At 41.2% G+C, this 144,179-nt stretch overlaps 2 protein-coding genes across 4 annotated transcripts; one reads left to right on the top strand and one right to left on the bottom strand.

Moving 5' to 3' along the window:
* Nucleotides 1-66,882: 66,882 nt before the first annotated feature.
* Nucleotides 66,883-73,644, bottom strand: LOC122783196 (basic leucine zipper and W2 domain-containing protein 1-A-like). The gene is made up of 12 exons (XM_044047886.1): nt 73,545-73,644; nt 72,466-72,539; nt 71,502-71,678; nt 70,687-70,781; nt 70,538-70,603; nt 70,274-70,409; nt 69,297-69,406; nt 68,884-69,054; nt 68,412-68,558; nt 67,989-68,127; nt 67,580-67,702; nt 66,883-67,470 (listed from the first exon to the last, which is right to left on the bottom strand). Exons 2-12 carry the CDS (start codon nt 72,527-72,529, stop codon nt 67,439-67,441), a joined length of 1,260 nt encoding a protein of 419 aa, XP_043903821.1. The 5' UTR covers nt 72,530-72,539; nt 73,545-73,644; the 3' UTR covers nt 66,883-67,438.
* A 960-nt stretch (nt 73,645-74,604) lies between these two features.
* Nucleotides 74,605-137,890, top strand: myo1b (myosin IB). Of its 3 annotated transcripts, XM_044014088.1 has the most exons (32): nt 74,605-74,885; nt 83,676-83,821; nt 86,495-86,610; nt 102,739-102,833; nt 106,198-106,302; nt 108,009-108,055; nt 110,005-110,068; nt 112,243-112,341; nt 114,779-114,882; nt 115,926-116,073; nt 116,636-116,754; nt 117,243-117,329; nt 117,552-117,617; nt 120,526-120,630; nt 122,026-122,088; nt 122,196-122,396; nt 122,492-122,718; nt 123,208-123,408; nt 124,351-124,444; nt 125,186-125,335; nt 125,440-125,508; nt 125,594-125,680; nt 126,060-126,146; nt 127,093-127,179; nt 128,281-128,367; nt 129,579-129,653; nt 129,781-129,915; nt 131,299-131,405; nt 131,516-131,648; nt 132,820-132,972; nt 135,429-135,559; nt 135,661-137,890. In XM_044014088.1, the coding sequence occupies exons 2-32, from the start codon at nt 83,696-83,698 to the stop codon at nt 135,791-135,793; spliced, it is 3,501 nt and encodes a 1,166-aa protein (XP_043870023.1). In that variant the 5' UTR covers nt 74,605-74,885; nt 83,676-83,695; the 3' UTR covers nt 135,794-137,890. The 3 variants fall into 3 exon arrangements, with proteins under 3 accessions (XP_043870023.1, XP_043870032.1, XP_043870039.1); XM_044014097.1 differs by lacking the exons at nt 126,060-126,146; nt 127,093-127,179 and having other exon boundaries at nt 74,606-74,885; XM_044014104.1 differs by lacking the exons at nt 126,060-126,146; nt 127,093-127,179; nt 128,281-128,367 and having other exon boundaries at nt 74,607-74,885.
* The last annotated feature ends 6,289 nt before the right edge of the window (nt 137,891-144,179 follow it).

The following is a 144,179-nucleotide window of genomic DNA, read 5'->3' as shown; positions in this document are numbered from 1 at the left end:
TTCATGTACGCTTCTCTCCGGCCTCTAAAACTTGTATTTGTCAGCAGCCTGGGGAAGAGTTGTCACAGTGAAATAGTTTAATGCAAAATAGATGCATCCCCGATGGATCCCCCTTTTAAAATAGCAGCAACTATTACCGCGTAGGATTCAGCCGTGAAGCCAAGCCAGGCAAGGATCAAGGGAATTAGCAAGTTATCATCCTTGCACCATATCCTCCGTTTGGATACACATGGGGCACCACCCACTGAAATATGGCGTAACAAATTTGATCTAAAAATATGAGCACCATTGGCAAATTTGATGAGGACAAATTAAATATTGATGGGTCATTGAGAAAGCTTTGCTTTCATATTTCCAAGTTTAATGTCATAGGGTGTGATTTAATGGTGGAACACAAAATGCAATAAATTATGTATTTGCTTTTTTTTTCCCCTTTTTTTTAAATGGGGAGCTCGTATTAAACGCTCAAGTGTAAGTGAATTTGATTTGACATCTTTGGAATCATTATTATATAGGCATTTCGACACATTTGTATACAGGTATATGTACATTATTTGAAAACAACATGTTTGTTGTTGTTTAATCAGGTCTGAAAATTGAGGGTAGTTTATTTACTGTGTATATAATTAAAATACCAACATGTACATGGTAAAATTGTGCCTTAGACATATTCAACTAACCTTAAGCCTTAGTGCTCACACGGCACGGATCATTTGCCGCGGGAATAATACACAACTCCTTATATGGACATCCTGGGGCGTGTGTGCTAATAAGGCACATATTCAGGCTTTAAAAAAAACAATAATTGTGCAGAAGTCACAAAATAAACCATTGTTCGAGTGAACTTTGACTGATACTTCTTGCTCTGGTTGGTGAAAACGAAAAATAGTATTTAAGTCACTCTGTATTGCACATTTCTATAGCCTCTGTATATACTGCATGTTTTGACAAATGGGAAAAAAGCAGCCGAAATGCTCTGTGTTCTAAGGGTTAAGGATTACCCTCGTTGGGCTCTGCAAACGTTCCTTACCCAATCCTTAAATAATCTCAATCAGAGGTTTAAGGGGCGTTGATGTTTCTCAATCCCCTGCCACCTCTTGACATGCACAAGTGAGAGTGAAGAGTCAAGGTCAGCAGCTGATGACACTCTTAACCTGAGACTGACCTCACGGCGGCTCGTTTTACTTGAGGGACCTCGCCGTGGTGGAGGCAATTTGTCATGCTCTCAATGTAACCGGCAATTACCCTGCATCCTTATAGGCATCATGTATCATTGACTCTCGGCAACTATCTGAGGACCCCACAAATCCCAGCTGATCCAAACAGGCCAAACATAGCCACCACATTAGAGTTTGACCTCAAATATGGAGGCTTTTTCTTTTTTTTTCCTCTGACTGGGGAAAAAAAAATTAAAAATGTGCCCGACTGGAGAAATTCAGCAGCGTACCATATATCCTAACAGCTGCTGTCAGAGATTTTTTAAAAAGTCTAATATTGAGCCTTTGTTATTTGAATCCACAGGGCTCAGCATTTGGTCAATTATTCATTGCTCCAAGTCATTAGCTTTTTAATATTTTATGACTGTCATTAAACCACATCTCCCACTCTTTCTGGATGTGCTATAATCCCGAGGAGAAGCAGAACCATACGTTATATTGAGCCACTGTTGATAAAGGAAGAAAGAAGATGTGCCCGACATGATAGTTTTCCGCCGGCAATAAACTTAAGTAATAAAATGCAGGAGGTAAATCTCGACAGTTCTCTTTCACACCTCACAGTGCCTCATTCCTTCCTCCACAGCATCCCTCATACATCACCTTCAACGAATGGGTCTAAAGTGGGTCAGCCTGTGCCTCGCTTGCTCAGTGGGAAAGAGCATCCACATTCATCATTGTGCTGTAAACTCTTTGTTTCTGGACACCATTATCCCTAAACAATGGCACTTGGACAAATATTTCTTCGGGTTTGAAGTGTTTACAATATACAGGGTATACAGTATAAATGTCTGGTTCACAGTGAACCACTTTGGACTTTTGTACGGATTCAAATGAGAGAGATAGAAAAAAAAATCCCCAGGCAAGTTTTATGATCCTTGGATTCCACATTTCTGCATTTCCGTATAGCGAAGCATCGCCGACACGCGATCATAAACACTTCTCCAAATTTCCTCAAGGTAGTGTATTGTATTTCATGTCGGCATGTGTCTACCCAGCCAAAAGAGCTGCTGGGGTTTATTGGGATTTTAGACATTTGTCATGAATAATAAATGTTGACACCACTAGTTGGATTTCCAAGTCACCTGCAGAAATCATGCCTCTCGCAGCAGTGCTACATGGCAGCACCGCACAAGCGCGTTAAAACAAGGTCAACACCATAAGACTTTGCCCTTCAAATGTCAAATGTAGTCACTCTATATTTGCATGTGACTTTCTGTTATCTGACTGTTTTACAGTGTACAAAACTAAATAATAATAATGATAATAATAACTATAATATAACCAGTGCATGTTTTAATCTAATTAATTAGAAGGATTTGTTTTTACGGTAAAATAATCAATCAAAGATCCACCCTTCATCTGTATTAAAGTTTGCATGTCAGCCTATGTTTTGACAATAATTTAATTCAAATGATATCAACATTTCTGAAGTGTCATAGTTTTGGTAATGAAGTTATGACATAATATTTTCTGTAAAAAAAAAAATATTCACAAAATCCATGATTTGCATTCCCTCAAAATGGCAAAAACACATTTATACAGTATATATATATATATACATATATATATATATATGTATGTATATGTATATATATATATATATATATATATATATATATATATATGTAGTTTTCAGAAATGTACAATGGCAACATATGAATAAATGATTGAATGTCTGATTTATTTCTAGACGATAGTGTTTGTTGAGCAGAGCACAAAAATAACAGCTTCACTGTGACGCAGTACAACCAACCAACCAGGCTGACTGACTGACTGTATAATGCCAGAGAAACTGAGCATGTAAAATCCTGATTTGAACACGTTTTTTTTTGTTTTTTTTGTCAGCAACCGTGGCCCGAGAGGAAGACGTCTCAGGCCAAATCCAGAGATTGAGACATACATGAAAAGAAAGCACTTGTCTCCATGGTTTCATCAGAGCGGAGCTAGAAGGCTGCCTCTCTGTGTATAGCGCTGGCTACACGGCTGCTGCAAGTTGTCATGCCTGACTGTGAGGGAACATTTCCTCCCAGATAGAGATCCAGACTGCACCGCAGGGGGAGAATAACCCCGGGGGCAAGACACAAAATGGCAAAGGTGCACATGCACACACTGTAGAGAGAGTGAAAAAAAAAAGAAAAAGTTGTCAATTCTTTCAGAGCAAATGACGCAAGTATGTTACGAGCGGCCGACTTTGCTGGAACAAAAGGGCTGAGGAACTTTCACAATTAAGTGTCTGACCTACAGTATAAGCCCAGGGTGGTGTAGGACAAAGGAGGCATTTGTGCTTGAGATGTGATGGTTTGCCAGCCGTTTATTGGAGAAATAAATATCCTCGTTTTATCAGAGCATTTAAAGGTTGAAGCTTCTTTCATGATGTTTGTAAAGCAATTGCAGAGATTGTCTAAAAGAGATCGACTAAAAAAAAAAAAAACCTCTCCAGTGCTCTGCTCAGTACGGTGGCCTGGAAGTGCAAACCATTACTAAAACTACTTTTAAAAGCTTGAGACAAATTTGCATTCAGAAAAAAAAATTTTCTCAAAACAAATGTACAAGCTGCAAAACGCTTGCAAGTGCTGAAATAAATTAACAAAGCTTGAGACTCATTTTATCTTTTTTTTTCGAAAACAAATTTACAAAATTCAAAACACTTTTTACGAATTCCATAACAAATCAACAAAAGCCGCGGAATAGGAATGTCCTGAGCCACAATTCTGACAGAAGGGGAATGCCAATTTTAAAGATGGAAAACACACAAAATTCCCCAAAGTTTCACTTTTTCACAAAAACAAAAGAGATGCAGAGGATCCTCACGTGAATCAGTTACCAGCTGACCAGATTTATTTATTTTTGTTCATACACAATAGTCAGTCAGCCAATCATATGTATAGCACCACTTCCTTACAACCTGGCTTTCAAAATAAGAGCCGGTGACTCAGCTTTTTACCACCTCCCGTATTGTACATTTGCCACAACACTTTGTGATTCTTGTAAAATAAAATACAAGTTCTTTGTGTGTGTTTTTTTATCACATCTTTCATTCCGCTGGTTAACGCTATAAAATAAAATGCATTTTTGTGTTAGTAGTCGTGGTCCACAACTGTCACTAGCAGTAACAGGAAGTCGTCTTACTTACGCACATGCACAGAACAAATTGGGTTTGTCATTCTTTCGTGTCTTTCATTTGCTTCCCAAAGAGGATTTCAAAGTACGAGTCTCAAAGAAATTGAGTCACCAAAGAAATGTTCAAGGTTGAGTCTGAGGACCCCATTTGACACCCCATTTTGTCTGGTCATCTTTAAGAGGTTTTGGGGGGCGTTAAGACTTGGTTTTAGGTTGTGCAACTATAGATTTGTAGACCCTTGTGTCTGCGCATGTCCTTATATTTTTTTAATAACTTATGCAGGGTAATTTTGTGACCTGTCAGTGCAAGTTAACGTGACTAAAACGAGATGAAAACTTCTGTTTGGAAGTTAAATACAGAAAATGACGTGTGTCTGATATTAGTGTCTCAGTGAAAGAATGAGAATGAGAACGAGGGAACAAATAATAAAATAAATATACATTATCACATAGATTATACACGATGCAGTAAGGAGAGAGATAGAAAGTAATCAAAGACACCGTTTCATCAAAGGCCACAATTTAAAACAGTTATTTTAGAGAGAGATAGACATTTTAGCTAAGGACTGATTCTTGTGATAGGGAAGAGGTAATTAAACATTGAAAAGATAAAAGCAGCAAAATTGGTTTACAATTGAATTGCAAAATCTGAGTTTGTTGTTTAGAAAACAGTAAGGAAAAGGGGAAGAAGAAGAAGAAGAAGAAAAAAAACATCACACTGTACTGTTAAGTTATTCCTGAGCACACAGGGCACAGTAATGAGGCCTGGCAGTTGTTTAAAGTAACTTAATTATTTAGAGCCATTAAAAGTTTAGAGGAAAATCATTTTCAAGGAGCCTTCTAATAATGCTTCAACATATTTACAGCAGGTTGCATCAGACCTTGGGCAACCCCTTCTACAACACTTTCACTCAGTGCCTGTATTCGAGGAAGTGATTTGTCTAGGAACGTCAGAGCAGCTTGGGGAATGTTTAAGAAATAGAATCAGGACGAAGGGATTAATTCACATGAAACACTTAAAGTGACAGCTTAGTCAGTCTGTGCGCAAGGCTCAAACACGACACCAAAACTCTCTTCAAATTGGAAAAATTGGTGTTTAATCAAATCATACTTATACTGTGAATGAGTCCTAAATGGGCCCACACACCTAGAAGGAAATTTATTCATCAGTGCACATCAATTTGATGCAACACTGCAGCAATCAACCCTCATTGACATTCAGGTAGTTTCACATTTCCATCTTTAACATCACTGGCCGTGACATTTCAAGGCTATTTCTGTAGCAGATGGCGTCATATGACATATATAACTTTACTCCCCAAGTAAGGAAGTTCAGCACGATGTCACTGCCATTCACATCTTAACTCTTAGCTGATTTCCTTCAATTGAATTAGTAGAAATCGAACATATCAGTGAACGAAAATCTGTCCCAAAAGGCTTTTATGGTACAGTCAATGTCAGTCAGAGCCTGAGAGCACGTACCAACGAAGCCTCATGGGGTCGAAAATGTGTTCCTCTGCATGACTCGGGTTGTCATCATTGCTGTCCATAGCAGACAAAGATCCTTTGTAATATAATTACAGGCTTATCGATACACTGAGACCCAGCTGTCAGAATAACCTACACACAAATGCAAGATATTTGCCATTTCAGTTCTGTCTGCATCATTTCCCAAAGCACATTCATCAATCCGGTTTAACGGGTAATAGTCAGATTTATTAGGAATCATCTCATGCTCTTGTGATACATTTGTTCATGATAAGCAACAGCATAACGATGTTGTGTTGGAGCTGCATTCCTGGGTAACAGCAAGTCAAAGTAGGTCTTAAATGAACCATAATCCCGCACTCTTGTGTCGTCCTGCACTGTTTTAGCATGAAAACAAGATGAACGCCTGCCATGTGCATTGAAAAATGACACCAATAAAACAATTATGCAAAACTCACTCGTGTTCTGTGGGACACGGTTTATATTAAAGGTCCAGTGTGTGAAATGTACGTGAAAGGATTTTTATTTGGCAGAAATTGAAGATGAAATCATTAAAGGTGGATAATCACCTGATTGTATAAATGTTTCTTGTTCTGAATTTACCAGAATGAGCCTTTTATAATTACATCACCTACCATGTTTGTACAGTAGCCCACAATGGACAGACTAAACACCTTTTGGGTGTTGGAAGGCTACATCTTTTCTCCAACAGACTTGGAAGGGTGAGGGACATCCATCCATCCATCTTCTACCACTTTATCCTCCTGCTGCCAATTCTAGCTGACAAAGGGCGAAAGGTGGTACACACCCTGGACAGGGTGCCCGTCCATCACAGGGCCACATAGAGACAAACAACGATCCACTCTTAAACTCAATTTCAAGTCTCCAATTTGCCTAATCCCCAAAACTGCATGTTTTTAGACTGTGGGAGGAAACCGGCGAAAGACCACGCACACATGGGGAGAACATGCAAACTCCATGCAGAAAGACCACTGTACCAACCTGGTCACAAACCCAGGTCTTCTAGGTGCAAAGGCTAGAGGGCTAGAGGGCTAGAGGTGAGGGATATTCAGCTGCATATAGTGCAAATTCTCTAATAAATGTTACTACATTTTAGAAACTATACCTCACTGCTGAGACCACTCAAACTACAATTCTGTACAACTCTTCTTCAATGCAGTTCGGCTATTTACAGCTTGAGTTTGAGTGTTTGCCAGATCTCTTCATGCACCATAAGGAGATAGTAAACGGTAGACGTGTTGGTGGGACTGTGGATACAATTCCTGCATGTACTGACTCTCATGGGTGCCACAGACAGAAACACTTGTCCGTCTGCAACAAACAATCTCGTCCATGGACTCTGGCTCTGCAGGCCTGTTGTGCAGTTTTATCCAGAGGTCACTGGAGAGTCATCCAAGGTTCTCAACCTCAGCATCCCCTGTATGCCTGTTGACCTCTCCTCACTCACAATCCCCAAACATCTCCCAAATATTCATCTTAACTATGTTAAACTGTGGCCAGGAATATTAGTTTAAACAACTGGAAAGATATCAATTAGCCACTGGTATCAATCGGCCTGTTAACTCATCCTCACAAAGAACCCTTAAGGGAGATGACAAAGCCTTTCTTGAAGCCTCAAGATTCGTGATTTGACCAGCGTCATTTTGAGGTATTGCAACCTAACTGGACGATACCAGCTGTCAGTCACACTGGTGTCCACCCATAATGTGCTGTCGTTTATTGTCTATTTTCCTCTAAATGGAAACATCATTTACATGAACCGATTCATTCATTTTTCTGTTGCAGAAGAGCGGAAATGATCGATTGAAACCATTAACTCCTGAGGAGAATGTTCACCGGCATAATAAATAAAGTGAGAGCCCTACTCATTTTCCCATAGACCTCCATTCACATGGATTTCTCTTTGCAACCATCGGAGTACATTCTCACTCCCCGATTAGATTCACCCGGCAAACCTGAATAATAATACGTGCACTTTCTGCAACCCGTCTGTGGCGCTGACTCATTTCTGCGTCACCTAATCTCACTTCCTGCTATTCATTCAGAGCAAATTCCTCTTTAGTCCACCTCCCTCTCCAGCTATATTGGAACCCAGGGTGCCGTCTTATTTTGTACTGATATGTTGTGTGATGTGATGTAAAATGTCCATTTGTATAATCAATAAAAAAAAAAAAAAAGGATGAGACACTTTGGTTGACAGGCAATGGTATTGTTTCTCTGTTCCTGTTTCTGCCAATATTAATGACAGGGAAATGGTTTTAATGATGTGGCTGTTTATTGTACTTTTTAAGGTCACACTGTAAAGCCACGCTTTTGATACAGTATATCTGTCCAAATATGATGGATATGTCGGTAACAGACTGGTATTTGTCTTGAGTCTTGAAGATCTGGGTATTTTTTTATAGATACAGTGTGAGTGTACATCTCCAGTGTTAACTATTCTAAAGACCAGAGTCGACAAAGGAGAGTTTTTCACTGATCTACTCAAGTCTTAGTTACCAGACATGGCTCAAACCATCTTAAGACACATGGGGTCTGCATAGGGAGGTGATGCACTGCTCTCTGTGATCACACTGTGCATCATCACAAGTAAATAGTGTATTTTGATGTATCACATCTGTTTTTGTTTTTTTTATTCCAGTTTCTTTCTTTTTTTCCCCCCACACCCTGCTGCTGATGCTGTTCTCACTTTAGTTTTGTTCAGTTTATCTTTATGGGTGTTTGTTCTTTGCACTTCTGATTTGTCTTGTGTCCCGATTCTCCTCCTGTTGTGTTCTGTTGTTTTTTTTTTTTTTTAAATGTATTTATATCCACTTCTTTTGTGAACATCGTCTGCAGGTCAACACTGATTCAGATGTGGGTTTTTGAAGCACTGGAGCTGCAAGTTTAATTTTAAAATAATTATTTTTGAATTCCTTTGAGACCATTTTATGATGGGACCACAGATGCTGTGAATGCCCATCAACATGTTAACATTCCAACTAAGGAATACGTGGATTGTATGACACCCATACTTTAAGTTTCATACCTTTTGGCAGACACCTGGCTGTATGCTGAGGATGTCCATGCACCATACACTTTGTGGAAGACTTAGCATTATTTTGAACTTGGCTTGATTCGTGGTTAATTGAAAATAAAACTTTCTATTAAGTTTGCCTTCATTTATCCAAGACTGCTTATTTGTCTACATTACATTACATGTCATTTAGCAGACACTTTTATCCAAAGCGACTTACAATGGAATTGAGTACAATCAGCCAGGGGTGGAGTCGAACTTGCGACCATTGCGACCATGATATCTTTCACACACAGCGTACCGGTCTTAACCCCCGAGCCACTCCACCCCACATCTACTAATTTGTTTAATTTAAAATAATATCAGTATAACAAATGCTGACGTCATGTTAACATATAAAAGGTTGTATAAAAGTAACATTAGGGGAACATTCTGGGACAAAGTAACATACTAGGGACCAAAAGGTGCCAATCGTTTTCCTAACGTTCCCCTAACACAGGAGAACCTAGCAGGGAACCTTCAGGGAACGTTTTCGCAACCAAAAGGTAACGTTTCCCGAACGTTCTGGGAGGTTGTCAGTGATAGGCAAAAGTATATCACAGTAAAATGCAAGTTGTGTCCATGTAACAAAGGTCTCTCAACTGCGAGAAACTCCACTTTAAACTTGAAGAAGCATCTGCAGGCTATAAGCACAGCTCTACAGCATCGGTGGCTTAGGAGGAGGAGGATGCTGCTGGCAGAGATGCTAGCTAAAGCCTCAGGCTGCTTAATTTTAACTCGGCAAAAGCTGTCACTCTGAGGCAGATTAACAAGCTTATAGCAGCGTATGTGGTGGAGTGTGCATCTCCTACTTTCAATAAGATTATCAATATCATTCCTGTGACACTTACATCATGGGGGTTTACATTTTATGGTAACACAAAAGTACTCTAACAAGTCATTCTCTAACGAGTTAACTCTGCGATGCAACAAATTCCTTTTTTTTTTTAATTGTGGTAATTCTGTAATGTTATGAGTTACTTTTAAAAGCAATGTCGCCCAACACTGGCAAGGACATACAGGGAGATAAACAAAGTTTAAAATACTCAAAACTATCTGTACTTGAATTGTCTCCTGGACCACATCTTGCCTTGCACGACATACAAACATTCACAAGGTGAAAAACGCAGCCACTCTGTGACTGGTAAATATCTGAGTGTACAACCTTGAACCAGCCATAAAAGACGAGTTAAGAAATTCTGACATTTTATGTCTATTTATTCATTGCGCTCACACAACTGCTATGTAGCCTCTCAGTGTGAAGTTGTCAGTTTAAAATGCCACCTGAATCTCTCAAGTGAAGACACAGGAACTGGCTGAATTAAAACTTGTTATTTATTGATGACAATCATCAGGCGTCTTCAAAAAATAAATACATCCTCAAAATGGTGTGTAGTCTGCGAACAAAGTCATTCTAGAGCTACAAAATTGCCTTTAACCGAAATGATAAACAAATACTGATATTAGACGTCAACTTTAACCAAGCATTGCTCATGTTTCCCTCTCTCAGATTTTGTGGATAACTCGCCCTCCATACACAAAGTACATTCAAACATATACCCACCTCCCTCACACCCCATCCACTCACATTAAAAGCTCTTACCTAAGGGCTCAAACCCAGCCATCAATAGCAATCTGTAATTTCCTCTTCAAAATAAGGCTGCACATTGTCATTTTCTTCCCAAACCTCCATCTGAGAAATCAACTGCTCAAACACAGAAAACCATCAGCATCTCTGTGCACTTCAGAAAGGGTAAAATGGGGGCATAGCAGTATGGAGCATCCTGAATGTGGCTCCAGACTCACAGAGCAATCTCCCCTCACCAAATCCCTGCAGCACAATTCAATTCCATATCACTGCAGGCCAGGGCACCAGGACATAATCTGACAGCCATGAAAGGCTGGCAGGGCAGCAAGCACAGAGATACTCTTTCAACTCTATTAAAGAAAAGCAACCCGCAGCATGCAGATTCAATAAACAACAACAACAACAACAACCACCACTACTGCTATGATGATTTTCTTTTTAATTGTTAAGAATTTTAATTAAATGGAATTACAAAAATCCAAAATGACTAATTAATTAAAGTGAAAAAGTGTTGTTTTTTTTCTCCTCTCAACACATCTGTTGCTTGTTAAATCTCCTCAGACACGAGGATATTACCAGATGCGCAACTGTTACAGCTCACTAACCTCTAGTGTTCTCTGTGTTTCCTCTGGACTGGACTTGCCAGGAGCGACCCTCAGGATGTGAGCCTGTGAGCAGACTCGTGATGTAACTCCTGGTATCCAATGAAAAATACAGAGCTAGACATTTTCAGAGGACTAGAGGATCCAAGTGATACGATTCTACCCCCATATTTACATTTAGTTATTAAATCTACAAGTCAGAATGCGGTGGTGTCTCAGAAGGTACAGTTAAGTTTATTTATCCATGCCAATCATTCCACATCAAAGGTAACCTCTAAATTAAGTCTCGATGGGTGCAATTTTGCAAAAGGAGTAGGTGAGAAAAGAGCTTTGCCTGAGACCAGGAGTGTTACTGTTATTCTAACAAGACGAGGTAAAGGCAAAACATTAATAGGTGTCCTGAGGTCAGCCAAGGAAGGAAGAACAAAATGAAAGGAAACTAAATCTAAGAAGAGCACAGTCCTGAACTGATGAACAAAGAATCATATATGAGCCACCATTTGACTGTATCATCTCATCCTTAGTTTTTAAAGAGGACAAAGTAGTAATAACTGAGCTAAGGATCAGAGCAAATAATTGTGAGTTACAGAACAGAACAGACTGGGAGATATGACTGTATGTTAATGTCATGAATAGATCATCAAAAAGAGATCATTTATTTATAAATTGATCCCGCTGAATTCATTTGTAATCGTCAATTATTCTCTCCATCTCAAAGAAATGTGACAAATCCTACTTTATGGTTTATTACTGAGCAGTTTCACAATTACTTAGAGTTTGTGTGCATCTACTATAAAGTGACACACACTATACTGAGAAAGCCATATGTCATCATATTACTGAAATGATTTCCACAACAATAAATCAATCAGATATCAGGCGCAATATTCACACACAGCCCTTTTTCAGATGCATTGAAAATGATTGTATTAAACAGGCTTTAAATAGGAAAGATTTTAAACATTAATGATGTTCCCGGTGGCTATGGCTGCAGTGTGACAATATTCATGTCGTACTGGCTTGAGGTTGTGAGTCGCATGTCAGCCAATGTCTGGGGCAACAACTCCTCGGTGCTCTGTAACTTGTGCAGGAAAAAAAAAAAAAAAGATAAAAATCTGACCTACATGAATTTAACAGTGCCACACTACACAGCCATTAGTGTTTGCCCAAAGCAACGTCTATTGACTGCCATGCAAATCTAACCTCTCCAGTATTACATGTTTTGCATTTCTGACATTCCCTTTGGAGAGAGAAGGCATGCTACGGATTTTCTATCCAAATAATATTTTCAGCTGCTGTGAGTGCTTTTTCCTTTTGTAAATTCACCTTCAAGGTTTCCTTTTAATGAGATCCTCCATAGCGTGCACCAGAAACACATGGGAGTATCTCTGTTCAAGTGACGGCCAGCAGTTAAATCATACTTTTAATAATTTCTCTCTTTGATATTGGCTCTTTTGCTTTGCTTTGGGCTGTCCAATCTAATGGGTAATGTTGTGGGGAAGGTCATGAAACATGACTCAGAGTCGACAGAGATGCCTAAAGGGAACCTGTACTTAATAGTCAATTCAGCGCGCTGTGGTAGTCACATTAACAGTGTTATCATGCAGGTGTTTGGCATATGTGATCTTTACCATGTCCCAGCAGTACCACACTACCACCACAATGTTGTGTGCATACTTATATAAGGGTCCCAGTCTAGCATTTCACAAGTGGACTCAATCTAGACTTAGTACAAAACATGCTTGATTATTTCTACAACATCTTAATCTGTGATTCCGCTATACCCTTGATGTCGTTTACTGGATCGGATGATTGAAGTCTAAAGGAACAAGACATATTGACAATTTAACAATTTAGTAGCATGTGGAAGAACCACATGCTACTACATACATACTACATACATACACAGCCACAACAGTGGTCCCCACGATGACAACGCTCGCTCCCACAGAGCAGGGTTCATCAGAGATTTACCAGAATTTGGGAGTGGAGAGGATGGAATGGCCAACACAACCACAACCAATGGGATGCCATCCCGCAGCCGTGTGTGACCAACCTGGTGACCAGCATGTGGGTTAAGAGGTATATAAGACTTTTTGAGAGTTGAGTTGCACAAGTGTGGGTGCGTTGAGCGTTGAGAAAGATTCCACGGTTACCTTCTTCTTTGTTGTGTCGTCTGACCGAAATAAGGGCAGGCCACCAGCTGGGATAGCAAGTGCAGTGCCACAGCGACACATGGATGCGGAAAGCAAGACAGAGATGGGTCAAACGTGGCTGGTAAAAATAAATACTGTTGACCGCTGGTGCTGACCTCGTCACTGGAAACACCTTTGCTGATTACTAAATTGTTGTTTATGTGGCGAGGGTTATTTGCAGACGTAGTGATGCAAATACAGTATTCGCTTCACCTTCAAGGATTCTATTAGAAAGTAATACTTAAATTCAGCTAAATAAATCAATACCTCAGCCGCAGACTGCTGCTTCAGTGTGTCTAATTCATGAAAAAAGTATCGACTTTGGCAGAATCATCCAGTCTCACTATTCTCTCTTAAAAATACTGCCTGGTGATTTAAAAGCACACAATAGTCCCTTTAAATCACCCCCAAATCTGTGGGCTGCAATTGAGCGCTATAACAGAAATTAGATAGGGTATCTCCCTGTCTACTTTCATGAACTATCGCTGAAACTATGCAGAATGACAAGTACTTTAACAAGCAGCAGTGGGTCAGCAAGTGCAGACTCCTGCTGTTCAGGCAAATATTGCTCAAACTCACATGTGATATTATTTCATTGTCTATCCAGTCAATCGTTCAGTAAAGAGTAGAAATGGAATAAAGTGGCATTACCATAATATAAAACAGTAAATCCATAGTAATAAATACTAGTGTTAATTGTATGTGTCACATGGTTTTTTGGTTTGAAGAGTGCCAGGCATACGGTCTAATGTAATGGTCACCTGTCAATCAAACAGTGGGTTGAGGCGGTATAGTTTAGCATCATGGCGATTCTAAAATGGACTTTTGGAACGAACTGAAATGGTCTTTTCAGATAAATAAGCATTAAAATAGAGTATTAAAAAAAATGTATCCTCTAAATGAATGTACATAACTCACATTTTTATAGCTTGTGACTTTCAGAGAGACGCTCTGTCCATATTTGTTCAGCTGAAGGTCTGCTGACACAAACGCAAGATCCTGAACTGTCAAAAGTTTCCCTCCTTAAGCGAACGCTGATCTATTTCAAGTCAGCACATTCCAATTTATATTTTTTTTTTCCCCCCACAATGTGTCGCGTCTCCCCTGCTGTCACTCTGCTATCAGTCATACAGTGCTTTCGAGCTGTTCATCCCTATCATAATGACCTCCTCGGGGACCTGGAGGCGGTGTCTGCAAAGCCCCAGCTGTATGGTGAAGGACTTCGCCTCTTCATGTGAAACAATAAAGAGCGGCGATGGAGCGTGGTGCCGACTGTCCTCTTGTTAAAAAGCTCTGATAGCAGAGTGCATACAAAACCGTCGCACCAACATGAAAAGAATGGCAACCTGCAGGTTGAATCCTTCTTCAGAGTACGAGGGTGACATGTTATGTAAGGTCAGGAAGCCTCTTTGATAGAGAATGTCTCCTCCTTTTTTAGTATGACGCACATTGTAAACAATTAATATAATGGCAGATATACTGTACCATAGTGAGGACTGAATGATGGTTCGAATCCAGGTAATGACTGACCTGCGTGTCACTCAGCAGTGTGCATGCCTTTGCCAAGGCCAAACAATTTCAATTCTATTTGCTAAATTAAGGTCAAAAAATGATCCTGTATCTGTATAGTTCTTCTATTATGAAACCTAAACTAATCTCAGCAGCATCTACATTTAATGTTTTTGGGTCTGTCCTTTTCAAGGTTCCTTTTTGTAACAACACAACTGAATATTTCTTGGTCCATTTCTCAAGTTTGGTGCAGTCATATTCAACCCATTCTGTAATCTTACAACCAACCAACTATAGTGATGTCCTGCTGTTATATAGTCATATTTTAAATATAAACATATGCGAGTAATGAAATAATGAGCATATAAAGCAGCGGTGTCAAACTCATTTTTGTTCAGGGGCCACATACAGCACAATTTGATCTTAAGTGGGCCGGACCAGTAAAAATAGTAAAATAATAGCATAATAACCTATGACCAACAAGAACTCCTTTGTTTTTTCTCCTTTGTTTTACATTTAATGAAGGATAGTTTTACAAAACATAAGTTTTGTAAAATTACAAGTGCAATTTCAACAATATCATGCCTAAATGTACTATTTACGCATCATCTATAAAGGCATAAACATTTAGTCACACGTATCTGGAATTGAAAAATATTGCATTTGACCTTACGTTTAGATTGTAATCATAGTGTGAAATTCTGACAAATTCATCCTGTGGGCCGGATTGGACCCTCTGGCGGGATGGTTCTGGCCCCCGGGCCGTATGTTTGACACCCCTGATATAAAGGCAAACTGTAGGTATAGATTATGAGGCTTTGCAACGTTCTTCATTCATTCAACAAAATACTTCACATTTTGCTAAAGTTCAGTTTATGCAAGAATGCTGCAGTCTTAAATTTATCAAAAAACTGTAACCACTTTAGATGCAAATATTTCCCCAAGTCAGACTCTTTTGTCCATGGCGGTGCCTTGACTTCCTAAAAGTGACAGGTCTAGCAAGAAAAAAAACACACATTTGTTCCCTCCTATTCCCTCACTGCACATCTGTGGCGACAAAAATCCAACAGAATCATTGAAATCAATTAGAATCACATCCCGGCTGTCATCGGCCTGACATGTGGCAAACCTCTGTGGCTTCAGCTCCCGATGGACTGGTCTCCATTATGGTAATAAAATTGTCTATTTTAGGACGAGGTGGTGACAGTAGCTCTTCCTGCGATCATGACATCAGCTCGTTTGGCATTATTCCATTAGGAAGTAAACAATGGTTGCTTTTAGGTGTCTTTTTTAAGTTATATACACGTATTGGACGTGATGGCCGCCCTCTGTGGAGGCGCCTACTCGTGTTTGTTATTTGACATATTTCAGGAGAAAACTGAAACTCAGGATGACTTATTAGGAAACCATGAGATTCTGGTATTATTTGACATAAACAAGACCTAATGGTGTGTAAGAGGGTGCATTGTGTTGTGTTGTGCTACATCAACAACAACAATTATAATAATAATGATAATAATACATTTAAAAAAAAAAAGTATGTTTCTATTTTGCACTACTTGTATGGATGACTTTGTAAGAGTGTATTGTATTGCCATTAGTGTTTTAGTGTACAACTAAAATGTTATGCTTAGGTCTCTTAATATCAAACCCTTATTGGTTTGGTCAATTGTGGAGATGAATCCACATCGCACCTCCACATTACAGAAGATTGGTTACTACAATGAAACCCTCAGAGCTGTGCTCCAGATGTTCTTTACCCTTTTGTGCTACTAACAAAACAGATACAATGAATATGTATGAGACGGAGGAGAAGAGCAACTCCTCCAGGCCTCATAAAAAGCAGCATTAAGCTTCCCTAATTAACTTAACTCTCCCCTTCCAAACAGTCAACATGACTTTGGGGACATGATGGAGCCTCATCAGGTTCCCTTTTTCCAACTCGTCTCATGCACCAGCTCCTCTGCTGGAGCACTACAGACTGCAACAAACAGTGAAGAGCGACTTCATGAATAGACCTTTTCTTCTTTTTTTTTCCTCTCCGCCATATAAACAGACACTAGTTTATGGGCTGGCCCTTGTTGAGTGGCTTGATTTAAAATGCACTGAAAGTGGAGTGTAATCACAACTTGGAGCTGGAGGGAAGACCTGGAGGAAAGAGCAAGCGTAAGGTTGAATGCCGCTTGTTTGTGTGCTGTTAGGGACAAATTAACCCAGATTATGGATAATGTGCCACATATGAAAAACAAAAACACTCAGCAACAAGGTCATATTTTAGGCTCCCAATCCTATTCTGAGTCCCATTACTTTGCATTGCATTTACCCATTTGGCAGACAATTTTATTTAAAGGGACTTATAGCTGAGGAACAACACTGATCTTCAGGACAGTAGCAACAGAGAGCTTGAAACAAGCCCAAACAACATATAGAAGATCAGGTAGAGCTGCACTAGAAGTAAAAGGTAAAGACATGTGAGGGTGTTAAGAAAGAAAGCGGTCTTGTGGAGAGGTAAGTGTGTGTGTGTGTGTGGGGGGTTGCTACCCTCATCTGATAGCATTGGACAGCTCATTCTATCATTGAGGAACCAAAAAGAAGAACAGTCTGGACTGTGATTGCCTTGTGAGCAGCAGTGGCAGTTACTTGGAGTAGGAGAGTGGCCATGAAAGAGTCTAAGCCTGTATGATTGAGTTCAAGTAGGTGCTGGTGCAGGCACAGGAGTTGGTCTGTAGGCAAGCGTAAGTGATGTCAATTTGATTTAGTCGGCTATGGGCAGCCGCTAGAACAGATTTGTTCTTTTAGCTGTCGTGGCAGATGTGTAAAGATGCTATTGTGTTACTGTCCCGTAGGAAATCATACTGTGGATCCTTATAAACCGCCTGTGAAGCCAAAGTGCACAGAAGCTCAGTCGCATGGATTGGAAACAGCAACTAAAAATGTCATTGGATCCAACATTAGACATTGTTTAAGAAACATTTTGATACTGGATTTGATTTGTGCCAGAAAAAGGGAAAATGTCCCTTTTCTAAATGATTTTCTAAATAACATTTTCCAAAAAGGAGACTCCCTTTTTCCCCAACTCCCAATAACCCACCAACAACACACAATACAAAACATTTTAAAGGCTCTTTTGAAAATAAGCATAAAGTCTACTGGCACGTCTGCGAGTGGCTCAAGCAAAAGCCAGTGCAACTCAGACGACCGGGCCTCTTATACTGGAGCCTCCTGTGCTGGACCAATCAGCTCCCAGGATCCAACTTAACACTCACACACATGTGTTTCAATCAAGCACACACACACACCTGCAATCCATTACACACTCACATGCAGAGCGAGAGATACAGGAATGAGGGAAGAGAGAGAGAGGGAGGATACGACCTTGGGGTCATAACGCTGCCACATTTGACCCCAAGGTTTTCTCAATCAAAACAATACAAAAGACCTGGGGACTGTCCTATGAAGCAGGATTAGTGGCTTACTGAGGCGCGACTAAAGCCAGCGTTTCCATAAAGATGACTCTTTTTTTATACCCTGGTGTGGTGTGGTGCTGAGTTACAGCTTGAAATCGAACAATATAAAGCACCGCACGTTCACCCATCACCCACTCTGGAGGTTCTTATGAGATCCAGTGGATTTAGGAGAATACAAATGTGTGCTGACCTCTTTTTGTGTGTGACTGAGTCTCTGAGACACTACATCCAATGGAAATAATAAAATATCTCCCTCCTTGATCCTACCTGGAGGAGCTGACACTATGAGCTCTTTAACTGACCACAGCAGTATTCTTACTGTACTTCTATCAATACAGGACCACATGTGAGACTGAAAAACAGTTATACTAAGTTTGGCAAAGTTCCTTTTAAAGCGTTTTCTTATCTGACCTGAAGTAAAAGAGACTTTGAACCTTCAAGTCCATAAGTTGATTATTTATAGATCCGCTCATCTGTCATATGAAAATTCTTCTCTTATTCTCCTTTAGAAAAAAAAACAAAAATCAATACAATGAATTACTGAGCTGCTTTTAGCTATAATCATATTATTTTACATTGTTCTCTAGCTCTACACAATAACCACAAATATGCAGCATGCGATTGGTCTATTTTGTGTGGAACGAGAGTCAAGCGATGCATCAAATCCTTGTATTTATGTGAACGTGCTCAGAGCCTGAAGAGGAAAATCTGTGTTGGCAAAGCAACTTGATAACCCGAGACAAGATACTGAAGAATTAGGTTTTGTTAGAGCCGGGTCACTCAAAGAAAGCCTGGCTCTGTCGAACATGCTTCGTCGTAAAGCCCTCTATAGTTTGACAATGTTGGGAAGCAGCATGGGATCATGGGAACTGTTGTCTCGTTTCCACTGTGCATTTGTTTCTTTACGGGGAAGAGCTTTGGCAGCAAAATGCACAGCAAACAGCAATGAGTTGCGACGATCTGTTAGTGACAAATACACAGTGAAATGAAAAATAAAAAGACAAGACACTCTGATGTCTCATATTGGTTTTGCCTGAGAAGTAATAGCAGAGACCGATGAATTGGATCCATTACCAATGAATCTATTCTATTTCAGATTTCCAAAAAGAGTGTTTTGGTTAATGTAAGTACAGTAATCAACTGTTTACATTAGTATAGTTATTTTTAGATATTTTATTACACTACATACAGTATCTTTGCGTCAGTGACCCTGCTCACACACGCCACATTTAAATACGATCAGACCAGAACAAACACGGCCAAGACTTTTTATATGATAACAGTTATAGTGAAGAATCTGTCCAGCCCGTCCATCTTCATATTGTTTTGCCCCCCCCGAAGCACAAAAACATAACAATTCCACAGAGTATTCAATTCTACAGCCCACATTTGCACAATGTAAAAAAAAAAGAAAATAGCATAAGTCATATGCAACAGTAGTGTTGTGGAACAGAAAATCTCTCATCATTATTTAGCATCCCTTTGCCCTTTCTTGTCATCATTATTTCATCCTTTTAATTCAGTGACATTAACAAGATAGCAAAATGCAAATTGCAGCACTCCGTGTTCATGTATGTGTCGTGACTCGGGTCAGGTCTTGGCAAAAAAGTCATTTTGTGTTGCTCACTGTCAAACCCTGCTGTGGAAAATAACACCAGTGAGGCAGCGAGGCGACATTAACAGGGTACACGGGGACAAAGTGAGACACTTCTCCTCCTACAGTCCAAACATTCATCAAAAGGAAGAACAAAGAGAACCATCTGATCTCACATCACACTTCCGAGTGACTCTTCCTGTTTGCTTATTGATCCTTTTGTGCTCTTTTTATGTGGAACACTTTGCCTTGTAAATGTGCATAAAAAGGATGTATAAATGAAGTTGCGTTGATGCAGTTTGCTTCTGTAACTGACAGCTGTGTACATGTCGTCGTAACATGAAACTTTTCCTGTGTGCTTCCCTACAGCAGCTGCTTCTCCTGCTGAGTTTATCGAAGTCTCCATATAGGAGTTGCTATGTCACTGAATTGGAACTTCTCTATAATTTAGCCCGCAAATGCACTGCATCACTGGTCCTGTGTCTCCTATGGGCACAGTTTTCAACTGTGACTACTCTCTGGACTGTTCTTAACCAAATGCTTCAGAGCCGCATGCTCTGAATCAGTGGTTCTCAGACTTTTTATTCCGAGTACCACCTGAGGAAAATACTGAGCTCCCGAAGTAGCACCGCTATCGACAAAATACGTTAAAATACGGACTTTTCACAGGAGGCAGATTTATTCCCAATCAGATAATTTTGCTCTCTCATCATCCTCTTCCTTCTTGCATATCCGTCAGACACTGACATATTATAATTAAATATATTATTATTATTATTAGTTTCATTTTCTACACTTCACATTTGCCTCCAGGTACCACCAGAGGAAGCTTGCGTACCACTGGTGGTACACGTACTACAGTTTGAGAACCATGGATCTAAATCGTGGCAATCAGTATTTGACTCCAGAAATGACCACTCCAGTAGCAGTTAGATAAAATATATGATTATTAAGTTTGATAATAAAATAAAGAGAAATGTTTTGAATTTTTTTCCCCCCGGTACCGGTGGCAAAAAACTCACTGCAACTGACATGCTGCATACCCACAGAAAGATCAAAAACTCGGCTACAAGCGCAGAAAAACCATTCTTATGTTCACCAAACACAGACTAAACACAACTACACAAGTCAAAAACACCACAAACAGCGTAAACATTTAAAATCAGCCCCGGAGAATCAGCGTTGTCATGTTGAAAAAAAACAAGATGTCTGCTTGATAGTAGAAACTTCACAGATTACAACAGATTACAAACTCACCACAAAATCCAGCCACAAAATAAGAGCAAAACAACAACTCACTTTCAAGAAATACAACCAGAAATATTGTCTTACCTTTGTTGTTGAGCAAAACAAGCTGTTTTCACCGGAATTCCCAGCATGCTTTGGGGCCACTTCCTGGTCTGATTGGTCATTCCAGACGGCCATTAGCTTGTTTTGATTGGAGAAGGGCGAATGTCCGTCAAACTACATCATACGGAGACCGCAGCTTGACCCTATTGGCTTTGATGATTAAAACGAGCTGTCAATCACCCAGATTGGCCAATCACAGCCGGCGCTATGGCCCTGAACAGTGTTACGACCGGGTTAGGGGAACCGTGCCTAACACGAAACGTTGCTCCCCTCTTTCCCCGCTCCCAAGGACGACCAAGGCCACAAGGCTGGAGCTCACAAACAATCATTTATTATAATACTCCAAAAAGACCATGGTAGCAATTATCGTCAGGGTGAGCATGGCTCAAAACAACAAACAAAACAATCTATAACCCAACCTAACTTCCCTATCAAAAGTAAAGAAAATAAAATACAGGTTTCTGACCTGACTCCCTATAAAATAAACAGGAGAAAAAGAGCTTTAAAGAAAAGAGCTACCCACTCTTACTGCTACCTGCATTACTGAACCCAAAAGCTTCAACAATAAATACAAATACCACTAGACAGAACAAAGCCATGGTGCAGTAGGGCCAAGAGAAGAGGGAGAACAGCTCAAGCGGCGGCCATTTTATACTCCTCCCAATCTTCCTTCTCCAATCAGCAGTCAGTACCTGCACCTAAGAAAAGAGACACCAAGGTTAGTAGCACCACCCTCAGGCAGGGAGGAACAACAGCAGAACAGAAATAACAGCAGAACAGGCAAACTAAAAATATTATGACCCAGGGTCATAACAACAGGCTGAGGCTCAAATATATTGATTTTTTCATCATTTTTTAATTTTTTAATTCAAACCAAGTTTTTATTAGACCAATAGTGACATGTAAGTAAAATTAAATGGGTTTAATCATTTTTTACCCATAGTATTCTTAAATGGCATAGCCAAACTCGAGTCGCCAAGGCATGTAATTTCACTCTGCTTCACTTCAGCATCATCAGACTTTGCACAGCTAATGTCCACATGTTGTCACATGACTTCCATGAGTTTTTAAGCTCCTAATGCACTTTTTTAAAGGTGATATTTATTTTATAATCCAATATTTATTTGGGCAAGGGAAAAAATCCTTCATTTATTGTATATTTATTATTTATTATACATATATTTGTATGTATATATATATATATATATATATATATATATATATATATATATATATATATATATACATGAATTACATTTAAAGGATAGCATTGATACCTCTACGTCTCTGTCATCTTAACAGAAAAAAAAAGACACAGCACAAAGGCATGTAGAACATACTGCAAACAAAGTTATTACAGGATGTTTTTTGTTTCTCATAACAACAGAATGAGTTCCAATTGTTCTAATAGCACTACCTCTCTGCTGCTTACAGTGCCGTAACATCTACTCAGCAACCCTGCGTATAATCGTGAGAATAGTACAGATTAATAAATAAAACCTTTCTAAATAATGACATAGGCTGATGTCTCAGAATCAAGCAGATGTAGAAGATAGAATTATAGAAAATATGTTATTGACGTGGGTTGTTGAAGCGTAAAGTTTGTTCAAATCCTTGCTGCTTCAGCAACTACTCAACAGTTGAAATTGCATTATTTTTCCATTCTGGTTAACCAATATATTCCAATCTGTGTACCTTTCCTAATTTAGGGTCGCATTGGCAGTGTGAATAAAACCAAAATTGTGTGTGTCAGTACAGGTGGATGTGGAGTTGAATAAACTGTGAAAGTGGAGACACAGATGAAACCAATTACTTTTAGGTCTTAACCACAACTGTAATAAAAACCAAGGACAATGTAAGCACAATTTTGCCTGAATGGTTTAAGACTCCCAACTCAAAACCACCCAAGAAACACAAAATTAGAAATCAAATGTTTTTTTTTACTACAAAAATCACAAACACGGTTAAATGTCTCTTGAAATGAAACACACACACACAAAAAATCCCTATTACTGACTTTGTAAAAAAAGCTCTTCTCTTTGGTCACGCTTCCACACTTGCTGATGATTACTTGCTGTGATTGTTTATATGGCAGCTTCCACTGCTATCATGAGTGAATGCAGAGCAGATTTTATGTTTGATAAAGCTTACAAAGTGATAACGTCCCCCCGTTGAGCGTCTGCACACATTTTGTCCCCAAGCCTGAATGTGCAATTTGATACATGGCCAACCACCTTCCTCACGAGGAAGCTCAAGGCCTGAACCTGGGTGTTTAATAAAATGGACTGACTGCAGAGGCTCAATCAACTGGATTTAAGTTGGTTGAAAGAATGAAGCTCAATTTTAACCTGATGTCTGTATCACACTATGTCAACCTAATGGTAGACACATCCTTGACCTGCCCATATTTCTATCCACTAGGATCTTTATGCAGAAAGCAGCAGAGCCGGTCTGGCATTGTTGAGACAAATGAAAGAAGAATACTGAGACGTGTGTGTGCTTGTATATTAGCACACCAGAGCAGGCTATAGTTCAGTTGTTAATGCAAGCTTTGGTGGTGGCTCTCCACTGAGTTCAACAGTGTCCAGCATTCTCATTGTCATGCAAATACTGACATGGCACTGGCTCTTTAAATTGGAAGACAACAGAAAGGTTGATTGCATATAGTGGTGCATTGTTTTGCATTAATGCTGCACAGGCATTTGTTAACATAACCTGAATGCAGCTAAAATGTGTCTTTACGTACATATTGTTTCGTATGAAATCATTTTTTCCACATGATTTCATTCCTTGAGTGTCCATTACCTTTTTAAAATATTAAAATAAGCCTTGTGTTGGTTCATACAGGGCACTAGTACTGTCTGCTCCACACTGGAGGATTTTCCAAATCTGACTTGATTTTAAAAACCGAGGGAGACCAGAGACACAACGGACTTTGTAACCGATGTTCAATGTTTTAATTATAGGCTAGACGATCCAGTTGAGACGCAGCTAAATGCTGTTGTACGTGTGCAATGTTTTTTTTTGGCCGAGAAGACTGAATCAATTGGGCATATTTAAGTTACGGCTCTAAACCAAATTATGCAACATTCGTTTCCCGGTCAACTCGCTGTCTGGTTAATGCGGAGTTCTGTTCAAGTCCCAATCACTGGTCAATCATAAATATCAGACATGTTTACCACTTATGATTTGAAATCGGGAAGACTCCAATGACGTGTCCAATGATCTGTTAACTCCTCACACTACAGGATAATTTGGCCGGATAATCTCTTCAAATCAGGTTAAAATTGGAAGGGCCAGATGGGGACTGAAATCTGGACAATTATCCTCCAGGCTTAACCTGTAATCAGCTGACAGCCACCTGAACACAATCTATTAATCACGCTCCAATCACTGCCGCTCTCATGCCAAGGGGGTCTATTTAAATTATAGTCATTCCTCACTCATTTCTTGCTACACCAATGCTGCATCTCACTGCACCACAACCCCAGCATCCACTTTTCTGGATCAGAGTCTGACAGGCTCAAAAGTTTCTTCTGTGTCTTGCTTAGGCTCATTCGTGCACAACATTTCCCCTCATTATTTCCTTCTAGATTTTTCTGCCAATTTTAACAATTCATTAAATTGGACAAACGTATTGACCACCTACATTTGCTTTAGTTTTAGTTCTGATTATGTGGGCAATTTGTCTCATTTTTTCACTAATTAGCCTCAAAAGTTTAACTCTATAATTAACCCATCAAACTAAATAAAAAAGTCATGAACACTCACATATCTCCAAACACTGGTTGATGGACTGGCATTGGCCGTTTTAGCATATATATCCCATCCCTCGCAGAAATGCATGGCATTCACTTTGATTTGACGCCCCGGAGAGACGGGGGCTATTAAAAGCACAGGGTTGTTGTGTTTGTGCCGTTAGAAGTCGACACACTTGGAAAAAAGCTGCTCCGTGTTATAGGTCAGTGCTCAATATTTGCGTATCCCCGACTTCCAATAGCACATGAGAGGGAAGTTTATCACCATCGCATTCCCTCTGGGCATGCTTATCATCCCCCCGTCTCAAAGTACCTGCTGTCAAAAACATTTCCTGTTGAATAAGGGATTTCAAACTATTCCCTATTCTAATTATACCACTGGATGTTTATCTGGTAACATTACAGTATTTCAGATGTGCAGTACATAGCGTCAAATCGGCAACTCTCACCTAGAAATACTTCTGTACGTGGGATCAGGTTCCTGCCTAATTAGAGCAGAATAATTACTTTGAAGTGTTATTTAGGTGTTGACAGTGGATCTATCTTCTTTGCTCGGGCTTCATTAAGAGCTCTGCCTCTGTTTGTGAGGAGACAATGAAACATCACTGCAATCAAAACAAAGGAAGTGTGTCAACAGGTTCACTTTTGAAAACTTCTGCCACAAGTGAATAATGAGACGAACGAAAAAAGGAATTTTCTAGGTCCATTTTGTCACAGCCACGTTTACTTTCAAAAATAAAATACAATGAAATGCTTTTATTTTTCATATCACGTCAGATTTTTTAGGCAGTTATCTGATTAGGGGTTGAACCAGCAGTCGGCCTTCGAGGGGCGGGAATAAGTGTATTATTTTTTATTACAAGAACAAGAATGGAAGGTGGTGATGTAAGTGTGAGTTGTGTGGGCTAGAACAGCGCCCGACTTCCGTCTCTACCATGTGCAGTCGATAAGGTGAATGGCTCTGTGGGCTGCACATTTGGAGGATGCAGCCTTGACTGTTGGGACACAGCTATTGACTTTACCTCTGCCAGATTGTCTTGTGTTTATTTCAAGCTCTGCAGCATTTCTTGTTTGTTTGCCTCCCTGATCTGATTCGTTTTTTTGACCCCTCGACTCCAGCCCGCTGATTTTGAATTTGTTTGCCTGATTGGACTCACACGCTGGTAACTTTGACCCCGTTTTGTTCCATTGACCTAGTAAACTCAACACTCCTTTAAATTGAAACTCTTCCTCTGTCATGCCTTTTGATTCTTCTCAGCAATGTTCGTCGCTGTCGTCTTCCACTTATCAGGGTTGCGGGGGCAGCAGCCTTAGCAAGGAAGCCCAGACAGCTCTCTCTCCCCAGCCACTTCCACCAGCTCCTCCGGGGAGATCCCAAGGCGTTCCCAGGCCAGCCGAGAGATAATCCCTCCAGCGTGTCCTGGGTCAGCCCCGAGGTCACCTCCTGGAAGGACATGCCTAAAACACCTCCCCACGGAGGCGTCCGGGAGGCATCCTCACCAGGGGCCCGAAACCTTGCAGGGTTGCCTTTAATTTCACTGTTTTGTTTACTTCCAATGTTCACTTCAGCTTAATTTCTAATTGAGTACAACTGTTTTTACTGTTTCTAAAAAAATCCAAATCATAATGAGTAAAACTTGAAAAATATACTATTCAAATTACCATTGCAAAAACACAAACTTAGAAGTGACTTGTTTTATCTCAGTAGTTGGAGAACAAATGAGAGAAAACGGGCAGAAACGCAACATTAAATACATGCTAATGTTGGGTCTGCTGTATATAGAAAAATAGTTTCCAACACATTTACCATAAAAAACCTTCGGAATATGTGTCAGTATAATATGTTCACACCGAGTTCAAGTTCAAGTTCAAGAGATTTATTTTTTTTAGATGCATTGTCACACTCATATAACTCACAGTGAAATGTAACCCTGAGTCGCTCTAATTTATAATCACAGAGCCGAAAAAAATAGAATACCAGAAAAGGAAAGCCTACTACATATCAGATGATTAAGGGTAAACGATTAAAATAACAAAGACTGCAAAAAGGCGAGGACCACACTTGATCCAAAGCTTGGTCGGAGAGGAAGGTTTTACTTTTAAAAACTGAAAGATTATAACACTTCCAGCTGCGCTCGGGTCCTCAGGCAAACCATTCCTGCAGCTCGGGGCCAGAAAAGCTACAGTAAAAGCTGCTTCATCAAAGGTTTCGGTCCCTTTTTTAAGAACAATGAAAATACTTGTGGTAGAGAACCTGAGGGGCTGCACTGGTTCATATTCTTAACACATGTGAGAAACATCACTGATGCATGGCCAAGACGTTCTAATAAAAAAAAAACACAAGTCAAAGAATTTTACAATCGATACTGACGCTGGATGGCAAGTAATCTAAGGACTTTGTCTGTATTTTTCCCTCTGGTCTTACTCAGCACCAGGGCTACAGTTGTGAATCAGCTGAATTTGTGAATACTTTTGGCACCTCTCTCTCTGTATATATATATATATATATATATATATATATATATATATATATATATATATATATATATATAAATCAGTTGGTCCTAAAAGGCTTCACACATGCTGTGGGGAACATGCCTTGTTGCACGGAATGATTAAAAATTGCGAGGCCTTCCTCAGACACTGAATCAAATTGAATCAATTTTAATTGTATAGTCCCCAAATCACAGCATACATCATCGCAAGGCACTTTGCTAAGACCCGGGTTCTAACAATATTATAGAGAAAAAAGGAGAAATACAGCAGTTCACACAATGAGCAAGCACTTGGCAACAGAGGAGAGAGAGAGAGAGAGAAAAAAAGGAAGACATTTCTGACAGAACCAGACTCAGAGATGTGCAGCCATATGCCTTGGCTAGATGGGGTGAACATGGAAAATGGGGGAGAGAGAGAGGAGAGGTGTGGGATAACAGGAGAGGAATTAAAATATGTTTGAAAAGAGATTTAGGTCGAGATTTTCTTCTGAGAGTCTCAGTGTTGATTCTAGTTCCCTGAGCGTTTCAGCATCCGCTTGGCTAAAGGGCTTCGCTCTGTGTACTATGGTTGTTTCTTCAGCTGTTTTTGATATTAATGATACCAATACGAGATTGGATGTTGACTCTTTGAAGTCGTTTAAAGAGCAGTATACGGTGACTGCTATGATTCTTAAAGGTCCAGTAAAAAGTGATTGGTTTCCGTAGCCATAGAATAACCCTTTGTATGAAGTATAGCAAAAGGTCTTGGTTTATGGAGGCCGTCATCTTGCACAACAATGTTTCTACAGCAGCACAAATGAACAAGCTAAGAGTATGGAATTCTTGTTTTCAAGAAGAAGCTTTCATTGTGTAATACAAGTTGAAAGCTTCTTCTGATGAAGAGTGACATCCTTTCAATGTAAAGGCCCCCCGGTGCCCTTGCGGAAGGGAAAAATGAGAGGAGTCTTCATTTGTTTGGTACAATATGCAGTCTCACCAGGGCCGGCCCTATGCATTTTGGTGTCCTATAGGTAAGATTACGATGTGGTGACCCCACCACCCGACACAGACACCACAGTGGTTTCCAGAAACACTTGTTTAAGTAACCTCTCAGACAAACAAAGTATCTATAAGAATGTCAGACACATTAGCACATCACATTTACTCTGCAAGTAAAAGGCACTCATGAGCAGATTTTTATTCATATAAATGTTTATTTCTTCTTTGTGACCCCACCATGAGTCTCACCATGTCACTAATTTATTTACATTCTGGACCTTTCATGAGGTAACAAATGATTCTAAAATTCTCTTAATAAATATGTAACTCAGTTTAGCATAACCCACGCCCTGGAGTCTGACTGCTCATCTTTAATTTAGTGGTTTCATAATTCTTACATAACGTGTTCATTTTTTTAACGCTTTTGTTTTTTCTTGTTTAATTTTAAGTGGTACAACCGCATAAGTAGCTGGAGATGACGTGTCGTTCAACACATCAAGGGGACTGTCCACTAAAGATGGTATATAAGGGATAAGGTTTTATTGTTTTACAGCACTTAGAACTAAAGCATTAATAATCACGGTTCTCAGTTGGCACCAAAAACGAGTTGGTTGTTCCTCACAAAGAACCAACTCATTCAGCACGGAGCCAGAACCAGAACTGTTTCTGGACTGCAATGAACAACGGAGCCAGAACCAGAACTGTGTCAGCCGGAAAGCACTAATAGTAATTAAGGGACATAGAGAAGACAGCAAGAAGAAGAAACTTTCCTGTTTTGCCATTAGGAAATTACACTACACCATTAAAAGAGAAGTATCATATTTACTGTGAATGCATGTGTGGAATTCAGAGAATTCAACCAAAACAGAAGAGAGACGGATCATCGGTAAAGTGTTAGGGACAATAGTCAGAACCGTGGTACCACTGTACCTCTTTTCGTACCTGTAGGGGGAGCTGAAATGTGAAATGTTCGGGAGCTGTGAGTCGGGGGAATCTGTCGTTATCTGTATTAATTGGCTGACACTGTGGGAGGATTCACACACAAAACCTTTTTACCCACGAGTGTGTTTTCTCCTATCATATATAGACCTTAACACTTTTCTTTCAAGGGAAGTGTTATCCAGGCTTGTCATTTTAGGACAGTGTGAAAGGTGCGCAGATAAAAGTGAAGAGAGGGGGCATTATGGGCTGCCACTGCATGAATCCCATTCCGCATACATAAATTGGGCCTATCACAAAATATTTTAACAAGACGTGGCACTTTTTCTTTTTTTTTTCACACCTCGCCACAATTCTTTTTCTTTCTTTTTTTCTTTTTTAATGTGAAGACTTTATCTGAAAAGCTCTCGCTGTTAAGAAACTTAAACAAAAAAAGTTGTACGCGCAGCAACTTTTCACCCTGTGTGAAACTCACGGCATTGTGCACGTGTATTACTGTAACTATGACAAAGAAGAGTCCTCTCACTTGCAGGAAGGACTTCTTTTATTCCAAACTACTTTTCCATCAACCATGTCACATAGATATTGTGTCTACACCAAACCCTAACACATTTCCACCTTCCACTTTATTATTAATATAAATGTTAGTAATAATAAAGTCAATATTACTGCTGCCAGAGCAGTTCTGTGGGTTGTATTTGGAAGTGTGAGAGTGAATGGACGTTTGTCTCTGTGTGGCCCTGTGATGGACTGAAATGAAAACACGTACGTCATATCTATAATAAGTATTGTTGGGATACGAGTTGTGTAGAGGAGCGTTTTCACCCACAATCATGGTCTATGCCTGTTCTTGGAGGAGGTTATTTGTTCTGGCCACGTTTGTTTCTGTCTGCAGCATCAAGTAAAGGATGGATTTTGATGGAATTTTCCAGGGATGTAGGTAAGATTTTGGTGGTGATCCAGATATGGATCTGGATTGAGGAGTAAAAAAAAAAATGAAGTAAAAGATTCTTAACCTTAGGAGAGGACTGTATTGACACTGTGGGAAAGTGAGCAGCCTTGGCTGAAGTTTGCTCTAAGCGTTTCTTTCTCTCTCGTCATATATAAAGCATCCTGGTAATAATTATTCACTCCCATGGTTTCCCTCATCTCAAGTCCTGCATCAGACAGTGGCTCTGTAAGACCACTTGACGTCAGCCTTTTGAATCCCACTCTACATGTCCCTGTCTCTTTGCACATCCTGAGTAACATCTGTGACAGCTGGCTGACTCCCAGGTGAATGGCAGAAAACCAGCAGACATTTGTTGCAGCTATTACCCTCCTGTGCAGGCGAGGCGGGGCTTTTGCACCGCATGTAATTTTACGAAGGAATATTTGGAGCGATACTACTGGGCAGAGGTAACTTCCTGGTACTCCTACAGTTCTCAGGTCTCACCCGGTGGGTCTTCGTCTTCATCTGGTTCATCCACAAAACCAACTCGTAAATGTGCTCAGCTCAGCGACACTGTCTGACTGAGCCTGAAAAGCACACAGACCCATGTTGTTTATTATACTGTTTTTTTTTTTGTCTCTCGCTCTTCGCTCTTATAAATTATCTGATGTCATTTGAGCACATGCACCACTTAAGGTTGCATTGAAATATCCAGGCTTATTTTTTTATTAACAGACTTACAGGTAGACTGTTGATCTAATGTTTAATCTCAGATGGCTCAGTCTGCCCTTCCCCCTCCCTCCAAACACACTGCCCCCACCTGAAAAAAAAAAAGGAAAGCAAAAAGACATAAAAAGATAAATAAAATTAACCCCATCCTTCCTCCCACCCTACCCCCTTCAGATCCAGTCAAAGGCTTTCAGGGGTCGTTAAAAGAAATGTTAAGGAGCTGTATTACATAAACATTTTCTACTTTATTGCCGTTATTTGCAAAGTAACAGGCAATTAACCTCATATAACATAATAATAAAATAAAACAGTTTTAAGATTGGCTTTCACTCATGCTGTAAAAATAACACTCTATAGGGATGTAGCACACAGCTAGCAAAAAACCATACATCATAGAGTAAAACAAGATGGGAGAAGTCTCAAAAAGATAATTATGTAATAGCTGGGCAGTTAAGTATTTCATAATACCATAATAGATAAGCAGGTGGTTCTAGAGTCCATGGGGAGGTCTGTTCTTCTTTGATGTTTCTCCAAAAAGAGTATCGTCGCTGACCGCACCACAGATCCACCACCATTCGTGACTGGGACTGATTTTGGAGACAGATGTTGTTAAAGAAGCTAATTTTGACCTTCCAGTGGAGTTGGCTTCCACTACCCTTGTGACATTTCGAGCAAATGTTTTCCCGTGTGTCATCTTCTGTTATTTTATGCAGTTCACATTGTTGTTAGACGCGTGACGTGTTTTCCGACATGTCCGACATTTACGTTGCATTTTTAAAAGAACGGAAATTTTATTTGAGGGCCGCAAAGTTGTTACAGTCTAAGAAATAGACCAGTATGTGAGTAACTGCAGAGAACACTTTTAAATAAATGTGAGTAACACAATAGGCCAAAACGCTCATTGAAACTTACAGTAAATGAAAATTAGGAGAGGATTTTTCACTTTAGTTTGACTACAAATGTGTTGCCAGCACTGAGGACTGTTAAAAAAGTGAAAGTAAAGCAAGGACATGCTTGAAGTGCCGGACACAATCCTAGTGAAAGGAAAGGAAAGCAACTTTATTGTCATTATACGAGACTGGAGGACTCAAATGCACGGCACAAAGTGCTGGGGACTGGGGAAATACACTTGACCTGTAAACTCACTTCAACAACAAACACAATACAATAAACCCAACACAACATCTCAGTTTCACGAACTGTATTAAAATGCAGGAAACACACATTCAAAACTTGGCTCTACGTATGTAAAATAAAAAAAATAGAACCCCCGGGGTATAGGTTTTCTTTTCTCAAACTGTCTAATTCTCGTTTTTACTTTCGTTGGCGTTTCTTGCGTTTTCCAAAACAACAAAAACAGTTGGTTTGATGTTACACTTCAACAAAAATGGGAGCGGAGACGAGGTGTAGTGCAAAAAGTGACCCAAAAATTTGGTGTTGGCATGCATGTATAAACCACGTGGTGTAGTGATCCAGGCGTAGCTCATCACCTCTACGATGACCCCGCCTCCCTAAGCCTTAAAGAAAAAGGAAAAGCCAGCAAGCAGCACTCCTATTGATAGGAAGGGGTCATCACACAGTCTAGAACCCTCTCAAATTGTAATATAATTAGACTTGGTCGATACTCTAGATTGGCCAAAGACCATCCTAACAGAGGGCACAATGCAAGAAACCCCATATACAAGAGTAGGTTTCTAAACCTGGTGGACTCTGCTGTGGTGGCAGCGGTGTGAGGCAGCACTGTGGGAGCAAGTGAGGGAAGAAGTGCTTTTTAAGTGGACCAGCTTGGTGCGAGAGAGGCTGTGATTGGAGTGTAATAACTGCCTGTAGCTGGCTGTCAGCTGATTGCAGCTGGGACATATTGTGTCCTGCATGAAGTGACGCAAAACTTGATTTGTTGCAGAGTGATAAATATCGCAAGGACGTAACACGCGGAGAGAACACCTGGCCTCAATTCATTGTTTTGTTCCTTAAAAGTTAAAAAAAAAAGAAGCTGGGAATAATCAGAATACACATCCATCACGCTCCATAAACAAAAAACATGAAACCCTTGCTTGAAAAGCTGAATCAGAGGCAATGACACATGAAATCAATGAAGCCCGTTGCCATTGCTTTGGCAGATGAAATAAGTGAGATTATAGTGGACGGACTTGTGTAATGGCAATTCTCAAATTGAAGGCTTGAAGCAAATCAAACGGTACCTGTCATGCGCTCTTTAATTTCTCTCCTTCAGTCAACTGGACAGTGTTCTGTGCTATAGAGCAGCTGTGGGTAAGAGACATCGTAAGCTTCACTCACTTATTTTCCTATACTTCCTGACATCCCCCCATCCTTGTATCACATTAAACATCCATTTCCAGTGCTGCGAAGCATTCTCTCTAAGTATTTGTTTGCCCTTGCTAACAGAATTACCAAAGGAGTAACTTGTGACAGAGACAGTCCCGGGTCTGTGTTTATCAACTATCTCACGATCACTCCAAGGAAATCATGCTGAATAGTGAACTAGACATAAAAGAAACACTCCTAAAACAAACACTGCGCTGAACTTCAGAATGATTTATGAGGCATATTTCACTTACTGTCGGCGGAAGAATCATGTCGACGTTAAACTACACTCCGAGGTCTTTACTTTCTTGCCTATTTTTCGCTTTTTCATATTTAAAGTGTCCACAGAAATTTATCATTTAATTCAGTAGCTGTTAAGGTGTGTTTTTATGTGACATGGACTTCCTCCAGCCGAGGTCTGTGGCCAAAAATAAAGTAATTGAAATGATTTGATGGCTGTAATGGACTTTCGTCGGGCTTCCGCCAGAATTCGCTCACCTACCTGCAACTTAGCACACATTCTGCTGCTAAACCGGGGATATAAATACAAACATCATTTTCAGCTCTGCAACAATCAACATCGCACACACACAGGTTAGGACTCTTCCATTCACAACAAATAACCAGTCAATGTCTAACTCTAGCCTTAACCTAACCACAAGAGGTAACAAAGGCACGCACGTTTATCAGCATCAGCTGAAAATCATCACTTAAATATTTCTCGTATTCTCGCAGGCAAGAGAGGATTACTCAGGTCTGTATTAAAAGAGAGAGACTGGCTCTGCTGTACCCTCAGAGTCACCTCTAAGAGAGTAAGAAATGTGGAGACTCTTTTGAAAAACCTTAAATGTTCATGTAAAATTTAAACTGGAAGGAAAATAAAGCACGAGGCGAATCCAGGTCTAAATAGGTGGCTCGGTGTGCTCCTTTAGACTCCACCACTGTAGAGATAAAAGATGGAAGATGATGCCCTTGTCTCAAACCTGTATCCCAGGGGGAAAATCGGCCGGTTTGTATGAACATATAGGTCTGTAAGAAAATAAGCCTTTACAGTACGTAACATGAGGGGTTTATGGTCTCAACATGAACAATTTGTTAATTATGGTCCTGTTTAGAGCCAGGTGAATGATAAAGTACGACATGTATTAGAGTGCATGGACACAGTGTGATTGAGAGCTAATGCTGGCTAATGGGTGCAGGTGTATGTGTGTGTGTGTGTGTGTGTGTGTACACTCTCAGTTACACCTGCTCTTCAAAAATATGCTTTTATCCTGGTTTGCAAAAAAAAAAAAAAACATGGGCGAAAACATGGCCTAAGTGTTAAACTTGAGGCTTCAAAATGGCAGTTTACAATCCAATGGGTGATGCCACGGCGGAGTGCAACTTGGACCTAACACAATTACCATAATTTCAATTTTGTTCTGTGGATTTACAAGCCAAAGAGGAGCTTGGTAGAGACTGATATGTCACATTACTCATTTTATAATGTGTCTGGGTGTCTGCCATGCTGTATGGTGTCTCTTTTCTGCTTAATGTTTTCTCTTTCTTTCTTTATTTCTCCTCCGTGCGCACAAACACCCACCTGTGGCCATTGTTGGATTTCTTACTTTGTCACTACAGTGTAACCGACACTCCTTCTCTTCTCTTTTGTGTTGAGAAAGTGAGTCGTCAATGTTGCAACTCACTCATAAGCAGGTGATCCTGCATATCAAAAAAAAACAAAAACATTTTAAGTATGATTAATTCTAATTAAATCTCCTTAGAATGAAAGCAGGATGCCTTAATATAGGTAGCAATCAAATTAAAACCTTGGGTATCCACGGGACGCATGCATTAAAGTCAGCAGCATTCAGTGCGGGCACTATTGTGATGAATAAGCTAAACTGGAGAGTTATAACACAACTACATCTTTATAAGGACACCACGGTGTCCCCAAGGGCTCGTTGGCTCTGTGCAGAGCGCACAAGTTGCACGGTGCTTCCCCTTCAAAGAGACACAGCGTGGCAGCATGCGAATCCACACAGCCATTTCCCTCAGCTGTGCATAGGAAACAAGGAAACTATGTCGGAGAATAAGTACCAGAAAAAGCAGGTCAGCTGCTTGTTTGCTGTCTTTCAGTGGGAAATAATATAACTATATACAGTAAAGCTGAACAGGAACATTCCAGGAATTGAAGAAAGTTTCCAAAAGGGTGTTTGATTTTCCGTCTCAAAGAGTTTTGTCCTCATCAATCAAGGTTTAGCTGAAATAATACAACACGTTACTGTTACCTGAGGTTGTGCTGTTGTCAGCATTTGTTTTTCTTCCGTCTGTCTAATCGTGGCCAACATAACATGAGATTTCAATGAAATGACACGTTGGTGTTGACTTACATTGTCATTAAATTGGTCATCAGGAGAGGAATAGGAGAAGGGGCAGCTTATGTGACATTAGCGATGGGGGATCAGATACTGAATTTAAGCATCATGACTTATTATGAATCATATATAATATATATACATATAATATAGCCTAAACAAAACAAATCAAGACAGATCTGAAAGTCCATTAAAAGTGTATAGAGACCCTCTACTGAGAGCAGGAACAGATGGAGCTGTGCACTGTTAAATCAAACTGTCAACTTGTCAGATTCATACAAAACCGCCAATGCGACTTTCTCCCATCGGCTGCACAATTAATGGAAACGTAAAAATAACTGTACACGAGTCAAAGTAGTGGACAATGTGCAGGATAGCCTCATTGTTAGTGTTGCTAGGCAACACTCAAGTTGGTCCAGTTGTGGAAATGTTTATTTGGTGATGGAGCTATGTCATTGATTACATTAAAAAGCAACATGTCATAGAACCAGTTGTAGTTTCCAGTTTCCTTAGAGCTGCATCAGACATCGATGTCGTGCTCTTGTGTTGAATATTTGTGATGTGGTCATAGGTACCATCATTACTACAGCGTTACAGTGCAACACCACCGCTCCCTCCTGTGTCATATTACTCAATTATACATTTAATCTGCAGACGTGTCTCATCACAATCAAAATCATTTGTGTTTGGAGGGTCATGATCCGTCCATCCATCCATCCACTGTCAGTTTATCCAAATTGTGTTTGAACAACTACAAACTGCTGATTTTGCATGCAGCCAAACAACAGACACACATAATTAGCAACTAGCTGGTCTTCACATGTATAAATAAAACATATGTATATATATATATATACATATATATACATATACATACATATATATATATATATGCCTTGGTATTAGAATCAAAAAGTAGCTTTTTAACTAAGAAGCAAACCTCACACAAACCCAGTCTTAGAATAATACTTAACACTTAAGTCTGGCATTGTGCATTTGTATGCATTGCACTGTAGCCCTCACATAAGCACTGGGGCATGAGAGTGTGGCTGTTGACAAAATGGTTTGTATGCACTGAGCAGAATGGCCCCTCTGGCAAAATGTTGCCCAGGACCCCAGAGACTGTGAATTTGTCTCTACAGAGAACAGATTAAAACCATCAATCCCATTTTATATCCTTCACCTGGTCTCTATCTGCTCTCCGGCCAAAATTATGACCTGCATTCGCATCCTCTCATGTAGGGAAACCCTGTTATCAGAAAACAAGTGCATTATTATTAGTGTGTCGCTCCGGATTGAGCTGCATGCTAAGGAAGCGACTGGAGCGCGGTGAGTCAGTGTTTCCAGGCGCCCGTTCTGCTCTTTCCCTCTTTATTTGCATTCATAGTGGAGCACATTCCTTGTCAACCAGCTCACACAGCGAGGCCAAGGTCAGGTTTTGTCTTGGTCATACACATCAGACTTCCCAGGTCCAACCTCCCTCACACCTGACTGCCTCTACAGCTGAAATGCCTTTGAACGCTGCAGGTGCACTGGCCCTGACAAATCAACAAGTCTCAGGTGGGTCTGGGCAAACTTTGCTGGTGCAAGAGAAACAAAAAGTGAAGTTGCTGTGCAGAGCAGTGAGGCGCTCTCACTCTCCGCCGCCTGTTTACAGCACAGCCTCATACCACACTATCAAATCAAAGAGGTGTACGTCTGCAAAGTGGAAAAGACTTGCCCACATAAATATCCATAAATCCTGCCGCTTTATTGCTCTGGCAGTATAAAATAAGTAGCTTAACAAATGAAGCCATCAATTGGCAGCGTATAGCAATTAGACTCCATCATGTCTTTGCGAGTAGCTGATCAAATATTTTGCCAAGAAAAGCCGCCTGTCTCTGCTGAGGATTGTTTTTTTTGGGGGGATTTCTTTCGTCTGATGTCTACCGTCAACATTTTAATAAAGTGATACTCCTAAAAGTTTCTATTGCTGTCAGGGAAACTTCACAATGACCTTTCTGGGAAATCTTTACAAGGCATACAGTATATTGTCAGGTGAGTTTTCGTCTCGTGGCATATAAATGGCACATTTTGGAGTGAATTAACGTCTTGAGCTGTTTTAATGTCACATTTGCTTCGCCGTGACCTTGGATGAAACATTTCCTTCTCATCTCGCTCTGATGATAGACTGCTGCATTTTTGGTTTATGAGGATTTCAAGCTCATTTCCTCCCTCGTATGTTATACCAGGTGGCAATCTGACAACTCAACGATTTTATCCCCATTTTTCAGGCGAGACGTCAGCACCGCTTTCAGCGAATACTTGCCAACACATTTTCCTCCTCCGCCATTAAACGTCGGTTGTTTCACTTTCTGTTTCCCAGACCTTGAACAATAACTTTGACCAGCGGATAAGGTCGGAGCTTGTAATGCACTGGGATACATGGAAGTGCTACAGTGTGAATATGTTACACAGTTCCAGCAGGATTCTGTGCGAGAATGTGTCATCTATTTTAAATGGACTAAGCCAGTGATTCAGATGACTTACAAAGTAAAACGGGAACAGAGGGATTGTCAGAGCCGGGGACGCGCATAATTCTGAATGCGACATGACTCTTGCTCGACTGTTATGCCATCTGGAATTGTTTGGGGGCAATGGCGGAGATCTTCTTTGGTTCAGATCTGTAGCAGCCTGTGTGTTGTGCACTTTATGTGTGAAGCCCATGGATCATCCACGCGCCACACAGACGGCGCACGATGCTCTTTGACGGTTTACAGTTTGAAAGGTGCTGGGTTACATGTATGGAGCGTTTCATGGTTCATTTGGTGTTTAAATCTCCACATCTCAGACAAAGGAGACAAAGCTATAACGTGCATCTGCTCTCCCGGCATTGATTAAACACCCTCTCGGTTTTTGCCATTAACCCTTTAACACCTAACCCTTCAAAATGTCATTACTCCACAATAACTTCCAATATCTGTCAGTTATTTACAATTTACTGCATGCTGAAATACAGTTGGAACAATTTAACATGAAGAAAAACAAAAAGGTTTATTCGGAAAAACACTGCAGTTGTAAGATTGTGCGTGTTAAATTTGAAATTGGAACAGCATGTATGTCTTAATGTGCAAAAACAGGCCAAAAAAGGGAAACTATTTACAGGTGTTTGTCCAACTTTCCAAGGCTGATTCTCTGGCTTCCTGCAACAGTGCGAGTAAAATTACCGTAATAACCACATGTTGGCTTTGACGTGCAACCGTTGGTTCCGATAGCCCAAACCAAAGTGCGCTTGTGCAAATGTGTCGTCAGCGATGCGCTCTGCATTAAAGGGTTAACCATAAACCATAAACCTCCCCCCTATGGCATTAAAATGGTTGATGCTAATTAGCCCCACCCATAAAACCACCCACCCATTATCTGCTACCTTGCGATGGCAAATGATTCTATTGTAGTAATATTTTCACACGTATGAAGACAAGATGTTCCGTAAATAAGTCAGTGTATGAGTATGTTAATGTGTATTATGTATCATATATCGCTATAGTGTTAGAAACATGAAGCACTTCATTTGTCGCTCGTGTGAGATAAACTTTGCTGAGCTAACACAGTGTGTGTGTGTGTGAGACTGCAGGGACAGCGTGAATCATAGACGTCTCACGAGTTAGCTCATGAAATGTCTTGGATGATATAAAAACACCATATGGATGCATTAACTAGGTTAAAAACTTGATTTTCATTGGGGGGGGGTGTCTTTAAATATGCACCTGACACACGCTCCTGTCAGTAAAACAAAATTACAGCACAGATTGTTCCATCATTATTCATCAGTTACAAAGCACAACAGCACAGGGGAGGTTTTGTGAATACTAATTATTGTGGAAACTCACGGCGCAAGTTTAATTGAAAATATGTAAACACACACACACACACACACACACAAAGGTCTATGAAGTCCTGTCTGTAAACTTGTGTGAGTGTGAAGTTATTTGCGTTGTCCAAATATGAGTTAATGAATGAATTTAGAGGATTTTACCAGCCAAAGCATAATACTTATGCTTCAGGTATGTCACTATGCCACAAATGAATGAAGTTAATCAAAATACTCACGGTTGCAGCTTCACATTATGGCATTTTTTTATATATATTTTGTTTGTTATTAATAATGATCTGAGATGCTTGCATTCCAACAAATATGCAGAGATACAACTGATGGTATGATTACTGATATGTGATGAATGAATTACTGGCCTTGTTGGCAGGATCGCTGTTTTCTGACATCGTCGTACATGAAACAGCCAATGGGAGCTCGGAAATGCCCGTGATGCTCCAGCTCTGGTGTTGAGCCTGTAAACAGAGCTGATTCTCTCAGAGCTCAAGAAGTTATTACAAAATGATTCACGAATAATGCCAACAAATACAGCTCACTGAACCTTACAGGAGTGACTCGTTATACGCTATTAAAAATTCAAGTGATCCACAGGACCTTTAAAAACACAGAGCATAACAACCATGTGATGCACTGACTGGTCAAAGTGAAGCGCCGTTATTCAGCCCTCGTGTGAGAATACACTGTGTATCTCACATACTATCACACCGCACTTGCGCTGCTGTAGTTTTATGGCAGTCATAAACTGCTTTGAATCCCACACGGCTGCACAGCTGAAAAACAAATCTTGCGTAATAGTTTTACTCGTATATGTACATTCACAATCACATTTGTGCCTCAGTAATCGACACGCTGCTGTATTATTCAGGTGAGGCTGCAGGGGCCTCACCGAGAGAAGAAGGATGTTAGTCATTACTACCGCTGGACCACAGACTGTGCACGTATAGTAGCGGGAAGACACACACACACACGGCTCGTGATTGAAAATGGACCGGAAGACAAAATAGCGTATAATGTCTCCATCTGGGTTTCTCCCAAATATAGGACACTAAACCAAACATCATCCACTTTAACGCTTGAACATGGGAAGATTTGCACTCATAAGCCATAAAATGCATCCATCAGAAAGTGACTTTTTGACCTGGAATTCATTTCTCACTGGCCAAGGCTGCTGGCTTCATCGTGCTGTGGTAAAGTGGATACAACTGACAGCGGTAATCAATAGAAAGTTATTTGTGCAGTCTCGTGTCATAAATATTGACCTTTGATCCGCAGTGAGTGGGAGGTGATGATTCCTGTTTTGAATCAAGACATCTACTCCATTTCAGGGTATTAGTAACATTTTCTGCTACTGGTGCAAGTACAAAGGTTTACTGCCACAGGGACTGGGCAAAGTAATGTGCAGCTTACTTTAATTAAGAGCTAATTCCTATTGGTCTTGAGGGCTTTTACATACGTCCCTTTAAGAGCACCAAAGAACTGTGCGCACAATAAAAGGTCAGCATGTTTGGAGCTTCTCAATTTTATTCATGTGTGGCTCGGAGCCTTGATTAAAATGAGCAGCATGCTCTCTCTGTGGGCTTCATTGTGAGCAGTGGTTCGTGTTTCAGGACGGTCTCGGTAACAAGTCTCAGTGAGAATCATCGATTTTGCCGACCTCATGTCTGGAGTCGCAGGCAGAATATTTGACATCAACGTGGATAAATAGTGTCTAAATATGGAAGCTCATTTTATTCGGATGAAAGGTCCTCGCCAAGGGCATTAACGATTTGAAAAAAAAAAGGACTTCATACTTGTTTTCATTTTGTTTGTTATAGCTACTTTGTAAAGAGTACAAAAAACAAAATATCCATATGGTTTAAACTGTAGTGTGCTGTACAATCAAACATGGACAATTTGAAACTGGAGCAGAGATTGAACTCCAGCAGCAGGACCGGGCCTTTTTAGGATGCTGTCAGCGCCACAGATGTCAGAGGAGCTCCACTTTTATCTCCATCTCGTGCCACTAAATGAAAGTGAACAATAGGTAACAACGATCCCTGCAGATCAAAAGGCGAGCTGAGCCCCGGGAAGCTTCCTTCATATTTCCCCGCAGTATTTCACCTTTCGCTGTAGCTGTCTCTTGCTGCGGCAAGAAGGGAAAGTCATCACTAATTAACATGTCAGAGTGGTGGCTCCTGCCATATGAGCTTCAACACACTTGATTGACTCATGGCCTCAGGCCTCTGCGATGAACTATTCCGACTATGCTCTAACAAATCTTCTGGCAAAGACAATACAGCCACAAGGGCGTATGGATGACTATTAATGCTATTCCGGTGTGTGCGTGGTGACTGGCCATTTTGTTGTGGTACAAAACTGTCCACAGAGGGTGTGAATGGAGTTTTTAAAAAAGAGAGGGATTACATTATGAGCTGCAAGGTGATCCCGGTGGAAATATGGCTCATGTGCATCCAATCTTTTACCCTAAGATTTGCTTGCACTGCACATTGTAGGTCATTTCCATTTTAATGGGCAGAGTTTTTGGGTGGTGAACTATGAGAGACACCAAGACGCCGTGAGTGGCTTTGCTCCACACGTGGTTTTTCTCATTCTCAGTTGAAGTCAGTCGGATAACGTGAAGGACAACATGAGATAAGGTCTCATCAGGCTGCAGCCTCCATCCCAGCACGTCATCTCTTAACACAGCCCAGATTAATCTCATCCGCGTCGCACTCCTTACACCACCATTGCACGAGTCTGTCACACCAAGCGTGTGTGAGCGGGCAAAGTCCTCTCTCCTCCGCGAGCACTCGCCAAATTAACAATGAGCAGAGGATCGGCTGTTTGAATTGATTATGACACAAAGAACCATAAAGCCATCACAGAAAGCCAATAAAAATATTCTTATGCTTAGCTGAATATAAATTTCGCTGCAGGATGGGGGGGGGGGATGTGCAGCCGTGGAAAATACAGAATGGTTTGTCTGGCTGCTGCAAAAATATCTAGTTTTTCACTCACACCTTAAAATTCTCCATTAATAAATGGTCTGCAAGGGGCCCTGTGGATTTTTGAAAGTATTTATACATTTTGCATGCGAATTACAATAATTTATTTGACAAACTACTAATATCTACCCCTCAGACTAATAATCTGTGTGCATAATTCATGCCCCAAATACATTCCGCATTATTAGAATGTTGCGTGTACCGAGCAACAGCCAACATATTGGGAGTAGCAATCAATACCAAGCATCTCCTGCACATAAATAAACAAACTTAGAGTGGAAAATGGGCAGCATGGACTGTACAGTGTGCGGGGAAGGCAGTAAAACCTCAACAGTTCATGCCTGTAATTAATGAAACCTCAAGCGATGCCAAGCAACAAGAACGGCACATAAAACAAAATCTGAGCAAATAGCCGGCAGCAAGAGCAGCCTTTTTCGGTTTTAACAAGGAAAAAATGCAGATGCAGAATCAGTAGCAACTATCTGATCTATGACCAACATAATGTTAATGCCGTATATATCTATACAGATATATAGATATATATCTGTATAGATATATATATCTATATATATATATGTGTATATACCAAACTCTATTGCACATGTTTTTTTTTCCCTATGAAATTACGAAGCTCATGACCCAGGTCATTCAGCATGTTGTACATGGGCATTACAAATCACTACTCGGGTGCACGTGTAGCATAGTAATAGCAAAACATCCCATAAATATACTAACAAGCAAGTATACCCCACAGCTGTGCATTTTGCCGGCCAGCCATTGAAACAAAGGTGAACAGAGGATGAGATGCAAAACAGCACATGCACGGCTCATTCAGAACACACCGTTTAAGTCTATTTAAGTCTCTTTGTATGGGTTATTTTATAGCATCTCGTGATAGAGAGTCTTTCTGTTTCCAGGGTGTATTGTTCTGGCAATCTGTGACTGATGAAAAAAAAAACAGTGAGAAAAGTAAATCTAAGACAACCCGAGACTTGTTTTTGTCTCGCCCAAGCAAGCAACGAGAAAGCTAATTGCCTGTGCCCTTTATCAAAGAAAGTACAGTGACTGTAAAGATCATATTCATGAGCCACAGTTGTTGCTAATGGAGCAACAGTCATAAATATTGACAGTGTCTGATCATTACAATGCATCCCAAGGCCCCCGACAGCCGTGTACTCGGTCATGTTCCCCCCGTTGTGTTATTGTTCGTCTTCTCCTCGTTCACACAGCATTTCAGCACGTCTGGCGCACAGAGGCAGCGGCAGATCAATGTGGCTCCTGCGTCTGTATCTCCCCATCACTGCTCTTCAACCTCACATCACACTATCTTCAAGAAGCTCTTGAAAGCCCAGCTCTTCTAAGAGCATCTTCTGTCCTAGCGCTTACCCTACCCCTAACCCCACTCCCCTGCACACTATCTCCTTCTGCACTTGCAATCCCCTCAGCACGCTCACCCTCCATCAGTCCACTGTTCGTATCGAGTGTGCTTCTTTCTAAGACTTATTCGATGTAGCTTATTCCTCTCTTGTAAGTCACGTCGGATAAAAGCGTCGGCTAAACGCTTAAATCAGGGGTGTCAAACTCAAATGACCTGGGGGCCAATGAGCATCTAGTCTGGTCAAGCGGGGGCCGACAAAAAAACAACTATTTAGTAGCCGATGGGCAATGTAAGATATTCATTATGATATTAGACAGAATTGCAAAGTAAACGTGCTTGTTTTGATATAAAATGATTCACAATATAAACATATTTGTGATGCACAAAAATGGAGAATTAAATTGAAAATTTAGCTTGATTGTGATTAAAACAGCTTAAATATACGTAACTTCATGTTGAGTGTAATACATTTAATAAAGCAATGATTACAACCAAATGTCTTATTACTATTATAAAAGCACGTATTAACACCTTATTCCACCTCTATTATTATTAGAATTTTCAGGTGTTAATGTGTGCTTAATGTTAAATTTGTGTTCCTTAATTTAAAGTGTTACCAAAGTATGTAAGAAGGTTCTATCCATATTACAGCCACCTTATCAACCATTTGTATAAATATGTCGTACTAAACTCCCAGTGCTTATTGAGTCAATGCAATCATCAATACACCCTAATTAAGTCCAGTTTACTTACACTTAGAGAATACAACAAATAATAAATGGTGTTTTTGCAATTAACAGGCAGATGCTTTATTTCCACTAACAGCCTGACCTACGCTGCTGGAACAATTTAGCTCATAACATCAGTGGGGGGATTTCTTTGATTACGCCTGAGTAATGGACAAGACAGAAATGCATTGTAAAGCACTATCGTGTCAGCTCGTAATTGACTGATGACTTTAATTAAACTTCGGGCTCTTATTCTTGACTAATCACTTGCTCCTGCGTTCGTTCCCGAGTCTCCTTTTAAATGGCACTTCTATGACTTCTTCTTCTTTTTTCTGCAGTTATAAGCATTCTGTTGAGAGGAAGTACACGCAGGAGGAACGCACGTGTGTTTAAATATGTAGAATAGTCTGTAAACTTTATGGTACGCATTATGTGTCACTCCATAATACTTGCGTGTGTGAAAGAGCCTCTCTCTATGGTAAAACTTGTAACAATGTGCACTTGGTCTTTACTGTAAAGACCAAGCGACATAAATAAATAAAAAATAAAATGAAATAGCAGAAGAAGCACTCTGCAGAGAAGCTTTTATTTCCAGGAGGTCCGGGGAGTTAATGCCTTACTTATATATTTTCTAACCTTTAAAATGACACAATTCTACAAACAAATGCTCTGCCTGTAACCTTTAGAAAATTGCAGACTCTGGGCTGAAATTATTTAAATTACTCATCAATAGTATGGATATAATAATAAGTTTAGCGCCAGCCAAAAATACACAAGGGGCAAGGGGGTGCATTGTGTCGCGAACAAGCACGCGGACAAAACGAATTTGCCTTTTCAATTGCACACACACTTTTTACCCAGTGTCCAGTACATCTACAATTATGTGATCCAGACATAATGACATACTCAGTGTTGCTGTACTCTGAGGTTACTGTCAGCTCCAGTTATGACGGCACGATGATGATATTATTCATTTGACAAGGAAAGGGAAATGCGTATAGAACTTTCTCCACTGAGGCTCTCTATATATTTACATTAAAAGGTAAACACATGGCCGGTAATCACACGTGGCCGATCGTGAATTTCAATTGATTTCAAAACGCAGAACGAGCGATCCTTTAATTTGTGATTCTATTAGCAGCCCAAACAAATCAGCCACAAAGAGCTCCGGCATAATGTTCACATATTCTTTTGTGCCAAAGTGTTAAAGTGTTTAATTAAAAGAGTTAAGGTGGCAAAAGCTAGCAATGTGCAGTTTCAATTTAAAATACAGAAAACAGATGCAGGTTCACGGGCAAAGACGGAAAGATAAGATCCACCTTGGGAGCGCGGACGCTTGATGGGAGTGGAATGAGAAAATCGGGAATGTATACAGTGAGGATCAGCGTGGTGACAGCAGAGGTGTCTTTTTGTTGTCGGCGAGACAAAAGACACCTCGCCCTGTACAGTTCGATGCCCACTACGGATCCATATAGATCAATATCAGCCATGTGATTGCGTCTATGACGATGGAACATCGCTGGTAAATATCAGAGGTATTGCTCTGCGGCAGGATGTGCAAGTGATGGAGATGTCACCAAGTCAGAAAATGGGGAAGGACGTTCACTGACACAATATGGGCGGCTAAAATGTGAGGAATATCTCAAGGATATGAGGAGAAGAAGAAGAAAAAAGATCTGTGAAGGAAAAATCTGAGATAATGGGCACACGGTCATCTCTGGGCTTCATCTCCTCACAGAAGACATGGACGCTGACAATAATGAGAGATGAACTGGAAGATTTAGTTGGGCACAAGAAGCTTTGTCTCTATTTTATCAGCACTAACAAGAGTCATGATACTCATTTATTTATGTGCTGTGAATGTCCAATATCTGCTCGTGTCTGTGTCGGTTTAGATCGTGCATGACCTTATAGAAGGCGTGCGCTTTCTAACAAACACTCCCATGTTCACTTGACATTAAAGTCTGCAGTTCTGTGTCGGAACGTCATGACAATAATGGAGCTCCTCTCGTGTCGTCCATTTCCACAGTTCAAAGAGAGACATTTTCATTCTGCAATAATATGTTGATAGCGTCCTTCATTTAAATATCACCTCACCTTCTTAGATCCCGTCTTCCATCCTTATAGCTATCGAGTTGCAGGACACTAAGACTTTCTATGACGCTGGTCTGAGACCTGCTTCAGTGCTGCAACACTGTCGGGTAAGACACCGTGTAATTTAATGCAAATTCCCGTTCTTTTCTTGGGTATCTGTAAAAGAGCAGATCATTGTCCAGCGCTGCTGTCGAAAAATGCGTTCAGTATGAGCCCAGAAGGAAAACAGTGCTGGAAAACCCTCTGTCCCGCTTGTTTTCTCCGCTTGCCCGCACCAACACACCTGATTCAAATAGTCAGCTCGTCAACAAGCTCTGCTAACGACCCATTGATTTGAATCAGGTGTGTTGGAGGCAGGGAAGCATCTAAAACATGCAGGGTAGCGGGTCCCAGTGAAGCGCCTGGGCTCTGCACTTTCACGATTTACTGCTGTGTTTCTCTCGACGTATGGCCAACAGTGAAGAAATGTGAAAGCAATGTTAAGAAATAATGAAGAGAGAGAGAGAGAGAAAAAAAGAATTCCAAAGCTGCTCAGCAGACGGCTCAGTGATTAGGCCCCTGGAGGCGCAGAGAAGCAGATGAGTATGGAAGGTAAAAATGAGCATTTTCCAAAGCCAGGTGATTGTTCTCAGCGAGCCGGTCATTACCAGCACGTATGAAGATGAATGAAGCACATTTGTTATTTAGTGCCACTCCACACACACAACTCCCTATAACCTTCCTCTCGGAGCAACATATCGCATAAAGTACACAGTGTACTGTATAGTACACCCTGCAGAGCTCGCGATGAACACTCCGGCAGACGGGGCACACATTTCAGCGTGTGAAGTCGTCTGTCACGAAGAATCTGACAGGCGGTTCAAGTTATTGATTTTAAGAGCGGAGTGTGGTGGGAGACGTCTACGGGTGTCATCAGACACCAGAGAATCTCCCACTGCTTAACATTTATAGGTTCACATAGTCTCCGAAACTTCCTGTGGTCGCTTCTTTGGTCCAGACTATGGGGTACTTGTATGAAAAATCAATAAAGACGACGTTTGGGAAGAACTGAACGCTTCCACCATGACTAAACAGTTTTGAACCTATGAACCTAATGGGCAGCACTGATAAAGAAGGAAATTCTAATTCTAGGACTATGTGATTCAGCTGTCATGTGAAGCCCATCACCTCCACGTGGTGGTTTCTCAGCGTCGAATCGGCAACTTCACCATGGACTCTGTATCTGATTTGTCACCCGTGCTGCTCAGTCTGTTCAGTCAGCTGTCACTCCCATCAGAAATAAAAGTGATTTGCAGTTAATCACGATTTCCTGGATGTATTTTACCCCCCGTTTTATTAGACTGCATTAAAATATTACAGACAATTTGTGATTCAGTCAATTTGATTTTATATTGGCAGTCATTATTCTTATATGGATTTTTATGAAGATTGATGCTCTCATTGCCGTCAGAGGTGTGATCGAAATGCTTTTGCTCTAGATTGTTGAGCAAAGAATGAAGTCAGCAACACGGGCAATAATAGAAAGTCCCCGTTTTTTAGCTCTGATTTCAAGCAACGTTTTCGAAAACACATTCTCTTACAGTCACAGTGACTGAGAAGTAACTCCTTAAATTACAAATGTGATGATTTCAGTGGGGCGGTGGTTAGTGCGTGAGGAGCTTATTTGCAAAAATAGATAAGCACAAGTGGAGAATGTTTTATTTTTAAGAAACCTCTATTTTGTTATATGAAATTCCAGTGTAGTCAAAGGCAACCACTGCTTAACGATTCAGTCAGTCCTGGGTTTTTCTCTGACCTCATTAATAGAGGCTGTATTGCCCTTTTATTTACAGTTTTACCTCTTCATGCCGCCAGATACTGCGGACCCTGGTATACTCTGGACGCAGGGAATATGATGCATTCCTACCAAAGAAGAAGAGAACGATGCTGCAGCTCACTCGTACGCGTCTGGTTCGTCGAGGGACGCCAGGTCGCCGCTCAGATGACGGTCCTTGGCAACTCCACTTTTTTTTTCTGCTTTTCTGATTCTAAAATCTGGGCTTGCACGTTGATGACGCAATTCAAATAGGTCTAGGAGTAGAAGAAGTATACCAGGGCTTTTAGTAACACCTGCCTTGAACAAGCCACGCCTTCTAATCCTGGTTTCGAGCAACAGACGAAGCGAGGATGAACTCCTGCAGCATAGGTTAAGCCCCGCTTTCTCAGCTATCCTGGATTTCTTAATTCTGCTCTTGTGCAACAACTCCCCTGCTCACAAAGGCCAAACACAGGCAGAATAATAACAACAACAACAACAACCACAACAAACATCACCAAAAGTTAAACACTGCAGTTTTAATGTCACCATTCTGATATCGTGCTCTGCAGCGACGAGCAAAAGTTATGTGACAGAGATAGACATGAATTATTCAGGGGACTGAATTTAAATCCAGAGAGGTAAATGACATTATAAAAAAACAAAAACAAACTCCAATTACACTTCATTATAAGTGTATTCTCAAAGACACCACTGTCATTGTGAGTGACACACGCAGCCAATATGCCATTTTTTACTTTTTATTGTTAGGTTTTTACCTCAGGCTGCTTCAAATCCAGTCTAAGTTTACGATTATAAATAAGTGTATGATCACGACTCTGCTGTCACGCCTCGCAACGTTGACGTGCGCTCCATTTTCATAGGAATTGGCTGTTTCCAGAGGGCCTTTGAGCTGTACGTCGTCTCTCCTTCATGGTTCCCTCTCCTATATCCTTAAAATCTTAGTTTTAAACCTTAAATTGTGCAATAATTAAATAAATGTTTTTATTCTTTACGTTTTAAAGTTTGCCTCTTAAATAATTCAACCCATTATGTCATACAATAAGCAATATCAGTTCATGGTTCAGTAATATTTATTTGTATTTTCATGATTGTTTTAACGCTACAGGAGCTGGACCTTGTCCACTGGCTCTCAGACTGTGGTAGACTCAGAAATATCAACAATTTATGCCCTTCGCGGGGCTCTTAACATGATGAAAACTGAACCTGACAGCTCAAGGGCTACATCAAAATATATAATGAGCCTATCCGCTGTCAGCTTTGGCCCCGCATTGACGTAAGTACGCACAAACACGCGTGTCGTGAGGCAGAGCAGATATTTCTCATCGGGCTGTCACTACAACAGAGACCTGTAGCACTTTGGTCTCGCAAGACTGCTATCAATCAAGACCGAGGGATTACAGCGGACTTCGATTAATCTCGGATTTCCATACATGGATTGTAAATGTACTCCCTGATTTCTCTTTTCCCCTGTGCGTAACAAGATAGACTCCCGATTCTAAGCAGCACATTAGTAAGCTCTGAATGATTCTGCAGCTAAATATGATTGCAAATTCAATTCCACCAACAATGGCCGTAAAAACAATTTAAGATTAAAATGACTATTATTCGTAGTAGTAACAGCAAGTGTATATACTGAGATCCACTGAGATCGCCGCAAAGTACTATAAATGTAATACATTTCTGCAGACCTTCAAAATTGAACTAATTATCTATCTCAGCGGTTGCGAGTCATGAAAGTATAAAGCTGCCTGCAGGGCAGATTTAATACAGGATTTAAAAAGCTGTGGTCATTCACCACAGTGGCGTTTTCACCACATGTATTTTTATTATTTTGTGCTTTGAGTTTTACTGCCACCCTCATAGAAAAAGAATTGGCTAACTTGATGGTGGTCAGCTTGTGGGCTTGATGTCACGCGGGCATCAAGCTGTTTTAAATTATGAAATGTTTGGCTGCGTGGTGCACTCTGGCTTCTTGGCTGGTGAAGCTGCGTGTGTGCTCTGGAAGCCCTGATGGAGTGATAATCTGAAAATATACAAAAAGGACTATTGGAAAATCTCCTGAGCTTTGAGCAGGGTGGTGCGCAAACAAGACCCTGCACTGAGAGGTTTGAAATAATTATGCTGTCAGCTACAGTGGGTGGGAAAAATCTATTTAAACAGCAAAGAAAATGGAGTAAAAACCGGTTGTTTTTTTTATTTCTGGATGTAATTAAAGTGGATAATGTTTCAACAACACACATGAAGTTAACTTATTTACATTTTGCATATTTTGAAAATGGTATGACAAAAGGCTATAGTTCACTGACTGGAAGCAGTTTCCTATAATCTTATATAATCCCCATACTGTTAGACATTGCACAGGACAGAAGTCATGAGATTAAGTCGGGATCATGGGACTCAATTTTTGTGTCCGATATAACAAACTCGAGTATCTAACGATATAGATATTAGTCCGATACAGTAATTTGTGCTGAGTCATTTCAAACACATAACTGTGTCACAAAAAGAAGAAATAAACAGTCCAAACATGACTCGGCTAAAATGCATTCGCTGGTTTTCATTGACATGTTCTACAGTCTGTGCATAGTGAAGCATGCGTTATATAGGATTTTTGGATCGTATCATATTTTCCATTTTTATCTGTGTGATACCCGATCCAGTGATTTTGACCAGTATTGGACCGATAGCGATTCCCATCCCTCATATTAAGCTTTGCAAGTGCTTTAGTAACCCTAACCCTTATATCTCTGTACACTGTATCAACTGTATGTTCTTATAGATTTTGAAGGTTAGGTTTGGTAAGGTATGTTTTGGCAGATAATTACAATGGGGTTACACGGTGGAGTGGTGGTGAGCATTGTTGTCTCACAGTAAGGTCACCACTAACTTAGACGTCTTGTGTGGCACAACTGGACAATCATAACAAATCATGTCTCAGAGCCTTTCTCCCTCCCCAGCAAGCACTCATTTTCTGGTTATTTTTCATTATTTGGTGATTGATATACTACTGAGTTTGCACCATCAGGGCATGACCTTGAATTTACAGGAAATAGAAAAAGCTAATTCATTATTCTCATAATAGAAATTCAAGTCAAATCATGTGTGAATGCAGTGAAAACAACAGGGGTTTGAGCCCAAGTGAAAATGTGAAATATTTGACACAGGGATCACTTTCTGATTTGAAGGAACACACAACACAATGATTTGTGTATGAATATTTGTCTCCTGGCAAGTGAATAAATAAGGTATTATGAACAGGATGACAAAAATAACTGATGAGTTAAATACTCTATGTGGATCACAATCACCAGCGAGTGGTTATAATTAAAAAAATAATAATAATAACAATAATAATAATCCAGACTACTATTCCAAATCAGAAGGGGAAATATCTGCCTATTGTGCAGCATCTTATCAGAGATGAACCCCATTTCAGTTGAACCTGAGGAGGTTGTGTTGATGCTGGCTTAACTCATCACCCTCCGACAGAGGTGAATCTTCCCAGGATACTGCGGTTGCCTAGCGACGAGCGTCAGCTAGTGGGGCATCTCAGCCCAGCTGGCGACCACACTCCAGGGTTGATGGAGCAGAGTTAAGGTTGATTATGATCCTTGCGAACAGGTAGAAGTTGCATGAACATCCAGTCTCTGCTGGTTCACTATAGGCTTTCGTTGTCGTGGTCGGATGGAATAGAAAACACTATTCCAGCATAAAGGTAAAAGAAAATATATTTGCTCCTTCAGTTTAGTTACAAAATGAGTTGAGGCAAAGGTTAATGGAGGGAGACAGAAGAAGAAGATGCAAGGATAAACGTCTCGAAGAAGTAAAGACTGATAAAGACTGGAGAAAAGGTCTGATGAGCAATTAAACATCTTTTTTGCTGGTTTAGGTTTTTAAAAACCCAAACCAAACATTTCTGCATTTCACCAGATCCTTGATGCCTGCCAACATCTGTTAATTTTAATTTGTATAATTTCCTTGACTGAATAATTGGTTTTAAGAATCTGTGAACATACTGTCACACATTTCGTCCACATCTGTTTTGATTCAGGCTCGTAACGATGATTGCATTCTTACATGAAATTAATGAACATTCTAGCTCTTTTGCGCACGAGCGCGTGTCTCGCGCTTCCTTCTCCTTTTTGTACTATGGAGTTATCGACCACTGTTACCGCTTAGCCTGCAGCCTGCTGAGATATCACCTGTGCCTGCTATTCTGTTTGTGAGATATTTGCCCAGCTTACAGGCCGCAACCGTTACTCTCATTCTCATTCATTTGTGGATGAACGCACAAAAAGGGTCTTTAGATTTCTCTTTTCGCTCTACGATGTGGCTGATTTAACAAAAAAAAAAAAAAAACATTTTGAGATGTTATTAACGTGACAATGAAACTTGAAATTCAAAGCTCATGTTTGTCTTTTTATAGTATCTGTGTGCTTTTGTACTCATATTTTACTGCTCGGTTGCACAGTAACACAGACGCTAATCAGTGTTACACCAGTTATTGCTAAGATTTAAGCTTAAATGAGCGTCCTGGTCTCCATTCATCCAGTGTCACACTCAGGGTCATTTTGGAGTGTCCAATTTGCCTAATCCCTAAATCCAGAAAGAGTCTTGTTCTTCTTCTGCAGACTTTGGTTTTGTCATTCCCATAACCTGACGGTGTGCAGGCAATGGCCAATTTGGACTGTAAAGTTGTACTCTTCACTGATTTGTCATTAAATTGTCTATACCTGAAGTCTTTTCTTTGTCCATTATAACTGCAAATGACACAGTACACCTGTCAACTGTTAGTTTGTTAGTAATACTCATTATTTAGTTGGTTAATATGTTAGTTTTTAATCTTTTTCTCTATTGATTGTCTTAATGATCCCTCGGCTAACAAGCAGCTGCTGGTATTTACCATGTAAACACAGTGTTGCCCATCTCCCATCCCACTGAAAATAAAAAACAAAAACAAATGACTGTATTGTCAAAAAACTGTTCCTGTAAAGTGTTGTTTTCAAAACTCAAAATGCAGATACATAATGAGGAAGGTGGGTGCAGAGAAGATAATTTAGATGGAAAAAAAACATTTTCGCTTACAGGTGCTCCAGCTGACAAGCAGGGAGGCAGAGGCAGCAGTGGGTGAAAAACATGCCATCCAAACAGAAATAAACAAGGGCAACACAAACAAACTGAGCAGAAATATGAGGACCAGGAGAGCGCAGAGACTAAAGACACGAGGCAGGTGCGGGTGATCAGGGGGCAGACAATTGGCAAAAGTGGGAAAACTACTTTACGATATAATAAAAAAGAAATAAAGTCCAAAGAGTTCCATCATGACAACAGTGAGATGCTGTGTTCATATATAATTCATTACCTAGAAATGTCTTAAAAAAGGAATGTCAGCAGTGATATAGCTACTGCTAACTCACAGACGGCGGTTCAGTGAAAAGAGAAAGAAATATCATGGGACATGGGAATAACGCGTATATATCTCGACACCCACAATGAAGAAATACAGTCCAGTCGACTGGAATTGTAAATCCAAAGCTAACCAAATGCATGTCTGTCATGCAGTGTAATATAACTGACGTGATGTATGTATGCAAATGTGTTTTTTAACATAACTCCAGCTGCCGGGCAAGCTGGCAAATTGGGTGGCAGTTGTAGAAATGGCTTGTTTGTGGTGAAAGCCCTGGGAAAGAGAAGGGCCACGGTGCAGCCATGTTGTATGTCTCACGGTCACGGTCATACGTTATAGACAGTAATGCGTTGTTAGCTATTGAAATGAGGAATGCTCCTTACATAGGGACATATGTATGTATGTGCACGCCTGCACGGGCAGAACAGAGTCATGTCGCTTTAACCCTTTAACAGCGACACATTTGCACATGTCCTTTTTTCCATTAAGATTTGTGCAATCAGAAAAAATTCAAAGTGAATATGTGCTTATTACGGTAATTTCACTCTCTGTTCTCGAGTCTTAGTCACCAGAGAGGAGAGAGTAGGAAAAACACCTGTACGTAGTTTCCATTTTTTGGACAAAACTCAAATAAATGTTGTTTTGAATATGTGTTACACTGTTTAAATTTCAAATTCAACACACAAAATCACGCTCATGTACAAATGCAGTGTTGTTTTCTAAATAAAACTTGTTTTTCTTCATTTTAAATTGTTAATACACTGTAAGTTATTCTGGAAAAGCAGGCAAAAGCACTTACTCACAGGACATTTTCTGGCCCTTTTATGGTTAAAAAAAGCAAGAAAGTCCAGGTGGGACTTATTAAAGGGTTAATATTGACACATTACCGGCAAATTTTCCTGCCCCTCGCTGTGTTACCAGCCAGATTTACAGCGTGCAGCATCTGTGACTACACGGCAGTTGTGCGATTTGTAACTACGGCTAATTATAATAAAGAGTGACAGACTGAGATATGGGGGATACTGTGATCTGGCAACCCTGAAATGCAAACTGCGTGTAGAGCAGTCCTAAATATGAGTGGTTTTAAATTGAAAAATAAATGAACACAAATAGATTCTATTTATTTATTCATTACTATCCTATTAAGATTCCTGCGGTTAAATATTTAATATGTAAGGAGGAAATGCCTCCCATTGCATATTAAGATATGTCGTTTCTAAAAGGAGAAGTGAAGTGTAAACAACGACACATCTCAACTAAGACCAAAGTAACGAATCAGACTTCTTTGTTAATGGACATTGCTTCGCTCCGATGTGTTCGAGAGATAGGGCTCAGCGAAGCACTGATGTCCCAGTGAAGTTCAGGAGCTGAGTAAAAACTACATCAAAAAAGTGTTTTGATGTTATTTAAGATAGGTTGGAGCACCGCTGTGGCTCTATCATGAGAATTCCACTACAGAAGCTCAGGCGAAAAATGGCTCACAGCAGATAACTGGACCCAGAGTCGTACACCGCTCCCCGAGTTTTATACATGAATGTGTCTCGTAGGGTTTCCTTCAGAAGCTATCGAGTCAAGAGAGAATAAGTGTTTGAAATTAGAGAATAAACGCAATAAAATCCATACACATACGAATGAGAACCAGCACGTTAACTCAGCTATGTTTGACAGATATAAACAAGCCCATGCTCAAACACTGGGAGAGCGACTACGGCGACAAATAGAAGCGACTGATGCAGTTAGAGCAGTTTATCACTTTATTTTGACATTAGTAATCAAAAAAGTATTCAGTATCACGTCAACAGATACAATTAATGAACTGCCAGTGGATTATAAGTTGTGCTTCAACTCTTTCTAACCCTCACCCGATACAAAAGTGCCTGTTGATTATAAATACTATTTTTCTACAGCGTTATCAAGCATAATTAACTTCCTCTCATCAGCATCTTGACTGATTAGTCCGTCACTTGAAAGTTAACAGGATCATGTCAACATATAATCACAAGTGCGATCCATTCTTAGTTGATTTTCTGTTGACAATATGTTTATTGGCCCGTAAACATCAAATCATAGATGATCCTATAAGGGTCCTATAATTATAGTGTTTACAGAATATTAAACCACACTTGCATCTGTCAATGTGCCATGTAATTAAAGTGACAAACAGCTGAGAACAGTCGATATAAACACGCGCCAGCTGATTATCTCTTGACATGATACTGAATACATGTTGATTATAACAAAATAAAGTCGTACCGAACAAAACAAAAAAAAACACGGCGCTTTAGACCGTGCAAAAGAAATATTTCTCACTTTACTCTACACAAAAACGGTACAGATTAGCACAAAATTTGACATTTGTTGAGAATGTGTGTTGTGTTATGATGTTGAGATGTGATATGCTGTTTTACAGCAGTGAATGGTGAACACGTTTTGTTTTGTAAATTTGTTTTGTTCGCCTCAGGCGTCTCAAGCTGAGATGCTGTTCTCCGTTTCCTGCCCAGGGACAGACGAGAGATGAAAATAAGATTATTTGCCAATTCTGGTGCAGCCACTAAACTGCACATTGGCCCTGTGAACTGAACTAATAATTAAATTCAATGAAATAGATAAATACATATTTAATTAAATTCAGCCGAAGAAAGACATGAATATAATAATAGTACATGACATTAACCTTGTTCGAGTTTGTGCCTTTCCTCCCTGTCCTCTCTCGCTCTCTCTGTCTCTCTGTGTCTCTCTGTCCTGATCTTGCGGGTGACTCCTGAGCTGCAGGATCCAGATCCAGCTGTGAAGCTATCATTAATATTATTAGTAATAGCAGTAGCAGTACTGCCGTCATGATTATGCTACGAATAATTGATATCAATTAAGTGAATTTCTTTCCAACAATCTATGCTACTGCTTGTATAAATGACGTTGTAGTACTACACACATCACAGCTCGGGCTGCAACTAACATTAAGTTATTTTCATAATCCATTAATCGAGCACTTTTTTGCTTCGGTAAAATGTCAGAAAAAGTGTTGATCAGTGTTTTCCAAATCCTGGAAAATGATGATGTTCTCAAATGTCTTGTTTTGTCCCCAAACCAAGATGATTCAGTTTAAATGATTTCTTTGTTACATGGAGCAAAAAAAACCAGACAATATTCACATTTAAGAAGCTGAAAAATTAGACTCTCCCTTTCTACCTCGTCTCCCTCGTCCCGTGTCTCTCCCCCCTTTCTGTCCCCCGCCTCCCCTCTTTGCTTTCACCCATTTATTTCCTTTTCAGTCAGGTTCTATCAGAGATTTCTTTCTGTTAAAAGGAAGTTTTTTTCCCCTCTCCACTGATGCCTATATAGTGCCTGCTCATTGTGTGAACTGTTGAGTTTCTCTTCTTTCTATAATATTGCAAGGTTTCTGCCTTATTATGTAAAGTGCCTTGAGATAACGTTTGTTGTGATTTGGCGCTACGCAAATAAAAGTGGATTGAAGCGAAAGTAACAATTTCTACGTTATCAACTATGAATAATAGCTTTTTTTTTGTGACCCTTGTATGAGCGGTAACAGAACACGACGATTTCGTAGCAAACACAGAACATAATATGTGAACCTAAGTGATTTTTCCATGAAGACAGTGAGGGGTGAGGTGAGACATCTTCAGTTGGTTGCATTATGCAAGTTCACCACATAAGTTCACCCACAGACTGAATGTTTAAAGGAATACTTCACCAATATGCATTTAGCTTTGTATTACTAGAATAGGAGTAGTATTTTTGAACCTCAGTTTCCACTGGGTTGGGAAATATCTACATTCTTTTCTTTGTTACGTGCCCACTAGCGACATTTGCTCCTGTTAGCGTAACTGTTAGCAAAGATGGCGGACACTGTTTACATTCTGGTAATGAGGTCCCGCCCCCCTACGAGTGGGTCTAAAAAGTGTGGAATTAGCGTTGCAGTTTCAAGGCTCGGACCAAGTGTCACTGGTGGGCACTCAGGGGAAACTGAGGTGGTTGGGAGGCACAATTTTTCAAAAACACTACCCCTATTCTAGCATACAAAGCTAAATCGGTGAAGTATTCCTTTAAGCATGTCCTCATAAATTTCTAGAGTAACTCACAAAAGAATGTTTTGTTGGGGGTAAGTTAATGACGTTATTAATGATCACATGTTTTTTTAGTAGGGGCCATGAATTTGAACAGCTACTTTATGCGCTTAGAAGAGCTCTTGTGCATCTGTTGAAGATGCTTCTCAGCTACTCGCACTTACTTCATCTTTACCATCAACAGATTTGTGCATAAATGAAAAACAAGTGAAAACAAGTGAGGTTATTAATCACTTAGAATAATGGAGCCATTTTTACTGAATTTAGCACTTTTATTTTTTTGCCATACCATCATTATGCACAGCATAGCATGGCATGGGTGCCACAAGTAGTGAGAGTCTTGCTTAATTTGAGTACCTGTTAATCGCATGAGTATCATGACCATGTGCTGCACCATCCCCCCAGTGACCCTTCACGGATTCTGACACTACACTGGAGGACGTAAGGAGCAATGGTCAAATCAGTGTGAAAGTATTCAGTCTATAGTAGTTGAATAAACCAGGAAAAAGCAAACGTTAAAGTGAATTATTTGTATTTATAAGGCACTTTTCTTGTCTTGATGACCACACAAAGTTGCTTTACACTACAGTTTTGCCATTAACACACATTCACTCACACTTTCGTACAGCGCATCTATATTCTATATCTATATCATAAACCTTCGAATTGAAAGACAACTCTCTCTACCACTGATCCACATAAAGATGGGATGCACAAGCTTGCGTCTTCTACTCTGGTTAAATATTATATACATCTTATACTGCATTGGGTTGTAAATAGTAGTATGTTCACATTAGTAATGTATTGAATTGGTGAATGGAAAACATGGGCTGTGCAACTTTACTACTATATGGAGATTTTTAGTTTGTATTATGTCTTCTCTTGGTTGTTTTTTTTATTTGTACACGTGTGTGTGTTAACGTACAACATAAAGTATCTAATGTGTTAGAGGCTGCAAATACAAATTGAAGGTACAATTGTCGTAACGTCGCAATTTCACTGCTGTATTGTGCCTAATTAATCCCGTCTTGATCACCCCAGAAATAGTCGATGTCACCATGAAGTTGCTTTTAATTGGAACAGTCTTGACCTGTTTGCCCGGTGGCGTTCAGTGATGCATGGATAATCGAAATCTCACCGTATATCTGTCCTTCTTACTGCAGGAAACAGCAAATGTGCTGAGAATGCCCCCTTTTTTTTAATTGATGAATGAAAACATCGCAACAGAGACCGCACGTACACTATGTTGTGAAACCAAAGCTGGGGAAAGTGCATATTTTTATTCAATAAATGAAACCATATAGTGACTCAGAGGTTCCAGCTCAAGAAATACACACGGAAACGAAACCTTGTGTGGTAAAATATTCTAAATGCACACGATATTATGGACATGCTTGTGTTATTACATTGCAGCCCACAATCCCACTTGTCTCTTAAAAATCTTTCTCTGCCTGGTTGACTGTATCCCCCCCAACCCCCCGCTTTTAAAGGAGAAATCAATAAGGCATGATGGCTCACACCTCTATCATCTCATCGGTGGCAAAGACGAAATGTTCCTATTGTCTACGCTCGGTGTAATATCTAACAATAACGTGCACCTGGAGCGTCTCATGAAACCAAGCGTTAATGCCATCTTTTTTTATCAGGAGAATGTGTGCATAACAGTTGCTTTATCAACAGTTAATAATAATATAAAGTATGTATTTTATTCACCATGCCACCGAATGTCTGTATGTATGCTGTAGGACTGAAAGAACAAACAGCAACATTCTTAAAATATTATAGTTACAATCCTTTATTATGTTCTACTCTGGTAATGGTAATAGTCTCTCTGCTACCCTGTCCTCAACCGCGTACTATCAGAGGTGGAAAGTAATGAATTACATTTACTTGCGTTACTGTAAATGAGTAGGGTTTTTTTGTGTACTTTTGTTTACTTTCACTTAAGTATGTTTTTTTTGGGAGTACTGCACTTCGCTACATTTAAAATCAGATTTGTTACAGAGTAAAATATAACAATATGAATAAATGAGAAAGTTCAAGCATTTGTGAACTTTGACCCATTTTGACTGATACAATATGTGTTTACATGTTTTATTTTTATCAGCACTTTAATTTGTAAAGACAATTGTAAAGGATTAAAAACAATTCATGTGAGATTTGTGTCACCTTGTCCTTTTTGCACTGCACAAGAAAGAACCCCAACCTTGTTTAACTTGAATACATTTATAGACCAGTACTTTTACTTGTACTAAAATGTTCTCAAAATAGGTACTTTTACCTGAATAGAATATTCCAGTACTCTTTCCACCACTGCATACAATGAATACTGTGACTACTAGGAGCCCGATTATGTTTCAGATGAGACGTTCTCACATGTGTACGGATAAATCAGAGGATTTGTGATGCGTCAACGTTCCACATCTACACGTGAGTCTCACTGGTCGTAAGATAAAAGCTTGGCCTACGATATTTAAACAAATAAAAGTAGGATACCTTTCAAAGTCTGGCTTTAACTTGGGTGACAGATAGTAGCACTGCAGGTAAGCACTCTAATTGGGCCCGTCTGTTATTTGTTCTGTGAAAGGGTTCCTTCAGCCCTCATGGGATGTTCTGGAATATAATAATGTGTTTATATTAATAATTATATTCTTAAGTGGCCCTCTCCATTAAGTCAGAGGTCAAGGTTAGCATTAGATAATGAGGTGTAAATGTCTTTGTCTTTGTGATGTGCAAATGCGGTTTACCTTACGTTTATTTTACTTCCCATAGTATGCCAATTGTGTCAGGACTATAGGGATCTACACAAACGAGCACTAGAGTAGGTTGGACGGTTATGACCAACATAAAAGCGAGAAGCATCCTCTAAAGCAATGAAATCGATTCTCAAGAGGTATCCATCAAACCACTGTATTCGTCTAAGCACTGTTGGGAAAACTGGACCCAATCCCAGCTGACCATGAATAAGAAGAGGTGAGGTACACCCTGGCCAGGTCAACAGATTACTGCAGGGCCAACATAGAGAGGCAAACAACATCCAAAGTCACATTCACACCAAAAGGCAATTTTACTCTCTCCATTTAACCTATAGCTCGCTATGTCTGTGGACAGTGGGAGGAAGTCAGAGCACCTGGAGAAAACCCACTCAGGCACAGAACCTTCGTGCTGTGAAGCAAATGAGGTTTACCTAGCTGGATTTCAATTTAAATGTTGTAGTATGTAATGCTGTAAAGTCAACAGGGATGAAAACTGACTAAGCTGAAAAAGGCAGTGCCTTTATTACTACCTTTGAAATTGAAATTGCTGAAATCTTATATCAGACAAATGAGGATCTGAGTATAAGTGCACCTTATCTTTACAGTTATAGGTCAGCTAATTTGTGGATCCTGACCATCACTGTTCAACCTTAAAGGAATACTTCACCGATTTACATTTAGCTTTGTATCACTAGAATAGGGGTAGTATTGTTGAAAAATTGTGCTTCCCAACGTCAGTTTTCCCTGAGTTGAAATATCTTCATTCTTTTCTTTCTTACGTGCCCACCATTGACACTTGGTCCTGTTAGCGTAACTGTTAGCAAAGATTTTCATTCTTTTCTTTCTTATGTGCCTACCAGTGACACTTGATCCTGTTAGCGTAGCTGTTAGCAAAGATGGCGGACATTGTTTACATTAAAAATATCTTCATTCTTTTCTTTCTTATGTGCCTACCAGTGACACTTGGTCCTGTTAGCGTAGCTGTTAGCAAAGATGGCGGACACTGTTTACATTAAAAATATCTTCATTATTTTCTTTCTTATGTGCCTACCAGTGACATTTGATCCAGTTAGCGTAGCTGTTAGCAAGGACACTATTTACATTAAAAATATCTTCATTCGATTCTTTCTTACGTGCCTACCAGTGACACTTGGTCCTGTTAGCATAGCTGTTAGCAAAGATGGCGGACACTGTTTACATTCTGGGAATGAGGTCCCGTCCCCCTAAAAAGTGCAGAATTAGCATTGCAGTTACAAAGCTAAATGCAAATCGGTGAAGTATTCCTTTAAAGAAATTACCATCAGTAGTCTTCTTTAATTTGATTACATCAAAGAAACTGCTCCTTAAGCTGTTTTCTGTCACCGGTCCTGTCCTGTGAAGACATCCAAACAAACCAAACTTCACTATCTTTGTAATTATAAAAAAAGAAATATGAAATGCTTAATTCTTTTCCTTGATTTGAATTGACACAGAATTCCATTTACGTGTACAGATCGATGTCAAGAGCCTTTTTTTTTGCATTTAGCTGCTTTTACCTACTCTGCCCTTGGTGAATTTTTGCTCATTACATTTATTTTTTATTTTTAGAAAAGTCAATTCTTGGTCATGTTTGGGTGGGTTTCATTGGATAATTGCCTGGCAACAATGTAGTTATTGAATATTAAGTGGATTCCTTTCTCCTGCTCCACCATTCCATCCTAAAACAAACAGTTTTGTAGAGGCGTTTTCATGTCTTTACACAGCTTGTCTGAGTCCCCAGAGCCGCTGGTGCATAAATGTGCAAAAGAAAAGCACACATTTGCAAGCAGACTGAGCACACTACACTCCCTCTCTCTCCCCCCTATCTCTCTTTGTCTCTCCATAGCACAGTCACAGTCGTTCTGCCACACTTCAGGGAGACTCGTTAAAAACATTCTGGAGATGCATACTTTCATTCCACTTGCAAGTTATCAGTGTGGTTTGTTGCAGCCAAAGTGCTGTGATGGAGCTTTGGTGTTCCCATGAGAACTCTGTCAAAGTGCCCACCCCTTCCGTAACACTTACTGCACAGCTCCAGCTGTTTCGCAGTCTCTCCAGCAGTGGCCTGTAAATATCAGGTGGAACTCTCGACTATATGCGCTGTGAGCTGCAGCAGGTGCGACGGTAATAACATATTCTCTACGAGACGTCTTAAAAAAGCCTTTTTTTTTAGATGAACACTAGGTAAATAGCCGGCCTGGAGTCGATCAGTCTTTATCAAACTAGGCCATCCATCCCTTTGTTCCCAGTCGTTTGTACACAGCTATCAGACCTGGGCCACTGAAGAGGGAAAAGGACAAGCCAAGAGAAAGTAATGATGTTTGTGATGAGCCTCACTGTTGACTCAAGTCTTGCTGCTAAATCCCTGGACTCTCACAGTCAGACCATTACACACACTCAATGTGGTCCCCATAAGCTAGAAGAGGGGCTTATAGGAAGTGAAGGCACTCTTATTTGAGGCCGTGGTGAACACCAGACCACTGAATGCTGTCTGCAGACCTTGCACATTTCACCCTTTCAATTACAACTCCATTCTCCCAGTTGTGTAGCGCTCACCTTGGGGATCACATTTTGTTTAGCCGCCTGGTTTGTCTTTTTTATTTTAAGGACAGCCAGAAGCCATGCTGTCACTGCATCCCTGCCATCACACCTCCGTTTTTAATAGCATGTCCATGACCTATTGGGGGAGCACAACACCGACTGCTGTTCATTTTCTATTAATAGTCTATTCAGACAAACAGCAGGAGCTTTCAAAAACACAACACTTTCTTTTTCTTTTCTTTTTTATTCCACTGGTATTATTGGATTTAGCAGACGTGGTTCCGGGACACAGAAGTGAAATGCAAGTGTCAGCAGAGGTATTCAGGTAAGAAAAATGGCAGCCTTTGCTATGTATGACAAGACTTCCACCCTGCAGCTGCATCAGCTGGACGTTTCCCTGGCTCTGTGCCGTCTTTATTCACTCTTTGTCGATGATGCCTGCCAAATGCCCATGTCACTGTCATCCGTTTGAGGGGGAGCTGGTGATCAATTCAACGCACACTCGTGGAGACGAATGGAATGAGATTGTGATTTCTTTTCATCAAAATTACTCTGCTATAAATTTACAGGTTTTTTTTCCCTAATCAAAGGTCCAGTGTGTAAACATGTAGGAGGGTAAATGTAATATAGAACCCATACGTTTGTGTATAAGACAGACGACCTGTCCAGGGTGTACCCCCTCCGCCTTTTGCCCTATGTCAGCTGAGATTGGCACCCCCGCGACCCTCACGTGAAGCATAAAGCGGCAGAAGATGAAGTATAATCTCTTCAAAATGAAAATCTTTTGGGGTTTTTGCAGCTTTCGGAAAAAAAGCTTTTGATATCCACATTAGGCAAGGGGCGAGCATTGAACTACGAAACCGTATGCACTTGGGAAAGGGAGGAGTGAGCGGAGCCGGGAGTCCCCCAGTTGACACGATCTGTCGTCTCGCCATTATGTGTCACTGATTCTTACAAAGTGAACCTTTAAAACAATGACAAAGTAGCCCCGAGACCAAGAAAGATGGAGACTGAGAGATACGGAGACTGAGCCCAAAGAACATACAGTTCCCTTACTTAGTCATCAGCCACAGTCTAAAAAGTTCAACCCTAATCATTGCCTATAATTAAGCTGCCTCTGAAACAAGAGCATTATACATGATGAATAAAATGGAGAATAATGGTTCAAGGGCACAACAAAGCAGCTGTATGCAGTCTTCCTTTTGGAGACAAAGCTAGCGAGGATGACAGCGTCCAGGGAGGAACAGGCACCAGCATAAGCTGAGTGGGGACAGCTGACAGACGACAGCAGCTGTCGGCCAATAAACCAAAGACACTTCAGCCCTCTTGGTTTTAACAGCTTAGTGGCTATTTCCTGTCATGGAGGTGCTCGGTTGCCCATAATATGACTACATCAGGCCTAGGAGGCGACATGGTTACACTGTGATGCTTGGCAAAAGTTGAACCAAGGATAAGTTGGCAGCATTTGTTGAGTCAACATGTTGATCCTCATTTCCACATTTCACCTGGGTACCGGGCGCAGCATTAGTGTGGTCTGCTGCAAATACAAAAGCAGCAGAGCAGAAAGGAAAAAAAACAACACACACACACACACACAACAATGCTGCTTGAAATGCAAAGCAAACAGATATCACTTACAATTTGCTGAAAAGCACAAACAAAAACAGTGCACCTACTGCGCCCGGTGCATCACGGCACCATTAGAGGGGAGGCATAGTATTTTTTGGTGGAAAACTGAGTAATTATCTCAAGCCTCTCTTCTCAGTGAAGAGAAGTGTTGCCCCGTCTCCCTCTGTTTTCTGACAGCATTATTCATAGGAGTTCTGCATTGCAGCCTGAGCCATGTTTACTGACCAAAGCCGCAGTGTGAAATGCAGAATAATTGGTCTCCCCCAACTCCCCTGGCATTCCCTGGCACATTGTGCTGCTCTGCACGGCTCAAGCTGGAAGTCCGGCTGAGACGGAAATTTCCAGAAATTTGTCATCACTGAAATATGAAAAAGATGACAAAACTTAACAAAATCTATTTTGCTGTCAATACAAACACTCACTACATACAAGTACTGTCTTCTAATGCATGTGTACTACCGACAATTTTCACATAATGGCAAACGTGGGAGACGTAACAGCACATGTGATTGCTTTAAAATGGTAAGATGAGCAAAACAAACAGATGTGTCAGGGCACAGTGTGTGCACAGCTCATTATGCTAAGGCATTTTTTTTGGATGTGCAGACCGACACATAGGGAGGAGCTCTGTGTGTGGTGTGATGTGAGGCAGCACTGGTAACAAGCAGATAACAGTCCCACCAAGATGGCATTGCCAGAGCTTTGCACAGGCAGGAGCAGGTGGGGTGGAGCATCATTGCCATTCTGCACTACACACACACACACACACACACAAATGTGCAGGAGCACGCTCACACACCAACCCTGAGGCGGCCGTGTATCCCCCTGCCGACATGTCACTCTCCCAAACTGTGTCATGTTCTTTAGAGCAACTAAATAAAACCAAAAGGCAAACAAATCCTCCTGAGACAGGGGCAAAAAAAAAAAAAAAAAAATGTGTCTGATACTTTGTACTTCTGTGCGTCTTCTACTTTCGAGGCTGGTTTCTTCAAAATGGCATTTACTGTTTGAGCTTTGCTATTCAACAGTGAGGTTTTAGTAAGAGGAGGAAGCCTCTCTTGAGGACTTACTGCCATCTGTTGGAACGGAGAGAAACTGATTATGAGCAGATAATGCTGTTTGAGCTGTGCTGTGCTGAACACTATATCCATTTGAAAGATGCAAGCTGACTTGGACTAGCAGGAATTATCCGCCCAGCTGAACCACTCCAGTGCATTCAGGAGTTAGGTGCCTGAATGACGGCCTGACTTTAAGTAAATTAAGTTTTCTTCAGAAAATACTCAAGCATACATGATTGATCCTTTTCACACAGAGATGGCGGTCCCGTTTATATTCAAAAGCAACTTGGGTGACACTTTTAACAGCGGTGATCGAGAATGAGGTCGGAAACAGTGACAAAACGTGAGCCATCTGCTTTTGTCAGACTTTGTAAAATGACTTGCCCCAGTGAATGCGCATGGACCCGTGTTTCCAAACATCTCGAATCACCCTCTCACTCTCATTCTTGCATGCTTGACTGAACAATAATTACCACCCAAAGTGGGATAGCAGTGAAGAGAATGAGACGGCTGTTTACACTTCAGGTCACACATGCCAGGCTGCTTTTCTTGATTACTTGATTAGGTGAGGCTAGAGGAGATCAACCACTGGAACATTTTCCAGGGAACATACGTTGGTCTGTAACACAACAAATGCATTTTCCTAACAAGCCTCTTCCCATTATTAGCTGCTTACGATGCAAGGCTGCAATTTTCTGCTAATTGCTCACAATAATTGTCCCCAGTATCTTAACACTTACAGTTGTCATTTGTGGCGACTGCGTCAGTGCAGTAATGACAAATGAACAGAGCAGAATTCATAAAACCATGACTTTCCATTTATTTTAAAAAGTCAAAATTTACAGTGAATGGCATAAACTTACAAAGTAAGCATAAAAAGGTGCATGGAATAAGTTAATTTCATTTTATGGCAGTTTGCTGCAATCATCGTTGTTTGAAACGGCTCCATCACCAATAATGGAAGCAGAATCTTAAAAAGTGGCAATATATTTTATCTGCACAGACAGGCCTCTGGCAAATAACAGTTAAATGACTAATACAATAGCTGTGTAGGTTGCCTCGAACTGGCTCATTTTAAAGGGAAATGTCTTTCCAAAAAAAAAAATCCCCCTTTAATTACATGAAAGGGCTTCCAGTCTATTTACTCAACGGTGGCACTGTGACTCCCGAGTATTTATTCACAGAGAAAACATGTAGAACATAAAAAGTATCAAAGCCCTTACATTGAAGTTGTAGTCGATATGAGGAGGTAGAGAATAGAAAAGGAAAAAGGAAATATAGGTTTTTGTTACAAATCCTTGACCTGCATCTGTAAAAATACAAATCATGGTGGTAGTTACAGGTCGTGGTCTTCAGTCTGCCTCCTCCTCTTCTGACTCCGACTCTAGAAAGGAGAAACATCTTGTGTCATTAATGTCATTTAAACGTCGAAACGGGGCGCAAATGAGGACACCCAGAGATTGCTAAGCATAAGAGCGAAGTGAGGCACTAACCTTCCTCTGCATTTCTGAGCCATTCGACAAACGTTTTCATCTGTTCAAGAAAAACGCTCTTTCCTTTGGCGAGGTGGGCTTCATTGAACCACTTCAGAATTGGCTCCTCACTCAATACATCCGCTTTTAAGAAAAGAAGACGGAGGGGGGAACAATTAAAAATGATGCCAACAGCACAGATGCGTCTGCAGGTGCAGGCGCTTGAAAAGCAAATGTCGCCCGGCAGGTTGATGACATCCATCAAACCAAACTTTTGTCTGTAATCTATGGCCATCTGGCATCTTTCGCACATGCCTTAATACTGCAGTTTTCTGCTCCATAATGATGCCCCACCACATTTAATGATGGAAAAAGGGACATCACAGACAAAAACACACACACACACACACAAACAAACAAAGACACATACCTTTGTAGAGCAGTACAACAATTTTCTGGAAGGCCTTCATGAAGTGGATGTTGTCATAACAGTACTCCTGGATCTTCAGCAGTAGAGTACGTTCAGAAAGTCCCTGGGAGGTAAAAGCCTTCAACAGCGGGCTGTATTGCTGCAAATGTTAAAAAATATATACAAATAAAATAAAATAACAGAAGGAAGAGGGGGGGTCAGAATATGTGCATGTTTTTTTTTTACAATATTTTTGATTTGACAGGTGGGATGGCTTTGGGTTAGTAAATCAATAATTGTCTCGGCTGAGTTCAAAGCAGATTTTCAAACATCTCTGAGGCACAATTTTTGAGTGCCACCCGAGGTCTTACTCTCAGTTCTATTTGTGGTGCCATGATTGCCACTGAGTCAAGAAACGGCAGAACCACATGACAGAAGTGTCACCTTTAAATGTTTGATGGCTTGTTCTGTGACTAGCTCCTCCTTCTTGTTCCACTCCACGGAGCCCATTACACACGACCAGATTAGTCCAATCATCGTCTGCTCGGAGATGTTGTTCTTCTTGGTTTCCTCACGCATGGACAGAATAATCTGTGAGTCGCGAAAAGACAGATGTGACATACGTTAGCTAAGCGGGTTCACCAAGGTCAGCGCATGCCCTGTATCACTGCTCATCAAATCCTGTCTAAGGTGCGACGACCTCAGGAGGACACAGAGGACTGCAGCAGCAAATGTTGTGGTTGAGTGGATTTCAGCAACTTGTCACTAATTAATTGCCTCTTTTTCTTCTGCACTCCTCATGACATAAGGGGCAGGCAAAAGCAAAAAAAAAAAAAAATCTTAAGTGGTACCATCAGTGTTGTCATACAAATCAGGGGCTTGGTGTAAAAGAAGCTCAACATCTAATAAGGCTTACATCTTTGAGGGGGTCCCCACGTGACATTTGCTCCTGAAGTTCTTTCTGCAGTTCCTTGCGAGCACCTATGGACTGCTGGTTTCTGACAAAGTCCGACAGCTCCTTAAGCCCAGCATCTGTGAAGTACTTTGAGAAGTGCTCACAACTGCGCTTGTTGGCAGGAAACAGCTCCTGAAAAGGCACACAGTCAAACACGGAGGCAAACATTTCCCAGCAGGCAAGCCCTGGGTTCAGGTATTTCAAACACTCTTGTTCATTAATTGCCTGAGCACTGGATGACACAGGCACCTAAACCTGTTAATTTCATGGTGATTTTTTCCATTTATTTTTCATCGAACTATCTTTTCACAGTGGAAAACACAACCCTTCACCCAAACGGTGTGAATATTTTCTTTGAAAGTATCTATCCTCACCATGAGCCTGTTGTCCATGCCAACCTTTCGCAGACTGCCACCAACAGAGTTAATGTCCTTTTCAGAAAGCCAGGATTTGAAGAGTTTTACAGCAAAAGATGCCGAAACACCTGAACAAATGCATAAAACTAAGTCAGCCGTGGGTAACAAACCTGCCAGGATAAATATTAGGTCTGAATAATACACTGGTAAACACAACTTAGCAGGATATGATGAGATACACACACACAATCACAGCAAATATGAATTTCTCATTAAGCAAAATATTTCATTGACAGTTCTATAATGTCATGCATACATAATATCAATAATATCAATCACATCTGGTTCAAGGCATTTATACATCAACGGGAAACAAAACCTCTGCAAAATGCATTTCCAGGAATTATCAATTCATACTTAATGCAACAAGGTTATTTTGACATATTCAAATGTATACATATGGTAGGCTAATTTATTTGCTTCATCTCAAATATTGAATAATTAATGTAATGTAAATAAATGTAAACTAATAAATAATGATTTCCTCTGTAAAGGAGTTTAAATTTTAGCTGTTCTGTGGCAACATCTGTCGGACGCAAAGTGGTGTTTGGCGTTACACGGACAAAACAAACAGGTTAGTAAATACGTAACGAGAAGTTAAAGTACAAAGATATGGACACGCTATTTAAAAGTGGTCTTTTGGATTATGTTTTACTTTTTTCTCTCTCATTCTGTTACTTACAGACAAAAGAACAATGTGTTTTTAAAAGGTGTAACGATGTCCCTGGGCGATTTAAAATACCCTAAACTGTGCAAGTCAACAAACAGGTACTACAGAGAACAAAACAAAAGCGCAAGAAGATGGTACAAGCTGATTCTCGACCTTCTTCAGGTCTGCTCATTTAATCCGACGCCCAACTACTACTCCCTGTGGATCTTATCTGCAACAACTAAAAACACAACCAGGCAGGCCTACGGGGCAGAGATGCATGTACCTTCTTTAACCAGGTTCTCATTGAAGAGGCTGCTGAGAATGGATGCAGAGATGTTGCCGTTGGCGAGCAAAATTCCCGTTAGCATGGCCAGCTTGTTACGCTCGGACTCTGTGAAGCCCTTGAGAAACAGCAGCAGCTGCCAGAGAGCAAACACACACAAACACACACATTTTAGGCTGAATTTTAGTGAGACACATTTTTTTTATATAGTTGAATGGAACAAAATGGTTTTGAAAATCATAAATTTGACTTCCTTTGACCAACCTTTTTAATCTCCTCCTCAAATCCTTTCTCCAAGTATTTGTAACGCCTGATGAGCTTGTTAAAGACCTGGAAAAAACAAAATACATTTTTGCTTCAGTATTTGTTCAAGCTGAACATTTTGATTTTTAGCATTCTAAGACACTACTGACCTGTGCATATGCCTGCATGGTCTCCATGTCCTCTTGTGCTTTGAAGAGACAGAAGTCAGTGCATGTCATGTCGTCTGACAAGGTTCCTCCTGGGGCTGTAAGAAAACACATTTTCTTTATTTTTAACGTTCTACAAATCTATGAATTTATGGAATTCATTTATTTTTCTGTTTTGAATGATCCAAGCCCATGATGCACAGCACATGGAGCAAGTGCAATAAAGAGGCATCCAAATCCACTTGCACCATCAGGCATATAAATAAAAAAAAAATCACTTAATTAATAATAGTTGTGCTTCAGAATCAGGATATGTTATTACTGTTCATCCTTGTAACAAGCGGTGCATATGTGCCTTGCCCATGTACTTACTGAATAACTATCATGATAATGCCTTGCAGTCACTGAGCTCACACCAGATTCTTGTTGAACTAAAGTGCAGCTGCTCCACATTGCCTCAAGAGAGCTGGATGCCAACTATGCACCCAAGCACAAATTGATCAACAAGCCCATGGGCAGGCACTTACATGAGAGCAAGATCATATTTTTGAAAAAATGTGGGCACTGAACAGTAAGATCAACAACATTGGTTTGACACTACTGGTGTTGCTTTGTGCTGCGTTGTGCTGGGTTTAGATGGGGCCCAGATAAATTGTCGTAGCTATGGCACCGTATAAAAGTTGAGACAACTACAAACACTTGGCTCTTACCCTGGATAATACTGTGCTGGTGGTGCACATAGGACTTAGCTGTGTAAACTGCTAATCTAAGATGTTTTTGTAGAGGCAGATAAAATCATAAAGTATCCACCCACTTACCCAGCATTCCACCGGCCACCAGGATATCGAACAGAGTCTCTGCATAGCGTCTGTAGTCAAGTTTAGCACCAGAGGCATCGAGGAATTTTGCGACAGCTTCCAAGTCAGTGCCACTTTGGTTCAGACCTTGAACAATACTTTCCTGAAACTGGGAAGGGTCAAACCTCTCCTTCTCATCTGTTGAAAACGCACAATCATTTCAGTTTATACCTGCTGCCGACTTATGAGCTATGAAATTGTAAAAAGAACCATATTCACTTCATGAGCATTTAGGGCTGCAACTAACGATCATTTCCACAATCGATTAATCTGTCGATTATTTTCTCGATTAATCATTTGGTCCATAAAATGTCAGAAAATCTTAAAAAAATGTTGATTGTGTTCGTCAAACCTGGACATGAGGATGTTCTCAAATGTCATGTTTTGTTCACAAACCAAAATGCTTAACTCTTAATGATTTCTTTGTTATCCAGAGCAAAGAAATTAAGAAAATATTCACAGTTAATAAGCTTAAAATATTGGGAATCTTCAAACTCATTGATTATCAAAATAGTTGAATTTCAGCTCTATGAGCATTCACAGTCACAGCTTTTGCTTGATTCGTGTTTGACTGCTGTGTGATCTCATTTTACCGTGGTCAGAAACAATATTCAATGTGTTATATATTTAGTCAATAAATGGACAACAATGTTATAAAATTAACTAAATTCAATGTCAGATTACATTTTCAGTTAATTTGTCAATTTTTAAGTTAATCAATTGGTATATATAGTGCCAGAAAATTAAAAATAAATGTCCCAGGTTCTCTTACTTAGGACTTACTATGTAAAGCACCTTGAGATATTGTATGCTGTGATTTGGTGCTATACCAATACAACTGAACTTGATGGAGATCACCAACAAAGGCTATGGTCATTTTTTAATTTCTGCAGAACGGTGCAATCAGTGCCATGAGGCTTCTCACCTCTTTTCCTGGTTTTAAAACGCTGGCCTGTAAGCGTAGGCTTCTGCTGCTTTTGATTACTCATAAAAGATACTCTGGAAAACAAATGTGAAGAAAATAAGGACATGGTTAAGACAGCCTCCTGAAAATATTGTCAGAAGAAAGACATTAAGATATTAAAAAGAAAATTATTTTCTTTCAAACTGCTTAATTTGATCACAATGTGGCTGAAGACAATTGAAACATTTCCTTTTGTAAATTAGAGACCACTAACAGAATTATTTAAGTTATTTATCATAGCAGAGGTTGCAACTTAGGATGTGGGTTATTCCCATGTCTTGTTTTGTTCTATATAACAATAATTTTTGCATTAAATACATAAAGGTAAATACATTTAAAGCATAAATGCTGGAAAAAATATCTTAAATCGTTCTTCATCTATAATATAGAAATGTTAATATTTTTAAATGCATCTAATGTGGTAATACTAACATGACAGTTTAAATCTATTTCACACTGAAGACTGAAGCATAATTTAAATATCAAACTAAATCACAATAGCAATATCTTTTAGAAAAACGACAACAATTTGATTCCATTTGTGAACAAGAATGAATCAAGAGAAAGCAAATAATCAAGGAAACAACACAACAAAGTACAGTGCAGGTTTGTATAATCACATACACAACTCAATACAAAGCTAACCAGGGAACTAGCAATGATAGCGGACTGACAGGTGGGTGTAACTTGTCCCCAGCATTTAAAGCTAACGTGCTTTAACGTTAGGTAACACGAGTTACCTTTAGCTACATGATATAAAGGCCGACTTGGACGTGTCCAACGCTGTCACAATTCGAACACAATTCCATCAAATGATATCAGAAATGTCTGGTTGAAAATGTCATAGGCATAAAAATCTAACAACTGAAAATAAAGATTTCTGTAAGCAAGGAGAGCCAACTAGGATGTGTGACTTCAGACCGGGTAGCGTTAGCTAACTCCGGTTAGTTTCTCCCCTTTTTCATGACAACGCGCCACAGCGAACTGAAATATATGACGACCTCATTCAATATGTTACCCACAATCAACCTATAACTCACCGAAATCCTCTTTAAGAGCAAGAACTGTCCGTGAAATATAAAGTACGACCGCCGAACACCAACTCCAGGTACAAGGAAACTGTGGCACACTGGCACACATGCGCGGTAACACAAGCTTCCTGGGTCACTACACTCATGCAGGGGGAGTAGATGCTCAAAAAGAATTGAAAATTGGAAAAAAACAATGTCCCGAGGTACTTTTAGCGGTGATTTTATGAACAATTACACGTTTATGATATGATGTTATTGTGTATGTACTCTCTTAATGATGTACGGCGGATTAATGACAATCGTTGTATTACTCCCCCCCGCTCAGTTTGAAGTCGTTTAGGAAAAGTGTCTTTAAATAGAAAAAATAAATAAAAAACTTAAAAAGACACAGTGCCATACTCTTTACAAATGTATTTTAACTGGCTCCATTACCACACAAAACTGGCCCAAAGTTTTTAAAAGAATTAAAGAATCGGTCGAAAAGTCGCTGCTATTTAGAATGAAAACACAGGAGGGAGATGTTGTGCTGTCAGCTTGATATTATTATATCTGTCTGGGATGAAGGGAATCATTTAATGTTGCGTTAGAGTTCACCTCGTAAATCTTGACACCCATTTTCATGAACTTCTTTTATTGCTTTGTTAAATTCTTCTTGTACAAGATTACGTTATCCATTGATTTTTATTATTTATTTTTATAGTTAAAACCCAGAAAAAAAACATTATTATAATCATTATAACACATGATTAAGGTGTCAAAGTATAGTTATTTACTTGTATTAGTGAGTGGTTGAATGTTTTGCTTGATTCATTTCTGACTTTTCAGACAAGCCCAGCGAGCCGGCTCAAATTCAAAATTTTAATTCCTTAAGTTATTTTCCAAATAAATAACAACAATATGTTTAGTTTCAAGGAAGTTTTTGAATTTGTTTCTAAAACAAATACGTTTTTATGACAGAAAAAGTGAGACTTCCGACAACATTTGAAGGCATCACAGCCCAGTCCCTCTCACCCTCCGCCCCCCTCCACGCACTGGAGGTGATTAGGGGACGCTGGGACTGGCCCAGTGACGCCGCTGTTGCCGCTCCCTACGCCCGGCGGACCCTGCCCCTCTGAAGTCCATCTCCACTCACTCCGCTCCATTCAAAGTGCTGAGATCCGAGTGGGAGCCACGTCCAGCAGCCTCCTCCTGTACAGCAGAACACACGCCTGAAACTGAAGACAGCGTGGAAAGGAAGGGCTTCAGGAGCCACTCCACACCGCAAGAATCGCTCCTGGGATCCTAATTTTTCTTTTTGTCCATAAAGTGGATTTTAGGACACCGGGGAGCAAGTCCTGCAGAGATAAAGAGGCAAGTTTGACGTCTTCATTTTTTTTCTCGGCTTGTTTTCTCCCCCAAATCGACACACTTATCTCTGCCTGTCTTTATGTTTGAGCCACTGTTGCACTCACGGCAACTTTTCCCCGAAGTTAACTTTGCACAAGACGCTCCGCTTCATTCATTCCTTCTCTCGTCCAGCAGGAGGGGGTTGGGATTTTTTTTTTCCTTTTTCTTTTTCTTTGTGAACGAATTGTTATGATTTGAGCTTTAACGTGTCTGCACCGAGTATTAAATATGTTCCACTTTACTTTCGCGGTTTGTCTGCTTCCTAATCCAAAACCCAATAGTCCATTTCGCGACGTGAATAAAAAAAAGCGTGCTCACTAATTGCCTACATCTGCTGGCATGAATGCTTCATCTCTGTAACTCAAGAGTCAAACCCGGCTGCAGAGAAGTGTCTGGTCAGCGTAGAAGACAGTGTTTTTAAAGATGCTGCTGCTGCTGTATGTGGTCATTAAAAAGTTTGGCTTCACGAGCGCTGGTGCTCAGTGAAAAGACGCGCAATAACAGCAGAGATTGTGTCTGTGCTTCACTCTGGTCTCACGCAAAGTTAAAAAAAATATATCACTTTGTATTGTCCCAATTAAATGATATCTGTTAGGATAGGAGGATATATCTGGATCTGCAGGAAAATGTTTAAAAGTCTCTTTATTGGGATTTTTCAATATGCACTCCCCTAAATAAGACAGGAAATAATATTTAAAAAAAAAACACAGAAGTGTTAAATTGCATTATCAATAGGGCTCTCATGTTTCTGTCAAAAGTCTCTTGTGAAGCCATTCTGACATTCATAATAAAAGAAAGACAAGGAACTAAAACCATTTTAGCATAGCTTATGAAAATGCATGACATAATGGAAGGGGATCACTTTAAATACAAGCGGTCAAACCAGAGGAAAAAGTGTGTTAAGTTGTTTTATGGGGTGCTACAAAAACCAGCTATATGTTTTGTTTTGGGTTTGTTGCCAGTGCCAGCGTTTAAGTGCATCAGGGTTTCAAACCAGGTCTGATTCAAGGTTTATGGAAACTGCTGATTGTACTCAAGTCTAAACATAAACGTGTCCTTGTTTCCCCCCCTTTTTAGCTACATGTATTTACAGTGTAAAAATGTGCATGATTGAAAAGTACACGGGCGGAAGTGACATTAATCTGTTGGGAGAGTTACAAACGTTTTCTGGTTTAAATGACAGACTTTGTGGCTTTTATTGCCTTGTGATTGTTTCCCTGATTCCACCGAGTGTCTCGACTCCTCATTCCATGAACTTCAAATCTCTAGAGGATGAGATAAGAGTTTTTTTTTTGAAAGGATTGTGTGTTTCTCTTTGTGGTTTTTGCACAAATACGTCCCCCCCCCCACTGTTGGCCACTGTGAGTCTCTGTCGGGGAAACCAGATGGGAACTTTATTACCCGCATTGATCAAACAAACAGTGATGTAAGATGAATGTGAAAGGTAGTGTGTGGTTAGCCTTCAGACTTACTGAGAGGCTCCTGGAAAAAGTAACAACCGTTAGCTCAGACTTGGATGATGGCTGTGTGTGTGTGTGTGTGTGTGTGTGTGTGTGTGTGTGTGTGTGTGTGTGTGTGTGTGTGTGTGTGTGTGTGTGTGTGTGTGTGTGTGTGTGTGTGTGTGTGTGTGTGTGTGTGTGTGTGTGTGTGTGTGTGTGTGTGTGTGTGTGTGTGTGACTGCGACTGCTGGCCCATCCAGTAGCTCTACTTCTTGATGGCTGCCCTCTTAAAAGTTGCAACTGCTTTTTTGAATGTGCCAAAAGTCTTCTCAGGAACATGTTGGACTGAGGCGCTATGGTCTAATGGGGTGTGTATAGAGGACCAAAGTCCTCTCAGCCAGTACCATGGTGATGAATACTGTTTGCACTTGTATGGCTGTGCAGCTCAGTGTAGTGAGGCGTGTGTCTTGTGTCAGCCTTGCGTCAACTGAGATGGACACATGCGGTGCCACTGACCAGACCTTGAAAACCATTGAGCAGGCTATCTTCCTAGAGGATTCTCCTCATTCAGAAAGCATTTTAAGACCTCAGAATGACGTTACCTTTACTATAAAGCAAACCTCACTGTTTTTTTCCCTCCATGTTGCTTTGTTGTAATGGTAAATCTTCAAATTCCCCCTTCAATCAAATCATTTTTATCTGCTCAGTTCGATTTGGAACATTTTCCCACCTGTTTAACAGCTTCAACTTTGTGCCCTTTGTCTGAAGCCAGGGTAATAACGCTGTACGTTTTGATTCAGCTCACTGTTGCTTTAAGTCTAGCAGCTGCTTTCTCCATTCACTTCTGTGAAAACAAGCCAGACCAAGTGTTTCCCTGCCCGTAGTGCAGATGAGGCTGACGCTGCTAACTAGCTGGAACATATGAGCATATTCATGTAACACAGTTGAAAAATTGCAACATTGCAGGGTTGTCCTGTGTGCTTTGATTTAGGGCTACATTTTCTGTTTTTATTATATTTTTTTTAGGGGGGAAACTGTGGAGCATGAGTCCAACTCCAACGTAAACATGCAGAAGTAATTTTACTCCCTTAGAAATTAGATTTAGTAGTTTCAGGGGGATTAACACTTTTTAATTTTGAAAGTTTGTGTCAGACTAATAAGATATTTTTCTTATTCTGTCTTGTTTATGTACTGACTGTCTGGGTGTTGTGTGAGTTATAAGCAGAAAGACATTAACACGGTATCATTATCTGTTATTTTATTGCAAGTCATATGATCATCTTGAATAAGTATTATATGTTATTGCCTACTGCATATTTTAACAATAGCGGAAAACCATCAAGTAATTTCAGAGCTGTTAGAAATGGGTGATATAAATAACTGTGTTGCTGTAATAGGAAGTTTTTTTTTTTATGAAAAATTCCACTGTAAAAGTCTAATTAAATCTCAACATCATAGCGAACGTGCAAGTGATTACATGCTGTGTGCAAAGAAACATTGGCCTGTGTTTAGAACTTTTATCTCCCTAATCATTTGGACATATTACATGCTCACTGTGTGGATAAATGAGTACATGCTTTGAGTTCTGTACGCAATGGAACATTATTTTTTGTGTGACCAGTGTGAAAATGTGCCTTTTAAAGCTTGCTGCCTCCCATCGTCTGAAGCAAGATAAAACTGGTGGCAAAAATTCACGACCAGTCATTGTGTGTAACACATTCATGGTTCTTTAAATGTGTTTTGCAGTAATAAGGAAGCAAATTATGCACTAGGGACATCTTAAACTGTGCTGACTCATTGCTTATGGAGATAAGCTGGAAATGGAAAACATGGCAGTACTCAGTTCCTGAAAGTAAATAAAGTTAATGCTTTCAAACATTCCAGTTTTTGTGAATTTCCAGTTGTACTTTTTTTTACTTGCTAGCATCACACATTTGAATTCCGTTCATGGTGCTAGCATTTCGCAGGCTAACTCATCGTCATGGCCCACATCAACACTCATAGCATTTAACCAGCATTGTTTTGTAACAAATTCACTTCACTGTAGTCGAATACATCTTTACTAATTTATCATGTGAAACTCAACATGAAGTTTTACCTGCAATTACAGCTACAGTGAATAATAGCAAGCAGTCTTGACAGTGCTAACCTTTGAGACAATATTGCACCAGGGAGAGAAAACAGAGAATGCTATTGTGGCTTATTAGCTGTGCTGCACCTTTCACTTACATTTCAGAGTATAAAATGTGCCACAAAAGAGTAATATTTTCCAGCAACTGTGAGAGAGGACTCTTATAGAAATGTTTTTAAATAAGCTGTGTCAACCAAGCAAGGGCAATGGGAGCTAACAACGTCTCTCAAGCTATCAACAAGCTATCTCTTTATCTAGGAAAGTTGTATTTCCTTCAGTTTTCATTTAACCTAATGGCGTATTGTCGTGACCAAGTGTCAGGGTAGTAAGCAACACATTTACAGTTGAAAATCAGAAGAACCTCTGTATTTAACTCGGGTTGATAGCATGTTAGCGGTTAGCTTGCAAGCTGCATCAGGTCACCAAGTGGTGCAGTGAATATGGAAACAAACATTTTAGGGATGCACAATATTACTGGCACAGTATCGGTATGGGAAAAAATTAACTTTAATACCACATATATGAATGTCTTTTTAATGGCTGAGTTGTTTAAATTAAGTAAAAGATTATAGGACATGGTCTGATATAGTATTTTACAGAAACTTGCCAGATGAGATTGCTTTAGCTACCTTGTGAACCTAAAAGAATAAGTGGTATGGACAATAAGAGGATGGTTGGTGAAAATGAAGTGAAAATAATCATTAGATCTTTCCCTAGCTGAGATCAGTGAGACACCTGAATATGTAAAGCGCATGGTTACCTCACTCAACTGTTCCGAGTTCATAGTCCCTCATGTCTCATATTAAAAAGCTGATTCAAAAGATATGTTGTCATAATCTTTAAAGCTGACAGTTATATTCCTATTGCTGACGTGCATGTTCAGTGGATTAATTATGGGGTTGTTTGCCTTTTGTCATCTTGACAGCCAGCTCCATTGTAGGCTCAGTGTCTGTAGTCTTGACGTGTCCCTGCTGTTGTATTGTAAATACATGGCAGTGTTTGTTTTAAGTCAAAGGTTTATGTTTAACCAGACTATATGATGATTGCGTGGCACGAAAACGCGATGTGTACATTTGAGCTAATGAAAAAACGTTTGTGGTCATAGTGCGCGTCTGAACTCTAAGCAATCACATGTGTGCAGTTTTGACAGGAGATGGAAACAATCGATTCACAGCCATTAAGTGCGAAATGTTCAAAATGCTCTCATTTTGTTCGCCCTCTTACTGAGCCAGCGAGTAACTGCCAGTTTGTTCATATGCCAGCCTTTGCGCAGATCTGTACCTGGCGCGGTGTCGACGACTCAGGATTCCAGGTCACTTTCCCAGGCAGCTGTTCACCCTCTGCCTGTCTCCTCTCTGTCCTCTCTGTCCCGGTCTGTTCTTTGGCACAGCCTGAGCCCCGCTGCTCCTCCATTAGAGAGGAGTTTAATCTCCATCACTGCCAGCAGCCTGTGATGTTGTGACTCTTCTCTCTCGTGACAAGGCCAGCCTGATCTGCAGTGAATTTACAGACGATTACACTGCATAATAGATTTTATTATCATTTGTTTGCACATAGACGCCACCACGTTCTCAAACAGCTGCTCCCAAGGCAGAATGACACCAATCATCTCTCAGGGTATGGCTCACACAATACCCTTTAGATTTCCCCTCAAACCACATGTCATTGTATACTGCCATGTTGTTAAGCGTATAAACATTTTTACCATTTAAAAAGTTTACCTTGAGCTGTTTCACATTTAATACAACTAATGGCTGTTTTGAGAGCCTCTTTCACCACATGCATGTGAATGCTTGCACGGTTGTTGACCTTTGCCTGGGTGACTTTTTGCTGAAGGACAGAACACGTAGCCTCACTTGAGAGTTTGTAAATAATGTATGTACATTTAATGGTGTTTTTTTTTTTGTTATTTTCCCCCTATAGCTTGATCTTATTGGAAAATATATAGGCCACAGTCAGGGGCAGGATGTGTGTGTTATAATATTGTTGCTGACATGCATAGAAATCCCAGGTCCTGCCCACCCATCAATAATAGACTCTGGAGTCTTGATGATAAAAGCTCTCGCTCATGTTTTATTTTTCTGTTGAACAACTTGGCATCTCTAAATACGGCACTTTAATCTGTGGGAATTATAGATGAAATTCCCCTTTCAAAATGTAATCATGTGACTTATACTGACTGTCCTCACATTCAGCGTGCACTATCTTATCTTGCCAGAGTGCTTTACATATTCTTTGACACCAATGGGACCAGACATCTGCTAAGTGCCAGTGGCAGGTATTAGCATTGAATTTATATAGCTGATAGGTGATGAATAATGGCAGGTGGTTGTACCAGGAAGTCTCCCTAATGTAATTACTATGGAAAGTACTGTACACACCCGCACAGCCATCATTCTTGCAAGAGCTGCCGTACAATAAAGTCTCATTCATGGCCAGCAGTGTGAAACATGCGCTTCATGTTAAATCAGTATTTATTGTCCCTAATTTAAAAGGTGTGTGGACCCCTCCTATTCGCGACACATGGCCACACTTGCTCGTAGCTCACGCGCTCAGTTGAGGTGACATGCATCCAGACCAAGGGCACAAGTTTTGATACATCACTGATTCATGAGATTTAGATCTGAGATTAATGGCTAAAGCCTCTGGGCGCATGTGCTGCTTACCCCCTAAACATTCATCAGAGAGATTGATGAAATCTCTCTGATGCAGAATGCATCAAAGAGATTGATAAAGTGGGACACTTTCAATGCAGTTTCCTTTAGAGCGATTTGACTAAAGTTTGTGCAAGGGTAATTTTTATACAGACAGTTAAGAAATAGGTTTTCTTTTTATCAACATTTAAATGTCGGGAGTAATTTGTTCGACATGATGAACCATTAAAGTCAGTGTTTTTAACGTCGACTGACAGCGACTAGTTAGCCCGTGAGGATAATCCTCTGAGTTTAATCAAGGCTGTGAGGTTTCTGTCTCATTCCTCCACCTTGGATCTAGTACAACAGTTAGCAACAGGCAGCGGCTCTTATTAATGGGGCTGTGTCACTGGCTGCCTAGAAGCCAGTTCCAAATCTGGGGTAGTGGGTTATCAGCAGAGGAGCTATGAGCATCCGGCATCCAGGCTGCAGACAGATGCAATATGTTGTCGCTCCGGATGGCACAGGCACTTGGGCGACATAGACACATAGTGTTCTCCCCCAGGTCAGCGAGAGGCTTCAGCATCTGTTTTCTGTTTAAACTCTTGAGACACAACTCAGCACTTTCTGTATTGCATGTCTGTGCACTTATACTGTTACTGCAGTAAGTGTGGAAGAGGTGGGTAGTTAACGACTTAGAGTCGTTTCACTTAAATTGGCTGGCTAGTACAAACGTCATTAATAACAGTTTGGGAACTTGAGTTTATTTACCGGCAGCTCCTCCCCTTTTGTTTTCAGTTTCCAAACAGCAGTCCTCAATGCTATATATTGAATCAATACTTAATATCAACCTGTTGGCACTGTGAGAAAATGCCTTTTTTGGTGGCAACATTGTGAAAGAGACATTCAATTTAGAAGGGAAACACACGCGAGGAAGAAATTTGAAATGCCGTAGCAGAGCAACAACATTATGAAGCTGTAGTGAAAGGCAGCATATGGTACGGGATCACAGAGCAGGTGATTGCGGTTTCATTTGACCATGCTAAAAGGAAATTACCTGATTTTTAAAATGCCACTGGAGACAGCCGAGGCAGCTGGTAGACATGAGCTGTCACTGGGAATGTTCTGGTGACGTGCCATTAGACCGGCACCAGTCAGTGGGCACAGAGTAACGCTCCTCAGTCGCAATTGAATATGGCCAGTTAATCATTTTGCAACACTTTCCCGTATATTTGAAAGGTTTGCGAGAGTGAGTTTGTTTTTTGAACGTCTTATCTCTTTTCAACAACCTGGCAACGTCTTTATTGGAAAATAACACTGTGCCCTTTAGGGGAACACGGAGGCCAGAAAAAGGGAGGTGAAAGTTTACACGGGATTCTTTCCAGAAATGTCATGCTCCTCTGACGCTGCAGTTAAATTGAAGTTTAACAGCTGATCTTGAATTCTGAGACTTGAGTGCTTTAAACTTAGTTTCATGCAATGTTCACAGTTTCTGATCTGCGCCGCTCTCTGAACATTAGTTTGTCAATACCAAACACCCACCAGTCTGTTTCTGACGACGCTGAAAGTGACTGTATGTACCATGTAGTGCGGTGAACAATGGATGACAGCATGGCCTCATCCACTCAGCCTGGTGTGGACAGTCTGTCACAACAGTACACGTTGGTTTTTTTTGCTGCAGCAAATCCCTGTATCAAGGCCCTGAATGTGGCCTAGGCCCCTCTTTTATCTCCTGCACTACAGCATTGGGATTACTGTCCCAAAGGAGGTGGGCTAAAAACTGCCTCCACCAGCACTGTTTTTGTCGTAGGGCACTCTAGCCCAGATCCCTTTTCAACACAAAATATTATATCCCCGCAACAAGCAAGTCAGATGATCGAAAGGATGAAGCAGTTCACTGTTTCTTCTCTTTCGATTGTGGGATGGGGGTAATCCTTTAATTTAGAAGTAGCCTATTCCAGCCGAGCAGACTGTCAGAGGTTAAGACCAAAGTTCCTCAGTTATGTAATTGCCAGGGGGATGTTCTCACATGCCAAAGCAGAGGACTGAATAGCCAACCAAAAGGTCCCACTTCTCCCCTGGAGTTAAACCACTGCTGTACAAACATATCCATCCCAAAAGTTTGTTTGTATTGGCTAATTTTAGGACTGTTTATGTTCTGATTGGAGAGTGCCTCTAAAGAAATTTGCCAAATGCCTCTCAGATAATGGACAACAAGTATAAAACCATAACCTGATGGGCGTAATAAAGTCACGCAGCTCTGTTGCTCCTTGTGTTTGAGTGCCAGCAAACATGTTAAGGGTATTTTTCTTTTTCACGTACTGTAGCATGTGCAAAAAATAAAACAAAACATCAGTAAACAAACACACGGACAAAGTTGCTTGGTATAGCAGTTTTCTTCATCCCTGATTTACTGTTACACGATAAACAAACAGGCGCACACTCATAAAAACATCTCTGCACAGCGCTGCGAGTCAAAAACTCCACAGGGTGCCTTTTTAATTTGCAGTGTGTGTGATGTATCTCTTCCTTCCTGTTTTTTCCTGCACAGTGGGGGCACCTGCAGCCAAAATGGAGGTGAAGACATCACTTCTAGACAACATGATTGGGGTGGGGGACATGGTCCTCCTGGAGCCCCTGTCTGAGGACTCGTTCATCGACAACCTGAAGAACCGCTTTGACCACAATGAGATCTACGTAAGTTCACCATTTTCTATTCGAATAGCAGTTTAAGTGAATGGCATCCGAGTGTGGCATTAGATCCAGGTCATACTTTCAGCGCTCTCCCGTCTGCAGTCGCCCGCTAGAGTCTGTGTGACCCATTAACGTGGTGGTCTACCAGTCCAGTTAGTTAGTAGTGGGCTCTTGTTTTGGTCAAAAGAGACGGTGATGATGAGGAAGACGGTAACTATGGAAACTCAGATTATGTGAGGAGATCCGCCAGTGCCCGCACATTTTCAACCCGGTGCTCAAAGAATACAAGGAAACACAAATGAGAAGTGGTGAGGAATACTGAATGGAATGTTCGATCGAGTGCACATGTGTAGAATGTTAGACTGACACGGACCCTCGCTCGGTTTGAACAGAACGGCGGGTGTGTGTGTACGCGCATGTGGAAATGTAATACAGAAAGAAACACGGAAAGTATGGCCTGACTCCTCATTAAGGAACCAAGCGAATACATTTTTCAAAACACTATTGTTCTGCTATTCTTACACACGTTTCTTAGTCCTGTTGCAGAAGAGGCACAGATTGTACAGCAACCCGGCAATCGATAAATCACATCAAAGAGGATTGTAGATGAAGTCTTTAAATGAGGCATGAAGTCCAGAACACGGAGACAAGGAGAGGCTGGATGCCTGACCGACTGTTTATCTAGAAAAATAGGGTTGTTAAACTATCATCCCTGCATCAGACAATTGGTTCTGGTTTAAGTGCTCTGGCACGCCGCGACTCCTCTGCTCTGCAGGTTGACAGCCAAGATGATTACAGCTCTGCTCTGGCTGCTGTTGGCTCGCTGGGCCTAAGGGATGATGTCACCTCATTTAGCAATGATTGCCTTAGTGGTGTGCTGGATATTTTTGTTAAGATGCAGCTCACATCTTGGAATGGTGTGTTTTTATTTGACTGTATTTGGTGCTGCCGTGGAACCAGTCAAAGCGGTGAGTAACGCCGTGACGTCTCCCCCGCCGCGCTTCGCTAATGACGCGGAGCGAAGTGAATCGTGGGTAAGGTACATTTCATGATTCCTAATCCACGATGGTGGCACACACTTTCACCTCAAGATGGATGGCCAGGACGATGTCTGAATCCTGCACTTATCCAATAACTGTGGGGTTTATAATCCTTGCATGTGAATGTATTTTTCCCTTGTGTGGTATCATTCCTGGCAAATGGACCCAACCCCCACTCCCAAAATATCATATAACAACTCGCAGCAGAAGAAAAATTGCCTTGTTTTCCAGAGGCAACAGAACCCACGTCGTGTATCAAACAAGTTGTTGGGGGAAATCAAAGAAAATGAATGTCGCCTTGTTTACTGAGCGTGATGAATCTTCTTAATAGTAACCCCGGACTTTTTATTGTCCTGACATCTTATATATACAGCACTGATGGGACGGGTCGTTCCTTTTGCTTTGTGTCTGAGAGAAAAGGTAAATATGCATGAACTCGAGCGCTTTTGTTCTGTTTGTTGTTACAGATTCTCCCCCTTTTTAAAGTTGATGCAGAAATCCTTTAAAGCCCCTTAGGCCATAGCTGTACGAGTCATTATGACACCAGTTTTATGATCTTTGAGAAGATTCATGAAATAAACATGAGCTCCTTTTGCTAGTTTTGTTTTTCCTAATGATGTGCAATCGTTAAGTCGTTCATATTTTTTTCCATATACATATCCTTTGGTCAAGAGACACCTCCCGTTTAACACATGGGGCTGTGTTTACATTGCACACACTCGTTCCCTTTTGTGTTTGTCCTCTGCACTGGAAAAGGCCTCATTCTGCCTCCAGTGTGCTCTTCGAACGAGAGGCTGTGGGAGGTTGCGGTGTTGCCACGGGGAAGGCCGTGCTCCACTCATGCCAGAGTGGGTTATGCAACAGCCATTACCATGGAAAGCAAATCAAATGTTTCAGGTGGATGTTAGAAAGTGCTATCTGGGCTCTGTTTGGAGCGTAGGAGGGCGGTGAAGATGATTGCTGGCTACATTCGCTTTCAAAAACACTGTGTGACAAGTGTTATTTTCCAAATAGAAGCTGCATAAAGTATTACATAAGGCTGTTTTGTATTAAAAACCTGTTTGTATTATTGTTCTGTGTTGTTCTTGTCCAGTGTGTAACCTCTTGGTGGACTGAATATAAATATGCTACACATAAGGATGTTCATATAAGCTAATAATCACTAGAAAACTACATATGCTATATGAAGGCCACCATAGGGGAAAATGACGGGTGGGCAGAGGAGTCCGCCCCCTCTGCAGTCTCACCACTAGCTGTCATTGTGTAATTCTTGCACTCTGGACCTTTTAACACAAATTGCTATTGTCAAGGTCTGCACTGGTATAGAAGCACAACTGCGTATAGAGTTACTGAAACTCCCCCATAGCACCGTGACCTCTTTTTCTTATGTGCGTTTACTTCCCAGTCCTCAGATCAGATTCTATAAACCGTTTGAGGCTTTATACCAACAGTGCATCGGGAATATCCACGTGAGAAAAGCTGACGGCGGCAGAATTCCCGCCACCTTGACCGCACAATTAACACCAAAGTGGACACAGTGGGGGGGGAGGGGGGAAAGGTGTTGAAGCTGCTGTCAGTCTGTGAAAATGTCATGTGGATTCCTCCTCACTGCTCCTTGTTTCCCTTCTTCCTCCAGACGTACATTGGCAGTGTGGTGATCTCTATGAACCCCTACCGGTCCCTGCCCATCTACACGCCCGACAAAGTGGAGGAGTATCGCAACAGAAACTTCTACGAGCTCAGTCCACACATGTGAGTCCGCCTCCCAGATCCTTTCCAGAAAGCCACGTAGCATTTATGTCAATTTTATGTCCCACTCGAGGCTCAAGCACATATGTTTTGACAGTGGGGTTTAAAATTAAACTTCTTTTTATGTGAAATCTTTCAATTTCGTATCATCCCGGAGGATTGTTTGTTCTTATGGACGTGTTGAGCCGGCGCCATCATCTGTCTCTGGAAGATAGAGCGTATTGCAAACCTCTGCAAGGATTATCATGTGGGCCCAGTGACTAATGTGTATTGTTGGGGGAGGGAGGGAGAGTGTGTGTGTGGGGGAGCTGAGATCAGAGGGACACTAGCTCTTGTGTGGAGAGTTGGTTTGCAGCTTCTGTCGGACATTCAGCGTTGCAGCGTGCCATCTGTCCACTGGCAACATTAAGTAAGCATTGCTGTGAGGCTGCCAAGATAAAAAAACAAAACAAAGCCCAATACTGGTCAATTAGCCGGCTCTGTCTCTAGGCAGCAGCACAACCCCTCAGAGACTGGAGAAGTGAGAGCGGCCATGTTTTAGAACAGACATAAACTCCCTGCAGACACAAGAAGGCTCCTTGGCATTACTTCACAGCCAGCTTTCCGACGCTGACGTGACACAGTTTCGGGCTGTTTTTGCTTAAATTTTTTTGTTGTACCTCCTTTTTGTTTTGTAGTGCCTGACGTCCTCTTTTTTCCCCCTCCCCTTCTTGTGGATTTGTCAGTTACTCAGTACGTTGTGAGAAAACAAAATGCTTTAGGTCGTCTTATAAAATACACATCGAGTGATAAGAACTTCCGTTTCCCAAAACAGACCCTGTATTGAGGAAAAACATAGGTGTTTATTTCTTTTGTTGGCTTACAGCTAAAACAAACAAAAAAAAAAGTCTATCTGAGGTTCATTCTTGTTTTACCAATATATTTTTTCCCTTACAATTTTCGATGCATTTTTTGCCTCCTGTAACAACTGAGCTCTCTTTACCTCATTTTGTCTGATTTCACAAGGATGTTCCATCATTCATCTTTTTCACTACCTGGGGAAAGCTACCGAACTACAAAAGTGGTATCGTCTTTCTGTTTTGGTTACACAGTGGTGTAGTAAATCAAGCTTTTGGGTGTTTTTTTTTTTCTTTTTCTTGTAAAGTGGCAGCTTTGCAAGAAAACCATCAATGCTGATGGCGTCATTACATCATCCAGTTATCGTTAACCAGTCAATAAACAGACGTGTATGTTGCCTAATGGATGGTTCAATATATTTGGTGGGAGGGGGGAGTTTGGCTGTAAACAAGCATTTTTTTAAAAGTAACTAAGATTATCACACTGGAATGAACTGACACCAGCAATTTCAGGCCCCAGCATTCATGTAAAGCATGACAAATTCATATGACCTATGAAATGCAAAAAACATAATTTTGTCATATGTCAAAGACCCTTTAAAAAGAATATGCTGATTTAAAAAAAGAAGGATTTTTGATATTTGCAGTACAACTAAATGACTGTAAAACAGTGAAACAGCAGTTTCATGTGTAATGAGTAGCAGTAAAAAACATGTCTCTCCTATCTGAAATATGTGTTCCCTAAATATCTTAAGTCTTTTAGGTAAAAAAAAGATTAAGCCCAGTTTTATTATGACAAGGACGTAAAAGGCCAGTCAAAGGCTGATTGTTTCAACATGCTAAATTCATCTTAATCCCTCACTCTGACCATCTGGACCAAGATCTGTGGCTTTGCATTGATCCTCTCAACAAGTAATGTTAAACCCACATATCTGGTCAAAAACGCTCCTGCCCAGTTGTGCTATACGTCGTTCCATTTAGTGTTTATATAACCGTTCAATACCGAACCACATGTGTGCCACTGATGCCCTGTGTATTCACTGTGACATCTCCGCAGAGCCAAACAGCGAGTTCTATCTTTACAGCTGCTAATTTCACACTCAACGTTTAAATTATGCAAATACACACACACTGAAGTGGCAACTTGGCAACGAGGACACCTCAGAGGTGCTGTCTGCATAAGCTTTAAACTACAAATATCATTGTGTATCATAACATACACACAGGCCTGCTCTACCTCTGTGTATCATCTGCATGGATAAAGAAAGAATTCTCATTTATTTTTGTTTTATTATTATTGTTGCCCCCATATGGTCCATAACAGCAGTGGAATTGTTTTTGTTCCATATTAACCAACACTAAATACTATTTGTAATTTGAATTGTGTTTTTTTCGTAGATGAGGTACAAGCAAATGCAATAGTTACAATACCTTCAACAATTTCCGTTCATGGTTTAGTTCATGACTTGTTCTCATCTCGCTGTGAGGCATTATTGCCATATTGAATGTGCTGAAGGGGATCAGTGATGGGTTTTAATTAAGGCAGCAACAGGGGGTCAGAGGGATTTCCCTCTTTCGTGTCTTTGATCCTCCTTTTAGACATTTAAACGGTATAAAATCAGCAGCTCAGAACAGGTTGCAGTCACAGACAAAGCCAAAGTATTTGGGATTTGCCATAATATGCCTTTTAACGATGATTGCATGTGTATGTGAAGTTAAGAATTCAAGCTATGCTGTGTGGAATACATACTGTACATCCATCTAAATATGCATGTGCGGGACTTATTAGGATGTGTGCTACTGGAAGTGAGTTGGACGGGAAGCTCGATGGAAGAAATTAGCACGAAGCTACTCTCTTGACTGATTTTCTCACCTTGCTGCCACTGCAGAGACATTTCGGAGAACAAATAACAAGCAACGGATAACTGCTCGCCCTTTTAACTCCTCTTCACACCTCCGTACCCCCACACGCCGAGTGAAAATAACACCACACTGTCAATCAGAGGCACCCATTTGGACTTAAACGTTGGAGATCCAACCTGGTCGTGGGTAGCACAATGGCAGAGTGTCGCAAATTGGTTTGCTGCACTTTAAAAAGCCACACTCGCTTACACACAGTTTACATGCACAGTTTAATCGAGCTAAGGCCGAAGTCTGATTAAGACTCTGAAAACTTCCTGAGTCTGAGAAAATCAATTTAGAAACCGTGTACGTCCGACGCCGCCTCCGTAGGTGGCGCCGTTTCTCTCTATGAGCGAGTGTGTATTGAATCAGTTTCCTGTTGACTTTTACATCACAGAAAAACAAACGGCAAGTCCGACTCCAGTCTGACTAAGCATATACACGCAGGAGTAATCCCACTATGAATCATCCATTATCCAGGTATGTTAGCCTGACTAAGACAAGCTCAATTTTAATCCGACTAACGTGTTTACACGGCATTAAGAGAACCGAATTATTGTCTTGGTCCAACTAAAATGGGACTTTTAACATGCATGTAAACACATTGAGGGACAAAATATTCAGCCTCTGGCCTCATCTGCCCACCGAGCATCTGCTAACTGTGTATTTATGAGCGATTATTCATTGTCTAACGCTGTGTTGTGGGAATCTTTCATCCTGGAAAGTCTGTTCAAAATAACGTGGAAAAGTATGTGTGGTTTTGGGTTATTTAATAAAGCACAGAAAATTCTTTGTATTCTTCAAAAGTGTTTTGGTTTTGATCAATACTGTTACATCACCGTTGACTCATTGTGTGTGTGTGTGTGTGTGCGTGCACGCATATCTGATGTGTGGAAGGGCTTCTGTTTCTTCTGTGTGAGTCACCGCCAATGCTCTCGTACTCCTCAGACATGTGCATCTCTGTATGTGTACTCTTGTTAGGGTTGAGGGGAGAAACTGGGTAAAAGCCATCATTGTGGGGACATTTAAGTATGTTTTTAAAGGGGATATTTGAGGGTTAAAACATGGTTTCAGGGGAAGAGTCTCGGGAAAACATTGTCTATGCTTGTCCTCACGACTACAGAGGAGCATGTGTTGCAGGAAGATCTGCAGCTGGTTCCCAGTCTGTAAACTTCCATTTAAATTAGTGATACTGCAGACAAACCAGAGGCCAGAGACCAGTGGATTTTCACCAAAAGTTGAAAATAAAATATACATCAGCGTGAATAAATGCAGCAATATAATCGTTTTGTTTAGTTCTGTTGCATTTCAGTGGAAGCCCCAGCTGTTAAAGTCCTCTATTACCATAGACCTGCCCAGCCACACCCTTCTCCAATCATCTGTCCATCATTTAATGGCCAATTAAGCAAAAAAGCTCCACGTCCAGATGAGGCACCTCCATAATTAACTGGCAGGTGGCTTCCTCCCTTGCACACACTTACATTTTGAGCATTAGTGACAATCTGACCAGGGGCCTCTCTCCATGCTCAGCAGCACTGCAGATGGCACGGAGTCATCTTTGCTGTGTGTGTGTGTGTGTGTTTGTGCGGACAGGCAGCTTGCCACACGTCTCATGGGTAAGCTCATATTCCCCAATGTTTAATGAGGTATTGAGACCCCCAGTGCTCTTAGCGCTCGATACCTAGTTCCACTAGAGCACTGGTTACAGGGGGGCATCACGACTGGCTAATGGTGCAAAGAGGCCCCCGTGCAAGGCATATGTCAGGATTTGCAGCTGTCTTAGCACAGTTATGACAGTTTGACTGTGAAATCTGCTTTGTTACAGATTTCACCATGACTAAGAGCGTTTTTTTTGTTCTTAATGCAATGATAAAGGGCACTCGACAGACACTTCACACATTAAGTGAACATACTGTACATACAGGTCTGCAGCTCTGGATAGACGTTGAGTAAAATGATTCCTTGACGTTATCGTGCAACTGTCCTGAAATTTCTGTGAAAGATCCGTGTCATAAACTTGGGATGATACGAGTGCTTCGCTAAAAAAAACACAAAGCACTCAGTAAATGCAGCATTAATTACTTTAGCCTCAGTTTCCAGGGACGAGTCCGTGCCCAGCACGTAAAAGGCTCCTGTGAGAAATAACATGCGGGTGGAAGCTAAATTTACTCGGTGAGAAGAATGTGCTCCTTCATTATTTGTGTATAGGAACAGCCAAGTATGAGCTGAGTAAGCAGGTTTCAGGGGAAGAGTCTCGGGAAAGTTCTGTCATGTTTGTCACTGGTCTACTCAGTTCTTCTTTGGATTTCATTGGAATTACGACAGTGCAAAAGGTGGACTTTGAAGCAGTTTACAGCTTTATGGGATCACACCCATATTTGTCTTCCCATTGTTGTCAGCGGGCTCGATACGCGATATGTGAAGGTTGAAAATTTACTGTAAATAGAATGTGTTGCATGGTCATTGCACCTCGTGTCCCTAACCTTTTGTTTGTACAGCACTGGCAGATTGTTGTAAAAGTCTTCCCACTGATGGCAGCACAGCATAGGACCGCGGTGTTGTCACAGACCTTAACACTCGCTGACACGTGTCAGAGTATGCACAGCAGCTCCTTAATGAGACGTATGTTGTTATTTTGTGTCCCGCGTTCCTTCTGTTAAGTAAAAGAAGTGTGTGTGTGAAACTTGAATTCCAGACAGGCAATCCGTCTTGTTTTGTACAAATCTGTCCCGGCTGCTTTGTCAAGCTCATGACATGTACATAAAGTTTGGCTGTTATATAAAGCAGACTCGACGAGGCCCCGACGAGCAGCAGCAGCAGCGAACAGAAACTGTGGGTGGGTAGATGTAAGTGGGCACTCAATGAAATGGCATTTTGACTCAGGTGGGCAGAGTGAGTCCTCCAGCATGTGTGTTGGCGTAACGCAGAGCTCAGTGAACCTGCAGAGGGATGATGGAGAGAGAGAGATTGTGTGTGTGTGTGTGTGTGTGTGCTATCCACCCACTTCTTTACCTCAAGAACAAATTGGATAATATAATGAATTGAAATCATTAGGCACAGTTGTGCATCACTTTCCTATATCAGCAATGATTGTATACTGTATATGTATGCATAGACTGGCCTGTAGTGTATAGACATGGAAATACTTGGCGGTTGTGCTGTGTTGTCATTAAGCCTCCGACCTCTAGTTGGCAGCAAGCTTTTGGCTATTTGATTTTCTCCCACTCCTATCGTTCCTTTTCAGTTTTCACCTGGGGGTGGGGGTCACTGAGCGTCTAGTCTGGTCAGGGGGGGCTGGTCAACTTTTTGGGGGAGAAAACAACTGTTCAGTTGGGGTGGGATATATGAAATTAAAATTGTTTAACAAAATGCCATTTTTATTCCTTTTTTATATGTATTTTATTGCCTTGCGGGCGCTTTAATTTGATTTATTCTGTCTTTTATCTATTAGTCTGTACAGCCCTTTGGTCCACTGTGGTTGTTTTAAAGTACTTAACAAATAAAGTGTTTGTTTTAAGTTCCCAATAATAATAAAAAAAACATATGTATGATGCAAAATTCATCTATTAATAAAAAAAGATACGACTCATTATGACTTTATATCATTTGGAGGGCCACATGAAATCGATTGGAGGGCCGTCGAACACGAGTTAGAGACCACGGCACTAGACAAAGACATTTGTTTATGCATTTTCATTTTAACAATGAAAGTTTACAACAGTGAGATTGCGTGTAGGCGTTTCTGTGTGGAGGCTGCATGTTCTCCATCTTACAGTCCAAAGACATGCTGATCGTGGTCTAGGGTATTTGGAGACTCTAAACCAACCATAGGTGTCAGCTGGGATTGGCTCAAATGGGGGGGAAAACAAGCAGTAACAATGGTAACCAAGTGTCTCTCCAAGTGTTACCAAGGATAGCGCTTGCTTGGGATTTTTTAATTAGAAGAAATCAAATACTCAGCTCTTTTTTTTTTTTTGTTGCTTTTCCTACTTAGAATTACTTACATTGACATTTAAAGTAAGTAAAACTCACCCTTTTCATTTATGCTCATGTTTACCGTAGAGCTTGTCATTTCTCATTTGTTTACGTTGGATTTCTCCCCCTGTGCAAAACATGATTGCAGCGTCTCATTTTACAACACACACTGGCAATAATTAATAAAGAGTAGCGTTGGATTCTTCTTTTGTTTCAGAGAGATAATACGTCTCCCCCCGACTGAATAAACATTGCGTGCGTCAGTTCTTGCACAAGATTTTCTTTTATAGATTTTCCTTTTGTCTCTGACTGTCCATTAACCATTGTAAACCCTTTCTATTCATAATCGGAACAATGAGCATCAAGCTTTTTATCTGTGTCCAGAGATTGCATAACAACCTGTCAGGGGCACAGCAGAAAGTGGCAAATGGATAAAAAAGATTTTTTATTTCACAATGGGACCTTTTTTTTTTTAAATTTCATTAATGATTAAAAGATTTTTTTTTATTTTCGGAACTGAAATTGACTCATATGCACTTAGTCCTTTTGTAGTTGCCGTTTTTGAAACGGAAACTGATGCAGTGCTACTGTTGGGTTACTGTTGGGTTACTGTTGGGTTACTGTGGTGCAGCTTTTACTCTGGTTCATGCACATCTCTGCAGGGGCAGCATATGATTGTTCATATTCCTTTATGATGAAAGGTTGTCTTTATTTTGCCTCTGCTTTCAAATTCTGTTGGAATCCTTGTGTGTTAATCTTACACTACACGTTTTTTTTTTAGTTTTCCTTTTTTTCTTTTTAGTACCTGCTCTGGCAAAGTTCCAAACAAACTGAGCCGACAGACTGCCGTCCACTGATTGGTGGAGTCATGACGTCCAAAACAGGAATCAAACCGGACAATGCCGAACTACAGATCAGTTAAAAAGACTTAAAACCCCTGAAAACATGCATTAATCTCCAACATTTATCAAGGGAATCTGGTGTACTTAGTGACTGCGCTGCCGAAGATCGAATCACAAGCCGTTGTGTCAGGCGGAGTGTGTGCGCCGGTCATGCACGAAGTACTGAACTAATCTCTTTAATGAACTGATTCTAATGATTCAGATGCACGGAAAACAACTGCTTTACAAGTCACTGGTTTGTGTCGTGTATGGACGCCACGGCGGTTTCGCGCGCACCCACCCGCGTTCAGGTACTGTGAAGTAATGGAAAACGACGTGATACCAAACTGAGTAGAGTTGAGCCAATAAGTGCTATATAATGGAAAAGGGCCATTTGATATGTTGTTGCTTTGGCCTAGTTACAAGAAATAAAAGGTTTTGAACTTCCTTGTCTCTTGAGTTACACATTGACACGTTCTAGAAATTTGTAATGATACCTCCCATACAAAACAAGTTGAAATCACTTACCTTCACTTACCCAGTTGTTGCACTTGGGGCTGGTGCGATATTCTGGTAATAAGAGTTATACCGGTATATTTTTGAAAGAGATATGTAGTTGAGACAATATCGCCATACCGGTGTATTATCTATTATTTTTTTGTTGCCTTGCGAACGCTATTTAATAAAGCCGACCCACCCACGCTACACATTGGAACGAAAACGTGGCGGACACAGTGCAGGTGGCGAGCGAGCAGTTGGTGGCTAAGAAAAAGAAAAACTGTTATTTTCCTGAACAAAATGTGTACTTTTACTGTTGTTGCTAGTTTTTAGCGGCACCAGTTGTTAGCCGCTCAGCTGTTAGCTGCAGATTTCGGATCCAAGTGGACTTAAAACGCATCAGCGGCTCGTTGTTTACCGCGTCCGACACCGAGGCTCTGTTCTCCGGGTTTCTGGTCTCCTGTCTCCGGGTTTCTGTTGTACACTCCGGACGCCGTGTTTCAGCTGTCAGCTGAGCGGCCAACCGGTGAGCTAGCGCGCTAACCCGTTTTGTTCAAAACATTGCTATAATATCGCAATATCAGTTTTGGTCCATATCGCCCAGCCCTAACCCCACTTAAAACCTTGTCAGTGCCACGCCCATTTGACCTTTTTGATCTGTAATATTTCTTTTGAAGCTGTCTGTGTTGGCTCTGGAAGATGGACATTTAACAGTGACATTCCCGCCGTATAGAAAGATCTGTGTGTGACTTCCTCATTGTTGCTGGTGTGGAGCAGGAGAAGGTTTCATCAAGACATCACATAACTCGGCTTGGTAGATCACATGTTTCACCCTGAGGCCTTTTTGGTTCTTTGAAGGCATGCCTAGTGATCTTGTCAGTAAATTAGATTTAACATTGTATATCTGTACAGCCTTAGGGCATGAGTGAGGGGATATTGGCAAGGTTTTAATAATAAAAAAAAAATCATGATCTCCCATAGTCACTTAGTTTCCCATAGATTCAACAAGGATCTGGTCTGTTTGTGAGCTACCAAACAAAAGTTTCACTGTATAACTATGTTTTTCATCTAGTATGTTAACAATTATATGTATTCATTTCTTTAGTTTTTAAATCCGGATGCAAATCACTACAAAAATCTAACCATTTCCTCCTTGGGCCTAGAAAATGAAATCAAAAATCCGTTATTTAGTTCTTTCAAGTATCCCATTCATTTTCTGAATAGAAGCGATAATATTGTTCCCATCCAAGGTGGACACTCTACACTCAAGCTTGGAGATTGTGAAAGGATGCTTTATTCCCTCGTGAAAGCCTCGTGCCTCGAAATCGACTGCTTTTTCTGCCAAAATGTGTTTTACTCATGATGTCAAGGTGAAATACGTTACCCACAGTCATCGGGAATTAGAGCAATGTCTCCGAGTGGTTGAATTTGCTTTTTAGCACGAAATTGTTTGGCACAACTGTGAAAAATCATGACGACGACAGTCGTTCTGCTTTTACACATCACGTTTAACGAAGAGTAACCATGACCCTGTCTAACAGAAGTGTGCCAGAAGCAGTTGGGAAGGAACCGGGGAGTAAATCATTTGCAAATGTGTTTGTTGCGTCAAATCGGATGTTTTGTCATCACAATTCTGTAAGGTGCTCAGCCTGATTTTTTTTTTCTTTTTAATTTTTTTTTTGAAATGTCAATGGAGGAAAATTATGGGGTAATTTACTTCCCGAACCACAGCCGTTGGAGCACTCACTCCAAGGAGAAATCACCACACTCTATACATCGCTTTGCGTTTTTCTTTTTTTCTTTTTGCTCCTGTGAGCTTGAAGTGACCAGAAACCCTTGTGGAAGGCAGAGACATGGAGAGCGGGATTGAAGAGAGGAAGTCATCAAACCTTGCAATGCTTTCAGAGCTATATAAAGACATCTTGCTCTTCTGTTTCCATCATCCCGTCTGTGGCTGTGCACTTGTGGCTGCATAGTTGGTGTGTTTTTCTGTGTCCTGTAGCCAAACGCACAAGGACATATGCAGAGACGTATGCAATGTGTCAGACAATCAGGTCAACTCGTATATCTCCTTTCCTTTTTTATTTTCTGAATACCAATTCCCAGAAAACCTGCTGAAAGAGAGCCACTGAAGAGTCTTTGTTTGAGGAGTGCTTTGAGGATGTTTCTCTGCACAGCATGCTTGTTTCCTGCTTTTCCAAGGATAACGCAAACAACTCTGACCCGTGTTTTCCCTTGCCGTGGAACACTAAATTGCTGTGCAGTCAAGTAAATTAAAGCCCCCAGACCCCCCTGAAGTTTGATGTCTGAGTGGGTTTCAATGAGTAATGTAGCAGCGCTCAGAAAACCTGTAGTGAGTGCTGAATAAATTAGAGATGTGTGGCAGCAGCTCCACCGTCTGAGCTTTTAATTTGGAGATTTAGAGGCGTCCTTTATTGCACCTTGTAAGTTGCACGGTGAAAATGCTTCGCTGAATACATGTTAATTACGGGCTTGTGTCGTGTTTGTTAGACTGTGGCCCCCGTGTGCTGGTCTTCCCTTCACCACCTCCCTGCAGCAACACGTCGTACCATAATCGATCCACAGATGGGCCACATCTGTCAGAATGACTGTCGATGAGAGTGCACATGTGTATCCGCTGTCTGCTCAGCAGACAGAAAATTTGTGAATGCGAGCCACCGTTATTGTGTGTGTGTGCGTGTGTGTGTGTGTGTGTGTGTTGTGTTCCACTCCTCCACCTGGTCATAAGTCATCAGGAAAGGCTTGCTTCCTCGGTTGTTCCATCAGAGCCGAGCGGATTTCCTGAGGCCTTTTTTAGAGGCGCAAGATCACAGACTCTAAATTCATATACACGTAAAGAAGTCATAAAGTAAATTCAGCACCGCAGTCGCGAACAGAGGTTATCTCCCAGTAGCACTGTGGGCTAACCCCTACATAACAGCTTTGTTATCATCTACAAATCACCGCATTAAAGTGCAGTGAATCTGCCCTCAAGTGATCCACCGTTTTAAGATTCGGGTCACACACTCTGCTGGCCCGTCATCCCCTCCTGTGCCCCAGTTACCAGAGGTTGCAAGTGAAAAGAACTGACGAGACTATTTTCTACTGCTTACCTCATGTCAGTGTGGCTTTGTGTTCACCGCTGCCACGTGCAAGACCAAATTACAGCCTGCCGGCAGATGTGAAGGGGAGGTGCCAAGCAGTAATGGTCCAAGGCCTCACCCCAACCTAAACTCCCCCCTACACACACACACACGTGCGCACACACAGTGCTACACACTGATCTGGGAGGCCTTTGGGAGCCTCACTCGCTGCTGCCACTGCCTTTGATGTTGACCTTGGTGCTTCTAAACTAGTTTGACTTTCACATGTAGGAAGCGGTGCATTCAGTCATTGTCCACATGTCAAAAATCCACTTTTGCTTGCGTGTGTGTGTGTGTGTGTGTCCGCCGTCATGAAGTCAGCTGTGACTTGGATCTTTTTTAATTTTCAGACTGAAACGTATCATCAGCACTTGCACAGTTTTAGGTGTGGCCTCTTGTTCCTGCTAACCTCTCTTCCAACTGGGATTATGTGAGGGCCATTCATATTCATATGACCTGCTCTAGTCCCTGCAAAGGACCTCCCACTGCCCCCTGGTACAGTTCCCCCCGCGCCGGCCCCCCTCTTAATTGTGCGATGCTTTGCTCATTGTCAGGATCGGGTCAGACAACAGAGGCAGAGCAGACATCTGCGTCGCACTGCCCCTCTCAGCGGTGACGTAATGTCCCGTGGCAGTTCTCATCCACTCAGAAGTGCTGTGTGCAGGAGAGAGTTACAGATCAGCTGTTATCACAGATTTGGGGGTGGAGAATGAGCGATAATTTTGTGCTTGTTTGGGAAAAGAAAAAATAATTTGTCTTCATTATAGCCAGTCAAGACATTACAATAGGTAAAATGTTCCTTAATTGACATTTAGAAGATGGTGAGACGCATGAGGGAATGAGATTTGTGATTTCGGTTCAGACGGCATACAATAAAGTGGAGTAATTATAACGATAATAAATGTTTCTCGTGCATTTTGTCTGCGTTTTCTGGAGGTATTGTATTTATTGTTCTGCTGTTTATTCAAGGAACATTCTCATAAAAAAAAAATGGCTAACAAAAGCTGGTAATCCTCCAACAAAGGAAGTGAATTGTATAAACAATTCCATATAACTTGCTAAATTTAGTTTAAATGACATTACACCAGCCACAGGGAAATACTGCATTTGTGCGCAGCCCTTCCCGTCTGTACACTGCTGGTTCTGGCTGCATTGAAGTCCAAAACAATGTGTGATGGCGCAGAACCCTGAGCTCGATTAGCCCGTCTGAGCTCTAACTTTGGTATCGTGACCTGGCATCCATTCATCTGGCTGCCCATCTCTGCCCCGCCTCTGTCATGCAATCAGCTACTTTCCAAACGGGAGGTCAGCGTTAGTTCACCGTGTGATTATGTGCTCCCACTTCTGGCCTTAGCCACACCGACTCCACTAATACTGTGCGTACAAAGTTAAATTTGGTTGTTTTTTTTAGACATTAGCTTCTTCTTCCACGTCTTGGAGTGTGTGCGGAAGTTAAAGTCGTTCACGACGAAATGACAGAATGATGCCACATAAACATTCAGCAGTATATCGGGCGCTACCATGCTCGTCGCCTTCATATAGTCACATTTCAGACTGAATCACAGAGAGTGGTAGAGTTGTATGAAAGCCCCGTGTCAGCATTACGACGGTCAGAAATTCCTTCCAGCGTTCATTTCTGCAGCATTTAGTGCATGTAAGTACTTCATAAATTATATTAATTGGACCAAGGGGACTTTAAATTAGACACATGGGAGAAACATAATACTCTGAGATGCAGATCTTGGCTTAATGCTTGGGAGGAAGATTGAGCCCTGGATGGTTTCTAACCCATACTGCATTGAGTTACACAAACAGTACAGGATGACCAATATGGAATTTTTGTGTGTGGCCAAAACCTATTAAAAAAAAAAAGTCAGGGCAGCCAGTTTTATTTGATTCTTTCCTTTGGGTGTGTGTGTATGTTTTTTGTTCCTTCTTCTCCTCCATCTATTAACATTTTAATAATAAATGATCCAAAAAAGTTTCATGTGACTAAACATTTGTTGAACAACATTTATGATCTGACTCTCCGACGCTTGCGTTAATAATGCATGGCGCGCAGCGGAATCGCTTCGTTTTAAATGAGCGCTTGTTGAACTGACATTTCTTGAAGCTATGATCTGACTTTTCAACTTCCATTTTGTGTCTGAGCTACAGAACACTTTAATAATTTAGATGTATTGTGTAAAATATTAAACGCGTAAAATAGGAAACCAGCAAAAAAAACTTAGTTAAATATGCTTTTGGGTGAAAAAAATAAAGTTTTAATATAATAATCAGCTGATGCCAAGGTTTAAAAATTGGTAAACATCAGCCCCATTTTACTGGTCGACCTCCTAATACGTGTGTAGCTGAATGGAGTTTGTTTGTGTAGTTCAAAGGCATTTCGTTCAGGTTACATTTTAACTGCGTTTACTCTGAGTATTCAAAAGAACTCCTCAAGGAGGTTTTAGATGGAACAGCATTTCACGTCCAATAAACTACTACTTTGCAGTCGAGTCTTAGGCCACCATTAAATTTGCCGTCTTCTGCTATAATGACCATATTGTGTAATTATTTCTGAGTTGGACTATTACTATTACTACGACTAATATAACACGTTTTTCAGAGAAAATGGCTTCTACAGATTAAACTGCAAAGTCTTTACTGTGTCTTAAAGGTGACATAGAATGCTTGTATCACACATGTATGTTAGTTATGGAGGTCTACTTACGTATATTAACTTGTTTTCATGATTAAAAACCTCCTAATCGCTGCAAACGAGGCGATCAAAATATCTCCTCACTGACGCTCTCGTCAGCCGCGCTGTTTCAGACCAAAACCACACCCCTAGAATGTGGACTGTGTTGTGATTGGCCAGCCAACGAGAGCTTTCCCACTGTCCTGTGATTGGCCAGGTACCTGGAAGTGACGTAATAGATAGGCCAGCTCTCAGATACACAGCTCCCCCTCTGGCACGGTGGATGCTCTGCAGCGACAACGAGAGCAGTTCTTCTTCTTCTGCGGTTGAATGTACGCAACCGGATGTGCCCGGACTAGTGCCCACACCAGGAGGCGCTACGGTGGTGAGAGGAGTGGGGAGGATTTTTGATGACGACATCAAATTAAGGAAGTGCCTATCCGCTTCGCAGAGCCCAGGAAAACAATACAACACTATTTTCTCAGCAGTGGCTGAACTGTTTGTTCTGAAACTTTAGGGTTTCATAAACGAGGTAATGACGCAGATACACACACACAAACGCAGCGTTAATTGGAGCTTCCGGTCTATGTGGGCTTTAATGTTACACTTGAACAATAGCACCCGAGTTCTCTTAAACCTGGAGTAGAACCCCAATTAACCTGTGTCTGTCCTACTATGTCAAGACATGCTCGAGCATTACATACACATGTTGTACGAGTTAAACTCATTACAAGCTTGTTAAGACCAACATCCAGTCACATCACTTAAATCCGAATGCCACCGATCACGGCATTTAACAGACTGTGACTTTGGCACAGGACTGAACCTCATCTCAAACGAACTGGCCCGACTCCTCAACAGCAGAGGCCTTTTAATGTGTGTCATAAGGCATAGTAAAGGGGGGAAAAGTCTACTCTACATGCACCGTTTCCCTCCACAATCGCAGCTAATGCCAGACGTGGCTCTGGAAAAAATTCCCCAGCAACGAAAGTACGGGTAATTTTCAAGCAAAGTAATTTGCTTGAAGGAGGAAGCTGGAACACGTTCCCGCTGCACCGTACATGTCTGTTTGCTCGCCAACAAAGAAGCTGTAAAAATATTGCCCTGTAGCCTCACCCTTTTTTTTAGTATTTCTTCTTTGTGGGTGTACGCCATCGAAATTACAGGCGAATGTGTCACACAAGATAAAATGTTGTCATTGTGATACGGCCCTCATACCATCCACACCCTGCTCCCAAACCATCTTAAGGGATGCGTCTGCATAAAGAGAACAAAATATTACATTGTGGAATTCCGTGGAGGGTGAAACTGCGATGATCAGCTGTCCTGGAATGTCTCACAATAGGCTACGTTTTATAATAGGCACAGTCTTTTATTCAACTTGGTTCAAACGCCTGCCTGCCAGGGTTTGTGTAAAGTCACTTTATTTGTTTATGGTTGATCCTGTTAAGTGATTTTAGGACAGATAAAACAATCAGTTTATGTAAGAAACCACTGACATCTAGGCATATTACTGCTCTTTTGACATTTTGATAACTTTTGTTTTAAAGGAATACTTCACCGACTTGCATTTAGCTTTGTATTACGAGAATAGTAATATTTATAGAATAGTATTTTTGACAAATTGTGCTTCCCAACCTCAGTTTCCCCTGAGTCTTTGTTACGTGCCCACCAGTGACACTTGGTCCTGTTAGCATAACTGTTAGCAAAGATGGCGGACACTGTTTACATTCTGGGAATGAGGTCCCTTCCCCCTACGAGTGGGTCTAAAAAGTGTGGAATTAGAGTTGTAGTTTCAAGCCTTGGACCAAGTGTCTCTGGTGGGCACGTAACAAAGAAGAACAAAGAAAAATGAAGATATTTCTTGACTCAAAGAACGTACTGTTCTAGTAATACAAAGCTAAATGCAAATCGGTGAAGTATTCCTTTAAGTTTAGGAGAAGGAGCGGGAAATGATCAACTTCCAAAAACATGTACCAGAAAGTAACTAAATAAATCCAAACCCCTCCACTACTGCGGCTCCCCTAACACATGCGGCCTAATTTCATCCACAGCCACATGCTGTTGATTAGACTAGTCCCACATAGCCTGACAGGAAAGTATACAATTCTCTGGACTTATTTTACCCCCCAACACCTGCTGCACCTCACTGCTTGAAAGCTGAGTTACGGAAGCTCACCACTTTTTTCCTGTTCTCTTTTTTTGTTTGTTTCCAGTTACGCGTTGGCAGATGAGGCCTACCGTTCACTGAGGGACCAGGACAAGGACCAGTGCATCCTCATTACAGGAGAGAGCGGGGCTGGGAAAACTGGTAAGTCGACACGAATCCTCCTGTTTTTCATTTAATTCCGGGGAAATTTTGAGGGGCAATTTAGGATCACTGATATCAGTAATACATCTGCTGCGAGCATGAAAAGCCACAGGGAAAGAAATATTTCTTTAAGTTCAATAAGAGTTAGAAGTCCCTCAGTAATTAGTCAGGAGCTCCCTGGAGGCTTCAAATGCACCGGTTTCCTCTATTCATCTTTTTGTTTGTTGTACTTTGTAGTCGAAACGCTCTATTTTTAAAGGCCGGTGTAAGATGAGGGCTGTTATGTATAAAGTCATGGTCCAGATTCAGATTTGTTGTGTTTAAAGAACGAGCCATGACAGTAACCTTGCGATAACCTGCACACGAGTTGCATTTAAAATGATAGATGTGGGAGCAGAAGAAGACAGATGGTGGTTGTTGTTTTATGTTGTTTTATGACGCTGCCCGTGTACAGTGGACCTTTACCAGTTGGGGAAACATAAAAATGGCTTGGACTACAAATGGGAGATGCACTCTAAGATGTTTTTCCAGCCGTTACTTTTTTTATAATGGTGTCACCACATACTGGAACATTCTCACATACCTTACAGAAATCCACGGGAGTGGAATTTTCCTGGTCTCGGCTGCCAGTGCTATATCACAGGTCCGTGTAGGTAAAACGCCATATTGAGTTGGCAGAGCGGAGACTGTGGGAAACTATGTCGTAGTCCCAATGTAGTCGTAAAATATCGCACCTAATGACACATATATGTTCATACTGTTATTGTTAAATGGATATTTGCTCTTGTTTTAAAAAGTCACACTACACATTTGATGCTTCGGGGATTTCAGTTTCAACTTCAAACTGAAAGTCTGCTACACTAGATATTCTTGTGTTTGACTAAAGTGTGGTGGAAATGATTCGTACTTGGTTACAGCGCCTATTTGGTTAAAATTAAAGCTCTCCGTGTAACTCTAATGAAGACGTAGGCAAAATGAGAAACAAAAACCTAAACGGTACATTTGATCTCAACCGTTTTATTTTCACATTTGAATATTTACTGAAGTCCTGCATATCGTATGACATAAAAGTGACAATCACATGTCTTGTTTTCATATGGTTCTAACAAGAGAAGACATAAAATAAAACATTAAATGAAAGAGATGAAAGACAGAGTTATGGGAGTCTCGTCACCCTTTTAATTTGAATCATCCACCCCAACATTAAAGATGTTGTTTCAGACGGTACTGATTCCTTATCTATCGCCTGTATTAATACAATAGTTTTAGACTATTAAAAGACTTTTACTAGACTCTTGAGACTGATCTCCCAAATTATACCATGTAATATCCCGCTGTAGAATGTTAACTACACAAAACCACAAAGCCACACAATGACTTCAACAAAAACCACTGTCAACACTGCAGTCAATTATTCGTTTGCAGCTGATAGTCGAGTTGGGGCCAATGAGAACAAATCGGGATAACTGCATTACCATTTTCAAAGATCTCGGTTTCTGCCCGTCCCAAATAAAAGCAGCTCCAAATGGTGACGACAACATTTTCAGACTTTGACTTTGAATTTTAGGGCCTTTTTATACTCTGAGGTAGTGTGGAGGGCACGCACTGTATATCCAGAGCACGTGTTTTTAAACAAAAAGTGAGTAATGTGTGGATGTAGCTCAGCCAGACAACATACAGTGGGAATTATTATTATTATTATTTTTTTATTATTACTATTATTATCATCATCATTTTTATTGTTATTGTTGTTGTTATTATTATTATTATCATTATTAGTATTATTATTAATAACAATAATAATAATACTAATATTGTTATTATTATCATCATTATTTTTATATTCATCATTATTATTGTTGTTGTTGTTGTTGTTGTTATTGTTATTATTATTAGAATTATTGCACTAACCTTCATGATAATCCGCACGTCATGTTTTATATACCCCACCTGTATTTATTTGGGAATTCGTAACCTCTCATGGATATTAAACAACCTCACTTCGAGAATCTGTTCAGCCAAGTTGAGATAGATGTGGATTTCGGTAAGCACATCAGCCCTGAAGCATTGCAGTGGAATAAGGTCATCACCCGACACTCCTTCCTCTTTTGATATGGGTCACTGACATTCATGTGTGACTGAAGCTTTTCTCGTGCCTTAGTGTTGACGCTGCTTTGGTTAAAAGAAAAAAAAACAACTATCAGATGCCAGCACAGTGCACGGGAGCCATAACAAAGTTTTATAGTGAGAGATAACGAAGGGAAGTTTATTCTTCCACTCTGGAAGATAAAGACGTGAAGGTAAAGTAGTGTATATGCTTTGTTACTCAGCAAAAGAGCTTTTCAACATGCATGCTCTGCCTTCACAAGTAGTTTGAGCATGTCTGGAGCTGTTAGTGCACCGGGCTCATCAACACACTGTCAGGCTCTTTTCTATCCTCCCTTGGCACGCCACATGCATCATCAGTTCTGGGTCATTTCACTGGACCAGAGGGATGATTCTGATGCCAGCAGACGTCCTACAAGGCCACATCGCTTTGCCCCAGATGGGCGACCAATGCTTTTTGAGTCACTCTCCTCATGCAGTAAATGATTTTTTTTTTTTAAGGGTCATGATTTACTCACAGCGCACTCTATCTGAACCCCAGTCTGACCTGGTATTAACATCCATCCTGAGTGAGTGATCTGATCACGTCCAGATCGCGCTGATTACGGGTCTGAACACTTGCAATCCGTCCCACGTTCGGAGGTGGTTTGAGGACACGGGCCCACAGAGCGTCCTCGGGATGGATTATAGACCACCTCCTTATCTGATGTCCTCTGACTGGCAGTAGTATCATGGTGTTTTTAACACTAATCAGTGCTGAAATAAAACTGAAATATTAACATTGATCGCCAATCTTAGCATGGATTCACACATCTGTACAATCCAAAACTATTTTTATTCTCGTAAAACAGTCATTTCTTTAGTGTGTATTTAAATAAATGGCACAGGAGATGCATCCAGTACAGATTTTAAAGCCAGGTGTGAACAGTGCTACTGCAGATAGATGTGTGAATGTGGCCTCAGAGCACCCATGATCCATTTTTGGCTTGAGAAGTTGATAAACAGGATTAGAACAGTTAAGTTTCCTGCTAAATCAGCAGTCTGGATGATGATAACATGATGCAATGATGGTTATTACATGAAACAAAGGCAATAGGAGCCCCTCCCCTCCTCTGAATGAACACACCCTGGTCTGATGGGTGTCAGGGGGGATGATGTAAGGGGGATTTTATTGGGTACGGTGTAAACGGTGGACAATGTCACACTTGCTCTTCAGCAAAGGCATCAAATCTAATGTGTGTTTATGTTTGTGTTCCAGAGGCCAGTAAGCTGGTGATGTCATATGTGGCAGCGGTGTGTGGGAGGGGCCAGGAGGTGAACAAGGTCAAGGAGCAGCTGCTGCAGTCCAATCCCGTCCTGGAGGGTAAGCTAAGTGCCATGCGTCTCCCGTTAAATGCCTGGATCATCCGAGGTTTTCGAAAGCGTGAGACTTGGTTCCGCGTTAGCAGATTAACATGACACTTTTTAATTTAAATGCCCGTTCAAATAGCCCTCGGCCAAAGTTTAGGAAACACAATGTTTATCACGCAGCCCACTCAAGCTGTTCTCCACCGTGCTCCAGTTTGTTGTTCAGAGAAGATTTGTGATCATTTGTGAATTTTGTTTGTTTGCCGAAGACATAATGGCCAATAAAGTGCGTGTGATAGTTGGAAAACATTTAAACATTTAATTAGCTATGCGACTCAATAATTCACAACAATAATAAAACAGATGTAGGAAAACACATAGACGCAGACAAACACACCAACCCTGTAGAGCCTGAATATAGACGAAAATAAAGAGATTTATGTAGATATGGATAGATAGACGCTGCCAAGAGAGTGTAATGATGTCATGTAAGCTTAAATTAAACCTTATTTGTGTCCCAAACAAAGATCAGCTTGAAGAATGTAGATATGATCTTTAAAATGTCTTTTTGTTTTAGATAAGGCTAAAAGTGAGGCTAAAAGTCATTTTGCAGCTGAGGGCCTTACATGGGAAACGGCAATGTCACAGAGAGTGAGCAGTAGAATAACTGTAAAAGTCTTAAATACTGCTTAACCATATTTATTTGCTCAGTTAACCCCCTCTACACCACACACACACACATGCACACAGTCTCATTCCCACATCCCACTGCTAGCACAGTAACAGCTGTATTTTAATTGGGGGCAGTGGACAGGAAATGCCCATGAATGATGTAGCTGTATACCCGGGTTGAGTCCCTGCAGAAACTCGGCACATCTGCAAGAGTTTAACTTCTGCCGATCTAATTGCCCTAATGCTAAAAAGGAGGGGAGCTACACGCGACGTATCTGTGCCATGCTCTCTCTCTCTCTCTCTTTTTTGTCTCCCTCGTTCATCCTCCGTACCGATTTCACTCGTCACCGTCTATTTCCTCTCGCGCCGTGCTCTTGATTCCCCTTCCTTCCGTCTCTCCCTATTCCTTGTCTTCTTTGCCCCTCTCCAACTGCAGCCCGCGCATTTCACGTTAACCCGAGACCTGAACGAGCATAAATCAGCCGTTATCAGCAATTAAGCAGTTAGGCTAATAGCGCCGTGATGCATGGCGCAGTAATAGCATTATAATGTAGAAATTTGGTTAGAGGCAAAAATGGAGAGTGCCCTGGATTGGAGAATAACGGTCTGAATGCAAATAAGACGAGGCCTACTGTACGTTCTCCTGCAACATTTCACCATGGTTACGCAGGACAAATTAATACCCCGCTTTACACTTTACAACACTTTTTTGTTTGAACGTCATTGTTTGTTCTTGTTGTATTAATAAGCACGGGCACTTATTGAAGCTGTTTTTTTTTTGTTTTTTTGATAAACACAAATGTGGTGTGGCAGCGAGGTTGAGCCGTCGGTAAGCCTGGAAAAGCCCCGGTACTTTGCTTAATCCATACAGAATTATGAGGCTTCATCAGCGCAAATAGCTTTTCACATCCAGCCCCAATATGATTGACAGCGAAGCTGAAGGCACGGTTGTAAACTGGCTTTCGTCCGTACTAGGTGCGTTTGCGGTGTTGACTTTGTGATTGCATACAGTACGTCACATTCTGATTGTTTTTTTCCCTCCTTTTACAGCTTTTGGAAATGCCAAAACAGTGAGGAATGATAACTCGTCCCGATTTGTAAGTATCCTCTCCAGATCTGAAGCACTATTTGATTAGATGATCAATTTTCTTGGGTAAAGTGCACAACCAAAATAATCCCCACGGTGTTTCTTAATACCCTCCATTGATTCTACGTCTCTTCTCACAAAATGTCAGGGCTGATGTTTTCCTGTCGACACATGCCCTCAGTAAATGATGCATGCTACTGCTGCTGCGTGTTTTATGACATTTGTCACGTGGATGTTTTCATGTAATATTAGGGAATTTATTGGATCTGCAGCGTACGCCGGTCCTCACACTGTCTCACTTGCACCAGGCCCTGCACATGTGTAACGGCCTTTGTAAATGAGCTTTACTTTGACCTACTGTCCTGTTCATTAACTGAATGACTGTGTGGAAGAATGACAGCACAGAAGCGTTGGCTGAGAACAGATCCTTTTCTTTATATAGTTCATGTCCCAGTGTATTAGAATTAGTTTCTAACTTGGTGGCTCGCTCTCATTGCCTGCAGGCCGCCGAAAATGAAGTATTCGCCGTCTTACTTCATTCTCTGTATGGATGGACACAAATCCAGCAATTAGTTAATTTCCAGGACAGTGGCTGTATGAAAAGAGACAGGCGTTGTCTTGAGCTCTATTTTCCCATGACGGCCCCTCTCGCTTTATCGGGACCATTAATTTTTGGAAGGCCTGCAGCAGCAGCAGCAGCAGCAGCAGCAGCAGCAGCAGCAGCAGCAGCTTCAGTTGCTGCCCTGTGACACAACATTGCATCAGATCATACTATCTCACCACCACCACTTGTGTTTTAGGATTTTAACATGGATGTTTGTCAAGTGAGTCAGTTCATCTGTTAAACTTCCAGCGTGAACGTCTCCTGCTTAAACTCTAATGGAAAGTGGTTATTTCAGCCTGCAGCAGCTAATGGGCCAAGAGCCAATGTGGTCTTCCTGTACTAATTTTAGTTTTTCCACTCTATTCAACCTTCTACCTTTTACAGAAACATACAAACACATGCTAGTGCTTACACTAAGAATAGCTGGCTGTAGCCTGTATTGCTCACGGCACCCCCCCCGTGATATGGTTAGGGTTAGGGGAAGGATCAGGCTCGGTGTTATAGAGGGAGGGGGGCTGTAGCCAGACCCTTCTTGCTGGGATTTGTAATTCTAAGAGGGAGTATCATAAAGGATTAAGCCCCGATCTGTTCATATTTGGGTTACCTTGGCCTTAAGCTCAGGATGTGGACCTCGGGCCTTTCCACTAGATACCAGTTCGTTAGAGCTCTGTCATTTTTTTTTTTTTATCAGAAAACTATAAATCAATGTGTCACTTAATATTGCTGAGTGCAGCAGGCTTATTGAATTTGGCTGGAGCCCACTCACCAGCAGAGCTTGGCCTCTTCTGAGGACCCGTCTGCTATTAATACATCAGATGAGGAAGAGGGAAGAAAAAAAAAAATCCAAGCACATAGGACTCACTGTTCTAACTTCCAATTTTCAGAGAGGAGGAGAAAGGGGGGGCGGATGAAATGGTTAGTTTTGAGGCAGCGAGCAGACACACATTTTCAGTTATTTCATGGCAGCTGTGTTAATGACCAACAGCTTGTGTGTTTAGTTGTGAATTCAAACTCAACTCAACAGAACTCATGGGCCGCAACGAACGGTTGTTTTCATAGTCGATGAATCGATTGGTCCATAAAATATCAGAAAACCTTACGAAATGTGGATCAGTCCAAAATGTCTGAAATTATTCACTATTAATGAGTTCTTTGTTATCCAGAGCAAAGTCATAAAGAAAACACTCACATTTAAGCAGCTTAAACAATCGGAAATCTTGTTTTAATCATGAAAAAAGCCTCAAAAAAAGCTGTCGCTGTCACGAAGTCTTTTCAAAGTTCAGACAATGGAGAAAAACCTGTTTGATTGAAGTCCAGTACACGCTTCGTTGTAACCACTGTGCTCTGATCCGCAGGGAAAGTACATGGACATTGAGTTTGACTTCAAAGGAGATCCTCTGGGTGGAGTCATCAGCAACTGTGAGTCCTAGTAAAACAATGTTGTATTAAAGAAATGTGCATGTAGGATCATAGTTCATATTTATTATTATTTTAGACCTTTGCCCTGTTATTAAAACCCCGTGACTCTGCAAAGCCCGATAATATTTTATAGCAACACAACTAATTAAACATCAGGTGCTGAGATTAGCTTATCATCAGAATTGAGTGTTGACTTGCTACGATCTTATTTAGCTAAGTCAGTTTTACTATCCGCAGCCTAAACACTTTACAATCAAATGATTTCCCCTCAGAAAAGAAAAAGAAAAAAGTGTGATAGGGACATACATTTCACTAAGAGCTCACGCGGAGAGTGCCCTCCTCCATTAGTCTCTGTAAAAGTGTGACTCTAGGAAAGTATCACAGCTGATGATACCGCGGAGAGATAATTAGTTCACATTATTGCTATGACTGAGCTGTAGCAGCTCAGGGTCTTTCTTTTTTTTATCTTCTTCTTTTCCCAGAGATAGCCGTTTTAGATTCTCAAATTGATGCAGTAGATGGACCTTAAAAAAAATAATTTTTGCTGGATCGAAACTAATCCCACGTTCTCAGACTCGACAGAGCCGCTGTCCTCTACCCCCCGAGCTCTTCTCTCTGTTTTGGTTTGATCGTGCCTCTGTTCACTTTGTTGTGTCTGCGCTGGCGTGTGCGCCAGAGGTCACAGAAACAAAGAATGAAGCTGATGGCCAAGACACAAATAAACCTCTGTGTGGCGTCGGCCTGAGTCAGTTCAACACAAGGGGCTGACTGTGAGGAGGAAGCAGTGACATGTGACTGCTTCAGACAGAGCTGGCTGGATAGACAGACAGACGGATGGATGGATGGATGAGGATGTCTTGGCCGACAGAAATGGGGTTTCTTCTCTCATTATTTTCCCCTGGATGTACATCCTTGGAGTCCTCAGACGTTCCTTATAACGGAAAATAAATGGCTCTCGAGCCAATTCTCAGTAGCGCTGGTAATTATAGAGCGGTCACATTTTTTGGCGGCCGCGCAGCCGAAGACTTTTAGTCAAAACTTAACAGGATACTGTCCCCCACATTGACACGTCAATATGTGTTTGCTTATCTAAGGCAGAAAGAACATGTTGTGAGTTGAGTATGCAGTAAACACAGTTCCAGATGCTTCCCATCCAAAAGACCGTGGCCCTTAAAAAAAAAAACAAACGCGAGACGACTGAATGGTTCGGCCGGACACTGGGTGTCGGGTTACTTCGGTCGGAGGATGGCCGTAATCTGAGCCTCTTCGCTGTCGTCCTTCTTTGTGTTTTTGACGGAATGGTGTCAAAACAAGCATCTACATATAAAGGTGAAAGAATTGGCTAAAAGAAAGCGAGTGCTTATCTTCCTGTTGTGCTTGCTCTGATGGAGCCGCTGACGTGATTCATGGCCCGGGGGTGTCACAGATTGGCATTAAGCCGGCTCCAGTTCTACCTCAGGTGTCTGTCTAGGGCTCTCCAGTTTGGGTACTTGTGTTGTGTCCACAGAAAAGAACGAGGTACTTCTCTCCTCTCAGCTCCCACTAACTAGTGAGTCAGTGAGTGATGTTTAAAGACTTACAGTCGGTTAGAGACGGGATTGTGGTCCAAGTGTTTGTGGCCATTACTTACCAAAATATTCATCGCAGAGTAATGTAAACTACAACCATGTCCAAAAATAAGATGGTTTTTATATATATATACATATATATGTACAAAATGATTGTTATTATTGAATCAGGCTGGCAGTGAAGAGGCTCTGGAGTGGCCTCGAAAGCTGCTGAGCTCTGTAGTCGGTCTTTAATTAAATCATACTCAGCCTAATGCGGCGAGTGGACGACGGCTCTTCTTTTAATCAGGTGCTGTTGTACTTGGTCGGCGGCCCGGGAGAAAGGGCTGACGTTTGATATCCGTGTGTGGTTTTCTTCTTCGTCTTTGTGCACTTCCTGTCGTATTTATACACACAACATTGGCTTGGTCACCTTAGCAACTTAAACACATCGTTGAAACCCATTTGAGCTCAATATAGACACTGGGTCAGCACTTGAAGATAGTTGCAGGTCAGCCTTGTATTTACTTACTTCCCGAGGACATGTCTAGTGTGAATCACTGTGGATATATTTCCTATTTTCTCATTGTGTGTCATTGTTTCCCCATTCTTTGTCCTGTCTCTCAGATCTGCTGGAGAAGTCGCGTGTGGTGAAACAGCCACGGGGAGAGAGGAATTTCCACATCTTCTATCAGCTCTTGTCCGGAGCCTCTGACGACACGCTCAGTAAGTCATTTAAATGCTAGGAATGGCATGAACCGGGGGAAAATAGGGTTTATACAGCATGTAAGCGTCAGTGTGTGTGTGTGTGTGTGTGTGTGTGTGTGTGTGTGTGTGTGTGTGTGTGTGTGTGTGTGTGTGTGTGTGTGTGTGTGTGTGTGTGTGTGTGTGTGTGTGTGTGTGTGTGTGTGTGTGTGTGTGTGTGTGTGTGTGTGTGTGTGTGTGTGTGTGTGTGTGTGTGTGTGTGTGTGTGTGTGTGTGTGTGTGTATATGTGTGTGTGTATATGTACTCCTGATCAAAATCAAAAAGACCAGTTGAAAAATTGCAATAATTTACATTTTGCACTGTTGGATCTTAAGAAGGTTCTAAGTAGTGCTTCATAATGCAAAAATAACAAATGGGAGTGAGACACAAAAAAAATTTGAGTAGGCAATTTATTGCTAACAACCATTAAACTCAAATAGGCTGTTCATCAGCTCATCAAAAGTTTAAGACCACAGCCCGTAGAAGCCTAAATCTTGGCAAAAATGTATCCACACTGTCATGACCTCCTGATGGCAAAGGCAAAAAAAGCTGTCTCTCTTTAAACGCGGTCGGATTGTTGAGCTGCATCAGCAAGGCCTCTCGCAGCGTGCCATTGCTGCTGAGGTTGGACGCAGTAAGACAGTCATTCTAAACTAAGATCCTGAGGGTTATGGAACAAAAAATGGGCACAAAATTGCCCATTTTGGAGTTTGCACAAGAGCAACCAAACATGGGACATTGAAAGGTGGAAGAAAGTTTTATTCTCTGATGAGAAAAAAATGGAACCATGACGGCTTCCAACGTTACTGGCATGACAAGGAGATCCCACCTGAGATGTTTTCTACACGGCACAGTGGAGGGGGGAGGGGGGGGGAGCCATCATGATCTGGGGGGCTTTTCCCTTCAATGGAACAATGGAGCTTCAGGTTGTGCAGAGGCGTCAAACTGCAGCTGGCTATGTGGAGGTGTTGCAGGGGGCATCCCTCATGACTGAAGGCCACCGTCTGCGTGGTAATGACTGGGTTTTTCAACAGCTGCAGTTCACAATGCCCGCCTGACAGAGGACTTCTTCCAGAGAAATAACATCACTCTCAGATTTTTTGGGGTCTTTTTTGTTCCAGAACCCTCAGGATCTTTTAAGAAATTTAACAATTATGTTAACAATTGTAAACAAGAATAAGGTGTAGGTAAGTGTCTGTCTTCAGCGTGTGTACTCACAAACATACACACATTGGTTAGATCAACAGGGAAAATCCTGGCCATATTATAGTGGTTATATGGTGAATCTCGGGCGGCACACAAGAACACATGGAACAAATAAATTTGATGGCAAGACAGACTTTATTCAATTATTACACGGTACTTGCAAGCCGAGATGCTCGTGGAAGAAAAATAACATGAACGTCGCTCTTCGAATCAATCTGTGACGGTCAGGAACTCTGCAAATGTTAGTTGCACCAGCGCGTGACCAAATGGCAAACGTATTGTGGTTTATATTTAGCCTTTAGTTTGTCTCGAACTCATTTTTGGCCTCTGAATACACGCACACCTCTGCTCACAGAAAGCAATGAATAAAACATCAGAGAAGCCAGTGGGTAAGAACGCTGGGCTCACCGGTTTTTGGCCGTTTTTGTCGTCGATCGTGGAGTTTGTGCTCCCAAAAATAAAGTTTGAAATAATTCACTCACTTAAATCACTGTCTCCACGTGTGACCTGAATACTAATCTTTCACTTAAACTCTCTCTATCTCTCTCGTACAAAATGTTTTTCTCCGCAGCGGGACTTCAGCTGCACAAACACATGGCTTACACATTAATGGCCCACTCTTCCTTCCTCACAAACACTACAAGGAACAAAGAGGGCAAAACCCGTTTCTTCTATTTGTGTTTCTGCGGACAGAGGGCATTGTTTTATGTTTTGAACGCGGGAGAACAATATATTGGTCATTGACTCTGGAGTGCACACACACACACACACACACACACACACACACACACACACACACACACACACACACACACACACACACACATCAGAGGGGGGTTTGATATAGCTGTAGGTAATGCAAACGCTAATGAAATCTGACACATGCACCCACGAGAGGAATAGATTTCTTTGCTACAAGATAGGAGGGCATTTAAGAGGGCTATTTGATCTCCCTGAGTAATGTCCACTGCAGCAGTAACTCAGTGTGTTTGCATGTTGTGTGTAGAAAATTGTGTTGGGAGCAACAATAACCTTTAGGTCGGACAAATTTGCTTGAGAGTGGTTTCACCCATTTGAATTTCGCACCGTCGAGCGCGTGGCTCGTCTCCACAGCGACGCGATTGGCTGGCATTTAATGTAAAGAGCCTGCTTGGATGGAGAATAGTTTGAATATGAAACCGCGTTGTTTGTTTGTTTGTTTGTGTGTCACAGAGAAGTTGAAGCTGCACCGGGATTTCAGCAAGTATAACTACCTGAGCCTGGACTCGGCTGCGGTCAACGGGCTGGATGATGCTGCCAATTTCAGGACAGTCAGAGTGAGTAGTCCGTGGCACTCATTTGTCTCTGTCGTTCTACACTTTTATCCCAACATATCCCGACATTTGCCCCAGTAAACCCGGGGCAGTGGAAGAAATGATCTCACACGTAAACTGGAAGCGTCCTGATTGCAATTCTTGTTCAAAACCACAAATCGACTCCCACAAAGGCACGATCCCTGCCATTATTCCACGGTATTTCACTTTCCTTTATTGCATCATGCCAAGTTAATCTAAATGCTGCACACAGGGGTAGAAGCAGTCAGTCTTCTTCTTATCTCCTGGCCATATCAAAGAGTTTATCTTTACTCCTCTGAGATTGTGTAACACGCCACTCCAGATTTCTCCCAACCTGTTGCAAAACCAGGTGAACTTTGAACAGAATCTGAACATGAAAGTAAACTTAACCCTGGGCCTAGCAGGTGTAGCATGATAAACACGTGGAGTTCCATGTGTAGCTTTTAAAAAATAAAAAGATTTCAACAATGGTTCAGCTTATAAGCATCACTGGAGAATAATGCAGCTGCTTCCTTTAATTTGAATGAGTGCTGCACGGCTACTTTATTCACTGTTAGTGACACACAGGATGTTGTGTCTGTAAGGAACTGTATTCTACTGCGCTCTATTGTTGCCAGTTGCCGCTGCGGCGTACTCTCCCTGCACTCATGCTCTCGGCCCTGCGCCGTCACGTTCTACTCTACTCTACTGCTTCACATCCTGCTTCTCATCAGGTCTCGCTCTTGAGTTTTAACCTCATTCCCGTGCAGCTGCGTTTTTTCGCCGCAGGAAAAACAAGAGCACATGGCCTCTGAACAATGGCGCCCTGCACGTGGCCTTCACCGTGACAGTAAAGTTTTTACAGCACACTAGGAACATAAAGGAACGTAGTTTAGAATGTCTTTTCCAGGCCTCTCCGGGTCTCTTTTGATATGCTGAAGTATGTACACTAAATGTATGCGTTTCTGTACGCATTTCCCACTGAGACGCGACAGTATTGGTCGATTCATGACTCTTTCTCGTTTTTGTTTCCGCCCCCTTCCCAGAACGCCATGCAGATCGTGGGCTTCATGGAGGATGAGGTGCAGTCGGTGATGGAGCTGGTGGCGGCCGTGCTGAAGCTCGGCAACATCGAGTTCAAGCCCGAGTCGCGCTGCAACGGCACCGACGAGAGTCGCATCAAAGACAAAAATGGTTGGTAAACGAAAGAAAACAAGACGCAGAGAGTGTGTCTTTGATGGAAATCTGTGATGTTTTTCCATGTGATAACACATCCGTTGAATTCATTCCGCTGCATGATGTGGTTATGAACTACTGTGCTGCTCAGGTGTTTAGCTGTGATTAACTGTATATCAAACAAGCCTATTATTTGTATTAATGTTGTTTTTCTTGCTTTACACTGATCTAATCTGCTTGGGTTATTTTATTTTACACATTACTCCCAACATTCACAGTTGGCTTGATGTTGAGGCACTGCCCCCTATTGGCTCCTTTACTCTCCCTAGTTCTTCTCACCAAATGTGTGTTTTATGATTTGCTTTAGGCAAATATTCCATTTACATACTGTATGTCCATCCATGACGGTGGCTTTATCCATCTTGCTGTCACTCATACCTGGGAGCATTATTTATTTTCCTTACGAGTCAAAAGGCTGGATCATTGCAGTGCTATTGCAGCATGGTCTTCATTTTCTCCAACACCTTTGACATTCTGACATTTTGACATTTGATTTTATGTGTTTATCTTGTTTTGTCAGATTTGAAGGAGATGTGCGAGCTGCTGGGGATCGAACAGTCGGTGCTCGAGAGGGCCTTCAGCTACCGCACGGTGGAGGCCAAGCTGGAAAAAGTCTCCACCACACTGAATGTGTCTCAGGTCAGAGAGAACGCTCCATATCTGCCCTGCAACAGTTCTTTTGAAGCATGTCTGCCCTACTTGTATTGACATTAACACTTACACACACACACACACACATTCATTGGAATTCATAAAAAGATAATGGGTCATTTCTTACTCTTGACTTGCTCCACTGGCTGCCGTCTCTGATCTATGTCAGTGCTATGTGAAAACCTCTCTATTATACATGAACAGTGTCCCTGCTGGACATTTAAATGGGTCATATTTTCAGAGGTTACAGAGTTCACTCCTGTAATATGAATGGGCCAAACTGGGGTCTCCTTGTCCAAAAGCTGAGGACAAATCAACCTGACCTCAGAGTAATGAGACCAAGTTGTCTGTATTTTGTACAATTGAGAAGTTTGTCCTGTGGTCGTCTTCTGAAAATAGGAAAAGTAGTTAATGGATTTTCTGTTTGCGGCTCCATTGTGGTCTAATAATGTCATATTTTTGTTATTTATTGACAGGCGTACTATGCCAGAGATGCCCTCGCCAAAAATCTATACAGTCGTCTGTTTAGTTGGCTTGTTACGAGGATCAACGAAAGCATCAAAGTAAGTAAAGTCGCAGTTTTTAATTGATTATTTTTTAATGCTAAAGCTTCTGTTAGGCATTCACTGATGCCGAGAGATTCTCCACTGGGGCTGTTTGTGAGGAAAACAATGTCCGGACCCAATTTTGTATTCCTTACCTGGAGTTAATGTCTTAAATGTCAAAGTTAAACCGGCACAATGCTACTCTCTGTTGCTAATATCGACACTATTGTCTCCCTGCAGGCGCAAGCTAAGACTCGGCACAAGGTCATGGGTGTACTGGACATCTATGGCTTTGAGATATTTGAGGTAAGATGGTAGATTAAAGCCACTCCTCTTGCTCTGATAAGCTACAAGGACAGAAAATCCGACCACACAGGCATTTTATTCCATTTAAAAGGATTTTAAATGCTCCGGGGCTGTTTGCTCACGTGTTTTGGTACCTGTGAGGAGCTTATCAACAATAACCGAGGGTTGATAAAACCACATTAAGATCAGATTAGTTCAGCCCCATTGCACCCACGGGTGAAACGATTTCTGTGCGGTGGTATTTATTTATTTATTTTAACACTGAAATCAGCATTTCACAGTAGGAAAGTGGCCACAACATCAATACACCGCTCACTACAGAGGAAACATAAATCCTCAAAGCATCATATCCATTTAATGTATTCCGAAATGGTAAGCATTATCTTTAATACTTAAAGTAATAGTACAGCACATCTTTGTATAATTACATAGGAGCTAATACACCCCCATCCACTTGGTTATCAGTGTGCATATAAATTAGTATTTCCCTCCAAACACTTTAAGTGCTTTGTACAATTAACTGGAGGTGGCATAAACTGTCCCTTTGCATTGTTTGCCTGATGCCTTCAGCGCCCCCACCCCCCCATACAGTATGTTCATGTCTTTTTTTTTCATATCCCTGCTTGTTCACCCCACTCACTCTCAAGTCCTTCCTCTCCTCTGACTGTTGTGTTGTGTCTGGGTCACCAGGATGGAGTAAGTAACATCTGCACCAGCGTGTTTTGCTGTGCCAGTGTGCATGCTTGTGATCCGAACGCGTCTCAGCGTAATTCAGCTCGTCTACTAACGATAATTCAACTGTGGGTGTGCAGCAATGGCCATGAGGTCGACGAGATGCTAAATAATTCTTTAGTCCAGTCTAATGTAGTCGTCTGATACAATGAATAAGCCATTTATCCAACAGTCCTGAAGGATTGTGTGTTATTTTGGAGGCTGCAGCTTGAGGACCCTTTGAATTGTATTGTGGTATAGTGAGAGTTGTGTTTTGACTATCACATTATCAGTAATAGGCCTGTTGTATAAGACTATTAATTATAGCTAAATTAATGGAAATTGAATCTAATATGGATGCTGTTTTTGTGTCCAGTTAAAACAGCTAGTTACTTCTAGAACTACAGTAGTTTCTTCTCTAATTACTCTACCTCTCAGACAGATAATCATACATCCCAAAATGGAGCATACCACTTTAATGTCTATACTAGGGGGTCTCAATCTCGATAGATATTCCAGTCAAGTGAAAAAAACTCACAACATAAAGAACAAAGTGCATAAAGTCTATGCATAGAATGTTTAAATCGATATTTTGACCCACCCTTACGTATTTATGATGCTAAATGAATCTCTTAATTAAAGAAAAAAACACACAGAAATAAGTCATACCTTAGAGACCTCTGGGCTAGATGGAAATAAAAATGGTCTACTTGCACCCCAGTTAACTTAGCATTGCTTAGCAAGGAGGACTCCATTGGAAAGGCTGATATGCTGTAAAGCAGTGACCTTCCAAGGTCATTGTGCAGATACTGCAGAAGTTTACAAGCTACAGCTAAGTTCACTGTAACCATGTGTAGGTTTACTGTACATCATTTCCATGTTAATTTGGGTGGTTGTTTTTTTTTTATAAAACGTATGTTTAAGCTCAAGCTAGCTAAGCTACGCTAAACGTCTCCTAGCTGTAGTTTCGTTTTCGCTGTACAAACACGAGAGTGGTATCAGTCTTTAGAATTTATGAAGGAGAACAGATAAGAATATTGGCAATGGTGTTGTAGTCGTGCTCAATGCCCTGGGTGTGATGTTTACAGGTATTTTAAATGTGTATTTAAAGTGAGAACAGTGTCGTATGAAATGTGTTTGTTTGGTAGCTTCGTTATCTTGCCATTCTCCCATCAAATTTAAGAAAGATTTAGCATCTGCTTAGCATTCAAAGGTAGTGCTCCTGTAATTCCTTTCACTTGTAATATTAAATGAAAGTACTCTTGCCTCACCTCGGGGGAAAGTAAAGAATTACCTCAGACAAGCCCATTGAGTTAAAACTCTTTAAAGATGATTTCTTATAAACAGCTTGTCATAAAATAAGAGATTTGCTGCTGAAATGTTTTAGTGTAACGGTAGAAATTATATTTCAGCCTGGTGTCTGCTGCCACTTGGGTGTAAACATGCTAATAGAGTGTGTGTGTGTGTGTGTGTGTGTGTGTGTGTGTGTATTGGGTGAAGATGACCTTTTGGTTTCTCAGTAAAGGGAAATGGAACTCCTCACATTAATAACCGTTCTCATTGTTATTATGTGTCCCATTATCCTGGTTGCTGAGAAACCTTGCCGTGTCCTTCACTCTCAAATTTAACATGCTGCTCTAACCACCGCTGTGTCCTCTGCACCTAACCCACACAATAAAAACCATCTGCCAAGACGCACGGCGAACTGTTCAGTGGTCATAATTGACAACAGTAGTAATTTAAAAGAAATCCGGGAAGTCAAATTGTTAAGGCTTTTGAATGATTAACACTCCATCAATGTTTAATGACAATTTACAGCACCTGTTTTGATAAGGTTTTGCCATAAAGTGCAGTTACTGGTATTGGTTGTTTAGCAGCAAATCAGCGAGCAGAAGAAGAGGGGTAGATTTATATGTGGGGATAGTCCTGGTCCATTTTCTCATAGTTTAATTTGAAAATGTTTTTGTTTTTCTATTAAATTTCATCTAAAAATGAATCTAAACACTTGGGAACCGAGTTATTATCCTCATCATTAACCGATTGAAACGTGACATGCTCAGAGTTAACAGGACCGTTTAATTTCCACAAATTGACCATTGTTTAATTAATACAGTAATTAAAAGTAAAAGGAACCCGGGGCACCTTCAGGATTCAACATGTCAAACTAATCACCGTTTACCTGTTGCTGCTTTGACAGGACAACAGCTTCGAGCAGTTTATCATCAACTACTGCAACGAGAAGCTGCAGCAGATCTTCATCGAGCTGACCCTGCGCGAGGAGCAGGAGGAATATATCCGAGAGGTAAAACTGTAAACACATTCAGATATATACCACCAGCACATGCGTGCATGTAATCCCTGTGGGGAGTCGACACTTGGATAAATGACCCATCAAGCCCAGCCTGTGGCCCTGGTAGCCCTCTCTCACCTACAGCTCTACATCTACATTACTCTATATGTCAGCAGACTATTCGTTTGTTTGTCCCCCAGCAACGTGGCAACCGGGTCGTATCACTCATCCCCGGAATTTCTTGTGCCACGTTGGCTAAATCTACGCTCTTGACCCTAATGCATCATTTCTACTTAACTTATGTCTCTGTCGTCCGTCACCCTCTCAGTTTACCCCCGAACCCCCCCCTCTGTGGAGACTCTCTGGGAAGGAAGTGATCCCTCACTCCAGTGAGAGTAAACACTCCCCCTATGTGGGCCTTTAAGCTCAGTTTGTTTTCAAAGCTCTACGGATGTGAGCACTGCATTGCTGACCCCCCTCCCCCCCAAAAAATAACACACACACACACACATACTCCTTCCCCACCAACACCACTGCCGATGATACTCCACTTCTGGGCTCTGTCCAGTATACTGCATGGGAAAATACCACAGGGCTGGAAAAACCAGGGGGGAGGTCCACCAATCAGGACTATAACCAGGCACCCATCATGTTAAGTCACACCCTCTTTGCTCCCTCCCCCTCAAAATATCTGTCACATTGCTTACATCAACCTAAGCTATGTTCCCAACCCATTAGGAGCTGTGAATTAGATGCTGGCACAGGACAAGATGGAAAAAATGTTTGGCTTTGTGTTCAAGCAGAAGACCTTCTCTTCTGCTTGAGTAAAGGTCTAGAATCTACTATCATACCAGCAACACTAATGACTATAATGACTCATTAGCATTTAGGCCCCCCCCCCACCCCGCTACACAATGTGTTCCCTTTATCTCAACAAACTCTCCCTTAAGTGCTACAGTATGTTGCCACATGAGGCTAAAACGTTGAGTAAAATCAGTAAGAGACACATTGAAGATGCATGGAGTGCAACTCTCCTCAGTTGTTAGATCATCGCCAAAGCCCCTAACTCTCTTTTTTCAAAGAATCTCACGAAAATCCTACCCTTACCTCTTCTGTTTTTTTGTTTCTATTCACTTCTTTTTACCCACCTTCAGAGCAGAAATACAGAAAAGCTACCCCTTTAGCTTCAGCGTTACAAAATCTATACCTGTGGAGAAAATACAGTACTATACTATGTGCTGTATTCTCTTACATCCAGTACCTGTTGAATTGTGCAAAGTTCTATGTTTTGTAGAGACTACAGTTCACAGTGTTCCTTTCGTTAACCACACAAGAGGTTTCTTCTCAAAGGTACTAGTAAAAAACAAAAAAACTATTATACGTTTGACCGTCATGTCATTGTTACAGGACATCGAGTGGACTAATATTGAGTATTTCAACAACGCTATCATCTGCGACCTCATTGAAAATGTAAGTCACACATTTTATGACACGCGACTAAGCAATAACTCAACGTTTTTGTCATTTAGCATTTTTGAACTCACACTTGTCTTGTTTACCAAACTTGTGACGGCCAGAACCAAAATGGCATCTTGGCCATGTTGGATGAGGAGTGCCTGAGGCCTGGGACGGTCACAGATGAGACGTTCCTGGACAAACTGAACACTATCTGTGCCGAGCACCAGCACTTTGAGAGTCGCCTTAGCAAGAATTCCAAGTTTCTCACAGACCACAGTCTGCCGCACAATTGTTTCCGGATCCAGCACTATGCCGGCAAGGTACTATAAAGTAGATCAAACCTGTAAGGTGTGTGTTGATGTGCTTTTGTAGAAAACACTGGAGATTTAAAATTTTTTCTTTTTTTTTTATCAAGGTGCTGTACCGCGCTGAAGGATTTGTGGACAAGAATAACGACCTCTTATACCGAGACCTCTCGCAGGCCATGTACAAGGCTAACCAAAGCCTCATCAAACAGCTGTTCCCTGAAGGTAACCCTGCCAAAGTCAACCTGAAGAGACCACCGACTGCTGGATTCCAGTTCAAAGCGTCGGTGGGCACACTGATGAGGAACCTGCAGACGAAGAACCCAAACTACATCCGGTAAAATCCCTGTACTTTATATCTCGGACTATGATTTGCTTGTGTACTGTTAGTAGTATTGACATAATTATCACCTCTGATAATAGCTAAATAGCACACCAGGCCACCATTTCTATGTACCTGGCTAGTAGGCAGACACACACTCTTACTGATGATAACATGGCAGCTGCCAGTGACGGAGGGTAAAGCAGATTAAGACCACTTAACAAAAGGCTCACCAAATAAAGATCTCAGCCACCTTAGGTCTACAATATCTTAAGCATATGTTTGCCAATTTTTCTTTCTGTTGGACAGACTTTGTTTCCATGGAAACACACTTTGTGTCATCGTTCGTAATATGTCAATACCTCATACGGTCTCAGTTCAGAAGACGGAACTATCCTTTGAAAAACATTTTGAATATAATCTGCTAATGTCACTGTCACACACTCACGTAAACCGCTGCTTGTAATGCTAAAAAGCTGTCAACTTGTGGCCTTGCCTCCGCAGCTGCATCAAACCCAATGACAAGAAGGCGTCCCACATCTTCACCGAGTCTCTGGTGCGTCATCAGGTGCGCTACCTGGGCCTGATGGAGAACGTCCGCGTGCGGAGAGCAGGCTATGCCTTCCGCCAGCCGTACGAGCCCTGCCTAGAACGCTACAAAATGCTCTGCAAGCGAACTTGGCCCCATTGGAGAGGACCGACCAGGTAATGGTTGTATTTGTTTGTGAGGCAGTGGCTAATAGTGGGGGGACTAAAGAAAAGGGGCGTGTTGCTGGATGATTGCCAGAATAAATCCCTCCAAGGTTTGTGTGAGGAGTGAAAACACTCCAAGACTCCTTTTTAAATGAGGAACTGAACAGACTTCTCCCACTGGACTGACTGTGACCCGCTGTAATGGATTGTAGTTAAGCGTGGTCAGCTGCCAGGTGTGTGTGTGTGGAAAAGGCCTCAAATGACTTTCCCTGGATAAACATAGGATCAAAGTGGGAAATAATACTGTAAGGTGAAATTAAAACACTTAAACCCAGCAGAATTGTTCTCTAAGCCTCTTTACTTGAAGCACTTTAAAGGATGTTTACATCCTAAAATGAAAAGTGAGGTTCTTAATGACTGGTGATTATTTGCCTTTATGATTACAGTCCTTAACTGTGGCATATGCACTTCATTTGTAGAAGGACCTAGTGTAACAACAAGTCTTGTCGCATACCAGTCGCTGCCTGCTGGGAAGAAGTGAACCGTTCCCTCTCTGAACCACATGTCGAGACATTTTAATCTTATCTGTCTCCTTCATTCCGTACCCGCCAGTGTTGCATGTTTTCATCCACTGTGCTGGCAAAAGCACTGATTCCAATCTGCTCTGCCACACATCAGTACCTTGTTGTGCAGCTATCCCTTAGTGCTTTGTCTGGTTTTCTTATTTCCTTCTTCCTTCCTTCCTTCCTTCCATTTTGCCTGTGGGTGATTTTTCTTCTTCTTTTTATCCCTCCTGTAATCATTTATTCTCCCTCAGACTCTAGCATTTATACTTCTTTTTTCTTTGTGGTGTCCAAAACATCTCAATGTTTCTTTACTCTTCTGCTCACGGTGTTTATGTTGAACACAGGTTAGCTTTTACATGACCCTTCTGACTCATCTGGCTTTCTGTAGGGAAGGAGTGGAGGTCTTGATGTCTGGCCTTCCGGTTCCAACAGAAGAGTTCTCCTACGGCCGCTCCAAGATCTTCATCAGAAACCCAAGAACGGTAGAAAACATGCGTTGATTCCGCTTCGACTTGTTGTGTTTGCTCTGTAGGTGAAACAGTTCGGATGTCTTAAAGGTTGATTCCAGTGTGCTCGGCTGCCCTGTTTTCTCACAGTAAAATGTTTGGAAAGCAGGGTGGGCTGCACTTGAAGCCCCCACTTTGGCAATTAGCATGCAACCACCATGCTGAAAACACATGGTTTCACTTAGCCACCCCATCTAACATGGGAAACAAGCGTCTTTACTGAGCGCTTGCAGGCTCCTTAACTCTTTGAGCCTGCAGCGTTTGCATGGACTTTTCTTCCCTACCCAGCAAAAGACCAAACAAAGCTTGGAATAACATGATCTCATAATGATGGAATTTTCTTTTTCTGTAATCGCTCTTTCTATCTGGTCCAGTTATCTCCGTTATACATCTACAGCTGGGAAATCACTTGAAAATAGTCTAGTCCAGCAGATTTTGATCAAAGTTTCCAGATAGCATTTTTTTTTTTAGCCACACCTCAAGCTTCTAAATAAATTATTCTTGGAAAACACAGAATGAGACCGTAAAACGTCGTGCTAATGTCACTGATAAGTTGATTCACTTTATTGTGCTGCTGTAAACCTGTGGAAAGACTGTACTTTGTTCTTGATGTCCGTGAATCAGAACTGGCTTTGGCATGAAATGCTTTTTTTATTGAATTCACAAGAACAAGAGGAAACAATATTGTGATGACACCTGCCGTCTTTCTCTCTATAGCTCTTCTTCCTGGAGGAAAGGAGGAGGCAATGCCTGCAAGACCTGGCCACTCTCATTCAGAAGATCTACCGTGGCTGGAAGTGCCGCACCCACTTCCTGCTGCTGAAAAAGAGTCAGATTGTGGTGGCAGCGTGGTACCGCCGATATGCGGTGAGGCTCCTGGAGCGTTTCCCTTTTCCTCCACATCCACACAAGGAAATATAAGCGCGCGGGCAACTGCCGAGTGTTAATTCTTTTCATATTCCATCACGCAGCAACAAAAGAAGTACCAGAAGATCAAGAGTGCCACCACTGTGGTGCAGTCGTACACCAGAGGATGGCAGGTGTGCATTCTCGTTTGTGTTTTAAAGAAACGTAGCAAAGCTGAAATGATTACAGAAACAAAAATGTTATTTCCATTTCCGTCAGGCCCGCAAACTTCTCAGAGAGCTGAAATATCAGAAGAGATGTGAAGAGGCAGTGACCACCATCGCAGCCTACTGGCACGGCACCCAGGTACTGATGCACAAAAGTGCAGAGCGTTAGATCTTTACCTCGACAAACACTGGGTTTAATACAGACTTTTCTTTAGTGTTGAAAGAGACTGCTCTGGACGACTTCACAGTATTGCCTTCATCCTCTGTAGTGTTCCTGCCTAATGGCCCACAGTTTTACAGAAACTCTGTTCTTGAACTACGTTCTCCTTGATATTTTTTGCCGCTGTTTCCTTTTAATCCTGCTTCTTTTTCCTGATCACACAAAGTGCAGCTTCTCTTTTTATTCCCCCATCCTCCTCCCGCCCTTCAAAACTCTTTCAACTGCCTTTTTCTCGATTCTTTTCCTCCTCACATCCTCCACCACCTTTCCTAACCAACGCCCCACCGCATCCCACCAGGCTCGGACGGAGCTCAGACGTCTAAAACAAGAAGTGCGGAATAAACACGCTGTGACAGTAATTTGGGCATACTGGCAGGGAACCAAGGTATTTCCACGCAGCTGTCGTGTGTTGTTGTCCAAACTGTCTTGTCACCCCTGGTCACTGCGTTCCGTCCCATCCCATTCCACCTCATTTTCACTTAATAGAGTAGCAGCCGCTCTGAGTGAAACCCAGTCCCGCTCCTCTCCAGTGGCCTGATTAATGTGCCCTATTGCTGTTTCTCCTTGTCTTGTAGCTGCTACGTCCAGGGTTGTCTTGATGTTTTGGTAATTCATTCATAGTATTACAAACACAACAGAAATCCAAATTGAATTTCTCTTTTTTTGAAGCAGTCATGCTGAGATACTGAAAAGTAGTATGTTTTTAAACGTGTCCCTCAGGTCAACCACCACACTCAGGGTTCTCACCCCATTTATTCCAGCTCATGCTTAGAAGCCTATTTTTAATAAACTGATATGCTGACAGCGAAACAGCAGGACACCGCTGCACACAATCTTCAAATGGTTTCCGTGCGATGACACATGCAAAGCCTCGGCAGATTTTGTAGTCTGCTGGCATCGCACTCTCCATTATCTTATCCTCTTTATTACACTTGCCAGTGTTATCACTTCACGTATCTTGGTTGTTGTTAATAATCGATACCTTTTTTCAAGGTCCTAGCCAAGATCTTGATGACTCATTACAGATAACGACGATTCCGTCTTGTACGTGAACTTTGTCTTCGCTAACGTGACTGCGTCTTATTGGTCGGCCCGCAGATAACGCGGCCCGTTCCCTGACCGCAGTCGGTCACACAGATGTTTGTTGTTTCCCGCATGTTGTCGCTGACTGCTCATTTCCCCCCCCCATCTCTTGGCATTATTCTGTTGTCTTTTTCGTCAGTGTTTCACGCCGACTCGTTACTCGTTACCTCTCCCTGAGACAATTAAAAGTTATGTGAGTGTCACGAATGAAATTAACCTCCTCCGCAACTGCCACCGCTTTCCATCAGGCCCGGAGAGAACTGCATCAGCTGAAGGAGGAGGCGAGGAATAAACATGCCGTGTCGGTCATTTGGGCCGGCTGGCAGGGCACCAAGGTATTTGGGAAGCCATGTCGATTTGACTTTGCCGTGATTTGCCGCCGCAGTAGAATCCCGAACCCCCTAAAAAAAAAAACTTTAACATATGCAGCAGTCTGCTTAACCCATTCAAAACATTTCATTCACATATTGACCATCTAATGCGGGAGTGAAAAATGTATGTATTCATTTGGGACTAACTATTAACCAGGGCTGGGTATTGAACTTCACTACTTTTGTGGTATCAGACTTCCTCTGTATCACCTCATAGCAATTTTTCTTTTTTTTTTTTATCAAATTATGGCACCTAAGGCAGTAATCTCATCAGCGTCCATGAGCCAATAAGCGTGTAGATTGCTGTCTTGCCATGATGTAATAGTAACCATGACTGGGTTGTCAGATGGAGCTCATTTCCCCAAAGGAGAAGAGAAAGGCGGGGCTTAACACGTGTGTGTGTGTGTGAGGCAATGTTTGAATATGAATTTACCATAATGTGTCATGTATTTTTTGTTGAAACAGATTCAATAGAATTGGTATGGAATAAGTATCATTCAGGAATCGGTATCAAACACTTTTTAACCAATACCCAGCCCTTCACATAACACTAACATGGGCAACCCCATCCCATGGAAGATATAGCTACACACACACACACACACACAGTCACTGCATGCCTGCGCCTCCTGCATGCCTTCACTCTTACAGTGTGTAGCTGCTGCATGTTTACGCTCTGCATTGTTTGTCGTCTTAGATAAGAACTGTTTGGACTCTTTGACGTGACCGCTGCTGCCCCAGTTGTGACTTTTGCTCTCCGTCTTTTTTTTAAACTCACCAAGTTCCACTAAAATAAAGCCCCAACTTTGTTTCCCTTGCAGACTTTCCACAGATAAAAAGCTCATGTGGCCTTCAGTGTCATATTCGCTTCTGGAGGTCGGAGCAGAAGAGCTGTACTCGTACAGTCTCTTAATGGTCACACACACAGGGCTTGTGTGCAGTGTGTGTGTGTGTGTATTTAATGTTTGCTGACCTGAGGCAAAACGATGTCTCCCTCTTCTTCCTCTCATCGACTCTTGCTTTATTTGTTCCCGCTCTTTCTCTTCCCGCCCACCTCCCGAACAGGCTCGCAGGGAGCTGAGGAGACTGAAGGAGGAGGCCCGGCGTAAGCATGCTGTCGCTGTGATTTGGGCCTACTGGCAGGGACTCAAGGTACCTACCAGCCCCACGGCACAGCCCATCACCAAGTCTCCCACCTACTCATCACTCCTGACCCAACTCCCTCCTCATCCCTCTCATCCTCCTCATCCTCCTCATCTCTGTCCTCTGCGTTTGTCTTCAGAGAGTCAGTCTCTGCCTAGAGTTGTGGACTCACTCCATCCATTATCCTCACATTGATCCCAAAGTGTTGGCAACTTCTTATACAAAGAACCATGGGGTTAAGGATACGGGAACAGGAATAATTAACTGGCTAATATGTGTGAATCACTGAATAGTTTAGGTACAGTAGCTCCACAGTGTAGGACTTTCCAACCTGGTTTTCTTCCACTTACAAACAATCATACATACAAACCAAAATTGAACTTATCCAGTAAATGTATCTCAGTGGTTTCATGGTCATGCAGAATTCTCTTTTGTCAGTTTTATTTGCAAAGGTTCTAAGGTTATAATGGATTTGAATAGTGATTTTTTTTGTTTTTCGTATTTTTTTTTTTAGAGAGAGAGAGAGAGAGGTTTAAATCACTGGGAAAAATCTGTTTTGAAAAAGTGAAACCGTGCCCTAGTTTCTCAAAATAATCCACAGCCCTCGCAGCACTTTTCACTGGAACAGTTTCTTTGGTAGGAAATAGCAAAGATGTGACGAGTTAACTTTGGGTTTTTAATGTTGAAAATTTAAACCAACAGAGCCTGACAAACGTGGCAGATGCCGTCTTTCTTGTCTGTGTCTCTCTCTCTGTCTGCTTCCTCTGTTTATGTCAAACTAACCCCACATAACCCAGCAGTGTTCTTCTAACAGTCTTCCTTTGTCTGTAGGTATGTGTCCTAAGTTTTTGGTGATAATCTGTTGTCGGCTCAGTTTGGTGTGAGCGCCGTCGTCCGTCACTGTTGCCGTGTTAACACCTTCATCGTGTAAACTGATCATTTTGCACCTCGCAGTGCACCTGTTTACAACTCAATTTGTGCAATTAAGGTCAGCATGAAGGTCTTTCTCATAACCATCTTTGACTTTTCAGTAATTACATTGTGGCTAATTCCAGCAGCTCTAAATTTAATTTGTCTGTTTCAGTTGGTCATTCATCACTTTCCAAAGGTGTTGTTTGTGCGTTTGGTGTTGTTTTCTTTGTCTTTCCTGCCCTCACATAAGACAAATGGGTGGAGATGGGTAACTGTAGCGTCTAAGTTTGGTTTGTTTGCTGTGACAGATCCGCAGAGAGTACAGGAAGTTCTTCAGGGCAAATGCAGGCAAGAAGATCTATGACTTCACCGTCCAGAGGATTGTACGTATGGCTTGGAATGGCTTTTGTTTTTAGCAAAGATTATTTGGATTTAACGAATGCGTTTTTGTGGATATCAAAGTGCCTCGTTTTTCCCCTCACAGTTTTCATGTGTCTTCCATTTATCCAGATGCAAAAGTACTTCCTGGGCCTGAAGAGAACCTTACCTTCCATGTCACCCATAGACAAGAACTGGCCCGCACGGCCTTATCTCTTCCTGGATGGAGTCCACACAGAGCTTAGGAGAATCTTCCATCTCTGGAGGGTCAGTCTCATCATTTCTTTCTCCTTCAACCCGGTCGGAACAAGGGCCTTTGCATGTTCTCCGTGTGTGTGTGTGTGTGTGTGTGTGTGGGTTTTCTCCGGGTTCAACGGTTTCCTCCCACAGTCCAAATTGCAAATTGGACACTCATTTGGAGTTTAAAGTGGTAGAAGGTAGATGGATGGATACTGGAAAACAGAGAAATACATTCCACGTTCCGGCTGTCCAATCCCAGACGAGGTTCACCAGCATATCATATATTTGTGACGTCAGCTTTTCAGTACTGTAACGGTTACTACGCCAGATATTGATAGTAAAAGTTATCTTGGAAAAAGGGTCAGAAGCACTCACTTTTTTTTTTTTGGTGATTCTACAGCCATAAAATCCAAATAAAACCAGATGGCCTGAATATCACAATGGTCAAAGAAAGAGAGTTAAAGAAATATTGTGTCTAATTTGTGTACAAATTTTGAGAATAAATTAGAAGTGTGAAAATATGATGGGACAACCAACTGACAAGACGTGTCATGTGGATTGGTAACATCGGGGTCAGGAGGATTCATTATCTGGTATGGATCCTGTGCTGCTGTAGTTGACAGGCATATGAACAGTTCTTGGAAAAGCCTTCACAGAGAGCAGATGGTTAAATGTGGGACGTTTTTTCGACACTGCTCTGGTGGACAATCCGGCAACCGGCACACTGACTGTACGCTCCGCCATGGCTAATCACATCGGTTGGGAATTGTGACATTTGACACAATTTGACATGTTATTGTGAGCAGCCCAATGCCCGCCTGTCCAAAAATCATGTCGGAGTCTAATGCGCCACTCCTGTCAGGTGGATGGATGATGGTGGCAAAGGGGAAAAATGCTGACTAGTGTGGATTTTTACAGGTTTGTGAATATAATTTGTGAGGGTAAAAGTTTTTTTTAGAAGCAGTGAGTGCAGGCATTGGGTCAAAAACAGTGTTTCCTAAACTTTTTGTATGGGAGGGGACAAACTACCGTGACTTAATTCACAATTGTCATTATTTTTAAACGGGTAACTGGGATATTATGTTTGATAAATCAATCACAGCGTTCCATAAACCCATAAATCTTAAGTAAAAGACAGGAATAAGTTGGCAAAAATCCCCTGTTGCCCATTTGTGGGTCCCAACCCTGTCTCTGGGAATTACTGGTTCGCAATATTGAAGATTCCTTATTGTCTTATAACAATGCGACATCATTGCCGGTAATTAAATTCCGAGTCCGTCTCAACTTTGCATAAGAATAGAAACATTTAAGTGTTACAAGACCAAGTAGGAGGATTTAACTTTTTGTTGCATTATAAACGATACGCTAAGCAACGAGAGTCCCTCTCTCCTCTTGTGTTTGTGTGTTTAGTGCAAGAAATACAGGAGTCGGTTCACGGAGGAGAAGAAGGTAGTGTATGAGGAGAAGCTGGAGGCAAGTGAGATCTTCAAGGATAAAAAGACTCTCTACCCAAGCAGGTACCTGACATTCACTTCAGCAGAGAGCTGCTCATTTCATGGTCCAATAAAAACATTTTTACTTTGTAGTCGATGAGTAGATTAGCGAGTCTGTAATTCCTTTGTTTCAGTGTGAGTCAGCCCTTCAGAGGAGACTACCTGGAGATCAGCAAGAACCCCAAGTACCAGAAACTCAACAGTGCCATGGAGGAGAAGGTCCTGCTGGCTGACGTGGTTAACAAGATCAACAGAGCTAATGGCAAGGTGAGGACACGTACCACCCGCTAGTGACATCGCCCATGAGAATCTGAATTTTGGCCAGAAAGTCCGGAAATTCACAGGCGTTACTTTTAACCAGGCACATACTGAACGATACCAGCTGTCAATCACACTGGTGTCCACTCATTATTGTCTATTTTCTCTAAATGGGAACATATGCTATAGAGGAAGAGGGAAAAAATAAGGAGAAAGTGCACATTAAAGGTAATGGGCAGATCAGATCAATAACACTTTAAAACTTTGAAACTATTCTAGGAGGCATAATATGTGTCATGCTGTTGTTATGATGTATTAATAGAAATAAACGTAATGTGTCAGGCCTGGACACTGCACCACCAACAAAGGACACAAAAACAAACCCAAAAGTAAAAGTATCCCCCAACAAGGTGAGCATTAATAAACAATGACATGTGTCCTCGCTGCGCATGCAGGGATCCAACGACCAGTCCGCAAACATAACCCACAGTTAGTTTTGGAATCATTTATAGAGTTTGAGTGTGCCAGACGTCACCTGCACAGTGCTCCCTGTCTCTGGGCTCCGTGACGTGTTCTCCCTCCCTGTGTTTAATATATTACCATGCAAATAAAAGAAGAATTTCCTTTTGTTATCATATTAGGTTACAGATAATTTCAGTGTGTAGTGTTTTGAACGCGGGGGGAATATATTTTTCCCTAGTGGTTTATTTTCCTTGAGATCACATTACCAACAGAATGGTGCAGCTCAAGCGATCCTTACAACCTGAAACTAGTGATAGTAGATAGTAGTGATACACTTCCAGCAGTCGCCCCCTGGTGGACATATTCTTACTTATGGGTTGTCCTCAACTGGCTGGATAAGATGAACTTTTTTTTTTATTTAGCTCATGTAAGATGTGTAATTCCAAAATATAGATGCCCTTTTCCACTCCACTCACATTTAAAGCACAAAACCATGATATTTATTTCGATGTATGTTCCACCCAGCAACCTCGGCCGCCAGCAGCAGGAATCTGATGCGTTGACATGTCCGAACAAGTTTATTATGCTTCTTTTATCTTTTTTTTTTTGCTTTTCACGCGGTCCCAGTTTCAAGATCAAGAGAACTGATACACACACGTGTTGTGCATGTTACTGTAGTCTGACATTGTGGTGACTCATTGCTGCTCTGGTTTGGCAGGGAACGCCTCGTATCTTCCTGCTGACTAAGAAGAGGTTCATCCTGGCCGACCAGAAGACGGGCCAGCTGAAGGCCAGCGTCCCTCTGCCGGACGTCACTAGTGTGTCAGTGAGCACACAGAGCGACGGCTTCTTTGCTCTCAAACTCAAAGAGGTGAGGGGTGGAGAGTCTGTTGTGATGCAGAGCATAAAATCAGCAACGGTATTTTAGCTGAGTCGTCATGTGGGCTGTTTATTTCTTCTTTATAGGGGAAGAATCTTTGTTACACAGTTGGAGAATTAGCTCGACATGGCTAGCACAAAATGTCAAAGCTAATTTCAAATTTAACACGCAAAATTTGTTTGTTTTTCTTCATTTTAAATTGTGAATACACTATTTGAACACGCAGTAAACCGTAAATAACTGGAAAATGTTCTGGAAAAATGGATAGATTAAACACAATCATTTTCTGGGCCTTTTTATGGTTAAAATAAAAAAAGTCAAGGCAGACAATCTTTTTATTATTTTAGCTGAGTCGTCATGTGGGCTGTTTATTTCTTCTTTATAGGGGAAGAATCTTTGTTAGACAGTTGGAGAACTAGCTTGACTAGCACAAAATGTCAAAGCTAATGTGTGGTTATTACGGTAATTTCAGCATCTTTGTCACCAGAGAGGAGCGAGTTGGAAAAACAGCTGTACATAGTTTCCATTTTTTGGACTTTGAGACAAAAGCTCAAACAAATGTTATTTTAAATATGTTGTATACTGTTCAAATTTCAAATTTAACATACAAAAAGGTTTGTTTTTCTTCATTTTATATTGTTAATGCACTATTTGAACACGCAGTAGACTGTAAATAACTGCCAGATACTGAAAGTTGTTTTGGAGAAATGGGCAAAAACCACTTAGTCACAGGATAATTAAATTATTTAAATTTAAAATAACCAAAAAAAGAAAGATTATTTATTACACAGTTGAAGAATTAGCTTGACAAGGCTAGCACAAAATGTCAAAGCTAACGTGTGGTTATTACGGTCATGTCTTTGTAATAGCTTGATATGGCGCGCACAAATGGGATTTTAACAGTTTCTAAAAATGACAGTATAGGCAGATACTCCAGTCTGTGAGATCAGTTTCACTATCGGACACCAAAGAGTGCTATTGTGCCATCACTAGTCTTTACTTATAACTACAAGTGACACCGCTGCTCTCATCCAACTCTTGGCAAGAAATGTCAACATATTTTCACAATTTCATCAACATTGTTCAACTGTTTTCCTGTTAAATCCCACTGTAATTCTTCCCGTGAATGTAGTCGGCTTTGCAGGTGTGTGCTGTTGGTTTTTGAATATGTATGAGCGCTTAACAGAGGAGACTAGATTTTTACACACGGTGGAAGTGAGCCTGCAGTAATGCATTTTCCTCTAAATGAAATAGATTTACTCTCTTTGCCTGAGTGAAATTGTGCTGTTGCTTTAAGTGCTCATGGGAAATCTCTAGCTTCAGGAAATGCTGATTCAAACCGTTTTCTTTCTTCTTCTTTTTTCAGTAATTTAAGGTTGTTGTTTTTGTTTTATTGAATTGAGAAACACAAGTAAACATTTTACAAGGGTTAAGTTTTTCCTGTTAACCTGGCGTCTGGCTGACAGACCACACACACACACACACACAGGAACACAACACGCCCACACATGCAAAACACAAAATTATATATTTTGTATAAATTACATTGTATTGAGTTGCTGCAAAATAGAGACCAGATAGACAGACAAAGGATATAATACATGTACACATGTATTTTTATGTATTTATTAACCCTTTAACACAAGCACACTTTGCGTTAGTGTAATTACGTGACGTTTGTGCTGTTTCTGAAAGCTGAGAAGTTGCACGTCAAAGGTTATTACGGTAATTAAACCTGCGCTGTTGCAGGAAACCAGCGAATCAGTGTCTTTGTCACCGGAGAGGAGAGAGTTGGAAAAAACGCCTGTACATAGATTCCATTTTTTTTGGCCTGTTTTTTTGACACTGAACAAATGTTAATTTAAATATGTGTTTTACTGTTCAAATTTCCAATTTATTACGCAAATCTGGTGTGCATGTACAACTACAGTGTTTTTTTGTTTGTTCGTTTTTTTAATCAAACTTTTTTAAATTGTAAATATACTATTTTAACAATAACTGCCAGATATTGAAAGTTATTCTGGAAAAATTGGTAAAAGCGCTTAGTCACATTATGTTTTCTGGCCCTTTTATGGTTGAAATAAGCAAATAAAAAAAGTCAAGGCAGACTAATTGAGGTTTAGGTGTTAAAACTTGGAAATGTTTACATTACAGCAGCATGGTATCAATCATTATTTACCGTTCTAATATAAGTAGACAATAAAGCAGAGGTTAGATACAAAATAAACAAATATTAAAAAATATATAAAAAGAAGAAGTACATGTGCAAATAAGGACATACACGACAGCGATGCTGTACACATAACGGTGCTATTTGACATTTATTTATTCAGTTTTTCTATCTATGTACTGTACACCTTTTACGGTAGTAAAGTACATAGTACATGATGTGCCATGGACCAGTTTTTGATGCCTATGATTTGTGGATTCCTCTCTTTTTACATCAGGGCTCAGTGTCAGCTGTCAAGGGAGATTTCTTACTCAGCAGTGAGCACTTGATCGAGACCATCACCCAACTCCACCGCATCGGGGCCGCGGCTGGTGACAAAGAGCAGCTCAAAGTCGACATCTCAGACGAGTAAGGGAACAGAGTCCGGTCATTATGGGATGAGTGATGTGACACGTCGTCCGCCCGGACAGTGTCTAACGATGTGGTTTTAATGTCTCCGTGTGCGACAGGTTCGTGGTGCAGTTCAAGCACGACAAAGTATGTGTGAAGTTCATCCCGGGGTCTCCCAAGAATGGCAACGGCGTGTCCTGCAAGCGCAAGAACAACCGCCTGCTGGAGGTGTCGGTGCCCTTAACGGCATAGTGGAGACCCCTTACAGTTTGGGAGCAATTATACATAAAAAACACCACCCACTCCGCAAAGTCTGGTCTCATGAACCACCACAATCACCACCCCAGTGCCCACCCTGAGTCTAAAAATGACAGTGCAGTTATTTGGCATGTTGTGTTGTTGATTTTCCTTCAGTCTCTTCTTTTCAGATTTACTATGGCACCACTATAGCTGTAATCATGTGCCTCTTGTTTGGCAAAGAAAGCCTGTGTACAGGTTGCATGCCACAGAAAATTGGTAAAATGTTTCACTGGTGTATTTGTGGAACTGGAGTCAAGAGTTGAAGACGGGTGAGTAGAAAATCTTTGTGGAGCACGACGGAGACCAGCGGTGATCTTGATGGTGATTGTTCCGCCTGCTCGGTTATTCAGTCTTCAGATAAAAATGTTATTAGAGAGAAACTTGTGTGACAAGCTCCAGCCCCAACTGGCCTTAAGGCTTTAAGCGCGTTGCTTAAAATTTGCGACAAACTAGGAACTTTTGGGCTCGGCCTGTTTTTCAGAGTTAATTTCTCCGAATAAAACAAAAACTGCACTTGTTTTCACCTCAGCGTAACCAAAAGAGGACCTGAAAGTGAATTTGATTGTATGATGTTCTATTTTTATGTATTTTTCTCTGACTAAAAAAAAGAAGAAGAAAAAAGCACAGCGGCTCGTTGAGAATTCAAATGTAATTTTTTCCAGATTATTGTGAAACCACTTTTTGTATCTGTCATTCCGATGTGCCATTGGACAGGTCGCATGACTTGTCATATGTCAGTGTACAAATACAAACCCTACAGGTGACGAATGAGCCCACTTAATCACAGATATTGACAAATTTCAATGCCAAAAACAATTGAATATGGGGCCATAGCAACCTATCAGGGCCATCGATTTGATAGCACTGCACATGTGATGAATTTCAGTTCCCTAACAGCCGTGTATGAATGCAAAAATCATCTCACTTCATGTGGGAACACACCTGACAGTGGCAGTATAGACATTCCAGTGGAAAGTGAAACCCTTGATGCAGATGTATTTGTGTGCAATAAATAACATTCTTTTTCTCAGTTATTCTCTTCCAAACCGTAAGAACCCAAAGCAGTCGCCCTCACTGTACTATAGGCTGTACATATAGTTTCTTTAGGTTGTGGCCCCGGCATGAACAAAGGGGTTTCTTTAGTATCCTTATTTTTATTGCTGTGTTAGTGAAATGGCTGGTATATTTTTTTTTTGCCACTTCGGCTTGAGTTATTGTCGTGCTTTGGCCTTTCTCTCTCTAATGTATTTTCTTTTCAAGGTGAAAGACCAAATATCACGTTTTCACATGACCATGGATTCTTGATGTATCTTAAAGACATTGATCCGTCTCCACTTTTGCAACTGTCTAGTACGCTCGTATAAAAAAAAAAATTGGTACGCATATATTTACACACAAGCCAAATTTGATTATAAAAGAAACATGAGTGCTCTATATTCAGGTATGTTGACTATAATAATGTGTATTTTGGTGTACTGGTAATTGGGCATTGTACTATTGGTATACAAGTCAACCAGTTGTGTGTTTTTTTGTCTTTCTGGCAACGATGTAAGGGTATCTAACAACCAAATCTGGTCTAGTCTTTTTTTTTTTTAATCCAAACTATCTTGGTTTGTTTGTTTGTTTTCTGTATTTAATGCCACACACAACACAGGGAATTGAGGAATCAGTTGTTGATGACACGTGGGAAAGTTTGCGATAAATGGCCAGTTGCGACGTACGTATTTGTTGCCTGGCTCTGCTCCATTTCCGTGCAGTTTTGCTAAGGTGACCGCTTCCCTCCACCTCTCTCTCTCTCTCACTCACTCTCTTATGTTTTTTCGTACAATGGCTGCAACTGTAAAATGGTGTCTGCATTCTTGTGTGCCTAATGTTAACGCGTGCTGAAAGACACAGCGCGGGAAGGTTTCGGTAGAACTCGATGTAACGTTTGCAAGTAATCTCTTCTCTCTTTTCTTTTCTTTTCTTTTTTTTAATTTTAAATTAAATAAAAATCGGTGATAAATAAATAAAGAAAATAAATAAATAAATGTCATTCTGGGAATCTGTGACATTCTTTGGCTGTGTCTCCGTATGTCATCCTCCACGTCAGCCTGTGAAGGGCATTTAAGGGCTTAAAGGTGCCGTGTGTAAGATGTTTTGCTGAATGTGTGTTGGAGCCCCGTTGTGAGCGATCGTTATAACATGGTGGTCCAAAATGGTGGCCTCTGTAGGGCTGACCTCGCTCCTGTTGCGAATATAAAAGACTCAGTCTGCGGTTGTGGAAAGCCAACAGTTCACGCAACAACAAAAATGTAAGTATAATCCTTTTTATCTTTGAGTTCTGCTAAGTGAAAGTCATTTCACCTATGTTTTACACACCGGACCTTCAAAGCAGCATAATGACACGGTACAGTTTGCACAAAAACAGTCTTGCCGTGTAATCTACTGTGAAGGCAGACTATCAGATTATTAATTCTCCCGTTAATTTAAAGGGGCGCAGGTCGCCATTTATCTGCGTTATCAACAGGGTGTTGGCTAGTTCTTTTGGGTTAGTAGCACTGGGGCTGGACAGCCAAGCCTTGTAGTCAAAGCAGTTGGCCAGATGTTTTCCATCACATCTGGGGAGAGCTGTCCTGGGGTTAAATTCCGCGGCTTGGGGAAAGCTGCCGGCAACAGGTCTCCAGGGAGCAGCCCTCAGATTGAGGACTGAGTGGTAAAAATAGCATACCATTTTGGGCTACCCAGTACCCAGTTCCCACCGATCAGCAGGCTGGGAAAGGAAGGAGGAGTCAAAGTCTCCCTGTGGATATTCAACCCACAGTGGGAGTGCAAAGGGACTGTACATTGTACACTCTGTAAATCCTGTAGTGTACAATCAGTGAAGTGCATATGCAAAAATGTCCAGCACAACATAGGAAAACCAGAGTTCAGTAGTTTTACACACATCATAAACAAGGAATTGTTAATTCAAACATCTTTAAAAAAAATAAAAATAATCCCAACAACCTTGGTTGCGTGACTTAAACCGAGCCTTCAAAACACTTATTCCAGAGCGAACCACGCTGCCTCTAATAGTAGTCTTTGGTGACATCTTGTGGATTGCAGCTGACATTACAATTACACTGAAAAGAACACAAGGATGATGAGGGAAGATGCCAAACAGATTTTTGCTGATCCATAAAGGTCTGGTACAGTCAAAAAAAACCTTTACTTACATTTCTTCATAATGCATGCATTGTTAGAAGGTTATACATTTATGCATTTGATGTTAATCCACAAAATGTAAAACTCTACTGCATTTGAATGCAAGAACGTACAGTACATACTTTATACTGGATATAGTGACCAGGAAGATGCAGAGCCAGCCAACTGCATGACCATCAACAGGGACTACACTTGCTCAAAATAGTATGCGCTGCAGTTGTAAATACAGCGCATAAAAACACAAGTTTACAGTTGGCATTAAATTGAATTTGCTCCATATCGGTTATAGTTGCAATAGCAGAAACTGCCTAGAGCCAAATTAACATTCTGTCTTCAACACTGTACAATGTGTTCTGAGATGAAAATCTTCCTCTTCTTCTTACTTTTTCTTTCAACTTCTCTCTTTAGGGGTCGCCACAGAGGATCGTGTGCCTCCATCTCACCCGTCCCCCGTGCCCTCCTCTGTTCTCAGATAAAAAGGCAGTAAAAAAAAAAAAGAAAAAAAAAAGGTAAAACGCTACCTAATGTTTGCAGAAGTGTGCTGAAGTATCTCACTCACGACCTCCCTGTCATTCTCGCCTCCGCTTTCTCTAATAGATAAATATAGACACGGCGTGGAATGAAAATAAATCACAAAGACATGCTAAAGCAGGAGTAAAAGGAATGGAAGCAGGCATAAAAAAATGTTGTAAAAAAAGAATTTAAAAGCCGTGTGACCCTTGATTGTGACACATTGTATGGTGGCCTGCACGTGTGTGTGTGTGTGTGTATGCGTCTATGTGAGGACATTTTGACCATGTGGGGACATTTTGTCTGGGCCCCAAAACTTTAAAGAGCCTTTTGTGTGGGTTAAGACATAGAATTCGGGTTTATGTTAAGGTTAAGGGACTTAGTTGTGAGGGTTAGGGTAAGGAGCTAGGGAATGCATCATGTCAAAGATGTGTCCTCACAACGATAAAAACAAGTGTTTGTGTGTGAGAGAGAGATCTTGTATGGGTATTTTTGTGAGGACCAAAACACTTTTTGGGAAAGCCCCTTGAAATGGCTTTTAGGTTTAGGGAAATGTTATGGTTAGGAATGTATTTGTGATAGTTGAGGTTAGTATAAGGGGCGTTATGGACATTTACAGTGTCCTTACCATGAATGCTACACAAACATGTGTGTGTGTGTGGTCAACTACAGTATTTTGAAAAGTCTCTTATATCTTTAAACGTTCCCTCTTACATCTTCAGGCTAAAATTGTATGATTGGCAATTTGGCAGATCCCATTTTCAAATACCATCCCATGGTATTTATTGTATTTGTGTAGTGACTGTATGGTGCAGGCACTGTGGGCTTGTCACATCGTCAGAGAAGCATAGAAATTAGTGAGTGGATGAAACTCTCTGCCTTAGTCGGGCAGTTTACAAACTCCAGACTCCTTCTTATCGTCTAGGTGTAATATGTTAATGACCGGAAACATCATGTTAATTACGAACTTCATTACTATAGTGAAGCTTTACTGCATTTACATTCCCAGATTTTGCCCCCAAAACCAAAACCAATCACATTAAACTTGAAGCCACCACTTTCATGCTCCCACACAATTAGGATAAAGATTGGGCTTTTCCAGTGTTCTGGATTTACTACCATCTATAGTCAATAGGATCAAAGTTCAGTGTGAACTAATGAATCTCTAAATTCAATGTGCGACCCCCCTGTTCATTCTCCTCCTCCCAACCTGTCTCCCCCCCCGCCATTACTTTAATGCTGCATATTATTAGAGGTGGAATATTTGTTTAACCTCCTTTTTAAAATATTGGACCATGATATTGTCCTCCTAGTGTTGTGAATTAATTAGCACGCCGCCTGCCTCAAGGAATCACACATAAGGGCTGTGTGTGTGTGTGTGTGTGTGTGCGATGGAAGTTAGTTAACAGTATTGACTGTATTGAATTGTCACAGTGAAGAGGCTGATTTCATTATTGAGTGAGGGAGTTTAGAATGTGGATGTCGACACGTTGGACACCAGCCCGCTGATTTACTTTGGCGTAAATCTATGCTGTGATGTAAAGGAATACTTCACCGATTTAGCATTTAGCTTTGTATTACTAGAATAGAGCTAGTATTTTTGAAAAATTGTGCTTCCCAGCCTCAGTTACCCGAGTTGAGAAATATCTTTATTCTTTTCTTTTTGTACGTGCCCACCAGTGACACTTGGTCCTGTTAGCGCAACTGTTAGCAAAGATGGCGGACACTGTTCTGGGACTGAGGTCCCGTCCCCCTACGTGTGGGTCTAAAAAGGAATTAGTCGAGAAATATCTTCATTCTTTTTTCTGTTGTGTGCCCACCAATGACATTGCAACGCTAATTTTGCACTTTTTAGACCCACTTGTAGGGTCATTCCCAGAATGTAAACAGTGTCCGCCATCTTTGCTAACAGTTAAGCTAACAGAACCGAGTGTCACTAGTGACACATAACAAAGAAAAGAATGAAGGTATTTCTTTTTCAAAAATGCTACCCCTATTCTAGTAATACAAAGCTAAGTGCAAATCGGTGAATTATTCCTTTAAGCGACACAAATATCCCCCCAATGTATGAAACAGACAGTCTGTCATTTGGAGAAAATTATTTTCTATTTCCACAGCGTTCATTTCTAGTTTTTATATATAAATATAAAATAGAAGCAAAGAAAACAAATGTTTGTGTTCTCCTCATGTTGTGCCATGTATTTGGTGTTTTTATTTGACCAATCTGCCTCAGGCAGAGACGGCAAAGCAACAGAGAACGGAGTAAAGACAGACATGAGCGGTGGTTCATGGGCAAAGACAGGCACACAGAGTTTTACATTAGCGCCTGTGGCCATGTGTCGGGGAGTCTGGAGTGAGGAACAGGGTCTGGAAGAGATCTGATTAATGAGTGTTACTGGGTGGTGGATATAGTCTGTGTCCCCATTCACCCTCGTGTCACCAGTGCACTCTGTGGCTTCATCAGTTTGTAGCCATTATCACATCAATAGGCGAGAACGGAGAGGGAGGAGGGGAGTAAAGTATTGAGGGTGAAATGGGCTTCTGCTGCACCATCTGTGAATAGCTGTACACGGGTTAGAAGTGAGAGGGAATCATTAAATTAATCTGCTAAATCTGCAAAATTGAATAAAAACTAATTATAACTAAATTAACTGCACTGTAAACTAATAACGATAATACGTACTTCATTTTCTATCATATTCAGATTTTCTCTTTGGTGTCGAGTTGCTATAGTCTAATTTTAGATAGTTTCTGGTCTTTTTTTTGCTTTGTGAGGTTGATGGGAATGTGAAAAGCTTTGTTTGGGCATCATATGTAGACTTTCAGTAAAGGAAATCCACAAAGTTGTGACAATTTCTATTTTTTGGAGTCAAAGAAAGTACACAAGCCTCATGTGGAAGATAAAGTGGTAGAAGATGAATGAATGAATGAATGAATGAGTGAAAAATACATAATTCCAATATCATAGACAGGAACAAAACGGATGTTTTTGAAAGTAGGGATTACAATTCATCCTGATGGGAACGTGACTGCACAGTATAGGCTGCCACATTTTAATCTGGCCCACTGAATATTTCAGAAAAAAAAAAATCCAAATGTTTATACTTCATGGAAACCTAATGGATAAGTCATGGTGACTGCCGGAGTCAGCGGGGAGTCTGGGGAACATGATGCTCATACAAAATGTTGTGCTACTCCATCTTGCAGATATAGGAAGAAAGAATCCACCCTGCTGGTGGCTCTGCGTGAACGGACAAGGGATTAGAAACATCAATGAGCAACACATAACAACAAATTTCATGTTGTGTGTGTGTGTGTGTGTGTGTGTGTGTGTGTGTGTGTGTCCAAGCTCATTTTGCTCTCCTCTGTCCTCTGCCTTGTGAGAAGGACACAGTTCTCTCGACGTTTGAGCAACATAGACTAAAAATCGTCACAATCTATCTGTGCCTGTGAACATCACCATGTCTTTCTGTTTGAGCGTGTGTGTGTGTGTTTGTCTGCGTGTACGTGTGAAGACGCGCAGCTGTGCGCCTGACATGGATAAGCAAATAGCTGCACACACATCGTTAGGTGCTCATTTACAGACATTAGGCAGCGCCGCACTGAACACTGAACAGGACTGTGTGCACGAGGAGTGGCGGTGCATTCAGGAAGAACCCAGACAACTTTTTCAAATACAAAACTCCACCTTTTTTCCCTTTTAACAGAAGCTTAGAGTATGTTGAAGCCTTTGCGATGGAACTTCAAACTCAGGTGGCTCCTGTTTCTCTTGATCATGTTTGAGATGGAGTTCACCCGTTCACCTTAGCTGGACATGATTGACATGGACGAGACAGGTGGCAACGCATCAGAGCACAAAAAGAAGTCGTGAGGTGTAAGAAAGAGCCTGATATGGCAACAGATCTGGGGAAAGCTGTCTTAAAGGTTGCAAAGAGCAAGCTGCCCTCCATCTGTCCAATAATAAAGGAACCTCAACTAAATGAGTGACGTGCCCCGCTAGTCTCTCAGTGGCTTGAAATTCTCCGAACGCTAAGAAAAAGACCTCCTTTCATTTGTATTTTCTTTAGCATATGATATACAGTGCATCCATTACATAAAGCAATATAGATAATGCCACGCCGCAGTCCAACGTGGATGCAATATATAAAGCGACGGCTGTCTATTTCATTAGTGCGGGGGGACATTTTCACTTTTGTGACATGTGGCGTGACTGGGTTGTGGCTTTGTTTTGTCCATATTGTACGTGTGCAACCTGCATGTGGCCAACTGTCTGTGATGCAGTTTTTTGTCGTCCATTTTCGGAAATTTTGTAGCAGAACTGTGTCATTAACGTCCGCTTTCACCTCATTTAAGTAAGCCTAGTGCAATCGCATTCTATTATCAAATACCTAAAAATGTCTACTGACTGCATCGCTCCATCCTCACAAAAGAGAATTTGAGGTTTGTCAGGTCACACATACCCAAAATGACTGAACAGTGTTATCGCCTCCAAATTTGCTTCAACATCTAAGGATCTGAATAACTTTGCTTCGACCTTGGCATACAGAGTGATGAGGGGACAATGCAAAGGATTTTGATGTAACGCTGCAGCATGGAAACAGCTGCGAAATTTGACACAGAGAAGTATTTATGAGGGCATTGA

This window comes from Solea senegalensis, linkage group LG2 (assembly GCF_019176455.1).
Source record: "Solea senegalensis isolate Sse05_10M linkage group LG2, IFAPA_SoseM_1, whole genome shotgun sequence".
Classification (NCBI taxonomy): domain Eukaryota; kingdom Metazoa; phylum Chordata; class Actinopteri; order Pleuronectiformes; family Soleidae; genus Solea; species Solea senegalensis.
The sequence above is the reverse complement of the archived record's forward strand: the minus strand, read 5'-3'. Positions and strand labels throughout refer to the sequence as shown.

Coding starts and splice junctions, on each gene's coding strand:
- LOC122783196 (XM_044047886.1), bottom strand. CDS start 72,529: ATGAGTAATCAAAAGCAGCAGAAGCCTACGCTTACAGGCCAGCGTTTT. Junction 71,679..72,465: donor TTTTAAAACCAGGAAAAGAG/GTGAGAAGCCTC, acceptor CGTTTTCAACAG/ATGAGAAGGAGAGGTTTGAC. Junction 70,604..70,686: donor CCATGCAGGCATATGCACAG/GTCAGTAGTGTC, acceptor TGTTTTTTCCAG/GTCTTTAACAAGCTCATCAG.
- myo1b (XM_044014088.1), top strand. CDS start 83,696: ATGGAGGTGAAGACATCACTTCTAGACAACATGATTGGGGTGGGGGAC. Junction 110,069..112,242: donor GGGTGGAGTCATCAGCAACT/GTGAGTCCTAGT, acceptor CCTGTCTCTCAG/ATCTGCTGGAGAAGTCGCGT. Junction 127,180..128,280: donor CCGGCTGGCAGGGCACCAAG/GTATTTGGGAAG, acceptor CCTCCCGAACAG/GCTCGCAGGGAGCTGAGGAG.